A 144,179-nucleotide genomic window follows, 5' to 3' on the forward strand; every position below is an offset into this window, starting at 1 on the left:
GGGCTCAGGCCTGACATCAGGGAAGCCCAGGCAGTTCTTTTTTTCTCCTGAAGACAAAGGAACTTTCCACTCAGAAGCTTCTCCTTTGTTTTCTGAGACCCTTCTTCTCATTTATACCAACAGTTTCCACCTCCTTGGACATGCCTATCCCACTCTGGTAAGTCTATCTCGACTAATGGTGTGGATTAGAGTTAAGCGCTCGACTCTCTTCACAGAAACTTCCGAACGGACAGTGGGTCTGACTAGATGGACAACCAACACATCTCTGCAGATCCAAGCTCCGAGGTTGAAAGCTGAGCATCTTTGTTCCCAAAGGCTTCTTTCTGGAGGCAATGAGCACTGGCTCCCACAGAGAGGCGTGTTTTTCTTTAATATTTCTATGTTACCTCTGGCTACTTCTGGACCTGTCTACAGATGGCACCCTGGGAAGGGGCGCCCCAGGCATAGTTCATCCAGTGTTTGGATGAGCTTTTGAAACTTTTCCTAAAAGGTTCCTTGGCTCTCTGTATCCAGTTACATTTATGGCCACCCTGATCTAGTATAAAGGTGTAATAGTTAGAAACTTGATCACTGTTCCATAATGATACTTTTGACCTTTACTCTAGCTTGAGTAACTATTTTCTGAAACAAACATCAGGATGCACACTCTGTCAATAAGTCAAGGCATTTGAAGATGGTTCTGCTACAAAATATCTAAGGTGTGTACAGCAACTACAAAAATATATGTTTTCCTAAGCAATGTTTTACCCTGACTCTCCCAACTCCACAAAAACAATATTCCAAACATTTTTCATTTTTTTTAAAAGTTAATTTGAAAGTGGCCATTTAATTTTAGTAGCAAGTTAAGTCCTCTCTAAAACTCTTGGGCATTCTGCTTAAGCCCTGAGTCTCAGCTTCCCCCTCTGTAATTCGGGGTTAATGATGACACCTGCCTCACAGAGTCTTGGGGACTAAACAGGATAATATGTGAAAGTGCTCTGAAATGCAAATGCGAGTTGTGAGTGATTTATTTCCTTGGCGCATCGATTGTGAACATGAAAATCACCATAATCACCATTTGCCTCTGTCTGCAAGTGAAATATTCATGCCCCGAGTCAGGCTCTTACTGGAGCTGTACCTTTCCTAAGGAAGTCTGGTGACACACGTTTAAGGAAGAGACGTTTACGTTTTATAGGCACAGAAATGAAGCTGAGTCTGTGTTTTCACGCCTTGGAGAATTTGATTTTGTATTATTAGAGCAGTAAGTCTTAGGAACCAGTGTAAAACTCACTCATACTCACTGTGTTGCTTGGAGAAGCCATTGAATTTGTCTGGTCTTCCTTTCCTTAAGTGTCGAATGACTATAGGCTAAATGTAGACCTTCCCAACTCCACTATGGGATGAGGTTAGGTGACTTGGTAAATCCACACAGTGAAAGTGGGGGAGCTGAGGTGTGCACCCAGGCTGTCTGGGTTCAGAGCCTGAGATTTCAACCACATTCGATGCTGAGATAAATTAGGTATACCTGAATTGGTACTCATTGAACTTACCTGTTTAATCTATGAACGCATTCTTAAAAGAAATGGAAACTTTCCTGATAAAGCTAAAGTGCCCTGGGACAACCCCATTGCTATGCCAAGCCCTTGACTAGAGGTAACCACTGATAGACATTTGGAGTGAACCTAATGTGCACCATGGACATACATGGCATGTTTGTGTGTGTGTCTTAATCTACGTGGCATCAGGTTTCTCGTATTGCTCTCCTACAGTTCTCTTCACTTCACATTATATTTAGAAACATGTTGTTTTCCCTCTTCCTGGTACATGGAAAGGAGTCAGTATGTATAGTTTATTCTATGGTAGAGCTACACAAACTTATAACTAGTATTGATGGCATCCTGTCATTGCGAGTCTGCACAGTCGTGATTACTAGTGAGAATGAGGATCTTTTCACATATAAGCTGAAATGGCCTCTTATATTTATTCTCCTGCGAATTAATTATTCACATCATTTGTCCAGTTTTTGATTGGCTTGTCTTTTTCTTATTGATTTCTAGGAGCTCTTTACATATTCTGGTTATTGATACTTTGTCTGTTACATATATTGCAAATACTTTCTCCTAGTCTGTTGGATGCATTTTAAAAAAATCCTATTTATTGAATGCCATGTCCTATGCTTTGACACGCATTGCCACTCATTCTTGTAATACTACAAATTATGTGTTACTCTCTCCCTTAGTTTCAGAGTAGAACAACATGAGATGGCAAAAGATAAGCATCATGCCACAAGTCACACATAAATGACAGCCCTGGGATTTGAAGCCTGCCTAAGTCCAGACCAGTCTTACTACCACTCTTGACTTTGTCTATTCCAACAGCTCCATGTGGCCAAATGCAAGGATTATTTTTTAAACACTGGATCATTCTTATGCAACAAATACAAACTTTTGAGTTCAGCTAACAAGTTCCCCTATTTTCCATTAATGTTACTTGGTGCAACATTTATGCAAGCAGGCCCCGGAAGTAGAAATCCAACCACAAAGGCTTTGAAGGTAGGAGCCTGCTGCAGTGCCTGGCTTGTGGGGATGCTCAACCGACTGAAATGTTCTGACGGTAGCAGGCAGAATCCTACTTGCCTGGTGTTGCCGCCATGGAAGGACCTGTAGGAACGTATTTCCACTGGTGCATTCCCACTGTGGGCCCTGGGCTGAGATCTGTGTGAGAAGATCCCACTTCCTTTAAAGCCTCTGCCTTCGGCTCAGGTCATGATCTCAGGGTCCTGGGATCAAGACCCGCACCAGGCTCCCTGCTCAGTGGGGAGTCTGCTTCCTCCTCTCTCTCTACCTGTGATCTCTCTCTGTCAAATAAATAAATAAAATCTTTAAAAAAAAAAAAAAAAGAAGAAGAAGAAGAAGAAGATCCCACTTCCTTTCTGCTCACTACTCCTGAATTCCAGCAGAGCAGCTGTCACTCCACTTGCCAGCCCGGCACACTTGGCAAGCCTTCATCAAAATCAGTGTCTTCGGGTCACAGAGCAAAGGGGAAGTAAACTGGGTTTTGAGTTTCTCTTCAAGAGCCCTTCTTCCAGAACATGCCCCCACCCTACCTCCTTGCAAGGTCCGTTCACATTTCAGAAAGTGGTGCAGCTCTCGTTTTTATTGGCTCTCGTAGATTCCTGGTCACGTTCCTCTGTCTTTCCAAATCAGTCTTGAAGGCCCTGCAGGCATCTTCTGCTTTGCTTCTATACACTTAGGATCTATCCTTGCTTGAAGGACAGGACTTCAAGACTGATCTGTCCTTGCTTGAAGGACAGATGTGCTCCCCTTGAGGCTGAGTCCCGGCACTCTGGGTTTTCTCTTCTTGCTTATATCTGTACCTTTTTTTCCCCCCAGAAGCCAACATGCTAGAGAGAGTCTACATGAGGTTAAGTAAGATTCTGGGCTTTGGACACACCTCTGAATCTTCTAGCACTGTGCCATGTAGCAAAAAATGCCAGATACGTGCTAGGCTACATGATGAATCATGGTTGTCTCTCTCGCCCCTCCCCTATATTCATCCTTCTAAAATCCTCTTTGGAAGCAGGGAGGTATTAAGAAAACTCAGATGTCAACTTCTCTGCAAAATCCTCCTCCCAAACTCGGCTTAGCCCCTGCTCACCTATCAAAACAGACCCCTGCTTCCTCTGCCTTTGCGCTGCAGCTTTTCTCCCTCCCAGTACACACAGCTGTCCTCCTAGGATGTTGGAGGGAGGGATTCATCTCCGTCTCCCACCTTAGATGGCAAGCTGAGAGGACGAGCTCCCCTCACTCACTAGGTGTTCCCAGCACCTAGCACACTGGCGGGGAACAGTCATCCTGTTGCAAGAATGAAGGGAGGGCAGAAGGAAAAGGGAATTCAAGGAAATGGGGCTGGGCTCTGGGGAGAAGCAGCAGGGGCCAGCGGAGCGATGGGTTAGTTGGGGTTGCTGGAGGAAGCAGCGGGGGGTGGGTAGGGGCGGTGGATGTGTGCGGCTGGGCCGAGGTTGGGGGAGTGACAGCCCATCAGCCCTACAGACGCTCTGCCCCCCCCGTGCCTGGTTGAAGACCGGACTCCAAGTTCTGCCACACTTGCGATTTCTTCTCAGATCTCAGTGCCATCAAGGAGACGGCATTGGCCAAGCATCTCACAGCCGGCAGAGCCGCAGCGGGAGGGGAGCTGTGCCGGCTGAGGCAGCGGTCCCAGGGTGAGGAGTCAGCTGTCGGCCCGGAGCGGGGCCCAGGTGCCTGGCCTGCGAGTCAGGCCCCTTGGGCCTCGTGGGGCTGCCCCTCGGGCTCTGACACAGGAACCACAACCCTGGGACTGCAGAAGAATTCTGAATGCTCACACACAAAGCCCTACTCACGGCCAGCTCTGGGGCAGGCCAAACTGAGTTGGATGCTGAGAAACAGGAAACAACCACGCCATGAAGTAAACTGATCCGAGTGTTGAAAAGATAATTTGTCCAGAAACAGACCCCTGGTGAAGCTTTGCTGTGTTATTTATTAGTTAAGGGCAGGAGTCTGTGCAAATGATGGTTGCTGGGACCATTACTGGGAGATCTGCAAGGCCATTACTGACTCAAATGTCAGGAACGAAGGCGCTTTCGTCTCTAGGATTTCCAGCTCCTTTTCTGGGAAGGTTTTTCAGATATGAAATCGTCCAGTTTGGGAAACCATCCCCGTGCTTAAATTTGGGGTGTCCAGCTTGGGAAACCATCCCCGTGCTTAAATTTGGGGTGCCACAAAGGAAAGGGAGAGGAGGGAGAGAGGTGGTACCCACAGGGGGGCTTGCATCTTCCTGGGCGCCCAGGAGAAGCGGGTCTTACTGGTCAAGCTTCCCTGTGGGGCAGCACCGGGGTCCCCACAGTCATTCTGACAGAGCCCCTGAAGCTACGGCTGGATTTTGGTCCCGAGAGAGGGAGAAGCCCTTCCTGGCCTGATTTCATGGCAGGAGAGAACTCAGCTCTCCCGTCCACAGGAGACGCATCAGGGCCCTCCAGTCTCTGGCAGCAATGACCGCAAGCAAGACAAGGATATCAGCAGACACGGGCTGGGGCCTTCAGACACACCAGGCAGAGAACGAACAGCACGGACTCTCTGAGCTGCCGTCATTGGCCTATTGCTCCATGAGGGGCGATGCTCTGCCAGCTCTAGGCCTCAGTTCCCCCACCTGCAGGGTAAGGAGAAGCTTGAGCAGAACTCCCCCCGCCCCCAACGCCTGTCTTGGGACCAGTTGCACCACAAGCACTGGGACTACATGTTAACCGTGTTGGTGGCATCTTTGGAGAGATACCAAGAAACCGATAACGGGTCTCCTTCTGGAAAGAGGGCTGGGGATGGGACAGGGCTTTGGAAGGAAATCTTCCAATACATAAATACACTTCTTCTCCTTCAGCTTTTGAGTTTTAAACCTAACACATGCAAACAGCTGTTCAGTAATAACTAAATTAATTCACATTTAAAATGAGATGAACCCCACGTACAGACTTCCAGGCTGAACCTCAGTCCAACTGCATCAAAATAGCCAGAGAGGAAACTATAGGGCAATGCCTTTAACCAATTCTCTGAAGTGACTCTGATGCCAGGTTCAAGGACACCTGTCCCTGATGATGCCTCTTCTCTCCTCACGCAGAGCTGCTATGCTACAGACAAGAAAGCTAAGCTCTGAGAGGGGCAGGGATGGGGCCAAGTGACAACTGCTGTTCAGAGGCAGAACAGCAAGTAAAACCACCAGGTCTCCAAACCATAACACCCTTACCCTCACCCGGCTGCAGGACCCCACGTCTTTCCCCCTCATTTCCACTCCACTCCCCAAAAAAGAACTTTTCTTGTCTCAGATCCCTCGCCCACCAAACCCTGCTTTCTTTAAGCTAATCTGGTAAACCGAGTGATGATGTGTTTAGTGGGTACTAATGGGCTAATGTGTTCTATTAAAAGACGCTGCTTGAACCCTTCTGGAAACATTTGCAATTAATGGCCATGTTTTACTTCTGTAAAGTAATATGGGGGATTCAGTATAACAAGTTTCCAAATATTCTATCCCAGGTGGCAGAGGAGAAAAAGCATCGGGCTGAAGTCCTGAAATCTGGGTTGTGAGGTTTACTATGTGGAAGTCATTTCTCTTTTTTGGCTCATTTTCTACATCTGAAATGAAATGAAAATATCAGACTGAATAATCTCAAAGGTCCCTTGAACTCTTCAAATCCCATTATATAACCCTGTCTAAATCTTCCTTCTCTGGCGAAATCTGCATTTTCAACAACAGGCACTGGAAAACACCACTGTTCCTTTGGAGAACGGTTCCCAGTGACAAGGAATATTTTGCTGTTCTGAGCACCAGGAGTGTGGTTGTAGCCATTTCAGGAACAGGTAGGGTAGCAAAGAGGACCATTCAATACAAATTCTGTCTTGGTCATAAGAGAGAAGAAGAGCTTGGGGTTCACGAAAAGAAATGAAAGCGAACACAAATTAAAGACGGAAGACAGTCTGCTTGAGTTGGAGAGGACGCAGCATGGAGAGCTATTTGTAAACACCAACATGCCTGGTCTCTAGTGATTTCTGCTCCTGCCGAGGGAGGAAAGCCAGGTCTGTGTCTGAGACAGGGATGGTCAAGAAGAGATGCTCCATTTTTCATTCCCTTGCAGGTCCCCCTCTAACAGCTGGGATAAGACGCCTTGATCTAAGGCTTCTGCTAAAATGCGAGCATCCCTAGAGATAACACAGTCTCATCAGCCATCTACCCCTGAGAGCATATGGATTTGTCAAATCTTTTCATGAGCAGGATTTTTCTTTATTGTGGTAAAATACGCATGACATACAATGTACTGTGTTAACCACGTCTAAGGGAATTGTCCTGGGGCGTTAACTACATTCCTTATTGTGTTATCGACACCACCATCCATCTTCAGAACATTTCATCCTTTCCAACAGAAACTTTGAACCCGTTAAATAATAACCTGCCGTTTCCTCCTTCCCCCGCCCCAGACACCCCCACTCTATGGATCTGACCATTTGAGATGTCTCATAGAAGGGGAACCGCGCGTTATTTGTTCTTTGGGGCCTTGCTGCTGTCACCTAGCATAATGTCCTTCAGTTTCACCCACATTGGAGCATGTGTCAGAATATCCTTCCTTTCTGAGGCTGGATAATGCACTATTGGATGGATATATTACACCTGTGAACACAGGTATACGAATATCTGTTCAAGTCCCTGCCATGAACAGATCAGTAACTAAGGGTGGGAAGACTGTCTCTGGCGGCTTGAGGTTCTGAGGACCAACTCCGTACTTCAGGGCTTTTCCCAGGCTTTCCATGGAGTAAGTCCTCTGCCCTCATCTCTCCAGATCTGTTCCAGATCTACCCCAGCAGATGGAGGTCTCCCCACCAGTAAACACTCCCTAGTGGGTGGCTCTGTTCGACATCCGCGGACTCTCCTTCCTGACCACAGAGAGCCTGGCCCAGCCCAGTTTGGTGGCTGTGGGGACCTTCCTGCCTCCTCAGCTGAGGACATGGATGTGTGACTCAAACTCATATAGAGCACATCTTCCAAAATCTTAATGACCTTCAAAATAGGAAAGAATTTAATTGGAGGGTATGGGAACTTCTCTCCTAGAGTAGGGCTTTAAAGGTTACCAAAACATTTCTGAACAATGTGTTGAATAGACAAGACTAAAACTGTGGTTTAGTTTCCTGAAAAGAATTCCTGACAAGCTAATTTGTTACGAAGTCCTTGATATCGCTGAGGGTAAGTGGAAAAAAAATAAAGGACAAGTGTTTCCAATATGTATGTGGCTTTGCGCATTAGTTTTATTTGTTATCTTTGAGCGAGAAATGGAAAAAAAAAAAAAAAAAAAAACCAAATCAGAATCCTGGGTCATCATGGCCCTTGGGGTTGAGTGAGTTTCCAGGGTGGTTTTATTTTCCCTAGGTTTTTTAAGGTTATCGATTCTTCTTGTGGGCGAGCCTTATAACTAGTTTGTAAGAATAACAGTTTCTTGTGGGAACAAAACAGAACAAACAGGCAGCCGAAGAAAGTGTTCTGGGCATTTTTCAGTTTTGTTCTCTGCAGTCCTTTAGGCTTAGCTGATTTTACAAAGGCCCTTGCTTGGGGGAGGGGTCTTATTCTCAACCTCTTGGCCAGAGCCGCCCCCTAGTCCTCTGAAAGGGCCCAGGTGCAGAGTCACACTGTGTAGCTTTTTGGGAAAGAGGTGATGCCTTCCCACAATGTTACCCTTCTAGAGGTGTTACCATCACTTTCCGAGAACCTTGGCTACAGTTTAAACATTCAAACAGACAGGTGATTCCCTCCCCCACACCTAGGCAACCCCCCCCCCAAGTTTCCTTGGGTTCGGTAGCAATGATAACCAGAATAATAATATTGTAATAAAAACATCAACATAACAAACACTTATTCAGCACAAGGTGGCAAAAGCCTCTTCTAAGTTAGTGCTTGCCTCCTTCACCAACTTGTTCCAACTTGCTACGTGTTCTTGCTACAAATGGGAACCTCGACAACATCTTCTGTGTTAGAAAATCTGTAGATCTCAGTGGTAGGGTGGGCAGAGCAGAACTGACTGGACACAGAACCGTGATTTTCAATGATTATATCCTGCCAACCCTCTCAGCATTCCCCAAAGCTCCTGATTCTAATACCACAACTTAAAGCTACTGTAGTACAGGTGCCCCCCTGCCCAGCTTCTGCAGAGAAACTCAAAGCCAAGGACATGCTAGACCAAACCCAAGGGACTGTGAAATGTACCATGTCCATGGGACTATAGCTCTCCTGAATACTGATCTATTGATTCATTTATATTAATTGCTACCATTATTAACTACCATTGCTACATTATTAAGCATTTTACACATTTTCCTATTCCACGCTCACGGCAACTGTATGAGGTAGGTAATTTTATTACCCTATTTTCCAGGTGAGGAAACTAAGGTTAATTCATTTTCCAAGGGCACACAGCCAGCGAGCAGCAAAATACTTTAGAATTCTCTTCCTTTTGTCCATTGGAGAAGCTCTTCATGGTACTAACAGAACTGTTACTAATAGTGACTAACTCCAGTTCCTGGAATTAGAGTGCGTCAGATCTGAATGTAAGAGTAGACATGTGATGGGTGGACACCTGTATCACATACACACCTGTGGTTCCCAGCCTTTGTCTGACAAGCTCCTGTCCCCACCTCCCCTTGGCAGGCCCAGCATGGCATTTCCTTAGCACAATTAAGGGCTGGGAGGGGACATGGCTGCAGGCTCTGAGAGTGCCTGAGGGCATCCCACCTCCCTCCGGGCCACTAAGGAGCATGAGCTAATGGTACTAACAAGGGGCATCTGGAATTTGTCCAATTTTACTTGCATCCTGTGTTGTTTGTGAATGAACCTAACTGGGGAAATGGAGACTGGAATCTCAGCTGTTCAACAAACAGTCCCTTCCCTTGGGTTTGCCAACCCATGGGGTCTTGTTCATTGCTACTTGGCCACCTTCATGGGAATCTTTGACAGTTTCTCACTCTAGGTCACCAACCAAGAGGAACTGGGAAACGTTCTACAACATCCCTCCGTAAATCGGACATATGTGCTTAGAACTGGAAAGAGAGAGGTCTTCCCAGGGTCCTGGAATCACTGCATTTGGCTCCCGATGGGGTAGGGATGGGAGCAGTCCCTATTCTTTGCAGCTCAGGAGTGTTTGGGGCTGGAGAATTTCTTTATGCTGCTCAGCATATAAAATATGAAGCCTACTACATATCTCTGAAAACAGACTGGGGAAAACACACTGGAAAAGAGATGAGGCAACTCAAGGCCACTTTGTAAGTAGCGCCTACTTCAGGAGAAGGAGAAGGAAGGACAGAGACCTGCTCTTGAGGAACAAACCCAAAAAGCAAGGAGCAACGACCTTGAAACCATTGAGAGGCGCCCTTGCTCCAACGGGAAGGGGACCCAGGCCAGGCTGGTTTCAGGTTCCTCCTTGCTACATAGATTAATGGCCAAAGGAAACATTATCTAAGCAGTTTCACATCAAAGGCTACATGGCAAGCTGGTCTTCCTTTTAATCTGGCCAATAACCAAGTGAGAATGAGACAATGTGCGTGTTTAGGAAGAGGGCTCATGCGGTTCTGGAGCGGACTTTCCCATGCTCCCATTCCCAGCCGTCGCCGCTGAGGAGTGGTTGTTGTGCAAGACACTCGGCGTGGCACCGAGCCCGCAGGCCTCATCATTACCCCACGCGGTGTCTGAACAATGTGTTGAATACACAGCACCGAAACCGGGGGAACGGTCGGAGCCGCATTCACCCCCCTGGCTCCCAGCCTGCTCGAGTGAGGCACGAGTGGCCCGCCTCCAGGCCAGGAGTCCTATCTGAGAGTCAGGGTCTACCTGATGGCCTCAGAGCCGAGTGAGAGAGGACAGATTCCGAGGTCCTAGTAACTGATCAGCAAAGCAAGAGTCACTCTATTATGATTTTTTGTAGGTCAGAGCTGTGTGTGTGGCATGACGTCTCGGAGCAGCTGAAGAAACAGATAGTCTGTGAGATTTTGATCTGCTCACCGCACTGCAGGGTAGGCGGGGCGGGAATGATCATCTCATGGATCCCACAAGGAAGGGGAGCCCCTCCCACCAAGGGAAGTGACTTACCCAAAGACACACAGTGCACAAAGGCACTCCAAGTGATTAGTGCTGATCCCTTCTCTGGCCCTTGGAGGCGATGAGCTTTCTACTCTCGCCGCACCGCAAGTCAGCTGGGTCTGTGAGGTGACAGACCGGGTGACCACCACGAGGACAGGGGAAAGGGCCTCCAGGACCCTTCCACAAGGAGAAGGAGAGAGCAGAGCAGTGGGCCTCCAGTTGGGAGTTACAGCATTGGCCTGTGCCCTGTGCTCTTGTATCCGTGCCAGCGCCTGGAGTGAGAAATGTTCTGGGGGGAGGGGAGGGAAGGGGGGGTGCTTCTTAGGTCACTCGTCGGCAGTGCTGGCTCTTCCCTGACAAGCTCACAGCGACCCCTGTGAACAGTGACAGCACTTTGTGGAATGTGTATTTTCCAGTGTCGTTCTGCCTCATTTGTTTCCCACCTTTGTTTTCTTCTTTTCTCCTTCCGTTTTTAATTCACGCAATGTTGTTGTTTCTATTATTCCTGTTACAGTTTAAGCATTGTGATTAACTTGAAATATTTGGGGTATGTTAGTCAACAACAATTAAAAAAGCAACCTAGAAAAACTAAGTGACTTATATAAATACATGTAACTGGCAATGAGCATTTCCATTCTGCCCCCGCAGAGAATGCAGCCAATAGGGCAATTAAAGGCCCCAAAGATTTCCCCAGCAGTCCTGCTGTCCCTCCTCTCTGCACCTTCCCCAATCCTACCCATGTTTTGATGCTTATTCCAAGGCCAGTTTCTTCCTCCTGACCCCTGCCAGCTAATGAAACTCTAGTTTCTTCTAACTGAAGGTGTCATGTATTGATGGGGAGCTCAAGTCCTCTCTCTTTCCATGGGGCTCTGGAAATCCAAACCCACTAATGCAGGGCTCCTCCAACCTTCCCAGTCCTCTCAGCCTCTCGGCTGCCTGCCCTTCTTGAGCTCTCTGCCCTGGATTTCTGGGGTGTACCTCTGAAAGGATTTCCTCCCAGTACTCTGCCCACCACGTCCATTTTTTTCTCTCAGTTCCTCCTCCTCGGGCCAGGAGGGACTTGCATTCTCTGTACAGACAGCCATCACTCTTATGGTCGTGTCCCTGTCCAGTCACCTGAGGTGGGTGCCAATTTCTTATCTCCATCTGCCTGCGGGTCTGTCCAGATATCCCTCCATCACCCCCAAAATTACATGTCCAAAGCCAGAAGTCAAGATCTCTCCCTAGAACTCTGTTCCCTGTGTTCAGCTTCTTGGTTCCACTTCCTTCTCAGCCAGGATTGAAGATGTACTCATTTACTTTTCATTCTTTCATATTCAGTCATTGGGTTCTGGTGACATCCCCACTGGTTCCCTCCTCTCCAGCCTATGACCATGCAGGATCACACCAAACTCATCCTGTCATCAGTCTGCTTCTCCTGCCATTACAGAAGCTGGACTGGGTCCTGAAGGAAGAACCTAGCAGCACTTGGAGACTTTGGAAGATCAGAGGTTTATTTAACACTGGTGGGGTCGGAGAAGAGTGATCTCCGAAGGTCTGAGCTCTGAGCACAAGCAGGGAGGGTAATTTACACCCTTCTACTTCTGCATACTTGGTACCTTTGGTGCGTGTGGGAAACAGGTAGGAAAGAAGAACCCGGAAGGGCTTTGAGACAGGGACTGAAAATTCCCTTGCTGGTTTGGTCGACTATCTTAGAGCACAGTTTTTTGCTTATCATTCCCCCCCTTTGATGCCCCTTCAAACACCTAGTTCAAAGGGCATCATTGTCAACTATTATGGGCCAATAGCCCTGCAAGGCTAATACTGGATGGCGGTGTTTTCTATGAACTTTGCAATCCATCCTAAGATTCCTTCCTAAGGTTGCCCAATAAACAGTAACAGTAACAAGTTTCTGGGAGAAAGCCCAATCAAAAGGGGCAGTAGCATAAAGTCTGACTCATTAGGTGAGGGATATCGCACCGATGATAGCCAGAGACCACGGCGAACAGACGTCCATCAGTGGGTGGGGTCTTGCCAGAGGTGAAGTCTTAGTGGGTCGTAGGGTCCAGTTGGGCTTTCCACTGGTGTGATTCGTACGACGGGTGAGCCGTCTTTACTCTACAGTGGTGAACCCATGGGGTCACACCTGAGACCTTGAGGGCAGTAGGGGTAGTTAGAACAATTAACTAACTACAAACTAAACTAGTATGGGGCCCCGTCTACTGTGGTTTGAGGGGGTCCTTTCTAAAGCTTCTTGGAGATGCACCTTAAGAGTTTTTCCCAGGGATTGGAGGTGTTGGGACTCTTCTAAGTCTCCAATCTGTTCAAGGTCTCCTCTAAGCCTACTTATTACAGGGGTGGCCGACCATAGAGCCTTTGAGGTGAATTGTAGCGAGGTAGGTGTACAGCCGTGAGAAGACTAATAATTTCCAAATTGCTCCATGAGCATGTTGGACTAGGGAAGCATATTTAAAGTAGGTATAAATATTAATTCTTAAGACTCTGGCAATTGCCAAGCATGAGTGAACACTATAGCATACCCAGCTTTTTATTTCCTTTTTCATAGAACTACTACCATCAGTAAACCAACTGTCATCTGTATTTTTGATAGGGGAATCTTTTAAATCAGTTGACTAGAATAAACAAGATCAATGACCTCCAACAGTTGTGCTCTATAGAAGCACAATGTTCAGGTCCAGGCACACAGGTAGCTGGGTTTAAAGTTTGACAGGTTTTGGGTGTTATTTTAAGCATTGCCTGGTATTTAGTAAGTCTGCCTCCCATCATCTATTGGGGCGTTTGATCTCTTGTCTGGCTTAGGTAAACATTATTCAAAGACAATCAGAACTAAATTTAACATCCACAAAGGTGTGTTACTGAAACATATTTTTTTCTCTGTAATAACCTTCATTTCCAGAAATAGCCAAATAAGACAAATTTGTTTGAAAATTAGTTTGAAAAAATTGTTTGAAATTTTTGTTTGAAAAAATTGTTTGAAAATTGAAAAAAATTGTTTTAAAAAAAAGCCCAGTTTTAACAGACGGCATCATTATTTATATATGCTCAGCAAGAATGATTGACCATATAGATCTTTTAGAATCTGCTTTGTTGGAACTTCCATAAGGAATCTCTAGGTCAAACATTTAGTAGCCTCTCCAGGCCAGAAGGCCTGTAGTTTTAGGTGGCTTTGTCTTCATGATGTCCCCAATATATCTTGAGGTTCCTTCACCTGCCAGGGAGTGACATTCTCTACTCACCTGGTGAGGCTGCTGGGAACTCTGTAAGCAAAGTACCAAGCCAACATTTCCAAGGGACTTTATGGTTCCACATTTCATAAAGTCAATCTTAGTTCATTAAAACTGTTTGGTCGTATCTGAGTCTACACGTTTCTCAAATAAGACATTCCAGTCAAAGCCTTGGTAAAATAACCAATGTTTTCAATGGTGTCCTGTTACAAGGAGAACAAATTCCTTTTTTTTTTTTTAAAGATTTATTTATTTGACAGAGAGATCACAAGTAGGCAGAGAGGCAGGCGTGGGGGTGGTGGGAAGCAGGCTCCCTACTGAACAAAGAACCTGATGCGGGGCTCGATCCCAGGACTCTGAGATCATGACCTGAGCCCAAGGCAGAGGCTTAACCCACTGAGCCACCCAGACACCCCACAAGGAGAACAGATTCTTATTGAACTTACACAAATAACTATGATTGCCATGGAAGAAAGAATACTTACTACTGAGACCTTTTGAATTTTAGAGGGTTCAGGTAGAGAGAAAATTAAATGCTTCAATATGTTTACAAATGAATACTTCATCACATTTTTTAAAAGTCACAGATATCTTAAGAGAACTTTTTCTTAATCTGGTGGAGTAAATATTAGAAACCAGCAATGTTTCAAACCAGAGTCACAATACTATAATCATCCTTCCAGCTCATTAAGACCCATGTTACTAATTCTTTTTGAATGAAACTTTTAGTTAGTTCTGGAAATTTTTACTCATTTCAGTTTTGATCTTAAAGATATTGAATACCTGTTTTTGTCCTAAGTCCTGAACTTCCTTGAAGATGAAACTCATTTTGCAAGACAATAAGAACAATTATAAATGACTGAAACTCAGACATTGCCAATGATCCAGCATGAGAGTTCACCATGATACAACTGATGAGGAAGCTTAGTGATTCTGTGACACACAACACTTCAATAGTCAGAACATTGAGTGATGCTCTTGTATTAGTACATAAAACTTTAGGAACTGCACACTACCTCCAGCATAGTTCTAGCACCCACCCAAATATAACCCAAGTCTTGTCATTTGTTTAACAGTACTTCCAGAGTGACTTAGCATACCAAATAAAAGGCCTAATAAGTTAAGAAGACTTCACTTACAATTTAAATCTTGGGAAATTTGTTAAAACCTTAGAAAGTTTTAAAGCACATGCCTAAGTAGAATTAGGGATGTTAAAGACCTGATAAAGGCAAAACATAGACACTGGTTTTTTGGGGCGGCAAAGAGTTAACAACTATTTACATTTTCTTATCAAGAGCAGACTAACAGGGGCACCTGGGTGGCTCAGTGGGTTAAAGCCTCTGCCTTTGGCTCAGGTCATGATCCCAGGGTCCTGGGATCGAGCCCCGCATCCGGCTCTCTACTCAGCAGGGAGCCTGCTTCCCCCTCTCTCTCTGCCTACTTGTGATATCTCTGTCAAATAAATAAATAAAATCTTAAAAAAAAAAAAAAAGAGCAGACCAACAACTGGAGAAAACTTTGTTTTTTTGAACAGAGAGAAAGCAAACTTTCAATCTTACAGCAACGTACTTGGAAATCCATTCATTTAACTCTTAGTCCGTCCAGACCACATCTGAAATTCTGTTCCAAAGTTTTCCCTCCACAAACCTTCTATGTCTTTCCTTTGCATTTAGATTTTGTCCCAAGCCATTTCTTTCCTAAGAACCATCTCATTTAGGACAAAATTACCTTCTTTTACCTTCAACAGAAATACGTTTCCATTCCTTATATCTTTTTTATGTATCTCCTACTTTTGCGCATACAGAGTTGTTTCCCTTATTTCCATCAGTCTCAGTTACAGTTAGCAAAGTTTTGCATTTTTGCACTCTTAGAAACCTTAGTTACCAGTGAAAACTTAGTAACCACTTGTGAATTGTTACACCAGAATTCTTAAGATGGCAAATTTAGGAATCAGTTAAGCACAAAACATGTTTACCAACAGATTTAAATATCCTTAGTTTCTCTGCAATAAGAAGTCAAAAGCACAAACCTATGTCTAGTTGTCAATGATTTAGCACTTTATCTTATTTGGAAAAGACCAAGATGCCCAACGAATACCATTTATCGTCCAAGCAAAACTTTAACGTTTCAGGTCACCAGAGACTTTGAAAGCTATCTTAATAATTACCCATGAACATTTTGATGAGACAATTAACCACCATTTTTGTCATCTTTTTGCTGACAAATTGCAACAGAGATAACACGAGGTTATTTGACCTTCAGTAAACCTTGACAGAATAAAAGTTTCATATTTACTGCTGATAACTTAAAAGACATGTCTGTCTTAATTAAACCCACAAATTTAACTTGGTTTAAATAATGAATTATGTTCCACCTGGATCCTCCCCATGGCCAATTTTCACCTGAGACACCTGGGGAAATCTGGAGTGGGCGGTGTTAGGTCCAGGGGGTGCCCTTCCTGCTCCTTGACAGTGAAGGGAGGAGCCACAGTGCCTGAGGCACTGAGGATGGTCTAGAAGCCAGTAATGCAGGCTGTGCCCTAGGTGGTGCAGAAGCGGGTAGGGGGGATGGGGAGGCAGAAGAGACAAAGTGCTGCCAGAGGGCAGAGAAAGGGTTCCTGGTTCAAGAGCTCATCAGTTCCAACAGAGGAGCAGACTCCATGTTTTCCCGCCAACAAGGGGGGATAGGCAGTCCCTATCGGGCCAGAGAAGACAGAGAATTTTCTGGAAACAGAGGGAGTTTTGGCAGTTGCTTGGGAATATCCCTTAAAGTCCCTGTCTTGAAGGACGCCTGGAACCATGACCTGAGTGGAAGGCGGATGCTGAACCAACTGAGCCCCCCATAGCCCCCCACCCTGTCTCTTAAACATAAGGATGAGAGCTCCTGTTATTTTACATTCTGTTTCTGTCTGGATCAGGTTTCCTTGGGCTGTCAGAGCTGCTAAATCAGCGATCTCCCCACATAGGCCACTTGCTTAGAAGAAGCAGGAGCACTGTCTTCCTCCAGCTCAGCTTTAGGCACAAGGTCTGGAGGACTGCGGTCCCGTGCTTCCTGATGGGTGCATCCTTGTCCAGAGCTCATGCCCGCTGCTGCCCCTGATGCCTCCAGGCGGGGCCTCCCTGATAGGCTTTGGTTCCTTACAGCCCTTGGGCTCTTTTACTTGAGCCTACTTTGGGTCCTCCTATTAGCACAGAATCGGACCCCTGGGGGCAGAGTTTGGGCTATCTGAAGCCAAGAATCAGTATATGGGAATTGGTCAGAGCCTCTGGGAGTCCCGACCATAATTTTGTAAATGACCTGGACTGTGGGTAGGTCTCTTAGGGCCCCTCGGAGGGCCACTTGGCCCATTCCAGTTCACATAATGTGCCTAATTTCCTAGGAGACGTTTTGATCCCACAGTCTCCTGAGAATCCCTTAAAATTTTTGAGCATACAGTCTAAGACCCTAGGTTTTTTCTGCCCCAATCCCGTGGTGATGTTTCCCACGTGCAGTGCTGCAGAGACAGACAAAGGGTGGGTGCCCCTCCCAAGGAGAGACCAGTCTGATGCCTGCCTGTCCAACCTCCCAGAGGAGACTTGGGTGCCTCTTAGCCGTAGCGAGTCCGTATAAACCCCAGACTGGCGCCCCGAAGGGGCTCGCCATAGACCCTATGAGGTCACCACAGAAGCAGGTTAGGGCCCACTCGGACTCCGGAGTCTCAAGACCATGGAGTCACAGAATCAGTCTGTCTGACAAGCAGGTCCAACTGCACATTCACTCACACGTTCACTCCAGAAGTTATCACAGTTCCTCCCCCCACTCCCACCCCCGGAGGCCCTACCTGTGAGACCTCTAAGAGGTCTCTGGGAGGTGCTAAGTCTTCCCTTCCACTCTGACAGGTGGGCCTGACTGGGTCCTGGGGCCCCAGGACTTACCGGGATCCAACGTCGGGACCAGGTCCTCACCTGCCAAGTCTTGTTTGAGTCTGAAGGACCAGCAGCGCCGGCGGTCCCAGCGCCCCCGGCAGGAGACTGCGTAAGATTGGGCAGGGCGCACCTTCTCCGTTCTGACCCCTTCCGCCACTGTCCCGCCGTTGCCCCCAAACCAGTGGCAACAGGCCAGCGCAGTTGGGTTTCTGGGTCAGGGAACCAAATGTTAGGGAACCTGGACTGGGTCTGTTATGCCCCAATAACGGGTCCGTGATTAAAGGAGCGAGACTGATACAAAGCGAAGGTCAAGCAAAGCTTTATTTCGCGCCAAGCATCAAGAATCTAACCGAACGTTCGGGGCCGTACCTCTTGCAAGAGAGGGCGACCCTTCTCTGTTTCACAGTCTAGCTTTTAAGGGTAAAGGCCACGCGGTTGGGCCTGGCCACGCACAGGTGACCAATGAGATTGTAACACACACAGGAAACTCCACAGTGATGCTAGGTGACCAATTGAATTATAATTTACCCTAGTAGACATTTGAATCAGCCTATTACACCTTGATTAGGATTGGCGCCAAAAGGGTTCCCAAAGGGCGGGGGCCCATACTCCTTGGTAGCTAGGGAGACAGTATGCAACCCCCTACTGATCGGATGTCTCCACCTGGCCTGACCCACCTTTGTATCTGGGCATTGTTACCTGGAGCTGGTTTCCGGACCGCCTTTAAGTGAATCCCCTGGGGGAAGGGGAGCAAGGACAGTTCAAGGGCTAAACAAGGTTTTGTTTAACCTCAATGAAAGCCTCTTGACAAAATATAAACATAAAATAGGTCCTTACAGGTCCTGACGGAAGAACTAAGCGGTACTGGGAGACTTTGGAGGATGGGAAGTTTGTTTAACACAGGAAGGCTCAGCGGAGGGTGATCTCCAAAGGTCTGACCCCTAGCACAAGCAGGGAGGGTAATTTTCACGCTTCTACTTCCGCATACCTGGTATGTCCCGCGCTCACAGGAAACGGGGTAGGGAAGAAGAACCCGGAAGGACTTTGAGACAGGGACTGGAGTTCTTGCTGGTTTGGTGGGCCATCTTAGAGTACAGTTTTTCTCTCACCACTGCCATCCACTCGGCTCCAGAACAGTAGGCTCTAAATGTTGCTTTGTTATTTTCCCATCCCCAAACCACTGGGGACCCCCCCCCCATTTTCTGTAACAGTACCAGGGAGCTCTGGCTGACCCCTGGGGCCATCGGCACTCTCAACACTTGCCCACACGCTGTGCCCACCCAATCTCATGATCACATGACAATGCCCCCCCCCCAACCTCTGGGCCTCTGCAGATTATGGTTTCCCTGGAGTGCCGGCTTCCTGCTCCCTTGCCTATGGGAAATACATTCCGTCCTCAAGCCCAGTTCAAAGCCCACCTCCTCGGTTAGCTTCTCTGATTGTCCTCTTTTCTTGGGCATCTTCCTATTTTATTGTGCAGGCCAGTGTATTCACCGTTTCTTTCTGTTCCTTAGTCCCTATAATATTCTTGCCCTTTATTATCTAAAATGTCGTGATAAAGCATGAGATCACCAATATGAAGGCACTGGGGGTGTTTTGGAGGAAAAGGTACAATGGAAATCTCAGGGGTTAACAGTCAAAAAGGGACCCCCAAATATATAGTGCTGATGGCAAATGATGGACTGTCTCTGGGTTAGTTTCATTAGTGACATCTGTAACGCCGCCATTTGCCTTTATGTCGGTACCGTAAAGGGATGAGGTTTGAGGGACTTTATGCTTTGAAGAACCATCAAATTATGTCTATCTTATGCTGGGTTCCTCTTCTCTATAAGCTCTACAATACCACCTGCCAGAGGACTTTTCCATGGTTACTCTATGCCCATCTCATTCTTGTTTTCTTCCTGGTGGCTCAAGGTAATGGACAGGAGGTGAAATCACAGGGAGCCCACATCTTCTGTTTCACAGTACATCCCAGAGCCCTGAGGACTCTATGCCCCAGGCTCACTTTGTTCCTCCAAGGGATGAAAGAGCAGCAGCCAGAGAGCAGTACGTCTCGCCTCAAGTCGGATTCCCTTTGTGGCCAGCTCGTTAGTTTTTGTTTTGTCTCCCTGGACCAGGACTCAGGTGGAGATTCCAAACATTGGAAGCAGGGCATGTGCGGGTCTAGAGGGGAGAAACCGCTCCCCAGCTCAACTCTGAAAATGCGGAGAGAGCAAACAAGCTCTGCCTGCTAATATAGTCACGACTTACAGCTTCCTTTTTTGCAGCTGCAAAAAGAGGACATCAGGTTGTCAGCTTTTGACTTCATGTCCCCATGGTAAATAAAAGTAAAGCTACTGCCAAGTGCCATCATCAATGCGAGTTCCGTCGTGTAGCCCACGACTCTGAGGATCAGGCCCTAAACACTCCTTTACGTTTTAGCTTTCACGGAGGCTATTTTGAATTAAAACAGTTGTTTCATCAGTTTCCTACATGATTCTACTTGTCGGCCGTGTAAAACCGCATGTGTACTCAAATTTTAAGCAGTGTCAGAAAACAAGGGTGTTGTTTATTGCGTTCTATAAAAATGCTTTCCCAGACTTCTGCTCAGTAACCAGAGAAAACCACACAGCTGAAAAACCCAGCAGCTGAGAGAAGGACCCAAGTGTGTTCAGTATGATGCGAAGATTTATAAACACAGCCACGTAATCCCAAGGAGTACACAATATAAATGCTTTATTGCTAGCACAGAGGTTTCTTTTTAAGTAAATTAAAAGAAATAAATCTTCATTTTCACATTCTATATTGCAGTTGAAAGGTAACTAGCTGGTTAATGGATATGTTCACTTGGACACACGCTAGAGGAGGAGAGCATGACATTCACATGGGAGAACTCAGAAGCGTGGCGTCTCTCGAGGCATCGGGCCACTGAGTGCACTGTCGTTCGTAAATAACAGCGGACGGAGATTTCTTTTAAACATCATGAATAGACGAGACTCATAAATAGAAAACCGGTGTGGTTAGAAAGCAGGAACCTATTACATACAGAAGGCTATATATGTGTTGCCCATATTCCATGTACTCTAGGTTATGGTTGGTACTTTTAAATAAATGATCTTCATCTAGGTTACAGGCTGGGTTGGATTCAGCAACTGGAAAGAATGAAGGAGGAAAGGAAGCTGATGCTGTCCATCAGCTGCTGGATGCACTGGAAAGCAGAAGGAGAAGTGTGTGGCTGGAGGAGAGGGAGAGGGGCTGCTTTGTGCCTCCCCCCTCGGGAGGCCTGTCGGGAGGGAAGCCCACGTGTGGACGAGCCACTGGGCGTGGTGGCGGGGTGCTGGTGGAGGACGGCAAGCGTGGCACGCTGCAACTCTGCAAATGGCAATGGAACCTCCAGGCTGGGCCAGATTTTCCAAGGTTACTGCCAGTGCATTCAGGGCATGATAGGCCAAAGTAACACCCAGAGCGCTGGCAGGAGCGGGGCTGGTGCAGCGGGGGCTGGGGGGCAGAGGCGGCTGCCGAGTCCAACTGCAGAGATAATTCACTTCCTAAGAGTTGTCAGCCAGTACTAGAAGTGAACTTATTTCTCCAAGGCCCCCAGCATTACCTGGTACCAAATTCTTGAGCTGACTCAATTCGTTTTGGGGTTGATTGTTAAAAGCTTTGGAAAAAGATCTTATCAGTCTATGAAAAACAACCCCCTTCCCGCCCCCGCTGCCTTATTCCAGAATCACCCAGAAGACAGAACACACACGCACACCCACACACCCTAAAACCAAACGGCAAGCTCAGAAGCTCTGAACTACATGTGATCTCTGGGTCTGCATCTTTCCTGATCTTTCACTCGTGTCTTTTATGGATGTACGAAAGCCAGACTGGGTCAGGAACATCCTGAGCTCTCAGTTCTCGGTACATCTGCAGTGTACCAGCTCCTGGCAGTCTCAGTCTGGTCTGGCTCTAACTAAAACCATTTCATGTTTTGCTTTGAAGAAGTGGATAACATGAAATGGTAATTTGGCTGCAAACCCTTGGAAAATTGTTCCCGGCCCAAACATCTGCCCCAAATGAGCTCAGCTGAGATCTCCTTCGAGGGGTGGGAAGGGGGGGGTGTGAGCAGGGAGAGCCTGGAAGGGGTAAAATGGAGACAATGGAAAGATGACCTTTCCTCAGGAGGAAAGTTCCTTGTGACAAAAGGCATCAGCTCATCGCTCCAGAAAGAAAGACGGGATACTCCCGACAGTGACTCCTCCTGCCTGCACCCCCCTTCCCCAATATTTGGTATCGTTAAGGTGATCCCTTACGGAGTGCCAGGAAACTGTGCGCACATGCTCTGCTTTCCTTATGCAATGACTGGCCTGGCCTACATGTCATTGTTTATATCTTTAAATAAGGACCAAGTATGGACTTTGGATTCCTGAGACCCGGGCCCCCCAGGGAGAGCAGAGAGGGAGGGTCCTGCGGGCTGGCCTCCACCTTCCTCCTCCGCCTTCTTAGGAGTTCTTCTGAGGGATCTTTACAGTCACCGTCTTCACCTCGGAGTACTCTCGCAAGCCGAACTCCCCCCTGGAAGGCAGAAGTAGGCAGTGTCAGATACCTGAGGCCGAGGCAGCCTGGCCTGAGTGATGGCAAGAGCCCCAAGAAGGGGCCGTTTAGCACCTGCTAACAGCAGGCCGTGGGGTTTCCATGCGGAAATGTCTAATGAGTGGACAGCCCAGCCCTCCTCTGAGAGGCAGAGAGGGCTACCATGTCATGAGCAGTGACCATTTCTTAAAGTCAAAGGCTGATCTGTCTTCGCAATACGGCTCAGGAAGAGGCAGCAGCATTCCCAACTACTCAGAGACACAGGCATGTGCGTTAGCTTGAGCCTGCGGTCATACAGACCCCAGATCATGCCCCTGGGGGTACACTGTGGACAGCAGAGGCCCAGGTCCAGGACCCCGCTGCTGTGTCTCTACCACTGGGCAGTAATGGCTCTAGAGGACAATGGTGTGCTTTCCTCCTCTAAAAACCCACTCCTGCCACGGGACACCCCCTGATGTGTCTGTATTGTAGTCACTCTTCCTGGCCACCTAGTCCACTTTAGCTGAAAGAAAAACCAGAGATTTCCAGGCTGGGATCCCCTCCCATTTGTTCTAAATTCCTTTCCACTGGTCCTCAGACTTAACAAATGGAAGTGGGGACCCAAAGACCTGGACAGGGAAGAGCACAGATCACCAGCAATGTCTCAAAAACCATCCTGATGCGTGCTGCCCACAGCCCCAGAGTCAGGGGAAAGAGGGAGGAAATCCAAGTAACTGACCGCAAAGGAAGTGGCCATGAGCTGGTCCCCCGAGACTCTGGTTAAATGTTTATGGGGTGGGAGCTGGGTGCCCCGTCTCTGCAGGAGCCAGGAGATGCCACCTTCCTGGCCCTCTGGACAGGCAGCACTGGTCTCCAAGCCTCAGGGGGCCAGGCTGCAGCCAAGCCTGGTGGCTGCCATGCTCCTTTCTTTTTCCTCTCTGTCCTCTCTCCTCAGGTCACCTCATTTTCATTGCCCTTGCCCCCTTTTCTTTATTTCATTGTAAAGTCAAGCACATTTTCCCAATTTTCTCTTTAAAAAATTGAACTCCCCCCCACCCTCAATTCTTTTTAAAGTCACTGGTCCATGAGGCTTTTCCTGGCTCTCTCAGTAGGAGGAGCGCCTCCTGCCTCTGTGTTCACAGAGCACCCGGGTGCCACTTATCACAACACTGTCCCTTGGGAGGCGAAAAGGGCTGCCTGAGTGGCCGTCTCCGCCCGAGGACTCAAAGCCTACAGGTCCTGCTTCGTGCCCTCCACCCAAACCTCATGTAGAGCCCACAGCTTCAGGCTCAGGCGGCCCTTGTGGGAGGGAGAGAGGAAGGGAGGGCTTTCACCCACCCTCCCCTTCCCCAGGTCCACCCAGTAGACATACCACCTCTTTCAGGAAAAAATAAAAGGACACTTGGAGATGTATTTGACTAAGAAAATATTAATAAAGGCTGTCTTTAAAAACAGGCACGTGTGGGGCACCTGGGTGGCACAGTTGGTTAAGCAGCCAACTCTTGGTTTTGGATAGGTCTTGAGCTCAGGGTCATGAGTTCAAGCCCAGCGCTGGGGTCTACACTTAGTGTGGAATCTGCTGGAGAATCTCTCTCCTTCTCCTCTTCCCCGCTGAATCTCTCTAAAATTAAATCAATCTTTTAAAAAGACCAAAACAATCATGTGTAAAAAGTAACTGGGCTTTACAATCAAGACCTGCTATAAGCGATTCATTCTGCTACCTTCCAGGAAACCTATGCTCTGCACAAACTTCCAATCACTTGGCCAGCAGCAGCTCTGAGCACCAAGGTAACCTAGGTTGTCATAACCATGTCCTCCCCGCCAGGACATGAGAGGCAGCCAAGGAGAGAGCAGGGTATGTGTGCTCTTCTCTTATCTGTGTTGGCCATCGTGCTTACGGGAATGAGAATAAATTCGGGACTGCCCCACTCAGTAGAAGATTCCCTCATTAGCTCCTTCCAGGCCCTGAGTCTTTATTACCAGCTTAGCTCTGGCTCTTTCTGGACTCTTTCCTTCCCTTGGGCAATTCTGAAAGTGTCTCTTCATCACGGACATCATCTGCCTCCTGTTTGAAGTGCGGTTACTCCCTTCTGGTTTCCCGGCTTGTGCACGCACATGGCACAGACCCTGAACCATTTCCTCCCACTCAGATCTCTAAGTTGGTTTGAGGAGTGTTAAGGAAGCCTTACAGAGTCAGGGGTGTGGTGGTGTGGTTGCTTTCGAGTGTGAGTATTGGGTCCCGTAATCTCTGGGTGCGTGATATAGAAAATCACCCTGAGCTGGGGGAGCTCTTCCCCTGCGTCCTGCACAGTCATCAGTCACCACGGTCGGCACACAGCCTGCTCCGAGAATTAAGAGCAGCCTCGCATCTGCCGTAAAAGCAATGCTGGAGTTGGGGGTCAGCAGGTGGGCATCCCACTCAGCTCTGCCAATACCTGGCACTGTGACTCCAGGCGAGTCTCCTCCTGGGGCCTGGGCATCTCTCAGGCATCAGGAAACCTAAGGACCGTCCTTGGAGCTTGCTTACGTTGTGGACTCCTGACCATCCCCACCAAAGACTCTGCCTCAGTAGGTCTGGAGAGGAGCCTGGAGATGATGATGCAGGTGGTTGTTTAGGCCACCCTTTGAGAAGCGCTGCTGGAAGTCTCTGAGGGCCCCCTGTTTAGATTCTCCTGCTAATTCACCACTTCATTCTGGGGGCTTTCTCTCCAACCTAGCTTAATCCAGTTAAATCCCACAGTTACAGGAGAACCGCACTATATGCAAACACAGACACGCCTCTCCTGCTGCCCCCCAATCTCTCCATACGGTTGCCTGCTGGGCTCCACAGTGTCAGGGCGGAAGCACACTCGGACACCTGTGTTCCTGCTTCTGAGCCAGACTGGGTTATATTCCCTGCCACCAACCAAACCCAGCAGACCCAGGGGCAAGGTAAGGTGCCTCTCAGCCAGTCACTGCAGAAAAATCACTCCTAAAACAAAGAGGGATTACTGTGTAGGATGTATATTTTCCTACTTTTTTCTTTGCCTTACAGCAACATTTCACGGAGCAGGGGCTCCAGACCACCTGCACCAGAACCATTCCAGAAACCTGTTAACAATGCAGATTCTCTGCCTTAGCCCAGATTTACTACAGCCAAATCTCCGAGAGTGGGTCCCCAGACAGGCATGCTTGGAAAGCCCTTCTGTCCGACCACAGGTGACTTTCTCTGCATGTGCATGCTCTGTACGTGCACATGGGCACACACACATGCATGCATGGGCACATGGGTGGGAATGCACACACATACACACGTGCACGCATGCATGTCTGTACGTGCACACAGGCACACACACATGCATGCACCGGCACACAGGCACACACCCATGCTCTGCACATCCACACGGGCACACATGCATGCTCTGCACATCCACACGGGCACACATGCATGCACTGCACATACACACGGGCACACACCCATGCTCTACATGTACACACAGGCACACATGCATGCTCTGCATGCATACATGGGCACACATGCATGCTCTGCATGTATCGACGGGCACACACATACGCTCTGCACATACATATGAGCACACAGGCATGGATGCATGTGCATGCAAACGTGGGAAGCCCTTATTTAGAATATACTAATAATGTTTCTCACCTTCAAAGCCTGTGTCCTCAGTTTTTAAAATGAGGTTTTTTAGAAGCTCAGAACATGAGTTTTTTTCTATGTGCTCCCTTTGTGACATTTATGTTATAGCTTGTCTCAGAGAAGCTTAAAAGAGGTAAGGGAGGGAATGGAAGGAGTGAAATGTGGAGAACTGGCTGCAGGGCCAGACTGAAGTGAGCTGCCCCCATCTCTGACCCTGGGAATCAGGCCAGTCCGTTGGGCAACCTGTAGAGGGCAGCCCTCCACAGCGCTCTGTGGGGGAAAACTCTGGGGCTCCCACAGCGCGCCTTGGAACTTGTTTCCAGAAAGTGCTACTTCTCTTCTCTGTGCCTCTTAGAGGTGGGAAAAGGGGTGCCAGGGACCAGAGCCACATGGAGTTTGCAAGGCCAGGAGATAAACAGTACTGCCCAGAGGAAGGCAGGGGAGTTTCTGGGATTATAGTAAGTGCGAAGGAAGAGTGAGGGACCAGGATAGGGCAGGTGCTTTTATTTGAAGCCTTGCGATCACTCCAGGCCATTTAAGGAAGAAAAAACATGTTTGGAGAGGAGGTAGGGACAAATTATCCAATGATTTAGACAAGATGAAGTGAGTCTCATCAAAGAGCCCTGTTGCCTAATTATTTTTAAAACTGCACTGGGAAGGCCAAGTCACTACAGCACCAACGCGGTAAGTAGAGAAAGACTGCTCTTCAGTCTCTTGGGCCACTGTTCTCCATGTGGTTCTGACACAGCCAAACTGTCTCCTGGACCGTCTCTCCAGGCAAGGGGAAGGTTGCTGATGGGGACAGACTGGACCTGGACAATGTCACAAGCCCAAACCCTGTCCATGCTGAGGATCCAGGGCGAGCCTGGGACAAGCTCCATCCAGCGGCAATTATTTATTATACTTTATGCGATGATTCACCCTCTTAATGATCTGTAACAAACCAGCGGGAGCAGCATTCCCAGAGCCAGGGATTGTCCCAACATTTCAGAGATCAGGAAGGCCCAAACACAGAAGCAGGACACAGAATATCAAGTTAAACGCATCCTGAAAGGTGGGAGCAGGAAGTGAAGGCCATATACGAGTTAGGAAGAGACAGCTGTAAGTACACGAAGCCTTTATTAAAGCTGAAAAAATACTAATAACTGGGCAAAGGGGATCCAGAGTGGTTCTGGATTCTGGCTGTAAAGCAAGTGGGAAGCACTGAAGGCCAGAAGCAAGACTCAAGCAAGAGCGATTTCCCCCTGGCGTTCCCAGGGACAGAATGGAAGTTGATGATTCGGGCTGAAACTCAGGCAACATTCTGTCATGCTTCCAAAGAAAGAAGGATCACCTATGTAACACTCATCCGCTTGACCTCTACATTTCTGGAGGTTTGCCAGACACTGTTGGATATCTGGAACACCGAATCCTACCATTTTATCCTCAGGGCAACCCTTTGGGGTAGGTACTATAATTATTCCCATTGTGGAGATGAGGCTTAGAGAGATTAATGAGGCTTATTTCCATTTTAGAGAAACAGAGGCTTAGTGGGATTAAGTAATTGGTCCAAGGTTGCATAGGTAGTAAGTGGTAGGACCAGGATATGTATCTGAAGCCGTGTGACTCTAGAAACTCTGCGCTATGCTTAATTTATAGGCTAATGGCCAAGAGCTAGAAATTACCAGCTGAAGTATCTGAAGCATGTAAATCCTCTATGCTGGTCTTACGGGTTCCCTGTACTTTGTCCCAAACACCATCCTTATTTCTCCCACAATGCCTCTACGCCCTCTTTCTCCACTCCTACCTTGCTTTGCCCACCAACACTGCAAATTATTCCCCTCTCTCCATCTACCCAAATGTTCCTCCCCTTTAAAGGCCAATTCAGATCCCTATATTCGATCCTATCCAAAGGTTTCCCAGGCTTCTACAGCTCACATTGATCTCCCCCACCCCTGAACTCCTCTATGAATGACGGTCTTCTCCGGAATTCTTCTACTTCTTTCAATGTTGTGTATTTCATTCATCTAGGAAAATCTCAGGTGCTTTGATGAGCCATATATCATCCCCCACGAGCCAAGCACTCAATACTTTCTAGCAGACTGATCATGAACCGGCATTGGCTCACAAATGGACGCATTCAATAACGGCAGAGGGAATGGACATAAGAATATTTCCTCTTGGGCGTCACAGGATTTAAGAAACATGGAACCAGCCCCCTTCAAGAGGAAGGAAAGTGGTTTATTTAGTTTTTTTGTTTTGTTTTGTTTTAAGAGAGAGTGAGTATGAGCAGGGGCAAGGGGCAGGGGTGGGAGAGGGAAGCAAGGAAAGGAAAAGAGAATCTCAAGCAGACTCCACACTCAGCGAGGACCCCAATGCGGGGCTTGATCTCACAACCCTGAGATCATGACCTGAACTGAAATCAAGAGTTGGACACTTAATCGACTGAACCACCCAGATGCCTCAGGGGGAAAATGTTTTCTTTTTTTTTTTTGTTTGTTTGTTTGTTTTAATTGGGGGAGTGTGTGTCAGCTCAGGGAGACCCCAGCAACCATTCACACTCTGAATGCCACTCAATCCCATTTATATATGAAGGCAGCAAATAACATCTCCTTGACTATAGTTTTCTTCTGCTACATTCCCTTTTTTCAGGTCCTTTGCCTCTCAATAGGACTCTGCCCGACTCTGATTCTGTCCCTTCTGAGTCCTGCCCCAGGCCCCACTGCCTTCTTGGCTGGATATCATCAGAAACACTGAAACCTACGTTCAAATCTCACATCTGCCACTTACTGGCTGTGTGACCTGGGCAAGCTGCTTACCTAGTGTAAGCCCCAGTTCCCCACCTGAACCAAGTGGGATGTGAAGGGGAAGTGTATCTATCCCACTAAATCATTGTGAAAATCAAATGAGACGCTGTTAGGAAAGAAGCTGATGTAAAATCATATACAGAGTGGGCGTTTAATGAATGATTCCTATCACTGTTATTGTAAAGCCCTCGAGATAGGTCTTCTTCCTCTAGTCTTTGCCAGGACATCCTCTACCTGCCAGAAATTTCTGCCTTAAAACCTCGGCTATATCCTCAGCACCCATGGAATGTCTAAGCCCTGTGAGACTGGGTTTAAAACAACCTTTTCACCTGTGTCTTCAGCAAGCTCCCTCTAGCCATCCTACGTCCAAACCTTGCGGTCACAGCCTCAGGGAACCTACAGGGGCCGAGGAGGTGATTGAGGGAGGGGCTTGGGCTTGTGTAAAAATGAAGGGCTACCAATATTTAGGCTCCAGAAGCAATAGGAACAGGATTAAGGCAAGTTCTAGAGCTCACAGCTGCAGCAATTTTGCTATGGGGGAATGAAAATAAGCAAGAAATCCGTATTTTATGGAAAGCCTCTTCCTTTTTTGAACATCAGTTAAGGATTTTAAAATGTTGTGAGGCAAAACGAAACATCTCTGCTGGCCAGATTTGTCATTGGGCTGGCAGTTGGTGACCTCTGTTCTAAACACACCAAACTCCCTGATGTTCTGTATCTGCTGTGCCTTCACGCCTTTGTTCCTGCTCTTCCCTCCACATGCAAGCACCGCCCCTAACACAGTGGAAAGTTATTTGCTCTGGGAAGTCTTCTCTGACCGCCATCAGGCAAAATCGGTGGATTGTTTCCTCAGTACTTGCAAGATGTTTGGCACACTTCTATCAAGAAAGTAGCCCTGATCTCATGCAATAGATGGTATAATAATTTTTATCCATCCCCACATAAGGGAAGGGAGTTGTGTTTTATCTGTCTTTGTGACACATAGCACAGAGCTTCGTTTGCAGAAGTATGTACTCAACAACGTGTTTGTGGAATGAATGGGTGAGTCAGAGAGTTAAACAGTCGTGTGCATACTCCTCTAGGCTAGTATCTGCCATCCCGGTTTCTCTGCAGCCCCAGCAACTTTGAACACTTACATTTCTCTCCCATTTCCAGACATCTTGAATCCCCCAAAGGGGCTCTGGGCATTTAAGGCATTGTAACAATTGATCCTAAGAGAAGAAAACACAGCACCGTGAGTATGAATTCTGCTTGCACTGAAGTCGTCCCATCGTCATAGTATTTCTTTAAAAGTTTCATTTTCTAATTCCCTTTCTTGCATATGAAATATTTATCATTTAAAATTGACTTTGATCTCCTGGCCTAGCCAGTAAGGAGTGCATATCCTTTCTCAGGGAAGGCTGCTTGCCTTCTGTCTTCCCCTTCCCCCTGGAGGGTAAGCTTCTGTCCCCCGTGTTCGAGATTACGAGGCCCCTACACCACCAGGGGCGTGTGTTACGGCTAGAACCCTGAGGCTGATTCTCATCTTACCAAACAGTCCCAGCCTGCATGGCTGAAGACACTGTGAGGGCCTTGTTGATGTCGTTAGTGAAGACAGCTGCGACGAGTCCGAAGTCTGAGTTATTGGCTCTTTCGATAACTTCATCCATAGTCTTAAACCTCAGAATTTCCTGAACGGGGCCAAAGATCTGCAACAAAATGGTTTGAGCCATCATGGGGTGGTTGCTCTGCCACCCCCTGACCTGCTCTGCACATTTCAAAGTTTACTCCACCGTCATTATTTAAATGACACTGACGTTTAGCAGCACAAAACGGTAAAACGGCCCAGACTCTGCGTGAGTCATTAACTTTAGAGTTCATGTAGCGCCCCCTACCCTCCACCCTCCCATGCAACTCCCAATTTTGCTGTCTGTACCAGCGCTGCCTTCTCTATGATTCCCCAGCCACTGCTGCTGAACTCAGAACCACCCCTCTGGACGCTGGCTGATGTGTTCTGGTCCCTCGCCCACACAAACGTGAGGTGGCTTGGATGCTTTCTCCTTCCCGGTGAACAGCTTAGGAACCCATGTTTGCAGGAACTAGTCTGAGGGTAGTGTATTACTAAGGCCAATGGTTGGCTCTTACGATTGTCCTCTTGGCTAATAATAATTGCAGTCGAGGAGCATGTCACCTGTCTCCATCTAGCTTACTTGCCTTCTGATTTAACATTTTCTTGAAAACGGGATTTGCACATCACTGTCACAGAATGTATATCAAATATAAAGAGACCAAACCAGCATATCATCTACAAGAAATGCTCTGGAAGCCATCCCAAGAAAGGCAAGGCTTCCACTAGAACTCCACGTTACCTCCTCCTTGGCAATGCGCATGTTATCAGTGACGTTCGAAAACACTGTGGGCTCGATGAAAAACCCCTTCCGGCCCAGCCCTTTGCCTCCACATTCCAGCTTGGCACCCTCGGCCACGCCACTCTGGATGAGTTCCAGGATCTTGTTGTATTGTTTCTTATCAATCTACAAAAGAAATTTCCCATGACTCCGTGTAAAGTCCTCTATGAAAAGAGAAAGAAGTGTGTACTCAAGAATCCCTTGTGATTTTTTTCAAAGCTCCATTATATCTAGTCATGTCATAGGGAACTGCTGCCATTTAGCCTTTGTCCTCTGAAGAAATGGTAACTTGGCATGCTTTAACCCAATATATTGAGAAGTCCATTAAAGGCCCTGCACTGAGGATAGGGCCAAATCAGCAGCACCAGATGCAAAATTAGGCAATGTTTCTAAATGATGGAGGAACTGGCTAATTGATTATTTGCAGTTTCTACATGGGGAAAAACTGACCGCTCTAACCAAATGAACAGTTCCCCAAGTTGTACTGACACTAAAAAGATGACAACAATGGATAAGCTCTACGTTTCTTCCTATCCTACGGGGGTGTATTTTTAACGGAGCTCCTATCGCACCTTTAGAGGAAAGGGTGAAGTATAAAGAGCGGACTAGCTTCCTACTCCATAAAATACGGTTAGTCTGGCCTCCCCCAGGTTGTAGTCATCGCTCCATTATGATGGCAAATATAAAAACCTAAATTCACTTGAGTTTGAATTACTCAGCTGGAACATCAGTCTTCTTTCAAATGGTCCCCAAACCTCAGAGATGCTGTTTCTTATCGGGAAGACCCATACACTAGAGATTCAGATGCAACCTGATCCCAATATCCTTTAAAAACTCCCAGACTCTATCTAGTTTAGGATTCAACCAGAATTCTATCCAGAAACAAACCTTGATGATTGTGAAGAGCCTGCAGAACCAAACAGTGTGGACTGCAGGGCCTTTTGTGGCCCTCCCCAGCACACCGCATGAGAAAGCATGCAGAGTAAGAGCTAACCACACAGCAGAGGGCCAAGTAGCTCTCTAACTCTTACGCATATGCGAGCCCTAAGTAGGTCAGGCTGCTGGAGATTCCTTAGCCACGAATGAATGGGTAAAGGGTTTCTGAGAAAGAGAGATACCCTTTCTCCTTGCCCGTGGCATTTGTAGGGATGTCTTGAAGGCCAGTGGTTAGGACTGGGACTGGGTTCTCAGGTCAACTGCATCTGGTCACATGCAGGTCTTTCTTTAGAGCTAAGAGACTCCCAGTTACCCTCAAAGTCCAAAGTATCCTTGAGGCAACTTTAATCCCTTAATGTTTCAGAGATGACATTTAGAAAAGTAAAGGGAAGCACGAGGAATAAGCAATGTCTCACCAGCTACAATTCCAGCCACGAAGATGAGGCAGAAGGGAAAGGAGGGAGCGGAAGAAGGAAGTTGTCTCTGGGGTCCCAACAGAGTGTCTGGGGCTCGCCAGGGATTAAGAAAAGAAAGGGAATGTTTATGATTTCTCTACCTGCGGTCCCTGCTCCGTGGTGGGATCGAAGGGACTCCCCACGATGCGCCTCTTGGCCCGCTCCACACTCCTTCTCACGAACTCCTCATAGATGGACTCCTCCACAAAGATGCGAGACCCGGCGGTGCAGCACTGACCTTGGTTGAAGAACACGCCCTGGTGGGCCTGCTCCACAGCGTAGTCCACTGCAAGGGAGAGAGTGGTGTCCTCAGTGCGGTTCACCCACGGAGGGCCCGTCCATGCAGCCCCCTCCCCTCCCTCTGCCGGAGCCCCGGGAGTAATGCCCCTCTCAGCCCACAGCGTAACTGTGAGGAGGCAGCACAGGGGAAAGCACTGGATTGAGAAGACACCTTAGTTCAAGTTCTAACTAGATCCTGACATGACTTGCTACATGACCTTGAACTTGGGTGACTTCACTTCTTTGAGTCTGTTTCTTCTTCCGTAGGAAGAAGGACTGGACCACACCATCTAGAACAGGATTGTCAAGCTCCACAGGCCAAGGTCCCGGGTGAATAATGTAGTGACATGAATCTGCCAGCTAGCAAAACAGTCTGATGGAGACTCAGAAGGAAAGCCGCTGCATTTGGCTGTTGCTATGCATGAATATAAGCCACTGGTTGCCAGATTCCCGATTTTAAGAAAAAACAGCAATCAGGATTTTTCATGTACAGTGTTCATATTTTAAAGTGCTATGTGACACTTCGACAGATAAACGTATGTATGCCCTGCACTGGGTCTAGGGACTGCTAACTTGCAACCATTGATCTATAGAGAACCTTGTAGCTGTATGTTTAATTAGCATTATGGTGAATTAAATTGTAAAAGAAACGGATCTTCCTGAAAGACACCCAAATTTCCTCTGCATTTACTGTAACTGTATAGCAGCACATAACTTTCATCTCAGAGCTTACATTTCAAGATACACTAGCGAATCTGGTGTGTGCTAGTTGCTAAATGACTGACTCAATCAACCGTCACTTATCAGTCCATCAGTCCTGTCAATGGAGGAACTACTCCTCACGAGAAACTTAGGTTTGACAGTTCTGATCCCTCCTGAAAACCAGCATTAAGCTGATGCTAAACTCTTCACAGACTCCCAAGCTGGGGCTGGATGGCAAGCAATCTGCTTTCTGCTTTCTGACCTCCCAGTGGTGAAAAGGGACAGCAGCTCAGTCTGGTGGGATGAGAGGGAGAAAAAGAGGGACCAGAAGAGATTTTGAATTTTTATTCCCTGGGAAGCTTTTCAAACCATAAGACCATCCCTATGCAGAATGGCTGAGAGGGCATCCTGCCTGAAGACATGGGGTTTCCTAAATTACTGCTCTACACCGCCAAAGGGTCCTACCTCCAAGGCGTAAGCACCTGACGGAATGTGCGTCGTCATTCTGGCTGAAAGTCACGGACACCACAGAGGATGGGGGGACTAAACAGAGGAGGGGTTGTGGGTTTGGGAAAATGTGGCAAGACTAGTGAACCAGAATTTTTTTTTCCATGATCTACAAAGCCACCAGACACAGTTGAGTAGTTTCAGATTTCTAGAATCTAGGCAGAGGATATTTGTGGTGTTGGGAGGCTTAGACCATTGCCCTTCCCACCATGCAGCACGAAGCAGGCCTTCACCTCTTCTACCCTGCCCTGCGGCACCACAGAGTCAAAGGGGCTCAGGAGTGTCTAGAAAACAAACTCTGCTCAGCTATCAACCGGCAAGCCCTCTTCCCCAGTACTAAACCAGCTGCCCCTTGGGAGGAAGGGTCCAGGTTCTTCTACTTGAAGCTTCTTCTTAGCCTCACAGATCTTTTCTTTAGTGTCCTGTCAAAAGTGGAGATACAACAGAGAGCACCAAGAGGCAGTGTACAGGGGACAGGGAGGAGATCTGTTGTTGACTTACAATCAGCATCAGCAAAAATAATATTGGGACTTTTCCCTCCAAGTTCCAGAGTTACTCGCTTCAAGTTACTTCTTCCAGCTGCTTCTTGGATAAGCTTTCCAACCTGAAAGAAAGGAAATGGAAGGAGGTTTTGCACACCTAGCGGCTAAGATGGCCCGTGGCCAAAGCCAACCGTAGGCAACGGTGAGAGGCAGCAGGGATGGATCTTGCAAGGCAAACCAGCCCCGTGGATGATGCAGGAGTGGCTCCTGTGGTCAGCCGAAGTGAGCTGGAAGACTGCTTTAGTTTCACGAAGGGAAGAGCACTGAAAAGGGGTTTAATCTGGAATCTTAATCATTGAAAGGTTTCTCTAAAGGCAACTGGCAAGCAAAATGTGACTAGAGGTTTTCCACCACTGTTCTGTGGCTTTTAGCTTTGGACTCTGCTCTCCCCCTTACACACACACACACACACACACACACAACACAAGCCAACTGGCTCCACATGAAAGACATGATGAACGTAAAACAAACTTCATGGATTTACAAAACTGCCAGGTATGACTTTAATCACTTGGTTCAAAGAAAGTATAGATGTTACACCTTTGCCTCTACTTAGTTCTATACGCAAGAGAAGTCCAGAGAGCTGAGATCTGTCTATATGTGTGCAATGCCTATTGACTTAGAAGCCAAGCAGACAAGAAGCTGGGTTGGAGAATGGCATTTACCAATGTGTAAACTCACATTTGTTAGGAAATTGGAAGTGTTAAAATGGAAACAGGGATGTACCACCTGCAGCCTCCCTTTGAGGAAGAACACATTGATTGCCTCGGTGAGTAGAAACGCTGCCAACTTCTTCAGAGTTGGCCTCAAATGAAGAGTGCTTCCTTGTCCAATAGATTCCCTACCCTGGGTGGCCTATCCACTGGTGGCGGGTATATAAAGACCCTCACTTTCAGCTCACCACAGCACAGCTCCAAAAGACCATCTGTGGTCCGCCATGCTGCCTGTTGCTGGCGGAAGATACCAGGCCTGCATTGCAGTTCAGTTCCCCCTTGTGCCCACTCCCCTTCAGCAGGGATCCCCCATAAATAATCTGCATGGCAAACTCCATCTCAGCAACTGCTTTTGAAGACCTGAGTTGTCACAGGTGCTACTCTACTATGGGATGGGGTAGAGGTCCCGTTACAGAAAAGGCCAAGTCCCCATAGAGCCCACATGGGCAGTTTGCTCTCACGGAGATGAAAAATGCAACCTTTGCCTGGAATCCTACTGAAAATAAAACATTTTAAAAGCTTGGAGAAGAGACGTGCTACATTTCAGCCCCTCCTGAACCTTGCTGAGATCCTCAAGTGGGCTAGTAACTCCTCAAGGCTGCGTAGTCACGGTTGAAAGAAAAGGCTCTGGAGCCTGAAGTTCTACTGATTTTATCACTTACCAACTGTTTGACCTTGGGAAATTTATTTAACTTCTCTGAGCCTCAGTTCCCTCCTCTGTAAATGGGGCTAAAAATAGTATCTACCTCAGAATGCAGTTGTCCTGAAGATTAAGTGAGGGTACTTGGCCCTTACAACCCAGCCTGGTACACAGTAAGTACCCACACATGGTAACTATACGTGGGTGGCAGAAGCTGGGGCCCTTCTTCTTCCTCGTTCAATGCAAAGAAATAGAGCTGACTGTAAAAGGAGATACTGCTGCTAGGCTTTCCAAGCAGGTCTCCCCCACGTCCCCCAAACTGCCTGTGCATATCAACTGCTTCAGGAAAATACTGGGGAAATGGGAAATATTACTCATTCACTGGATTAAATGCTTTTAACTTTTTATTATTATTCTCCCTCATGGCAAAAAAAAAAAAAAAAAAAGTAGAAGATATACTTTCATTCTGAGGAAACCTAGATAGTGATGTCTCTGAAAGAGCTAGAATTTCTAGAAACTAGAGAGTTTCTTGGTTTGCAGGACAATGCTAGTTTCCAAGGGGTAGAAAAATACTAACACGTAGCCCTAAAGATTACTGGGCAGGCATTAGCCCCTCCAACCAGATGGCCCCTCTCCTGCCTTGCCAGCTTGTCTCGTCTGTCTTCTACCTCGAGGTAAACTCCCTGGGAAGACAAGCTAATCAAGACCTTGTTCCCAGGCAGGCGTGCTCCCTTCTCCCTCTTCTTCAGGAAGAAAATACACATATATGACGGAAAGGAGAATCTGGCTCTCTGTTCTGGCAAGAGAACAGCAGTCAGGTGAAAATTATGACCGAAGCCTGAGATCTTGAGTGAGGGTTTCGGGAAAACTACACACAAGGGCAGTTGGGAGAGCAGCGCTGTGGGGAGTCCCCGACCAGGTGATCCCCCGAGACCGCCGATTCTAAGGAATTCTAGGGTTCTTGGCTCTCTCTGTCCTGATGGAATCCGTATGAACTGATGGTGACTCATCTTAAAGTCCAGGAAGATAAACAGGCAAGTGCTTTCTCAAAAGAAGGCAATCACTGGAATTAATGAACTTATTATTAGTTATAATTAAAAAAACTAACATTTACTGAGTCATTCTGTGCCAGACATGTGCATGTTTGAGCTCATCTAGATCTCTTGAAAACCCTTCACATCAGGTACTATCTCATTTTAAACGTGACCAAACTTAAGAGCTGGAGGTCAACTGGTCACTGGCAGGTGTGGGGCAGAGCCTGTCACATCCCAGGGAGATGAACGCCAGGGCACAAGGGTGGGTCACTCCCTCAATGCCCCTCCCTTCCTCTCCTCCTGCTCCCCTTCCTGCCTGCCTTTCTGTATGTACTGAGCACCTACAGTGTGCCACATGCCACCCAAACCTTGTCCCTGAACTCCAAATTGATTCCAAAGTGACTAGGAACGTCACCTCTTGTAGATACAAATGATGGTCACACACCTTCAGTTGCAAAACTAGCATTCCGATTTCTGATCGACATTGAGAAACAAACAAAAAGCACAGAGAAATTGCAGGTTTCACACACGGTAAGATGCTGAACAAATGTTTGAGGTTCGTAAAGGCAGTGATGGCCCAGCTGGCATCAGGTTTTTGTTAGCCCTACTCCCTGCCATTAATCAAAAAAGTTCTAGGGGTTGGTGTGTTTTGCCACTGGGAATGTTGTCCAGTGATTATTTTCATGGCTATGGTAACTATACAAAAACCTCGCTCAGTCTATGGTCATCAGAGAATACCTAAGAATAATTTTTCCTGTGTCAGTGGTTTGCCAGCCTTTCCTTAGAAACCAAATTCGTGCTAAACACTGCAAGGCAAATCTCAGATGAATAATGCCTTTCCTCTTCATCTTTGGAAGAAGGTCAAGTTGCAGCTCAGCCTCGAGAAACAACTGGATGTGTGAGGCCACGGGAGAATCATCCATCTGGAGGGGCCTCAGCACCGGACACTGAGAAAAACCCAGTTTTCACTGATCCCCTTCACTCAACACACATTCCTGGTTCTCCTACTTAGTGCCAGGTGCAATGTGGGGCACAGGCCTGTACCAGGAGCAGACTGGCAGCTAAGATGACTGCATTATAAACCTAGCAGGCACTCAGTAAGTGAAGCTTTGAGAAGCTTGGAGAAAAAGCTGGGTCAGGTTCAATATTAGATCCGAGCCGATGGAATTAGGGTTCTGCAATACTTTGTTACAAGCTAGAGTCTGAGGGCTCTGGTCCTTATGCACAGACCTGGGCTTTGGAGAATGTACTATTGCTCATGAATTCTCTCTGTGAGAGGACAGAGGTTAAATGACCATAGATGGGAGACCCTCCTCATGATCACTCCCAAGAAGGGAAAAGAGATGGTGGAGAGAACAGACACAACTCCAAGGCAGGAGATCCTTAATAGGGCAAAGTAATGCTTAAAAACAAAGAGTTCAAGTGAGAACTGACTCCGTGTCAGCTTACAGAATATGATAGGTCCTGTGCAAATGAGCCTAAAATACAGAGGCTTCCAGAATTACAGTCTGTGGGGTTAGACAATTTCAGAAAGAATGAAATACAGGCACCATGCCAAGGCCTGGGATTGACTGGCCCTCCCCAGACGGGAAAGCAGTGAGTGGTGTTCTCTGGGGACGTGGGCCCCTGGTCAGAAGACGGAAGAGCCTGGAGACACAAACAGGGCTTCAAGACACACAAGCTCTGGGAGGGGTTAAGAGTCAAGTCAATAGGATGCATAAAATCAAGTCCTATTCCCATAAAATAGGCAGCGTCTCCTGTCCTATGGCCAACAACCTGTCGAATCATGAGCATACTCCGGGCTTGGGACTGTAGTGGGGCCCGAGGGAGTCTGGAGACCGAGGTACTCCCAACTGTGGCTTGGCTCCTAGCTCCTACTGCAACGTGGGAAAGCCACTCTGGGGCCTTGAACCTCGGGTTCTTCACCTTCACAGGCATAATGAAGGCACAGGCCAAGCAGTTAATGTCCGTGGTACTCGAGTTGGCTGGAAGAGTTTAAAAAGACGCAGAGAGGTCCTGGAGCCCCTGCTCGTTCTGAGAGTCCGTCCACAATTCTGCATTCTTCTTGCTTATGGAGCAGAAGTAGCTTTTCACGCAAGTACCCAGCTGCACCGAACGATGGGACAACCTGAATTTTTTTTCCAGTTTCCTGCACAGAGCTCATTATGAAAGAGCAAGTGACACCGTTCCTGCCCTGTGGTTTCTTAACGTTGCAACCACTGTAGTCCGCTGGATCTGTGTATCCCGAAGAGGCTCAAGGGTGCGAAGTAGGGGCTCCGCCACACGTAATGGGCCTGGGCTAGCTCTCAGCAGGGGTGCTGGCACACATCAACTCTGACTCCACCCTTGTTTTGAATAGGCTTCCAGACTGATATTAGGAGTATTCCTGGAAGAGCCACAACGGACCGGACCACGTTCACGGCAGCACAGCCAGGGAAGGAAAGGCAGTTTGGTGCTTTGCAAGGGAAAGTGTTTGTTATATGGGACAAAGTAACACATGAAAGGCCTTCTTCCTGTGCACTCTTTGCTCTTTCCCATGTTGCTTCCTGAACAGAGTTTCTGAAGTTAGGTAAACTTCTCTTTTTATTAATTACTGAATTGTCTATATTAGATAAGTGCTTTCTAGAAATATTTCTTTTTATTAATAATCACACGTATTAATAAGGGTGGATTCTTTCTCAGAGATATGCCATGCTTAAAAAAAAACAAAACAGAAACATCTCAGTAAACTGGTTGGAGATGCCTGCTTTTTGGAATACACTTTCATTTCTTAAACCCCAAACAGATTGACTCTATGCTTTTTCCCTCCTCTCCTTTCTTATTTTTCATTGTGCTTACTGGCTGACCATGATGGAAATAAGAATGCTGAAAATATGCATAACTGGCTATTTCTTGTCTTTCTGAAATATCTAGAAATAATAGCTCAAATCAGTCTGTTCAGACTTCCACCAGAAAGTAAAAGGACCAAGATATTTAAGCGGCTCCTTTAATTTCAGTGTAACAGCAATTTCCAAACTTTGTCCAACTCGTCTTATGAAAACCAATACGGTCACTAACCACCAGTCCCCACCATCACACACCGGCCTCTCCAGCCACATGAAATCACTTGCCTTTCTTTGTACAAGCTGCTTCATCTGCCTAAAATGCCCTTCTTCCCCTTGCTTTCTGATAAACTCCTTTTTCCAGACCTGCTTCTGCTACTTCTGCTGTAAAGCTAGCTTTCCAGACCCACCTTCCCTAAAAGTCTGATCCTCTGATCCAAAACAACTCTCACCCTGTTCTTGTCTAATAGTTGTCGTCTAGACCAAATTTGTGAGCAGAGAGACAATCTATCTGACACACATACGGAAGATTTGTTGGGCAACTGCACCAGAATATGACACCTGTTCTTGAGATCTCTAGAAATCAGAGACTAGCAGGGCTTTAGGGAAACAAGTGAGTGACTAGAATATAGGATGCCTATGTCCAAGGTCGCTGTATTCTACTACAACTCACAGAATAATCTTGGGCTTCCCTGTACTTATCTTTGGCTTAAATTTCATCTTTTTAATGAAGGGTGGATGACTTCATCTACTACTGGCTGAACAGTTCCTGCGGCACTTAAAAATTTTTTCTATGACTAGGCTCTCCCTTCAGAGATCCTGATTATTTTACTCCAATTATTTTTAAAAGTTCCCCAGAGCATGCTGCTTTTTTTTTTTTAATGGATTTATTTATTTTAGAGAGAGAGAGAAAGAGAGCGAGCACATGAGCAAGAGTGGGGAGAGGGAGAGAGGATCTCTAGCAGACTCTTCACTGGGCATGGAGCCCAACATGGGGCTCGATCTTAGGACACTGAAATCACGACCTGAGCCCAAACCAAGAGTCAGATGGTTAACTGACTGTGCCACCTAGGTGTCCCTGTCCCAGAACATTCTAATGCGCTGCTAGGGTTGAGAACCAAGAGATTCAAGAATCTTTAAGGGCATTTCTCCCACACTTGTCTCTCACCTTGCATCATTCATTTCTTCTCCTTTCTAGTTGTGCAACCTTACTGTTTGCTAAGCACATACTGTGTGCTGTTTGTTGTCATAAGCGTTATTTAATCTCCATGTTTCAGTGAGGTGAAACTACCCCCATTTCATAGTTGAAAAAAAAAAGTGACTCTGGGAGGTCCAGAAATGATTTGCTGATGGGCACCTGTGAAGAGGCGGAGCCAGCCCCCGGACTCTGAACGCCCATCCCACACCTCTGGTCCTTCCTGCCCATTACAGTTTCTTATCTTCTGCTGCTCCTGCTTCTCTGCTGCTCCTGCTTCTCTTCTCCAGATGCCCTCCTGGGGGTTAGGTCCCCTGTGCTAGGACAAGAATCCCAACCCAGCTAACAGACGGGCCAAATCAGCCGTCTGGTACACTTAGCCGTCTGTCTGTTAACTACACAGGATCCTCCCTTTCTATTTCAGATAAATAAAAAAGGCAAAATTTTGGTTTCTTGGTTTGCTTTGATAAGAAGACACCTGGAGTACTCAAGTCAATGGTATGACATTTCCCACTCACCAGGTGAGTTGAATAAAGGGCTGGGCATTTTGGGACCTGCTCATTATTATCCCCAGCTCCCAGGAGGCGGACCTACTGCAGAATAAATAAACAATCTTGGCTAGCAGGCAGAGGCCACAGTAGACTTTTTCTTAATTTTCCAGTACTAGAGTTTTGACTTAAGTATTAAGAAAAGGAAAAAAGGAGAATTTAAAACCTGTATATCCAGAGGCACTGACCCATCGAACTGGTATTTTTGGTTCAAGTTTTTAGATGGTTTGTTTGCTCGTGGACTCATACACCCTTAGGAAGAGGCCCATTAACTTTTTTAAAAAAGAGTGAAAACTCCAGCAGGCTGCCTCCCCCACCAACAGAGAGGTGGTGAGGCTACGAGACAGCGAGCCAGAGAGAGAGAGAGAGAGAGAGAGAGCGCTGCCCCAATTCCTGCCTCCAGCAGCAGCAAGGGCGACCGCACCGTGCGACATGACATTCCTCTCACTTAGGAAGTGAGAGGAGAACCCCGGCTGCGTGAATGAGACTCAGTGCTAATACAGCTGTTAGCTACAAACATTTGCTTGGCACGGATCAGTCTGGACTCTCCTGTAGTTTGCTTTGATGGTCTCTCTACTATCTTGTTGACTAATGATGAAATCATGGTTTGTTCATCTAATTGAATAAAGAAAACACCACACCAAGCAAAGTGCAAACTGCCTTCCTGTCCTTGCTTGAGGTTGTTTATTGACTCTGTGTTTATAAGAGCTCTTTTATATTCACTTATTAAATATTTACATGCAACGCTTATGTACTTAGCTGTATAAGGAGAAATTAATCCGGTCTTTAATCTGAGGAACTGTTTGTTTTTCAAAGCCCTTTTGCTAAAGTAAAATGGAAAGGAGCCACCTCAAATAAGCTTCTTGTTACTGCTGCAGACATTCTGTGATGTCCCAGTGAGTCCCCTCTCCCTAGGGTAAGCAGACCAGGAGCCATGTTCCAATCTGAATTGAAGTGACATGTTTCCTCTGGAAGAATCTATACAATTTCCCAAGGAGCTACAAAGTTAAACAACAACAGATGAATAAAGAAGTAAAAAAAAAAAAAAAAAAAAAAACTGATGAAAGCAAGCTGAAAGGGAGTTTGAGAATTACGGGATCATTTGATTTGCCCGTGAATGTTCTCTACCCACCACCATTAATATGTGTAATTGTAAGTTGGCCTTCATATTCTAGACAGATGCTTCTCCCCCGGGTCTTATATGGTCTATCAGTGATATCATTCTGGAGAAGAAACTAGGAGATACTCCAGAGGCCCGTGGAGTGGTTCTCCTGCAAGTGAATGCCAGCCTCTCCAGGGAGAGAAAGAGCAAATAGAGACTGAGTTGGAAGAAGTCAGGGAAATTTGCTCCATGTCCACCGCAATGGGCTGGCGCACTGCTCTGAGTATTCCTAAGGGCAAAACTCCTCACAGGGCCACCTTCCACCTCATCCTCGTTCTCAAATTCTCATCTCTCTCTCTCTCTCAGGTCCCTCCATTGAAGATCTGCATCTTTGAAAGTTACATATTTAGTTTTTAATGATCTCCTGTTAAGATAAAGAATTTCCTATGTTATATAAAGTTACAGTAATGAAAGGAAATAGTGTGGTATTGGTGAAGGGACAGACACATGATCAGTAGAACAGAGCAGAACTAGAAAAAGACCCATACAAATAAGGACAGCTGCTTCCTGGGAAAGGCACAAAGCCAATTCAGCAGGAAAAAACTGTCTTTTCAAGAAATGGTGCTGGAACTCTTATTATCGACTTAAAAAAAAAAAATAAAGAAGACTGGGGCACCTGGTTGGCTCAGTGGGTTGAGCCTCTCTGTCTTTGGCTCAGGTCATGATCTCAGGGTCTTGGGATTGAGCCCCGCATTGGGCTCTCTGCTCAGCAGGGAGCCTGCTTCCCCCTCCGCCTCTGCCTGCCTCTCTGCCAACTTGTGATCTCTCTCTCTCTCTCTCTCTGTCAAATAAATAAATAAATAAATAAAATCTTTAAAAATAAATAAATAAATAAATTTTTAAAAAAAGAATTTAGTTCTTCACCTTACAACATGCACAAAAATTAACTAAAAACAGATCAGAGACCTAAATGTTAAACATGAAACTATAAAATTTCTAGAAGGGAGCATAAGAGAATATATTTGTGATGTTAAGTTAGGTGAAAATTCCTTAGGCATGAAACTGAAAGCCTGATCCATAAAATCAAAAAATTAATGAATCAAATTGGATGTCATGAAAATTAAAAACTTCTGTTCTGCAAAAGACACTGTTAAGAGAACTAAAAGATAAGCCAAAGACTAGGAGAAAATATTTGCAAAGCACAATGGACTTGTATCCAGAATACACAAAGAACTTTTAAAATTCAACAATAAAACAAATAAAACAACAAAACAGTAAAAAGTGGATAAAGATTAAAACACACTTCATCAAAGAAGACATACAGATGACCAACACACACATGAAAAGATGCTCAATATCACTCATTAAGAGGGAAACACAAATCAAATCCAAAATGGGATATCACTTCACACCTATCAGAATGGCTAGAATCAAAAATACTAGACATAACAAGTGTTGGCAAGGACATGGAGCAATGGAAACCCTTAGGCACTCTTGGTGGGACTATAAATTGGTGCAACCATTATGAAAAACAGTTTGGAGATTCCTAAAAAAATTAAAGATAGAACTACCGTATGATCCAACAATCCCACTTCTGGGTACTTATCTGAAGAAAACAAAAACACTAACTGGAAAACATGTATCTGCACCCTCACTGCAGCCTTCTTTACTATAGCTAAAATATGGAAAAATCCTATGTGTCTATCAGTGGATGATTGTGGATATATGTGAATAATGGAATAATATTCAGCCATAAAAATAACAAACTCTTGCTCTCTCTGACAACATGGATGAACTTTAAGGGCATTATGTTAAGTGAAATAAATCAGAGAGAGACAAATACTATATGAGTTCTCTTATACGTGGAATCTAAAATAACTATTTTATATGTATGTATATATACACATATATATGTATATATATGTATATATATGTATCTATATACATATATATACACATACAAACATATAATGCTTGCCATCTAGAGAAAGAAATATTAGATGTGTGTGTGTATATATGGATATGTATGTACATATATATACACACAACATATGTGTGTGGTGTGTATGTATACGTATATGTAGATGTAGATGTAGATGTATGTATATATACCAAATTCATAGATACAGAGACCAGATGGGTGACTGCCAAAAGCAGGGGGTGGGGAGTGGGAGAAAAGGGTGAATTGCTTTTGTTTTAGTTTAAATAAACTGAATTCTTAAAATGGGGGCTAACACATAAAGAGTAAGAATGGGAAACAGCCTGTCTTTCAGGTTCTCCATCCGCAAAGCAGGTGCTTTACTCTATGGCAGGACTAAAGCTGTCAATATGTCTGCACTCAGTGTTTCAGCTCCTCTGCTTCAGAAACTAACATTATAAGGAGGAGGGCCAGAATCCAAAAGTAAAACATGTGCAATGGAAACACCACATAAAATCAACTACCTATATATAACGCACACACATACACAGGTGATAGGATCCTAAGAATAAGGAGAAAGACCCTCAACTGATACACTGAGATCCATAAAATATTTAAATAAATTTTTTTTTTTAAAACTGAAGGAACCTACTTCCAATTATGTCACATGGTATGCTACATTGATCTATCTCATGACAAGGTATGAACTGATTATTACCTAATTTCAAACATCGTTAAGGATAATTAATACGTACAATGTCTGATTTCAACCCACAGTCCAGAAGAATGACTTGTAAGCTAGTAATGGGGTTACCATATTAACAGGATCTTCTGCAGGTGTTGTCTAGTTTAATGCTCACAACCACTTCATAAAGTAGATGTCACTCTCCCCATTTCATAGAAAACAGACTCAGGGAGCTAATGAACAGGTGGAATTTGGTACTAATTATATATTTATGGAATAAATTCATAGCAAAATGTTTTTAAATGGGCTTCTATAATTTTAAAAAACTTAAAATGTGGTGCATAGTCAAAAGTTTTCAAGATATATATATATATATATACACACACATATATATATATATATATATTACCCCGAAGATACAGATGTAGTGAAAAGAAGGGCCATAAGTGTACCCCAATGTTCATAGCAGCAACGGCCACAATCACCAAACGGTGGAAAGAGCCAAGATGCCCTTCAACAGATGAACGGATAAAGAAGATATGGTCCATATATACAATGGAATATTATGCCTCCATCAGAAAGGATGAATACCTAACTTTTGTAGCAACATGGACGGGACTGTAGGAGATTATGCTGAGTGAAATAAATCAAGCAGAGAAAGTCAGTTATCATATGGTTTCACTTACTGGTGGAGCATAAGGAATAACATGGAGGACATTAGGAGAAGGAAAGGATTAAGTGAATTGGGGGAAATCGGAGGGGGAGATGAACCATGAGAGACTGTGGACTCTGAGAAACAAACTGAGGTTCTGGAGGGGTAGGGGGTGGGGAGATGGGTGAGCCTGGTGGTGGGTATTAAAGAAGGCATGTATTGCATGGAGCACTGGGTATGGTGCATAAACAACGGATCTTGGAACACTGAAAAAATAAAATAAAATTAAAAAATTTTTAAAAATCCCCACTATGTTGAGATAATACTACACATTTATTAGAATGGCTAAAATTAAAAAGACCAGCCATACCAAATGCTGGAGAAGATGTAGGGGAGCTAGAAATATTATATATTGCTGGAAGGACTGTAATGGTACAACCACTTTGGAAAACTGTTTGGCAGTTTCTTAATCTACCATAGGATCCAGCCATTCCATTTCTAGGTAGTACACACACACACAGATGCACAAAAACTTGCACATGAAATGTTCATAGGAACTTTTATTGATAATAGTTCCAAACTAGAAACCACCTAAATGTCCACCAACAGCTGAACGGATGAACAAATTGTGATATATCCATAAAATGGAATATGGCTCAGCAATAAGGAGGAATGAATTACTGAGATACACAACAAGGATGGATTTCAAAATTAATGTGTGAGTAAGAACAACCAGACAGAAGGGTACACACAGTGTGTTTCTATTTATATGAAATTCAAAAAAATGCAAATGATCTGCAATGAGAAAAAGCAGATCAGTGCCTGGGAATGGGAAGGGAGTGGAGGGAGAGAGGAGAGAGCGAGCAATGGGCCAGCAGGAAACTTCCAAGGGTGATGGATGTATTTGCTATCTGAACGTGGTAAGGGTTTCATGGGTAGGTACATACACCAAGACATATCAAATTGTACAATTTACTATATATCAATTACACCCCAATAAAGCTGTCAATAAAGACATATTAAACAATGAAAGGGTTACTTTATCAGAGTAATTATGCCATTCATCTTTTTGTTTTCCTTTTTGGACTGTTGTTGGGGAAATTATATTGAGTTTACTTGGTTATTTAAAATACGATTTGATGGTTTTAATTAAAGTAAAATGCATTAGGAATAAATCAATTAAATTTTAAGACAATTTGAGCTTGACAGGGAGAGAGAAGAAGTGATGAGAAAGAAAAGAAACTTAAGGGAAACCCAAAGGTGGTGAAAATAAAGAACAGATCAGAGGGCAAAAGAACTAGAAAGTGGCAACATCTGAGATAATCAGACTCAGTAAGAACGAAGCACCACACTCACTAGAGAAGTAGACCAGTTCTCATTTACTTGTATGGATAGTAGAACAGAACCATTGCGCCAAGGGCTTGCAGGGCAGGTAACAGAAAGGAGGGTGCTCCGAAAGCAGAAGCAGCATGTGGAAGGGGCAAGGTCACAGAACAGAAAGGCACGGCACATGCAGGGCTCTGCAGGTGGTCTGGGAAGGCTGCAGATAGGGGAAGGTGCAGGGCCAGGTCATGAACCGACCTGTCCATGACCTGGAGGAGTCTGGACATCCAGGTGGAGGTGTCCACTCTGCAGTTAGAAAGCAGAAGTCTAAGCTCCAAAAAGAGGTCAATAATTAGAGTGAACTATTCCAAGGAAATATTCTAAATGACATACTGTGTTGACTCCCTCATTGGATTATCTCATATTGATAAATGAAACATTAAAGGGACTGATTATGTTATTCCAGGTGAAAAATCTTTTGTACTGAAGGTCTTATAGGAAAGAAGAGTTGGAGCATGTCAGTCATAACTATCGGTTTCTGAACTTGGCATTAACTACCTTTAATTAGTTAATCCCAAGTTCAGAAACCAATAGTTATCAGTGAATGACTGAAATGAACCTTGTACCCTCCCTGAGGAATAGTGCTTTTATGCAGAGAAGGGCAAAAGAAATTGTTTGTAAGAAGAAAATCTGATCAGCTAAGCCTGGAGTGTAAAGTTTTTAATGAATCCATCAGCTGATTCTCTGGGCTCCATTGAACCACCTCTGCAGGGGTTACATAGGATAATACCATGACCTTGGAGCTGTGCTAAGCCCGGAGAACCCTCTGCAGAACAGGCCTGAAGCACAGAAGAACTAGCGAAGAGAGGGAGGAGGAAGCTCATGAAGAACTCGGGGGATCTTCAGCTCTCTGTGCTAGGGGAAACCCAAGGTCATTTGTCAAACAAGAAGTGACATAAGGGCATCTTTACTGGGGCCCAGCACATAGTAGAGAGTCCCAATGTTAACCGGATGAAAGGGGACTCTAAGTTCTAAGATTATCAAAGTCTTTTCTCTTGGGGAACTGGCAAGCCCATGCAGGCCTTTCGGGGCTCCAGGGCTGCTCCAGGATCTAGGGAGGGGAAGATGAGGAGTGTCATTAGCTACACACAGACGAAGTGGCAGAGGACTTGCTGTGGCAGAGGACTTGCTGTGGCGCTTGTTCCTGAGGTGTAGCTTGTGGAAATAAGAGAAGTCTTAGCTCTTTACAGGGGCACTGTGTGAGTGTCGGCTTCTTCGGAGAAATGTAATCACAGCAGAACTGGCAATGAGTACCCCCATGTTCCGCCAGGGTTTCCCTGATAACCAATGCTGCATAGTTCTGTAGTATGTGTGAGCTTTTGGAAAAGTTTGTAGACTTTAAAATATGCGCCCTTTGTACAAATCAAAACCACAGTGAGATACCATCTCACACCAGTCAGAATGGCATTTTAGCCAGTCAGGAAACTGCAGATGTTGGCAAGGATGCAGAGAAAGGGGAACCCTCCTACACTGTTGGTGGGAATGCAAACTGGTGCAGCCACTTTGGAGAACAGCATGGAGGTTCCTCAAAAAGTTGAAACAGAGCTACCTTACGACCTAGCAATTGCACTACTGGGTATTTATTTACCCCAAAGATACAAATGTAGTGATCTGAAAGGGCACCTGCACCCTAGTGTTTATAGCATCAATGTCCACAATAGCCAAACTATGGAAAGAACATAGATGACCATCAACAGATGAATGGATAAAGAAGATGTGGTGTATATATACAATGGAATACTATGCAGCCATCAAAAAACACAAAATCATGACATTTGCAATGACGTGGATGGAGCTAGAGGGTATTGTGCTAAGTGAAATAAGTCAATCAGAGAAAGACAATGATCATATGATCTCACTGATATGAGAAATTTAAGAGTCGGGTTGGGGGGCCATGGGGGGAAGGGAGGAAAAAAATGAAACAAGATGGGACTGGGGAGGGAGACAAACCATAAGAGACTCTTAATCTCAAGAAACAGAGGGTTGCTGGAGGGAAGAGGAGGAGAGGGAAGGGATAGGGTGGCTGGGAGATGCACATTGGGGAGGGTATGTGCTATGGTGAGTGCTGTGAAATGTGTAAGTCTGACGATTCACAGACCTATACCCCTGAAGCAAATAATACATATGTTAGTAAAAAAAAAAATCTATCTATCTATCTATACACACACACACACTAAAATAAAATATGGGCCCTTTTTGCTGTTTCTTTTTGAGAAATTATGAAGTCTGTAGGGAAGGGTTTGGATATGATAGCTGTGCTAAACTGATTCTGAATTCACCTTTTCCCCTTCTGGTGCTTAGAAGAGATACGATCCCTGGAATGAACTTACAGACAGAGTGACACTGTGACAGCTGTCAGTTCGCACAAATGTTCTCTCTGGCAGAGGTTAACAAACTCAGAGTTGTAGCTGTTTTCTTAACCAGGCCTCGGAACACGTTTTGGAGTATGACCCAACTAGTCCAACTATGTATAAACTAGTGATTCCTACAAGTTAGTGAACATAAGAATCACCAGAAAAACTTATTAAAATGAGAATTCCTGGGCCTTGTTTCCAGTTGTTCTGACTTAGAGGCTCTTGGGTGGTACCCAGGAATCTGCATTAAACAAGCCCTTCCATCATCAGCTGCGACCCCTTCCCCAATCCCCGTAGGTGAGGGAGTCCTTGAAGAACTACTGGAGAACATGGCAACCAGGTTACACTTTGCTGCAAAGAAATTCTCCCTGAGCTGGGATTTGGTTCCAGCAAACACAGGTTGTGGGAGCGGTGTTCGCTCTAGGGTACAACGGAATCATACACAAGGTTCCTTAATAGGTACCAAGTGTCCTCTTCTAGCACACTCTCTAAATCAAGTACACTATGCCACTTAAAAAAAGAGGGGGAGATTTACAATCAGTTTATCTAAGCAAGTACCTGGGCAATCTTTCAAAAAAGTAAAATAGAATAACAAAAACACCCCCACATTTATTAGAAAACAAAAATATTTGTAAACTATTTATAAAAGCCCTAAAACAAATGGAAAGTAAAACCACCAGAGGACAGCAGGAATTAGGAGTTACTCATAGCCCCTCTTACTAGATGAAGAAATGAGGGGTCAGAAAGACTAAATAATTTGCCAAAGGTCACATAGCGGGAAATTTGGAACTTGACCCCAGGTTGGTTGAATCCAGCCCCTTCTATTCTACCCACTTTCCCAAGGATAAATTCTTCTATAAATTTCATTTAAAAACAAATAGAAAACAATGACAGCTAATATTTACTGGTACTTTACTAAGAATCAGGCCCTGTCCTAAACACGTTACATATGTTAGCTTATTATGTCTTCACAATCCATGAATTAGATACTTTCATCCCTTATTTCCAGGTAGGCATTCGAGGGCTAGAAGGATAAAATAATCACACGTACTGTGAACAAATCCACACCACTATTAAAGAGGCTGAAATTATGCCTAGTTTTCTGATATGGATCTAACATATCTTATTTAATCTTGATTGCCTTTAATGTGACTTGAAGACTGTGCTTGGAATTTCTTACCGAAAAAGTGATCTCGTTGTTTTGTTTTGTTTTGTTTTTACCCCCTTTGGTTTTTTTATTTTTATTTTTTATTTTTTATTTATTTTTTATTTTTTTTTCCCCTTTGGTTTTTTTAAAGAGGCAAAGTATGGAGTTATGATGCAGTGTTCTTTCAAGCTCTCATTTAGCAAAAGAGGAGGACTTTATTTCCCTTTAAGAGGCTCTCAATAAAGGACTGAAAGAAATTAACTCAAGCTGAACGACATTAAAGCTCTAAAATTCTTAAACTAAGGTAAAGAGTCTATGGGGAGGTCTTTGTGATCATGAGACTGACTGGACTGATTACTGATGGTTTGGCTCAGTGATTAACTTTGGGTTATGAGAAGCCACTGGACAGAGATAGAGATTAATCCGGCCTGAAGAAAGGGGAGAGTAACATACTCTAAGGAGTGGAAAGATGATTTATGAGGAATAGGTACAGGATTAAACCTAATATTTTACCTAACTCTGGCACATCTTTGCGTCCTTTGAATGTGAACTACTCCCACTAGAACACTGGGATTCTGTGTTTCGCAGTCACTGAACATCTGCTGTCCAGTGTTGGTTCCCTCTACCAAGTGTTCGGGGCACTAGGAAATCAAACACACACCAACTTCTCTATACATCCTACCCCTCACCCCATCTCTATAAGGCTTTTCACTTCCAAAAAGACTGTTAAGGATACACGCTGATTTAGCATAAAATCTACAGTTCTGGAACTTCAATGCCTGTGAAAAGTAGAGCTGTCTAAAATGACAGAAAATTGAAAACTACCTTTGCTTTTGAGGGGCAAACGGTGAAACCTAATGTCCTATTTTACAACCCAGCAAAACACGGATTGAGCTTTTTGAAAGTCCTGGTCCTTAATATCAGGTTTGGGAAATGATTCTGAGAACGGAACGAATTCCCGTATTTGTTGCTTATCTGCCAGTATCAAGCAACGCATTACTTACAAGGGTCCTCGTGCCTGGGGTTACTGTCCTCCAAGGCCTTTGTGTCCACTGGTCCCCATATCGCCACCATTTCATTCTCCCCCAAGACAAAAAAGGGAGACAGGCCTACGTTTCCACCAGTTGTGAATATGAACCGTGGAATTAAGATGTAGAATTATCTTTTTCTTAAATATTGTTGTCTCTGAATGAAGTAGCTTTTCATTTAAACTTAAATATCTTGAACTAATGACATCGTGATAGTGTTGTATGGTGGCCGATGGTAGGTACCCTTGTGCTGAGCCTAGCATAATCATCGCCTCTAGCTCTGAGATCTAGCCCCCACCCCCCCTCACCCCGCCCAATGCAGTCCTTCCTCCTTCATGGGGCTAACAAATATTTATAATGCATGTTGACTACACATCAGATACTATTTGAGGTAGTGAGAAGAATGCCCAAGATAGACTCCAAAGAGAATGCCTCCCTAAAACCTCCGTATATGGCCAGAAATTAAATAAATTTATAAGCTTGCTGACAGTGATCCATCCAATTTGAGGCAATGAGGACAAGGACAAACTATGGGAATTAGTGATCTGCCTAAAATCTTAAGAAAGAAATCAAAGAACAGTATCAAAATTAATCAGAAGATGCCACAAAGGCTTCTGCTTCTGGTCATGATGGAATAATGGCCCTGAAATTGGCTTCCCACTGTGAACAACTAGAAAACTAAGTGAAACAGCTTTCTTCAAACTGGTCAGCGGGCAGTATGGGACTGTGATCCTAGAAGTGAGAGAAATGAATAAGGGAAGAGCTCTTTGGCAAAAGACTTTCTCGACTGCAGCATGGGATGGGAAGATCAAAGTAGAACAGGGTGGTCTCACTAAACTGAGGAAAAAGACTGGAGTTCACAGAGGCTGCGGTGGCTTAAAGGCAAGGGGCTTAGTACCAGACGGAGAGAAGGAGGTCCGGAAATTGGCAAGGGGTTCCCCTTGAGTCTCTGGCTGAATGCTAAGCTGGGAATACATAGGATGAGAGTTCATGAGATTGGATAAAGAACAACGACCAGCCTGAATGACTGGGTCACCCGTCAATATAACTTGCCAATACATGACATTGTGACTTCAAAAAACCTATGGGACTGACACGTAAATGAAGAGATTTGCATGGTGCTCCTGGACAAGAAGTCAGTCTTGCACAGAAAGCACTCACCCTGATTTAGTACAGACAGATAATGTAACACCAGTCAAAATTCCCAGAGTTTTTAGGAGGAAGGCAAAGTATTTAGAAAATCAATTTGAAATTTTAGCTGAAAGGATGGACAAGAATAGCTGAAAGGTTTTGAAAACCAAATAAAAGGGTGCCTTGCCTGCCATCTTGAAACATCTTTTTTAAAAGACTAATTTATTTATTGTAGAGCAAAAGAGAGAGAGAGCACGAGCAGAAGGAGGGGCAGGAGGAAAGAGAGAGGGGAAGCAGACTCCCCACTGAGTGGGGAGCCCAAAGTGGGGCTGGATCCCAGGACACTGAGAGCATGACCTGAGCCAAACCCAAGAGCTGGACACTTAACCAACTGAGCCACCCGAGAGCCCCTATTGCAACATTTTTTAAAACCTAGTAATTGAAGCAATCTGGCATTAGTGAAAGAAGAGACAAATAAAATTTTGAGTCCTAAAACAAAAACATGTTTATATGGAAATTTATCATATAATGTTAATGTTATATTCAAATTAGCTGCAAAAGGATAGATGAGATTATTTAATAAATAGTGTTGGACTAACTGAACACTCACTTATAAAAAAATACTTAGTCAATATCACTGATCATCAGGGCAATATAAATCAAAACCACAGTGAGATACCACCTCACACCAGTCAGAATGGCTAAAATTAACAACAGGGGAAACAACAGGTGTTGGCAAGGATGAAGAGGAAGGGGAGTCCTCTTACACTGTTGGTGGGAATGCAAGTTGGTACAGCCACTCTGGAAAACAGTATGAAGATTCCTCAAAAGGTTAAAGATAGAGCTACCCTTGGGGCACCTGGGTGGTTCAGTGGGTTAAAGCCTCTGCCTTCGGCTCAGGTCATGATCCCAGGGTCCTGGGATCGAGCCCCACATCGGGCTCTCTGCTCGGCAGGGAGCCTGCTTCCCTCTCTCTCTCTGCCTGCCTCTCTGCCTACTTGTGATCTCTGTCTGTCAAATAAATAAATAAAGTCTTTAAAATAAAAAATAGAGCTACCCTTGACCCAGCAATTTCACTACTAGGTATTTACCCACAGAGTACAAAAATACTGATTTGAAGGGATATGCGCACCCCTACATGATTATCTATATTGGCATTATCTACAATAGCCAAACTATGGAAACAGCCCAAGTGTTTTAATTGAACTATGATTCAGTGATCCAAGAGTATGCTATTCAACTATGAAATAAATGAAGAAGATCTGTAAGTACTGACATATAAGGTGCTATATCTCATTTTACATATTGTGATCTCATTTTTATTAAAAAAGATATTGTATGGCAGGAAGCCCTTAACAGGCTCAATCTGAACCACTGACTGGTTAATTTAATTAATTGATTTATTTTTGAGGAGGGAGCATGTATACAAGTGTGGGAGGAGCAGAGAGAGGAGAGAGAGAGGGAGGGAGAGAGAAAATCTTAAGCAGGCTCCATACCTAGCACGGAGCTGGATGCGGGACTAGATCTCACGACCCTGAGATCATGACGTGAGCCAAAGTCAAGAGTTGAAGGCTTAGGGGTGCCTGGGTGGCTCAGTGGGCTAAAGCCTCTGCCTTCAGCTCAGGTTATGATCTCAGGGTCCTGGGATCGAGCCCCGAGTCAGGCTCTCTGCTCAGCCTGGAGCCTGCTTCCCCCCCTCTCTCTGCCTGCTTCTCTGCCTACTTGTGACTTCTCTCTCTGTCAAATAAAATCTTTAAAAAAAAAAAAGAGTCAAAGGCTTAGAAATCAAGAGTCAAAGGTTTAACCAACTGAACCACGCAGGTGCCCTGTGACTGGTTAATTTTGGAAAAAAAGTTAAAGCAAGGAAAGATCCTTAAATATCTCATTTTAATTTAAAAAATATGTACATTCATTCTTGTCTTTGGATGTGGAACCAAGGTCTTTTCTTTAATTATGGGTTTACCTTTCCTTTCTGATGAAACTTCCCCTAAAATACTGTTTAAGATTTCTGGTTTCAGTTTCTTTAAAGTGGAGTGAAGACTTAAAAATATTTGCAAAGCCAGCCAGGTGCACATTCTATCTAGCTTTATGCTTTCCCCCAAGTTCTTATAATTGTCTTGCCCACTCCTCGTTGATTGCAGTTTTTTAGGCATCTAGCCCTTAGCAAATCTTTTCAAAGCACCGGACTCAGTTTCAATAGGAGCTATAATTTCCTTTCACACCCATGTTTTGGTTTATATATTTCATTAAAACTGCAAATTACTGTAACAAGTACAACTAGAATAAGAGGTTTGGAAACAAGATTAACTCTTTACGAACATAAAACTCAAGAATCTCTAACTATAAATTAACACTCAGGTTTATTTACCAATCTCTTATGAAACTTTTTAACATGAGTCAACTTAAGTATCCTTAATTGCATCCACTGATATAGTCAAGCCCTTCCAGCCCACGTGGTGGGGTGTGGGAGTCCCTAGCCTCTGGGCAGCTGCAGAGACTCACAAAGGGGCTGGTCTGCATGGACACGTGCTGCAAACGCAAACTACATGTCAGATTTCAAAGACTTTGTATTGAAAAGAGAATGTAAAATTCTGGGACAATGACTTGTTCCATTGATCCTGAGTTGAAATATTATTTTGGCAATACTGGATTAAATAACAGACATTGTTAAAATTACTTCCACTTGTTTTGAAACTTTTTAAAAGGGGCTAATAGCAAATTTTAAGTTACAAATGTTGCTCATTTTATTTCTGGGATGCAGCTCTGTTCTGGATGTGCCAACATCCTTTGTTCAATGTGGAGGTCATCTGTGAAGTTCTACTTGAAACAATGAATCAGACCTTCTTTTTATCATCTCTGTTACCTGAATACAAGACATTTAGAGTAGCCTTCAGAATACATCTTTCTAAGTGGACTTCCAATTCTTTATCAAGGGTCAATAAACAATGGCCCATGAGCCAAATTTGGCCTACCGTCTATTTCACTATGTCCTGCAAACTAAAACCTGTTATTGTCTGGGGGGACAGGAGAATCAAAAGAAGATGAATATTTTGGGATGTGAAAAAATTATATGACATTCAAATTTTAGTGTCTATAAACAAAGTCCAGTGGGCCTGTGGCCACACTTGGCTAGTACCTTCCCCCTGGCCATGGCCTCCTAGTTCACGAGGGCAGAGTGGAGTAGTCGCAGCAGAAACAAGAGTACTGCAGGGTCTCCAACATTTACTCTCCGGCCTTTCCCGGAGAAGTCTGCTGACCCCCACTCTTTCTCATCATTACAGCTCAAGGGCATAGTTAGATACCAGCTGCATCCACAGGATCTGGTGAAAGAGTGAGGAGAGAGAGCTGTGTTTCCGTTTTCATCTCCAGTACAGAGGAGTCTGGATTTCCAGCTTCTTAACCTGCTTCTGCCATTAATGTCCTTGACTCAGAAAAGTGTTTAGAACCCCAGCTTCTGGGATTGATTTTGTTTGTTTGTTTCTTTTTTGCCTCTGGGAAGTGTTCCTTTTATTTCAAAACATAATAGGGTGGGTTTTTTTTGTCTTTTTTTCCCCCCGGGACAGGTTTTCCACAGATGGCATCACGATAAACACTTCGAGACCGGCTCCACTAAAGGACAACGCACAGCTTGACTTCCACAGTCTCGAGGGTTCTGGCTGTGGCACCCATGCCGCCCCCTCTGAGGGTCTGGGCACTCACTGCTCTTTCAGTGTCCCGCCTCTACCAATAACACGTTCTGCTTTCTTTCCAACCCTCTGCTCACTCGCAGGACTGTTCCCCCCGCCACGGCTTCTCGGGTACCTACCTCCGTTGACCCTGTGAACGCAATCTTGTCTACGCCAACGTGAGACGCTATTGCTGCCCCAGCCGTTGGCCCGTATCCTGGCAAAATATTGATGACTCCCGGCGGAAAGCCAGCCTAACAAAACAGAATTGGAGGAAATGTGGCTTGTGAAAGCTGATGAAGCACATTAAATCGGATATGCCCCAGTAGGCCCCAGCCACAAGGGGAGTGGGAGTCACTCCTAAAGGCGGTTTCCCTTACCTCCTTGATGAGGGCTCCCATGTAGAGCGCGCTGAGCGGCGTTTGTTCTGCAGGCTTAATAACTACTGTATTGCCACAGCAAAGAGCCGGAGCAATTTTCCAAGCGAACATCAGCAGGGGGAAGTTCCACTGAAAGGAAAAAACTCAAGGTTGATAAATGAAAAAATATTCCTCTACCACTTTGTTTTCAAGCTGGGACTGCTCGGATTCCTCAGACGATTCCTCAACATAAATCTTGTCCCACCACAGAGCATAGATGTTTGGAGATTTTAATTCCTTCATGAAGAAGAGAAGGGGACTGGCCTTGAAAATCTCTCCTTTTCTCTCGGTTCAGCAAATTACTGTATCCCAGTGACCCACCAAAAGAAATCTCTGGGTGAAAAGGGAGTCTCTGTTTTTTGCTTTGTTTTGGTTGGGTTTTTCATTGTTGTCATTTTCTATGTTTTTAAAACTAGACTTTGGTTCCAGGAAGTTCTTGGGCATGAAAACTTGTTCTTGCATTTGTGTTTTTACACCAGGAACTGCAGACGGGTTGGAGAAAACTCTTCAGTGTGGACGACCTGGAGAAGAAAACTCTGGATGTTAAGTCCATGTGTACTGGGAGGAAGTCCCTTTCCTTCATATGCACGGATGGTCACAAAGCACACGATGACGACAAAGAAACCACTTCAACTGATGAGTATGCAAAATTTTTCACTTGTCTCCCTTACATTGCAAAATAAACACATGGGATGCTGAGAAATATTCGGGAGTATCTGAATTCAGGGCCTAAGATGGTTTCAACTGATTCTGAAAAGGATGTTAGGCTCGTATTGTCACATAAGCACAGGGATGAACCTGAGTACCATCTGGTGTCATTGATAATTTCATTAAGAAAGAAAAGAAATCCGGGTCCCCTGGCTCTAGCCCTTGACCCAATGTGTTTCTGCCTGAAGCATCTCAGCGGCCACCCGTGAAAGATTCTTACTGGCCCTGGCAAGCTTGCAAAAATATACAAGTGTCTTGCCTTCACCAAACACCCAATTTCTTTTCCCCTTGGTTGTTTATAAACTTGGGAGTCCACAGTGATGTTTTAATTCCATCTACAGTATATAAATCTTGGAGTGCGGTAATTGAGCTGGAGCTAGCTGACAAGTGGCTCTTGTCCTGTCGGTGAAAGCTGGAGCTCCGAGCTTGCCTCCGGGGAAGGGCAAGAAGAAGAGGGTTGAGTTCCCCGCAGTAGAGGGGACAGATCTCCCCTGGGGCCTGATCCACGGCAGATTTCCCTAGATTTCCCTAGGTGGGTTAGGAGCAGCAGCTCATTTTCTGTCTCATTGTCTAGTAAATTTCACAGAAACCTGCAGCTTGTTGATCACTTAAAAAAATACTAATACCTCTCAAAAATCTTTGAATCCACCCCTCCCGCCCCCAAAGCCAAAGATGACTTCCTCCTATATTTTGGAAAGAGAACACTTCTTGTCTCTACCGTTTTAAGAGTTGAATTTGAGCCTCCCCCGAAATCCCTGCCAGAATGATTAGCTAGTACTGCTGGAAGATTCGATGATGTTTTATACAGTGCCAAAGCTGTGTATGAGAGAGAGAGCGGAAAAAAAAGACAATGTTTAATGTTCCAATCCAAACACTAAGCACTACATCTATTTCCCTTTACAAGACATACAACAGCCCGGCATGGTTTCAATTATGACCGTGACGTTAATTGTACTGCTGTGTCTTCTGTAGAGTCTTCTATCTAGATTCTTGTGAAAAGAAACAGTGGGAAAGAATGGGATTAAAAGACCATATAAAACAATATGCCTGGAAAGATGGTGAGTCATAGTTCTAAAAAATAAACAAGCAAATATAACAAAGCATTAATTTTCCATAAGCAGAACGGACATCCATAACCAAGGGCAGGTTATTAATACACTGGGCTTTGCTTTGCTTATTTTAATCATGAGAATTCCAAGGCTTGAGAACTCAACTCCTGGTAACGGAGCCGAAACCCTATTAACCTGTTCAAATAAGCATTTGCGGGGAGGCTGTTAAAGATACGTCAACAACATGAGCTCAGTTTGTCCCCCACTCTCTACTCCCCCCTTAATGGAAAGCATACCTCACAGAGGTCCAGGTTTTATGTATCTTTAAGAGAACTGGTTCAAATGAAAACAAATAGGAGGCGTGAGGATATTCACTCACCGGGATGATCTGTCCACACACGCCAATGGGTTCATGTCTGGTAAAGGTAAAATAATCTCCATCTGAAAGAAATGCCCACGGTCACTACCAGAGAACGTGGATGAGAACAAAAAAATGTAGGGGGAGAATTTGGGGGGGTGATGGAAAAACCAGAAGTAAAGTTGAGAAAACATCCTACTCAACCGTTTAGGAAAGCTGGTAGAAGAGCTTATCACTCGGCACAGCGTGTCTCCAGATACAGCTCCTGGACACCCAGAGTACTGATGAGGGGCCCTCAAAGGTGAAATGAAGGACAAGTTTATGGCACGAGAAGCAGTCTTGTGGGGAGGTGGGGGCAGGGGACAGGTGATGGGGAGGAGGGGAGATGGGAACTGGAAAAACATAAATACTAAGTTAAATGATACTTCAATGTATCTCAACACTTTAAATAACTTTCTGAAGTATTAAAAAAAAAAAAGAAGTAAATCCTACTGGGTAACTTTTACATGGTAGGGAACTAGAAAAGGTGAGTCGTACAATAAGATCTTTTTTATAGCTGAATCCAGGCGACAAAACATGCTTTCTGGGCACTGGGGGAACAGAGACATATCCAGGACTCTTTCAAGAAGGCAAAAGTCCTCTTTAAAAAAGATTCCATCAAAAACTCCGAAGTTTCCACTCAAATTAGCCATGAAAATAAGGACTATTTAATAATCTTATTTCCTCTATAAGAGGAATAGGCAATTGGAATAATTTCCCAAGAAATTCAAACCAAAATTTTCTTTAGGAAAATACCATTATGTTTACCTGATTTTATTTTTTAATTTTTTATACATGCATTATTTATTGAAACAGCCTATCATTAATGAATAGGTTGTTTCCACTCTTTTGCTAATACAATGTTGCAATGAATTATTTTGTCTTTATATACCTGTACATATATATTTTTGATCTATTCCTTGAGGTGGAATTGCTGAATGAAAGCATATGTTCATATTGAATAGTAATAAATCTTTTTGACCTGACCTCCCTAGGTATTGTATCAACTTGTACAGCCATCAACAATGTGTGATAGATTGTGTCAATAGCACTATTTTTTTTTATTTATTTAGATTTTGTTAGTTAACATGTAGTGCAATATTGGTTTCTGGAGTAGAATTCAGTGATCCATCACTTACGCACAACACCTGGTGCTGATCACAAGTGTCCTCTTTAATCCCCACCACCCAGCTAGCCCATTCCCCCACCACCCCGTCCATCAGCCCTGCGTTTGTTCTCTGTCATTAAGAGTCACTTATGGCTTATTTCCCTGTCTCCTTTTTTTCTTTTCCCCCTTCCCGTATGTTCATGTTTTCTTTCTTAAATTGCACATATGAGTGAGATCGTATGGTATCTTTCTCTGACTGACGTATTTTGCTGAGCATAATACTTTTTAGCTCCATCTGCATTGTTGCAAATGGCAAAATTTCATTCTTTTTGATGGCTGAATAATATTCCTAAATATGGTATGATAATATTTATATCATGTTTTATTTGAATAATTTTAAATGGCTAATTGACATAACCAAAGAATGGTTCGTTCTTAGCATATGGCCCTACAATGCCAGTATTGGACAAAGTCTTTGCTTTTCCCTCAACTGCCAACTGGCCACTTCATGCATATTTGTTTTCTATCTCAAAAGCTATCCCCCAGGAAAAGTGAAGACCCTTAGCTAATTCTCCTGAAGAGCATTATTCTTAAGGATGAGGATGAAGTAGGGGCAGGAGGACTGTGTGGGGCGGGGGAAGAGAAAGGATTTGATCATTTATCACTGTCTATCAACACAACGAAGTCACTCCTCTTTATCACACAGAACTGTTTTAATTAAATTCAAATCTAGGCATTATAAAATAACTAAAGGTCTCTCTCCCTCCTGGACCTCTTCCCAGAATTCACAGCTATCTGTTGCTCTGCATCTTTTCAGAGAACTTTCTTTTTCTACACACAAGGGTGTGCTGCATCCTTTTATTTCTCCCCAGCTTTTTAAAAAATGTAAATGTAGTCATATTATTCAGTCTTTTGTATTTTTTCTCACTTTTTTTTTCATATATGGCTTACTTATTTTTTAAGCTGCTGAATGCTAGTCCACTGGCTTAACAAATACTTGTAACTACTATGAACTGTCCTGAGTGACAGAGAGCTTGCCTTCCCTTTAGGCAATTATAAATAGTGCTTTAGACGTGATCATTTCACATTATCTTTGCGTATCTGTGGAATTTCATGGTCAAAGTGTAGGTGCATTTCACATTTTGATAAATACTGCCAAATCATCCTTCAGAAAATTTATACAATTTTTAATTCCAATGACAACATAGTATTCTTTCCCCATCCTTTAACACTGGGGCTTTTCAAACATTTTAAGTTCGGTCAACCTGACAGGTGGAAAATGACTTGTTTTGATTTGTTTTTCATGTTATATGGCATGAATATCTTCTCATGTTTACTGGCTATTTTCCATTGTTTTCTTCAGATTTATATCTTTTGCTCTTTTTCTATTGGGTTATTCAACTTTGTAGTCATTTGAAGAACTCTATGTATGTACAGTAAGGATAGGTCTTTGTCATGTGTATATGTGAAGTTTTTTCCTAATTTGGCTGCTCATCTCCAAATTTTGTTTTATGACAATGAAAGAAATTAGGAAACGTAGCATTCAACAACTATAGGAAGGAACATATATAACCATTAAAACAAAAGTAGCCCAGATGTGGAAACTGTCCACAGGAGGACAATGAGAAGTCTGAGTAATACTTTCACAATCAAATCAACTCTCTTAGCTTTGTATGCAGACAACTAAAGAATTTTCAGATACCATTCTTTACAAAAGTACAGATTTCTCTCTTTTTTCAACTTACAATCTCAGAAAAAGTTGTTGCTGTTGTTGTTGTTGTTTTAACTATCAGTACCTTTTACTCCTTCACTTTGTGTGTATGTGTGGAAGATATAAATGGGATGTCAGGCTCTTCTTCCTGGAAGGTTTTCATAAGGAGCGGTAACCCTGATCACAAGGCTAGATGGTGTTATTTGCACAGAAATCCTTCCCAACTCAACTGTAACTGGGCTAAGGTGTCGGCTCCGGGTGCATCATCACAGACGACAGAATCAGAGTATCGTGTCAAGAAGGGGTGCAAACGGGCTAAGAAATGGATGGGTATCTGAACTGAAGAAGACCACGGGCATTTACTGTGGCAGCACATGCGGGAAGTTGGAGCAGTTCCAAAGAAGCGTGTCCCCCTCTGTTCTAATGGCTCAAGAATTCAGTTGTATTACATATATAATTTTATAGGTTCCTGAAGAAATGAAAGAGAAACAAAATGTAGGCAACATCTTACGAGGCTGACCTCATAAGGAACGGAACTGATTCTCTAATTGTGTCCCAGGAGGAACTGAGTTATGGGGAATGAGCACTTCCTTGGATGAACTGTCCACAGATCTGACACTTAGCTAAAGCCTGGCAAAAAGAACAGACTGAAGAACCTTCTATCTCTCCAGCTCCTCTAAGCAGGAAATAAAGAAATAAAGGATATTTTGGTGCGTGAACTCTTCCCCAAAGAATGCTGTGAGAAAGAAATAAAGGGGCTTGATCTTAGTCTGTATTCTCATCTTGTTAGTGGAAGATGATCCCGGACACTCCGAGTCTGACCAGGGGTGCCAGGCAAAGACGAGAGCTATGCCTTCTATGCATAGCCGTGGCTAGGGCTAATGGCACCACAGAGGTCCTTCAGGCTACGCTGACCCTACCCTGAATCCTACCCAGCTGCCCCACTAATGTTACCCAAACGCCAATCACTCAAGAGACACCTTCATCATGTTCACCACATCCAAGTACATCACTTTCTCTGCTACTTAATAATTTCTTAAATTATCTTTTAGAAATACATAAAGAGCTACTTGTTAGCCTCACCTTAAAAAAACTCTATGGAACAAGCGGTTTCATGAGCTAACAATATTTTCTTCAAACCTAATAATTAAAATGAAGAATGTTCACTATTTACAGTGTAGAATAATCTAGCATGCTCCAGTGTCACGTGGACAGTGTACTGTGCTTCTCAAATTGAAATATGTATATGAAACACCTGGAGGGCTTGTTAAAATGAAGGTTTTGAACCAGTGAGTCTGAGGCAGGACCTGAGAGTCTGCATTTCTTCATGCTCCCAGGCGATATGGTGCTTCTGTTCTGGGGACCACACTCCAAGTAGTGAGGTGCAGAGGAACCGAAAGAATAAAGAGGGTCCCTGGATATCATGAGAACCTAAAGCAGCTTTACAGCTGCTGACTTCCTGTCTGTTTATTTTACTGTCTGCCTCTCTGATGACTCTACTTATGTGTCCCAAAAGAGTGTAAGTGTAGGAGAATCTGATGAACATTTTTATTATTTTACAAATACTAAAAAAGAACAAAAGTGTGTCTTTCTATAGAGCTTAACAAACGATTTTCACATTCTTATTTCATGCTCAAAACAACTCTATTAAAAAAATTGGGCAACAGTTATTATCAGTATTTTCTAAGTAGAGAAAAAATGGCACAGAAAGGTTAAGTCTAGAGTGATCTAAAATGGCACAGAAAGGTTAAGTCTAGAGTGATCTAACCTGGTTAAATTGTGGCTTCTGGACTTGAATCTGGGTCATCAGACTTCAAGTTCACTGCCCTTCGAAATATTACTGAAGACTCTTCTGGGAATAGAGGGTTGGATCTGGGTGGATGTCACAAACCACAGAATCAGAATATGATGTCTAGGAGTGCCAAGGAAGGAAAAAGTGATAACTGTTTTGTGAAGAGTGAACATAACTCTTTGAGGATTTGTTGTGTGGACACAGAGAACTCACAAACTTCAGTATCTAAGAAATAAAGGGAACACTGCAGAGCAACACCTCCTCCCCTCAGACGGGGCACCAGGAACTGAGCGCTTCTCTCCTCTTCATGGAAACAGAGTCAACTCCAAGGGGAAACAGAGTGTTACTTCTCTCTCTCTTATATACCTAGATGCTACATAATGAGCACTCTTCTCTGCCTAAGTGAAACTTACAGCCAATTTTCACACCTTTTATGTTAATAATTCTATGTATATATGGCAAGATGACTTAAAAGGTGTTCCCTTCATTTCTCTAGCATTGTGCTATGGAGGGCTTCAGCCGGATATAGAAAAAAATCTTGGGGACCCTGGGTGTCTCAGTCAGCTCAGCATCTGACTCCTGATTTCGGCTCAGGTCATGATCTCAAGGTTGTGAGACTGAGCCCCATGTTGGGCTCCATGCTGGGCATGGAGCCTGCTTAATGTCCTCTCTCTCCCTCTGCCCTCTGCACCACCAACCCCCAAGAAGAAAAAAAAGAAAGAAAAAGGAAAAAGGAAAAAATCTCCACCCAAAGTCAGATACTCTGTTTTAAGACTATGCTGATTTTAGGGCTTCTTAGGAAATAGGAAATATTACAGGGAGAGTTCAGACTCAGCAAGAAAGGACTGTATTTGAGGAGAATACCAGAAAAATGTTCTGGATTCCAAATTCTGAGCCAACAAGTTAGATCATAACTATGGTGGAGAAAACTAAAGAAAAGGTAAGATACCAAACCAGAAATACAAAATCATACCTGTAGGAATTTTATCTCTCAGCCTCTTTTCTTTTTCACTCAAAAAACTAAAAAATACAGGGCAAAAGACACTGCTCTTGAAAGGAGTTTTAGATCCACCCAGATCCAACTGCTCTGATGTCTTTTACATTTTAATTTTTACAACTCATTAAGAATATAAAAATCTTACAATTAAATAAATGATTATACCATGAATCTGGTTGACCTATGGATAAAATTTTATTGAGCCATTTCTAGAATTATATTAAGAAAAGTCTTTGACCCCTAGAAATGAGTAATAGATAACCCTTTTCTGTATCTGGGAAATATCAAGCCACTGTTGTATGTTCTTGATGGGAACTTGTCAAACTACATAGGAGAGACAGCAGTTACTTAATTGGAACAACTTCATTATTTGAATTATTCCTTCAGCGTTATCTTTGCTTCTTAAGGCAGATTTTATCGTTGCTTGGAATACTTCTCTTTTTTTACAGAATTTTTATTCTCATGGGAATACCGGCCAATACCAAGTTCAAGTCTCTACATGAACTTGAGTATGTTTAGACAATATGTCAATAAAATCAGAAAAATCTGTGATGTGCCAGAAATTGAGGGGAAATTTGTCTAACATGGACCTCCAGAAATAGCTTCCAATTACAATACTAAGAGAACTACAGCAAGTTTTATATACTCACTAAAAGTGAGTTTATTTAATAGCATAAAAATCTATAACACAATTCAGTGAAGGGAATCTCTAGGCTGTGTTTCGAGTAGTTAGTAACCCCTGTGATGACCCCAGTGTTCAACAATTAGACCAGCTATACTGAGCTATTCCAGTATGTCCCCTAGCAAATACCTATGTATTCCGACACTGAACAGACCTCACTGAACACTGACAGCTGTAATGATAAACTCTATAAATGCCTATGCAAACACTGAGACTTGATGTGAGCTAACGTTGTTCCTCCCCGGACTCTGCTAGTAGCTTCCCAGAGGTGAGGTACATGTTCCTGAGTCAAGAAGAGCTCCTAGCTCCACCACTACTCCATCATGTGCACTTGGAAAAAAGTGACTTTTCCACCTCAGATTCCTTGTCTGAAAAATGAGTAGACTGGCCTTGGGACCCCTCAGGTCATCCTTCACCCTACCTTCTCAAAGAGGTGTGAAGTAGGCTTCACAACCTCCTGTCACCAGCAATTCAGGTCCCACGAAGGATCCGGGTTCTCTGTAGGTGGGCCAAGCATACAGCTCCTCGGTCTGAGTGAACAGAAGACCTCACCATGCCCACTCCCCGTCAACAACACGAAGCTAGACTGAGCTCTCAAAGGCAATGCCTTGTGATTTGAGTCAATGTCTGCATGTTTTTAGCTTATTCTTTAGTTCAAAAGGTAAATCTGAAAGGAGGTGTAGTGGAAAAATAATTACATATGACCTGGGTAGATTTTTTAGCTTTTGCTATATGCTAATGTATCATAAGGCCATTTTCATGTCAGAATTCAGCTTAAAGCATGGATATTTTCCCTCCTTATATATCACACAATCAATAAAATCACTTGTTACAGAGAAAAATCTTAAGTCATGCAAATCAATTAACCTCCATTTCTCCCTCAGGAAACTGAAAACAAGTTTGGATCCTTCCTCCGTCACAAGGAGTCTGTGGACGTGAAAAGCAGCAGAAGATTTTGATATAGATTAAAAACAATCAAAATGTGGAAAATAATATTCCCCCTGCAGGGCTGCTATGAGATTAGAGATAATTTAATGGGCACAAAGTGATCAATAAATCACAGTAATGGTTATTATTTATCAGCATAATTAGGAGGTGCATAGTAAAAGGGTCAAAGCTTAGGATTTATGCTTAGAAAGAACAGCTCCATTGAATAGCATGGCAGGAAATAAAAACCCGTGTTGTCAAGAGAACAACACTGAGACCCTTGTGAATCACACCAATACTGCATAACTCCATGACAGTATCCCACTGTGGGCCTTGAGGGAGAGGGAATGGGGAGGGCTGGGAGAAGTTCTCAATTCAGAGGGAGAAGCAGCTCTCCAGTAGAAAGTTCAAAGTGCTCATGCTGTAACCTGTTTCTCTGCTTCTCAAATATTCTAAAGGGAGGCTACGGTTCAACTGGAGGGGAAAGAAGCAGGTCCTTGCTCTAACAACCGATTATAGAATCAAAGTGCTTTCTTTTCTTTTTTTTTTTTTTAAGATTTTATTTATTTATTTGCCAGAGAGAGAGAGAGAGCACACACAAGCAGGCAGACTAGCAGGCAGAGGCAGAAGTAGGCTCCCCGCTGAGCAAGGAGACTGATGTGGGACTCGATCCCAGGACTCTGGGATCATGACCCAAGGGGAAGGCAATGGCTTAACCGGCTGAGCTACCCAGGTGTCCTGTGAATCAAAGTGCTTTCTATAAAATGCAGGTTTGATCAAGGCATTTGTCCATTTAAAAGACTTCAGTGACTCACTGCCGCTTTGGAATACAGCTTGTAGCATGCTTTACCCTGAGCCCCACCATCTTTTCCACCTGGCTATGCCGTCAGACCCACTGCCACACAGTACTGTCCTCCCTCCACGCTCTGCACAGGCTACCGTCACCACCCGTGACGGTCCTACCTCCATCTTCACTGAACTGTCCTTCAGGGCTCATGGTGTACATCCCCCTGCCTGCTCCAGGAAGCCTTAAGACCCAGTGAGATGCCTCTCCTGCGGCATCCCATCAGACTTCATGCTTCTACAGCTGAATAAGCCACACTATATTGCAACCGCAATTGCAAAAACTGTCTACCTTGTTTTCTTTACTGTTCTTTGACCATCTTACTTACTCACCTTTGTATATCCAGCACTTTACATGGCCAGGAAACATAGCAGGTGCTCAAAACCAAACAGAACACAACAAAACAAAAAACCCGTCTAGTGAATGAATGCATGAAGGAAAGAGTGAATGACTGAGAAGCTTAAGTTGGTGCCTGGGAGAAGAGATGAAGGAAGAGTTCTTCTGTTACAGGGCAGATCGCCCTGCCTCCCTAAATGGGAAGGAGTGAAAGCGACAATAGCATAATTCTTCCTACTGTCTGTGGGTCTTGTCTTTCAGTGTCAGAGATACTAGGCTGGAGAACCACAGGATGTCCTTCAATGAAAACAAAGTAATCTTATATTTTGCAAAACAAAACAAAACAAAACAACTTTCTGGTTTACTTTTAATGGGTGACCAGACAGAACTGTGCTTTTCATCCCCATATTTCCTCTGGAAGCAATAGTTTGGTATTTGCTGATTCAGTGTCCAAGCCAACTTTACAGAACATAACTACCCTGAATAACAAGAATCAAAAGTCTATTAATCTAAAAATCCGCAGAGGATTAAAGATTTCACCAGGGTAACTGGCCTCTTCATCTTCCTGTCCTGCTGGACCAAGTCTCCATAAGAAGAGGGTCTACAACGGCTTAGGCAGAAAGAGACTTGGGCTTGAATCTCAGGCCTGCCACTTACTGGCCATGTAACCTTGTTCAAGACACTAAACCCTTGCTCTCTCATTTTCCTATCTGTAAAATGGGTACAATACCTTTTAAAACCCAACCTGCTTCACAGGATCACACACAGAATCACACTGGTCCTGTGTGTAAAAGAACATTTTACACAATCAAGTACTGTGCAAATATAAACTACATTATTCCTTTGTATTATAATTCCAAATGTAAAACCAGGGTATTTCACAAAGAAATGTATGTAACACAATAAAGACAGCAAGGTTAAAGACCTTCCTATATTCCTGATTTCGGTGGGAAAAGCGAAGAATGCAGGGACAAAATGAAGCTCATGTTAAGTTACAGAGTTACAAAGGACAAACATGAATGGGCTGATTAAACACATTTGAGAATAAGTAAGTGACTAATAATGACTGCCCCCCTTCCCTGGCTTTCCCCTATCTCCCCTTCCCCCGGTTCAGTCCAGCTAGATTCCCTAAGCCCTGAGCTAACTGGAGGGGCAGAGGAGCTGAATTCTTAGCAGCCTACAGTCAAGAGCCACTGTACCTACACCTGGAACAGAAAGCAGAGCGGCCAAGTTCACGTCTGCCTCCAGCCTTCCCTCATCTGCAGGAGGCACTGCAGCGAGAACTCTTCCATCTCAAATCCCCACTAGCCTCCCGACTCTCTGGAGCCTCCCTCACCTGGTATCCCTCTAAATGCACTTTAAGAAAAATTAGGGAAACTAAACGTGAGTTAGGGTTTAAGAGAATGCCTCTCTTTTCTCCTTCATGGGCTGAAAACCATTTTGTGCGTAAATGTACTATGACAGCCTTTTCAAAGCCCTGTATTTCTAACTCCTACGTCAATGTCCTCACGATCTCCAAAGAGCATCAGATGAAAGCAGTGAGGCCTATGCACCAAACACCTCTTGCCACATAAAGTAAAATAAAGCATCAAGCATCAGAGACTCCAGGAAATCTTTACCTAACAAGAGTGTTCTCTAAGAAAGCAAAAAACACCAGGACATCGTTAGGCCAAACAGAGATGTATGTGTTCAGCCTTCTGTCTCACCTTATTTCTTAAGATGTTTGTAAATCATAAATAAAACATAAAAGATATTTAAATGCCCAAAACATGTTTTGTTTTAGTAGTGAATTGGTGGGGAGGTAGGGAGAACAAAAAACCAATGGCCTTTGGTCTCGGTCTTGTTTATTTACCTTTCTGCATTGACCCAGGAGAAGCCAACCTAAAAAGGCTGACATGTGTTCTGTTTTTAACAAAGCTTTTCGTTCTCAGGCCCCCCAACAGGCTTGCTCAGTAACCCTGCTCCACTCAGGCCATTCCTAAATCCGGCCCGTGGGGTTAGAGAGCAGGGGTTCTGTAAAATCCTCAGAGCCAGGACTGCACGGAGAGCCTGACATTCCTGAGGAGCAACCTTCTCCAACCCGAGTGTGCCGGACAAGGAAAACCTCGGCATGGCAAGGAAGAGCGCCCAGGACAGCAAACCCCTCTTCTAAAGACTAACGTTCCCTGGGCTGCCACCACTCATGGACGTAATTTTAAAATAGACCTTTGCAGTCTCATCTTTGTCCCCTCTCCATGCTCATGGCGACTTCCCGTCTCACCCCATGCCTAAGTGAAGGGTCATAGTAGCCCTTTGCCTGGTGCTGGTCTCTGGATCCTCTCCTCGCTGCTCAAGGGCGAAAAGTCCCAGCCCAGGCAGCCACGGGCCGCTGGTTAGCAGGGGAATCTCGGGCCCCACTCCGGATCTCTTCCAGCAGAAAGTGTGCTTGAGGAAGGTCCCAAGCGATACATACACTTGCCAAAGTTTGAGATGCACCGCTCCAAGCCCTCCATCCACACAGCCAGCCAAGCCAGCCTCCTCTTTTTCTGGCCAAGCAATGCTTGGCCTAGGAAGGCCCAGCCCTACTTTGCACGCCTCCGACTGTGCACGCAGAAATCGGGCTGTTTTCCAGAGCACAAAGGTAGAGTGCCTGGCTAAGCACTTAGCTGCCCCCAGGAGCCACTCCAGGAACACTTGTTTCCTTTCCTTACGTGTGTTTGCCGCTACCGGCATCCTCCTATCTCCTTCAGCCGCTCCCTTTCCTCTCATGGTATCTTCCTCCCAGAATCTAACATGACCATCGAGCAAAGTGATTCGCCAGACCCTAATGTCAGAATTTCAGCTCTACAACTTAACTTGCCAGCAAATTCGGAAAACTGCTTATCTTCACTAGGCCTTGGTTTCTTCCTCTGTCAGTGAGGATGCTAATAGACTACCTTCCCCTTGACATTGCTGAGATCTCAGCCTGGTATTAGCTGTTGCTGGCACCTGCTGTGTGGGCCAGACCCTGTCCACTGACGAACTCAGTCTGGAAACCTCCCCTCCCCTTTAGAGGACTACAGCACTGCAGACCAAGCCACACGACCCAGCAGCTCCCTGTCACTCTCCCATAGAGGTCTCTCTGCTGCGGGTTTTAGCTCCTAACCTGGATCTTAAAAGAAAGGATGATTACAGATTGTGAAAGTAATTCATGCTCATTATAGAAAATACAGACAAGTATAAAAAAGAGAAATAAATTATCCACCATTTCACCCCTAAGAGACTGTTGTTAACATTTTAGAGTACTTTCTTCCAAACCCATAGATCTCACGTTTCAGGAGGGAAAGGACCAACTCTTAATGTTCGTGGAATTGTCCCTGACTTTCCCATATCCGACACCCCTCTCTCTGCACCCTCAGTGCCCAACTTTGTGAATGCCACGTCCACCTGCACCTTAGCTGAGTGCCGGGTGTGTGGGAGCGGCTTGCCACTGCACTTATGTGTACTGTCCACACACAGGAACAGGGATGCTGGCAGAGTTAGTGATGTGGTCTGTTCGGTTCTTCAGTTCAGGCTGCCGTGAGTGTGCCCTATCTGCTATGGGACAGCTGTTCGTGTTTGATGGTGAAAGTGTATTTCTGGTGAAGCCTCATGTTTCCCTTTCAATGTACTCAGATTTCACATACCTACAGGAATGGTCATCCCGTGAATTTTATCAGCCCAGCCTGCGTAATACCGAAGGGTTTTGATGACCCCCTGCAAATCCACGTAAAAAGCTTGCAGGAACGGTTTGCCACCATTTAGGGATTCCATGGTCTGTAGGAAAAGAAATGGAGACAGCTTTCTAGTGATATACTAAATAATTTCTGAGCAGAAGAAAAAAAGGAAGAGAGAAGATATGAATATGAATAATGTTGCATACGTGGTCAACCCTGACTTCCCAAATAAACAGATTTTTAGCACCGCCAGTATAATTTAGCTTCTAGTAAAAACCACAATGAATACGCATGCACATGTTCTTGTGCCTGGGCGCTCCAGGAACCACTATCCCAATAATACACAAACACGACATTTTTTCAACTGTTGATAGAGAATATTCTGCCTGTCAAACCAGCGTCTGTTATATTAATGATCGGAGCTGCGTAGGGACTTTTTGGAGTCTACACCAGTAATCTGAATCCATAAAGAGAAGTGGGGACGTGGGCTTTTATGCGACTGACGAGAATATAAAACGTTTTCCACCGCTGCCAAGACCCCTGCTGAGAAATGGAATATCCACAGTGCACAGCGAGTTTATTTATTACCATCAAATAAACAAGATCTCCTCCAGGGAAGCTCACACTTTAACAACTTCAGGGCTGGTTTTTTGTAAATATTTATGTTAACAACCATTACCTATTAATAGGGAAGTATCTGGTCCATTTAATAAAAATAGACATGGTGAGCAGTTGTAGATTATAAATGTTACTGTTTGAATGACATATTCCTAAACTGCTTAAATCTGTAGAAACAACTAAAAAATCCAAATGGACACACCGAAATGAGAAAAAAGAGTATTTCAACTTGAGAAATATCAAAGGCATTACAAGTTTAACAAATTAAATAAGCAAATACATATGTTTATAATCTGCCGTCCTTCTCTGTAACCCCTTTTTACAACATACTGGTGTGAGAATGACTTGAGTGCTGACAAAAGTAAAATGGAAATATTTTCCATTCGATGACATAAAAATACAATTACTTACAATGAAATTTACCCGGTTACTATGTGTAGAAAATGGGAATCATTTTAAAAGATCACATTAATTATCACTGTATATTGGTTCCTCTTTATTAAAGGGAATCAAATTATCTCCCTGTACTTTTTAGGACATGTATACACTCATGAGATGGGGACTGCCTTCTCCATGCAGCCAGCATATGGCGAGGGTCTACACAGCACTGAGTGAAACACAGTCAATAACGAGAATCTGGGCCACCTATATCGTCCCAGTGAGCTGCTGACACCAGCCAAATTCACTTGTTTATTTTCAATTAATTATGTGTACTTGGATGAGGTATTAACTTTGCTCTCTGGTCAGGGGCTCCCCTATACTTCAGAGGCTATTTCTTATTAAAACTTACTCCTCCCATGGCTCGGGAGTGTTTAAAAGGAGAAATCTCATTTAGGTATAAGGGCAAAAAGGAATTGATCAGTGAGACAGAACGTCAGCAAAAGAGCTGCACCTGAATTTTATGACATGAAAACGTAACTGCAGAAATGAACTGTATCATTATCTAGTACATACTATTAGTGGAATGTTGTAAGTATTGGGTAGATTTCACTCAATTAAACAGATACTTAACAAACCATCAATGTGCTGCCCTCCCCCCAATCATTTACATGCGAGAAAATGTGCTGGGCTTATAAAAAAAGAAGTAAAATACAGTTTTCACTCGCGCGAAGAAATTATAATCCAGTGAAAAGGTAAGCATCTTTACCAGCATTCCCTCCCAAGTGTTCCGAAGAATTCAATTTTGCACAATATTGACAGATTATCCAGAAAAATAGTGTTGAGTCTTAAGTGTAAGTGTGAAGAACAGTGGGCAGGGCTTTCCAGGGTTTCTCATATACTCAGTGTCTTAGGAATATCTGAGAAGGAGTTACTTCACCATGGAACGCCTTTTTCACAAAACGCAGAAACACGTCATTGAAGCAGTTTTCCTTGAAGTACCAGATTAGAAAATGTTTTTATAGAACAGTAAATGTTACATACAGTCAGAGTTCCAGGATTCATTTGTGTTCCCACCCTATGGACAGATCCCTGACGGGATCCAAGGGGGACGGTTGGAGGAAAGAGCCAAGATGGAAGGGACATGAGGGAAGGACCATTGTGCTTCCCTCCCCCAGAGCAAGTCCAGTTGTGTCCTGCTTTCCTGGGCAGAGGGGAGGACACAGCGTTTGTGGTTTGAATGCCTGACTGAACAAGGACGTCCTCATGTTAATGGATCACCTGTGGGTGATCAAGTTGGAGATCCCTGACATATGACACGGACATTCCCAAATGGTTCTGGTTTCCCATAACTTTATATTCTCTAAGAAATCAACTTTTATTTTAAAAAGAACAAAAACAAACACAGTAACCACTAGGTTAGAGAAACTTCTTTAGGTGAGAAATTGCATTAGTGAAAGAATGTTACTGTCCCTGGCTATCTCTCCTTTTTACCAGTTCTAGAACATGGCAGAAGAACAAAGGAAGCAGACATGTTTAAAAGGCCCTGTGCTTCTGAAGGACTCTCTTTAGTCAGGAGAGGTTAACTCTGGGGAAGTTAAAAAAAAAAACACCAGTCCTATTTGATTCTCAAAAGAATCATCTGGGATTGCTTTTCCACAGGCTTCCTGGTGACTCTCCTGCTGTTGAACCATTTTTGTTTTGTGTTTTGTCGAGGGTGGGATACGGTTGGAAAAGAAGGCAGAGAGGTCCTTAACAGTCATGGGAAGCTATGGTTTTGTTCTTCAAAATTCAGTAAGAAGAGATACTCAGCTGGTCCTGCATTTGGCCATCTGATGCCAAAGCCTACCCTCTCATTTTTTCTGTGTTATGGACTCCTCAGCTTGTTCCCCAGGTGGGCTTCAGAAAGACTGAGGAATCTGCATTTCAGTGGAATGGTAAATTTGGAGTAAAGACTTAATGTTTTTTTTAGGCTACTTACTGCAAGAACTGCCCTGTCTCGTTCCACCAAGTCTGCAAGCTTATCCAACAGACGGCCTCTTTCAGAAGCATCCATCCTTCTCCACACGGAACCAAGAGAGAAAGCCAGGCGGGCTGCCTGCACCGCTTTGTCTATGTCTGCCTGTTAGAGAGAGACAGAGAGAGAGAGGCACAACTCAGGAGAGATCACGTTCCAAATAAAGAACCACCTGCTTTCAGGAAAAAGGTGATGAACAAATGTCAGTACTGGTGTCTGGAGAGCATAAGCTTAGTGCTCCATTGTCTGAAGGCAATTATTTCAACATTTTGCTAAAAAAGGACATACCTTGTCTGCTTCTTGAACTTCACACACCTGCTCTCCTGTGGCTGGATTATAGACAGGGAACGCTCTCCCGCTCTCTGAGTTCTGCCACTCGTTGTTAATAAAAATCTAAGGGGGCAGACAAAAGAAGGGGATCGGTGAGATGGGTGGTAGGAAGCCAACCAACGGCCAAGTATTATGGAAGTACCATGATAGTAATATTTGTTCTCTGTGTTTAATGGCCTATAAGTGAAGTACAGAATTTGAAATATTACCAGAGATCCTTGAACAGCACTCAGCCCAGCATCTCCCGGAATTCAGGAATTTATTCTACGCTATTTTTACCTCAAGGTTATCCAAAGATGAAAAGTAGTTCTTACCTTTAGTGAACCTCCAACCAGGGAGAGAGTCAAACAAAGATGGAAGGACAGAGTGTCCCGTACATACACACAATACACTGAGGATAGTAAAATCACAGAACAAACGAATAGTCATCAAGATTTAGATCCTAGTTTCTCGGTCAGAGGCGTAAGTAACTTCACAGGGGAACTTGAAGGCTGCTGGAATAAGTAAGCATTCACTTAATTTATAGTCAGATCCTGAATTGAGTAATGACTGAGCAAACTAATCAGTGAGCTAAACAAGTTACATGTGCAGATCCAAGTTAGATTGCTTTCCCTTTGCTGGGCAGGCTACACAGCTCAGCAAAGGGAAAAGGTCTTTCAAACTGGTCTCTCACAGATTTCTTTCTTTTTTTTTTTTCCAGAGAAACATTCTATTCATTGGGTTATTATTATAGAAGGATATGATAAAGGATACAGACAGACATGCAGATAACCATACATAATAATTTCATTTATATACAAGCACACATAAGTGTGTGTGTCTCATGGATTTCTTTAGACCATTGGTTTCCTTATAAAGGAAATGGAAACAATGAATTCTGGAACACTGAAAAGAAATTTAAAAAAAAAGAAAAATTTTAAAAAAGAAAAGAGAGATTCTATTAAAATGGCAAAGGGACTACTAGTTTAAAATATTATTCAAGTTAATATCTCAGAAGATTTCTAAGAAATGAGGTGAAGAAAAAGAGAAAGTACAGGCAAAAAAAATGTAAAAATTTTTATTGATACTAAAAAGAGAAACCCAAACAAATATTTTTGGACTATGAAAGCTCAAAGAACACAAAGATATTTTACCCTATAAAATCTGTAGCCTGACAATGAAAGTTTCCAAACTTATGAGATATCAGTCAATTTAAAATAAACACAATGGGGGCGCCTGTGTGGCTCAATGGGCTAAGCCTCTCAGGGTCCTGGGATCGAGTCCCACATTGGGCTCTCTGCTCGGCAGGGAGCCTGCTTCCCCCTCTCTCTCTGCCTGCCTCTCTGCCTACTTGTGATCTCTATCAAATAAATAAAAAATAAAATAAAATAAACACAATGATAAACTTATCTGTTACTACCTACCATTTCAATAGTCACAGATGAAGCTAATGAGGATATATCTACAATTTTAAATACCAAGTTCTAGATTATTCTGAAACTTGATTTTCCGTTGATTTGATTAAAAAAAAAATGAGCCTGCATTGAAGGAACCTTCTTTTCCTGAAGGTTTTTAAAAAGATTTTATTTATTTATTGAAAGCAGGAGTGGGGGGGGGGCGGTGCAGAGGGAGAATCTTAAGCAGACTTTGCACTGTTCAAGGAGCCTAATGCAGGGCTCAGATCCAGGACCATGATATGATGACCTGAGCTGAAATCAGAGTCGGGTGGTCAATAAACTGAGCCACCCAGGAGACCCCTGAAGACTTTATAAGATACAGTGGGAAAAAACTTAAATCTGCCTAAGTACTTAATTCATGTGTAACAAGCACAAACACAATGACCTAGTAATTTCATAACATTTTAAGTGTACAATTTATAAACATGCTTAATGTAATGTATTTATTTATTCAATAAACAGTTACTTCTAAACATAAGATAGTCAAAGATGACTAGCAGTTCCAGCCCCCAGGGTCTTCCAGTCTCTCGTAGTTCATTAAATATTCCAACAACCCTAATGACAGTATTTTATTATCTCTACTGAAGATGGGAAAGTTGAGAGAATGGGAGGTTAAGAGTCTGAGGAAGCAGGTTCTCATTGTGGCTGTGAGTCAGTCCACTGCTCTCTCTACTACATCAAAGTTTGCAGGATTGCCCAGCCCAAAGAAATGCAACTAGTTAGTGGCCAAGCCTGAATCAGATGCATAATTTTTGGACTCCTGGTCTAGTTGTCTTTCCACTCCGCTTATCAAACTTCTTAATAGTTCCCAGCTCATCAGATCTGCATACTCCTTTGAAACACAATATGATCTCCAAGGAAACAAAGGGAAAAAAATTAAGAGATCAGTTTTGTTTCTAGAGCATTGTCAGATTTAAGGAAGAGGGGTCTTGTCACTATTTCTATTCCCTTTCTTCACAATTTGAATGAAACTTCTTAAACTTTTTAATCCAATTTATTTAACTTTGGTACCGAGCAGTTCTAACTAGATGTAAGAATTGATATTTCATTACTTTTTTCGATTCTTAGAGGTCTTCCAAAGATCAAAGAGAAAAATCACTTATTTTTTTAACAAGATGAAACTGATTCATTCTCTTACTGTTTTCATTTAGGTACATGGATCATCTTATCCATTTAAGATACATGATATGACCTTAGTGATCTTTCCCTATATCTTGAAATATTTTGCTGTTTCATCATCCTAGGAATCATCCCATTATCACTCATTTATTTCCAACCATGCTAAAAAAGAACAAAACAAAAAATTATGGCACTGTCCAAAAATGAATAAACACATCACAACTATCTCATCATCCTTCAGTTTTTTTATTGTGCTGTCCAAATGAATGGAGCGTCTTTCAAAACCACATACAAAAAGTCTGGAAATATCATCTTTGTCATATTCTTTTCACTTTCTATTGGAAAGCCAGGAATTCAGGAATTTTCATCTCAGCCCATGGTGAGAAAGAGATTAACAGAGAAAGGTATTTCACAATTATACATGAGTCAGAAGACAAAGGCAAAGAGAGAGACACATGGGAGACTCGACGGATGAGGGTGAAGTCGACTAAGCAAAATCTTGGACTACGAGTCTTTAGGATAAATCAGTAAATTTTCTTAAATTCAAGAATCAAAGAGCAAACAAAAATACACAGAGAAAATATGATATTCTAACTCAGTCATTCAATAAGATAGTTAATTCTTTACTATTTTGCAACAAGAACCTAGACGAACCTGATTTGCCAAAAGCATGTGTGACAATTGCTTTAACTTTTACGATATTTGTAGGTAAAATTTACTTGTATGATTCATATATGGACAAATGCTGAAGATAGGTGTATATATAAAAGTGACTGAAAAACAGATACTATGTAGAAATGAAAAATTTCATTGGATTGGTCAATCTGTTTATAAAACTAAAAAAGGAAACATTCTGCAATTATGGAACAAAAAGATAGCCATCCTCTTTTATACAAAATTATGAGTACTCAAACTTTTCAATACTATTACATAGAACTAGAAGTAACAATAATCTATAACCTATTAGAGGTGGGTTTAAAATCTGGAATCAGTATTTATGACATGAGTATTTCTTATTTCATACATGGCTGATGAGCAGATAATTACATTCAAAGGCTCTTGCCCATTTCAGGGCAATACCTCCAAACACCCAGGAAAATATGGAAGAAAAATTTGGTTTGCTATGTTTAAATCTTATTTTATTGGTTTCACTATTTACTCTTACTTATGTAAATTTTTCATAAAATAATTTAAATTTAAAAAGCATAAAGAGTCCACTGGACCCAGAAGGTAAATGTGATGATTATTCTCCCCGGTACACTGAAGGCGAAAATATTTGGTGTTTTTACTAGGTTATTCTTTTTTGTAGACTGAGCCTTATGACATTTAAAAACAGGCACTGATAACTTTGTTGGTACATAGGCTAACAAATACCTCCAATACTTGAAGGTTTTCAGCTTCTCTAGGTAATTTCAAAAGTTTTGAGTGTTCTTCTAAAAAAGTGTTCTCCAACCAGGGATCATTGGAGAAATCGTTTATTTCAGGGCTGTAGCTGGAAAAACAGATGATGATCCTGGAATATTGTGGTGCTGGAAATCAAGTACATACTCAATAACTGATGGCAACATACCAAAAAGATATAGGAGCTGACGTGACGGGGCTCCCAATGACCAATACTGGGATAATTTAAGCAACAAAATAAATGATAGCAGTGGATTCACCCACAGAATGAAAAAAGACATCCAAGAGCCCATAATTATAGAAATTTTTAAATGACTATGTAAGTGGGGGATAAGGAAAGCTCTAGTTCACAAAAGAATTCCCACTAATAGTTGTGAAGGAATGATGGAATTAGATAATCACCATTTGTCAAATACCACAGTAGTAATTGCTGGAGGCAAAAATCATCAATGGGTGGTAAAATCAGTGGATAAAAATATAATGAAAGACTGGATGTTTTTGTAGTCTCAAAGGATCTTCCCTCAACATACTTAGTAATTACAAAGGGAAAACAGGTACTTCATGTTGAAGAAACTTAGCAAGCAACCAATGTTAATATCACCAGTAACAGGACAAATTAATTGTTATTGACATTTTATCTGCTTGTTTTAACAATAATTAGAAAGCTGTGTTGAAATCTCTTGCTTTGGTAGTAGATTTATCAATATATCCCTTAGGGTCATCATTTTTATCTTTATAGATTTTAGGTTATTTTATTAGTGACTATAAGTGCATAACTATTAAATCCTCTGGTCAAACAGAACCATTTATCAATATGAAGTGGTCCTCTTCATTACTAAAAAAGCTTTGTGTCTTATAGACTATTTTGTTTAATATTAGTAAAGCTACCTAAGCTTTTATATATTTCTGTAATATTTCTCTGATAGATCTTTCCCCATCCTTTTACTCTCAACTATGGCTTTACTATTTTGTTGTGTCTCTTTAACTGGTGTATGCCCAGATTTTATTTTGGTCAATATAAAAATCTCTGTCTTTTAACTTGCAAGTTTAATACATCTGTATTTATTGTAGTTGCATTTTGTGTTATATACTGTGTGATATTTGGACTTGATGCTTTCAGTTTGTCTTGCTTATTTTATGTCCTGTTTTCTTGTGTCTCTTTTTTTTTTTTTTTTAAACTATTGATGTTGGCTTTACAATTCAATTTCTTCACTTTATTGGTTTGGAAGGTGTACATTTTTTTTCAATGGTCACCCATGATATTTTATCATGCATATTTAACAACTTGAAGTTTAAAGTTGATATATATCTTAATATTCTTCCCAAACAATTAAAATAGCCTTGGAATACTAAATCTAATTGCTCTCCTCCAGAGGTTTATTTGTTATAAAATTATTATTCTGTACAGCAAACAATTTCTTATATTTAAGTTTATTTTTTAAGTTCTCATTCTCATGATTCCTTAGAATTTCATTTGGTCGAGATTTATTGGGAATAAAGTCTCAATTCTGAACATATATTTAATCACACCCTCATTTTCAAAAGACATCCCAGGAAGGTTATACAATTCTAAATATAAAAATATTTTCTCATAATACTTTGAGTACATTTATTATTCCAATATTTTGTATCTTGCAATGGTGTTTATAAGAAGTCTGCTATAAGTCTCTGATTAAAACTTCCTGTTTATGAGCTGCCTTTTCTGTCTACTTTCTTTTCAGATCTTGTCTTTGTCTTGGTGTTCTAAAGTTTCATCACAATATGTCTAAGTATCAATTTCTTTACCTCAATAGTTAAGCATTATGCTCATAGTTTCTGTGAAATTCTGCCTCATAAGTTCTGGAATATTCTTACTCATTATTATCATTTCCTTGAGGATCATTCTCTTTACTCTCTCTTTCTGGAACTCCAAGTGTTACATCTTTTTAGTCGACCCTCAATGTCCATTAACCACTTATATTTTCCTTCCCCCCTTTTAAAATCTTTTAATGTAAAAATAACTTTATTGTTTCTCAATGTGGGATATATTCTTCTAAACAAGTTAAACTATACAAAAAAACAGAGAAAGTAAAAAATTACCTCAAATTTCATCATCCACAGACAACCAAAGTTCACATATTCATATCTCTAGGCCCAATACATATTCATATATTAATATTATATATATAATTTTATAAAACAAGATAATATCTGCATGAGTTTTACAACTTGCTTTTAAAAACTTAATATGCTTCCAGACATTTTTAATGATTTCTTTATATTCCAATACGTATGTTTACATGTATATTAGATAGGGGACTATGCAGGTTGCACGTATGTGTGTAGCTTAATTTAATTGCTCACTTGATCTTCTACTGAAAAATTCTTCTTCATTTCCATTCATCTCCTTTTTTCTTTGTGTTGCATTTGGGCTATTTCTTCAGTTCTGTTATCCAGTTCTCTTTTTACCTGGGTCTAATCTGGTAATTTCAATGTCTATTTTTATTTCTAAAAGTTTTGCTTTGTTCTTTTTCAAATCTGCCTGGACATGTTGTTTTGGCTTTAAAAATTAATACTTTGGGGCACCTGGGTGGCTCAGTGGGTTAAGCCTCTGCCTTCGGCTCAGGTCATGATCTCAGAGTCCTGGGATCAAGTCCTGCATCGGGCTCTCTGCTCAGTGGGGAGCCTGCTTCCTCCTCTCTCTCTCTCTGCCTATCTCTCTGCCTACTTGTGATCTCTCTCTGTCAAATAAATAAATTAAAAATCTTAAAAGAAATTAATACTTTAATATTTAGAACCATTCTGAATTTGTAGAATACTGAGCATACAGTACAGAGATGTCTCATATATCCCTATGCTCCCCTCCTCAGTTTCTTCTCTTTTTAATATCTAAAAGATATTTTTGATATTCTTTTTAATATCTTAGAGTGGTGCATTTGTCACTGTTTATGGACTGGTATTGATACTTTATTAACTAAAGTCTATAGTTTAAATTAGGGTTTACTCATTGTGTTGTATACTTCTGTGGATTTTTAAAAATGTGTATCACATATCCATCACTGCAGTATAATACACAATAGTTTCTTCACTGCCCTAAAATCCTGTACTCCATCAATTCATCTCATCCTCTTCCAATAAACCCTTGATAAAAACTCCTTTTTTTTGTTTTACTGTCTCCATCAATTTACCTTTCCCAGAATGTCACATAATTAGAATCTCATAACAGGTAGCCTTTTCAAACTAGCTTTTTTTCACTTTGTAATCTGCATTTAAGTTTCCTTCATATTTTTGTCATGGCTTATTAGACTTTTTTTAAGGCTGATCATATTCAGTTGTATGGATATTCCACAATTTATCTATTTACCTTTTAAAGGATATTTTGATTTCTTCCAGTGTGGGGAAGTTATGGATAAAATTGTCATTATGTGCAGGTTTTTGTATGAACATGAAGTTTCAACTAATTTGAATAAATGCCTAGGAGTGTGATTGCTGGATTATGTAGTAAGATTATTCTTAGATCTGTAAGAAACTGTCAAACTGTCTTCCAAAAGTGGAGTGTGTCATTTTGCATTCCCACCTGCAATGAATGAGAGCTCTTGTTGCTTCACATCCTCATCAACACTTGGTCTTGTCGGTTTTTTGGATTTTAACCACTCTGATGTGTGCGTGGTGGTATCTTGTTGTTCTAGTTTGAAATTCCCTAATGACATATGATGCTGAAAATTGTTTCATATGCTCATTTGCTGTCTGTGTATCTTCTCTGCTGAGGTGTCTTAGATCTTTTGCCCATTGTTTGAGTTGTTTTCTTGGTGCTGAACTTTGAGAGTTGTTTGTATGTTTTGGATACAAGTCCTTCATCAGATAATGTGTTTTGTAAATATTTTCTCCCAGTTTATGGCTTGTCTTTTCATTCCCTTTTATAGTGTCTTAGCAGATAAAAAAAAAGTTCTTCATTTTCATGGATCATGCTTTTGTTGTATCTAAAAACTCATTGCCAAACCCCAGGCCATCAATATTTTCTCTTATGTTATCTTTTAGAAGTTCTATTACATTTAGGTCTATGGTCAGTTTTGAGTTAATTTTCGTGAAGGTGTAAAGTCAGTGTCCAGATTCATTTTTTGCAAGTGAATATGTAGTCTTTCCAGTACCAGTTGTCAAAAAGACTATTCTTTGTCCATCATTGCCTTTGCTCCTTTGTCAAAGATCAGTTGACTATATTTATGTGCATTTATTTTTGGTCTCTCTACTCTATTCCATTAATCTATTTGTCTATTCTTTTGCCAACACACTGTCTTGATTACTATAGCCTCACAGAAATCCCTGAAGTTGGGTACCATAGGTCCTACAACTTTTTTCTTCTCCTTCAATATTGTTGGGTCTTTCACCTCTCTCTATAAACCTTAGAATTAGTTTGTTGATATTGAAAAAATACCTTATCATGATTTTGATTGGGACTGCATGAATCTACAAATCAAATTGGAAAGAACTGACATCTTAATAATACTGAGTATTCCAATCCATGGAATATCTTTCCATTTACTTAGATCTCCTTTGATTAATTTCATCAAGAGTTTTCCTTATAAAAATCTTATACACATTTTGTTAGACTTATGCTTATGTAGTTCTCTTTTTTGTGGAAATGTAAAGGTATTGTGTTTTGTATTTCAAATTCCAATTGTTCATTGCTGGGATATAGAAAAGCAAATGACTTTTTTACATTAACCTTATATCTTGCAGTCATTTATTAGTTCCAGAAGGGTTTTTTATGGTTCTGGGTTTTCTTTTTGATAAATTCTTAGGGATTTTCTACCTAGACAATCATGTCATCTCTGAACAAAGACAGTTTTATTTCTTCCTTCCCACTTTCTTTCCTTTTCTGGGCTAATTAGCCAGGACTTCCAGCACAATGTTGAAAAGGAGTGGCAAAAGAGAGTTTCTTATTCCCAATCACAGACAGAGAGCATCTAATTTCTCATTAGGCATGATGTTAGCTATAGGTTTTATGTAGATGTTTATCCCTGAGTTGAGGAAATTCCTCTTATTTTTAGTTTGTTGAGAGTTTTCACCATGAATGGGTGTTAGGTTTTGTCAAATGCTAATTCTAAATGTATAGATACTATCATAAGATTTTTTTGTTAGCCTGTTGATGTGACAAATTGCATTAAATGATTTTTGAATTTTGAACCAGTCTTGTGTACCTGGAATAAATCTACACTGTTTTGGTGTATATTATTGGATTTTATGTGCCAATATTCTTTAGGGTTTTTGCATTTATGATAATAAGAGATACTGGTCTGTAGTTTTTCTTTCCTGTAAATGTCTTTTTTTTTTTAAGATTTTATTTATTCATTTGACAGACAGAGATCACAAGTAGGCAGAGGCAGGCAGAGAGAGAGGAGGAAGCAGGCTCCCCGCTGAGCAGAGAGCCCGATGTGGGGCTCGTTCCCAGGACCCTGGGATTATGACCTGAGCTGAAGGCAGAGGCTTTAACCCACTGAGCCACCCAGGTGCCCCTCCTGTAAATGTCTTTATCTGGTTTTGGTACTAGAGTAATGCTGACCATTATAAAATGAGTTGGGAGGTGTTCCTTTTGCTTCCATTTTCTGGAAAAAAGATTGCAGAGAATTGGTATGTGAATCATCAATGAAACCATCTGGACCAGTGCTCTCTTTTTTTGTAAGTTATTAATTACTAATTCAATTTCTTAAATTTATATGGGCCCATCTAGGGTTGGCCAATAGGTGTTTCCATCCTCAGCTTCCACCACCAACTATTCCTTTGTGGTGTGTCATTTAGGTCAACCTCCCAAGAAGAGCTTCTGATTAGTTCCAGCACCTTTTTTTCAAGTGCCCCCAGATGTAAATTAAATGACTGTTCCTGGGTCCAGGAAACCAGGAAGAAGAAGGTCATGTAGTATAGTCTGAGACCATTAAAGGGCCAAGTCTTGATCAGGATAATTTCTTTTTAAAAGGACTGTGGAGCAGCAGGCGACAAGTGATGAGTATCTCAGAGGAGTGGGTGCCAGTTTAACAGGTGTTGAGATTTTAAGAATCTCTGTATTTTTTAAATGTCTTTGGTATTGCTATCAGAGTAATGATGGTTTCAAAGAGTAAAATGGAAAGTATTCTCTTCCCTTCAATGTTCTGGGAGAGTCTGTGTAGAAGTAGTACTATATTGTCCTTAAACATTTGGAAGAATTCAGCAGTAAATGTATCTGGGCTTGGAGTTTTCTTTGTGAGAAGGGTTTTTTTTTTAACCTATAAATTCAATTTCTTTAATAAATATAGCTATTGAAGTTATCTATTTCTCCTTGTGTGAGTTTTGGTAGAATGCCTCTCTCAAGAAATTGGCTCATTAGTTATCAAATTTGTGGGCATACAGTTGCTCACAATATTCCTTTATTATCCTTTTAATGTCCATGATGGTCCCTCTTTCATTTCTGATATTAGTAATTTATGTCTTCTCTCTTTCTCTTTGTTAGACAGGCTAGATATTTATCAATTTTATTGACCTTTTCAAGGAACCAGCCCATGGTTTCATTGATTTTCCCTAATGTTTTCCTGTTTTCAATTCCCCTGATCTTTGGCATAATTTTTTATTATTTTTCTTCTGCTTGCTTTAGATTTACGTTACTTTTCTTTTTCTAGTTCCCTAAGGTAGAAGCTTAGACTATTTCTTATTTTCTATATATATATAACACAATGCTATAAATTTTCCACTAAATTGTGTTTTCATCGTATTCCACAAATTTGATTAGTTTTATTTTCATTTCTTTTCTCTTGGGACTTATTCTTTGATGCATGTGTTATTTAGAAATGTGTTATTTAATCTCCAAATATTTTGGGATTTTCCAGTGATCTTCTGTTATTAATTTATGGTGTAATTCTATTGTGGGCTGAGAATATTTTTTATATGATTTCCATTCTTTTAAATTTGTTAAAGTATGTCTTATGGCCTAGACATGGTCTATCTTTGTGAATGCACCATTTGCAGTTGAGAAGAATGCATATTCTGCTGCTGTTTGATGGAGGTCTACTTTACTGTTCTTAGAGCTGATATTATAATTTGCTTTTATAGAAAAGCCAGCTTTTGCATTTTCCTTCTGCCCCCAATTCATTTTAAGATCAGTGTTCTTTCAAGTAATCAATGCATTAAAATTAATGTATGTACTAATAATTTTGATTTCATATTGTAATAATATTTCATGTTATACCATGTAATAAAGCAAGAAAAAGAAATGAAAAGCAAAAAAGGTTGAAAAAGTAATATTGTCTTGTTTTTCAGATATGGCTGTCTGTATAGGAATTCCTAAGAAATCTACAAAAAAAAAAAAACACTGAAGGTATAATTTAGCAAAGTGTCAGGATACAAGATCAATATATTATCAATAGAACATTGGAAAATGAAATTTAAATGCATATATTTATACACATACATTAGTTCGTGCAAGATCTTGTTGCTTTGTGACAGAAGACTCCGCTAGAGTATATAGTTTACTTTAATGCCGGAAGTGGAAACACTGGGCAGCAACTATTAACCCTTTAAATTATGTGAATTTAAAAATAATAATCTAAGGAAGAGTCTAAAGAAGAGTTATGGTTCTTAGGTGCAATGTAACCATGTCACAAAACTGAAGGACCTGCAAAACTTTCTCCCTTCCAACCCTCCTCTGTAGAAACAGGTTTGACAGAAGAAAAAAGAAATAGCGTGAGTTGGAACTAAGAGAGTAAGGAGCAGCTCAGCAGAAATTTTTTACAGGAAAAAACTGCTAAATGTTTACTAAGCCTGTTCTAGAGGCACCTGGCAGGCCCAGTCAATGGAGCATGCAACTCTTGATCTCAGGATTGTGGGTTCAAACCCCACACTGGATGTGGCGAGTGCCTAAAATTAAATGTTAAAAAAAAAAAAAAGCCTGTTCTAAACACAGAGTTGTTTGTAGGTACTACTGAAAACCCACAGAAGACATGAACTTTGCTCTCTGCTGTCCTGGAACTTATAATCATGTTTCAAAGACAAGATTACTTTCTGAAAAGTTAAATTATGTAAGGTACTCTACAATTTATTGCCAAGATGAATGGTAGAGATAACCATGGCAGGAGCTCGCCTGAGACAAGGGAGATATCGGTGTGGGCTGACATGTTAGAAGAACACTTCAGGAAAACAAGAAATAATGAGGGAGTATGACCCAGGGTAGGGAACGGAAAGTAGAAGAAAGAAACTCTATCCCTAATAAACGATTCAGCTGGCCTGATCAGCCCCTCCTCCTTGACTTCAGTTCCTCTTTGAAGATGATCTGATACCCTGGTTTAAGGAGGGTGACAGAGAAGGAAGAAATCAGTCCTGCTGCTCTCCTTCCCTCCGGGAGTCCGTGTACCCGGCCAGCAGCTCCAGGGGTCGAGCAGCCCTGGGATCCCAGCCCCACGCTCTGCTGCAGGACTGTCTTCAGAGGAAGCAGGGTGCCTCCCAGCAAGCAGGGCCCCCAAACCACGAAGACCTGCAGGGTATATAGGTCAGAAACTCATCAAGCTAGTCATAGTCACAGACAGAAGGGAGACATGAAAGAAGATTCTTTTAAGTGTTGTAAGTTGAAATGTTTAGAAAGAGCTGTGATTAAAAGGCACGAAAACTATGGCAGAGGAAATAGGAAGAGGCGGCTCTGAAAGGATAAGGAAACAAAATACTGAAAAAATAGTGTGAGAAAGCAAATATTTTTTAAAAATACAGTTGTATTTAAAGACTGTGAAAAATAAGCCTTAGGGATTTCCTACTGAGGAACGATGAACTGAGAAGGGAACCAAAGAGAAAGAGAAATGGGAAGTAGAGGGAAAAGGAGAGGGTCCAAGAGGGAAACTAGAAAGAGCTAGAGCTCATCTCCTAGGAACGTTCCGGTATTCAATATTTTGAACTATTAAATACTGGATAACTAGCTTTCTCTGCTTTTTCCTTTTCCTTTTTTTTTGCCATGAAAATGCAGTTAGAAAAAAGCATTAAAGCCAGGCCAGCCAGAAAACATACGCAGCCCGCGGTGGTAGAACAATGTGAGAGCCACAGACTCGTGTCATCAGAATCCTGCTCTTTGCAGACACGGATCATGTTCGTGGTTTTGGTCAACATCTGCGTTTTGCTAGTAGCCCACACAGTGGAGAAGGGATTACTCTGTAGGGGAAGTGTGGTATTCTTGGGTAGCATAATCCTGCTATCCTAAGTATGTGTACTTGGGCCAAAGGGTTCTCAGAAGCCATGCAAACAAATGCAGAAATAAAGACAAGGAGTCCCAGGCAATCAGTAGGGACAACTTTGTTGTAAAAAGTCTAGTCTAAACACAGATGAACTCTTGAGGGTAAGTCTCTTAAAAAATGGGTTTCCAGGCTCTTTTCCTACTAACACCCTCCCATTCCTGCATCCCTTTCCTTATTTCCCTCGACAGTTTTCACGAAGCACCTATTCGCTTCTAGGCATTTTGCCTGCTAGAGTCTCCTTAGATTTCTAGATTTTCTTTCTTTTCCAGTCTGAGCAAATTATGTCTTTCAGGCTAAATATGTCTGCCTGTCTCCAGTTCAGGATCCCAAGAGTGCAAGAGGGCCAAAGGGGTTCTGGTGCCAGTCATCCCAAAAAACAAAGAGCATCGCTTCCATGGAGCACATCAAAACACACCCGAATAATTTTTTAAAGGGAAAAAAAAAATCACTCCCATGGTAGATTCACTCGGAGAGAACAGACTTGGCTAAAACAAACTCAATTATATATAATCAACCCTACCTACCCTACTGCCCCATGATTCCCATATCTGAGAAGGCTCTTGACATCTGTTTTAGGAAAAAATAGTACGAAACAGCCAACTGGTCTGAATGGCCTTATCAAAGTCATGTTGAATTAGAGCATTTGTTACTCTGTTGAAGCAACATGGCATGAAGGCCAAGTACACACCAATGTCAGTTGTGACATATTCCCGAATTACAAGAAACTTTTCTTGCCGTCAGCGTGGTGGTAGAAGGCAGTGGGAATCGCTACTGGTAATGGTTAATGTTCATTTCTTCCTGTTCCACTTTCTATAAACAAGGTAATGCCTATACAAGCTCATTACTGTAAACTGAGCACATTTAAATTGGCAGTAAAACCAGAGTATTTACTCTAGTGCACATATAAAGTGCCTCATCCAATGTTTTGGAAATGTTTCAAGTTTTGAAACCAAGCAGCTGGCAGCTTTACAAGCCAAACCTTACACTTAAATCACTCACTCTGGAAGGGTTTTCGGTGTCCCGTGTCAGGTAGTACCATTCAGCAGACGTTCATTCCCCCACCCCTTGGATTCTTTTGCAATAAATTTGCATTCACAGGGCTCTTATAACTCTTCCAGCACCGCAGACTCCGATGGCTGTTGATTAAATGTATATATCCTGTGCATTTAATCTGACTTTCATTATGGCCACTTCGTAAAAACGCCACAGACGGGACAAGCGATGACACATAGCGAGAACCTGGAATCCCTGCAAAGCCTCAGATTAGGTTTTTTTCTCCTTCTTTATTAATAGTGACCATTTTGTGGCCCAGCTCTAAATCAGCCAAAGTATTTGACAGCAAATGTTCCTATCTATGGATTATATATAACCTGTCCCACGCACCAGATGAAAAAGGGATAACCCTGGGAAAGGAAGGGCTTGCTTCCATGTAAATCATGTTACAAATTGGACAACACCCAGAGAGTTCATTGTTCAGCCTCAATTGTGAAGGCCATTCCCATTTACTATTCCCCTCGAATCGATGTTAATTAAGGTGGACTGAGACCATAAATCAGCCTGGGAGTTTTACAGTGTAATTCAGCATTAAGCATATATATTTAAATTAAAAGTAACTGATTAACCACTAGAGTTTTTCCAGAAGTGGCTGGGGCCATTTCTTTATAACGAAGACGTGTCACCTTTCATTTTTGTGAAGAGAGGACACGAAAGAAATCCTGTACTATCTTCTCAAAGGGGGAAGTAAGGCTAGGAAGTAAGTCATGACACTGGTTATGGGGAGAGGGGAGCTGGGAAGAGAGAGGGAAGAGAAGGCAGCAGAGAAGAGCTGCATGTCAAGGAGAAGCAGCCGGCGTCTTCTCTCCGTCTCCCTTCAAGTCCTTAACTCTTCCTCTAGCTCCGATCATTGGCTCCACACCTACCACATGTAAGGCTCTGTGCTGGGAATGGGGGGAGACAGAAAGAAGTAAGAATCAGCGCGTGCCCTTGGAATAAGGGTGTAGTCCTGTAGAGGGGAAGACTGTCACAGTAACTGGCTGCCACAACTACATTCACAAGTATTTGCGGAAGACCCACTATGAATATGCTTCCAAGACAACATACTTCATATTCCAACTCTAGGAAACGTTAGACCAGTCATGCGTGTGCCTTAGAGAAACCCCACCAAAGAACCACACCTGCCTGACAGAAGCCAGGAGAACATCCTTGTGGAGGACAGGACCCAGGCTTCATCAGAAAAAGCACCGGCTCTGTGAACCCACGGCTGAAAAGGCAGGACTGTCTGGTGAGGGAGTCCTTCTGCAAGAGCCGTGCTAACAGAGCCCATCTGCACATGCCTCACTACACGGTGAACAGGAAAACAACCAGCAGAGAGAGAACCTAGAACAGGAATTTGTTTTAGCCCAAAGTACATGCGTAACGCACAGGCAATGAATAAGTCAGATATTAACATCACTAGATAGATGCCCACGGTTTCTGGAGCATTTTCACTATTTCATTTAATCTATGTCACAAACCTGCGATGTAGGTATTTTCCTTCCAGATGTGTAAATGAGGGCTCAGGTTACAAGTGCACATTTATACTGCAAATAATTTACAGGGCAAAAAGTTGAACATAGGCCTCTAAATGCTAACTACAAAGCTTTTCCATTCCTCTCAACATTACTGGTCCCCCCCGCCCCCGCAACCTCACCCCTTGTCTCTGCTAAACTATAACTTTAAGTTAAAGATCTGTGTTCAGTTAGGCCAAAAGCAACAGAAAGAATATAATTAAAACACTGCCCATCAAGTCAGAATCGAAAACCCAACCAATCAAGAGAATCATGATAAAAGTTAACATGTGAGTGCTTACTATGTTCCAGGCACTGTTCTAGACACTGTCCATGTATTAACTCATTTAATCCTCAAAACGATCCCATGCGATAGGCATTATCATTATCCCTGTTTTATAGAGGAGGAAGTTGAAGCTCAGAGATACTAGGAGCTCGCCTAGGGCTAGGCATGTGGTGGAACTGGGACTCGAAACCCACACAGTCTAACACCCTGTGGGTCAGACTCAGCCCTCAGCCCTGGACCCTGACGAGTGCCTGGGTATAGTTTCCTTCGCTGCTGTGTGACCTTCCAGGGGACATCTGTGCTGTTCCAAAGTAAATATGCATGTTTCTTCCCAAGAGGTCGGTTCCTTCATAATCTGGTCCCAACCAGCCTTTCTGGTCTCATCTCTGGCCATCTCTCACCCAAGCATCTAAGCTGGAGTAACAACCATAGCAGGATACCATTCCTGTAAGTGCAAAACGCAGCTCATGACAAAACAACACCATGCTTCCCATCAAGGATATGTCTGTGTCTAGATACACAGTGGAGTGGTGTCTATGGAGGAAACAAGACTGACCTTGCGTGTAGTGTGCCCTAAACTGAGGAGCACAAGAATATAAAACTGTGGATCAAAGTTCCTTCCCACGCCCCCTCTACTGAAATCACACCAAACGTGCTAGAAATTGTTATGAGTAAGGACCTTGGAGCCTGCTGTTCTTCCCTCCCTTCTTTACCTGACACATTAGGATTGTGGCCATCCTTCAAAAACTCAGTTCAAGTACTTGAGAAAGCCTTCCCAAATCCCTTCAGAGCTAACTGCTGGCTTTCGGACTTCTGCCTGTGTATCGTAGTGTCCTGTCACGCTTTATGCATGCCCCCTCCCCCCAGATTGTTGGCTCCTTAAGGACAAACGCCATGTCACTAAGTCATCTTTGTTTTTGTATCTCCAGGACCTAGAAAGGGAACAGTGAAATGGTAGTTGCTCAATAAATGTTTAGACTTATTTGTATTACCCGAGAAGCAAATGCTTTCTTTCACAAAAACCAAAACCGTGTGTGTTTTAATTCCAGGAGCCAGATCCTTGGACTCACAGAACCATTTTCATCCATCCAGAGAATCAGGCTCCCGCTCGGCACTGAGTACTATCCCACTAATACTACATGCTTCCTTCTTGTCTGGATTGAGGCTATGACAATCAGTTTTCACCAGCACATGGTTCTGGGTAGACACTGCTACACCGAGATAATGGAGTTATTTACTCCCCTAAAAAGACCGCAGAGCCACAGGACCTTGTGAAACCTCTTTAGGAGAAAGGTGGTTCACAAGGAACCCCTTTCTCTGGCACCCTGGATAAGGACACTTGAGCTCTCCTGAGTGATCTCAACTGCAAAGGGTCCTCACCTGACCATTACCGATTATGTAATGTGGTTGGTTACTCAAACTAATTAAGCCAAGGGGCTTCCTTGTAAGGGACATCACTTTAACAGTCTTATTTTCTCCTGCAGCAAAAGAAGGAGGCAGAGGTAGAGTGCTAGTGTTCTGCTCTCAGTTTCACACTAACTGTCCAGCAAGTCTCCCAGGTCTCTAAGCCCTCAGCGTCCGTGTCTATGACAGTCTCATTCCTGGTCACTGAAGACAGGCTAACCTAGGGCACTTATGATAAAGTCTTCTGTCCAGCCCCTTGACAGATGTTGATAATCGATCACAGTATCTTCCAGTTGAACTTCTAAATACTTTCAACATGGCATGTTAGAAAGCTACTGCCACCTGAATGGAAGATGTCTGCCCTAATGGTTTACAAGTTCTAGTGACACGGTTCTTCTGAGGTACTGGGTATCCGACATGCATGGCCACCAGTGGGCGCTCAAGAGGAGTTTACAGGAAGTTCTGTGACACCACAGCCTTGTCTCGCTCCTCCTCCAAGCATATGCTGATGTTTCTAGAACCATTTCAACAACGTATCTGTGCCCATGGCACAGTCCATCCTCTGCGTTCAGAAACGGTGGTCTCCTTTTCCAATTATGTCTAGTACTTGACCGTGCAACTGATGTACTAGAAAGACACCATTCTGAAAAAGGGAAATTCAGGTGGAAAAGAGTTATACAACAGACATTTTACAACTTATGCAAGGTCAACACCGAGCACAGCTGGAAACCGCCCACCTCCCCCAAAGCACTGGTTTTAGTGTCTTGTGAAACTATGCGGTATGCCACCATCATTACTTTAGCAGCCAAATCTTATTAAAAGCACAATTTTAAAAATGCAATAGTGAATGAGTATCTTTTTCTTGGCCTAAACATAGTGAATGGAGGTTGCCTGGGTTAGGAAGAGACAGATCCACAGAGCTGGAAGGGGTCTAGGATATAATCCACACAAATGAGAAATGTTACTAAGTAAACTTCTCAAAAGGAGTCCAATTGACCTGCCCAAGGTCACACACCAGGCCAGTAGCAGAATAGAGACTAGAACCCCCATATCCTGATTCCATCCTAGTGCGTTCTCTAAATTCAGTCTTCGCTGATGCTCCTACGCGAAGCAGATGTGATGGCTGCCCCGGTCACAGGAGCAATCGTCACTGCATTTCGTTCACAATGTCTCTTAACAATTATTCAGTAGAAGGAATGTTGCTTGAGTCCCTTTTTCCTTCAACACAATCAATGCAAGTGACAGCAAAATAATTTTTCATTTCCTTTCTTGAAAGCTAAACGTGTTCAGGAAGCAGTGATGATTTCTAGTCCTAATGTGATTCTGCTTAGAGATGAGGTCCTGGGATATTTTCTGCAGTACCCACCCCCCGCCACCCCAGGAACAGAACAATGAATTTCTGCCAGAGGACAGGCAGCAGCCAGAATACTGTGATCTGCAGGTAGGAAATTATTTCTTGGGCTTATTAAAGAACAGTTTTGTGCTCTTACCACCACAGGGCTATGTTTGAGGACCAGGATGGGTCCTTCAAAACCATCCTAATAACCTCCCACAGGACAGTTGGTCTTGGATGAGCAGAGGAGAAAGGGAATGACCAACCTTGACTGATTCAGGAGCTGGTAACAATTTCACTGCATCAAAGTGACTCCTTTTTCATGTGTTCCTTTCTCTGTAGAATCTAGGTATCCAAGGCTGAATAAGAAAAGGGCATCAAATGCCAAAGTCTTTATAAAATTGTCACAGCTGTTTGGCTCATGGTTCCTTTGCCCAGCTAAGGGAATTAAAGTAAAAATTCATAATGGCACTTTGTTAGGGATCCTCTACACAGGCATTTGGGGGGAAATATCTGTAAGTATAATTTCCCCCTGTAAATATTTCATGGCATCCTAGATTCTGGGCAAGAAACCTTATATAGTTCCCCATCTCAGAAATGTTATCCCCTTCCTGACGGAATGTGTTTCAGAACTCTAACAAGTACAATACTCCACTGTAACAAAGGCTTCTGCCCAATGGAAGTGTCCTTTCCCAAATCTGAAAGGAACAGGTATCTCAGGGTCCAAGTGGGGAGGTTTGAAATGTGAATGGAGTATGCACTGTGCCTCTGGATTGAAACAATAAGGACATAAAGACAGGCTGTTTGAAAGCCAACTCAAGGTGACTAGGCTGGTTTATACTTTTTTTTTTTTTTTTTCAAATGAGACCATGAGGATAACAAAGCAAATTGCAAGTCTTTTCTCCCCAAGACAAGTGTAGAGACTGACGTTGCTTAACATATGCAATCACTGTGGCAGAGTGTTATGAGGGCTGTGTTCGTATGTCAAACAGAGCAGAAAAGTAAGGAAACCCACTGATGACTGAGGTGATTAATCTTGCATGTACTCCGTTATCTTCCTTGTAGAACCAACCAGAATAGTGTTACGGGAGCTGGAAGATCCCCGTGTAAATAAAGACCAGTCTGCATTTTACCACTTACACAATCCTGAGCCCTCTTAAATACTCTCTCAAACTTTTTGAGCTTTGTTCCCTTCTCTGTAAGAACAGAAATAAGGCCCATCTACCTTGCAGGGCTGTTGTACAATTAAGTGAGATAAAATGTGAGTGTGCCTAGGGCTTAGCTGACTAAGATGGAAGTTTCTTCCTTCTCTAAGTTCCTTGGAAAAAAGCTCTCTTGGCTTCGTTTGGTTTCCCCTGTACTCTAACATAGCACTTAATAAGCAGTCGGTGTTCAAAAGATATAATAAATCCTATTACCAGGGAAAGAAATGAAGATGGGGCAAGGAATTCAGATTGGCTGTCCACAGGGATCCGAGTCACCTAAAAGTGGCTTTACATTGTTTTATAAATCTCAGCAGTTACCTGGATAGAGATTCAAAATGGTGAATTCAGCCATGCAAGCCAAGCCACATCACTTGGCCACTTTTGCAGCAGGAAGATAATCAAGGACAAATCAGGCTTGCCATACTTTTCAGCCCACAGCAAAGTGGCTGTGACAATTCAGAGAGGCTGCTGTGAATTTTCTAATTGGGGAATGGAAACCCCCATGGAATTCCAAAGCAGCAGGCATTAATAGGAGTTAGGTGTAAATAATTTCCTATCCTCAATGAATCTTTGACATAAAGCTGCCATGTTTTATTTCCGTAATAAAATGTTTTGTTTTTTTTAATAGTAAATGCTTCAAATGATTTGTATTAAACCCTGCAGTGGATTGTGCCTTGGAGAGTTGAATTTTACTCAGCTTGCCACGTAAACTGCTTTGGGCTCATCAAATGAGAGAACCAGATAGCAAATCAATAACCAGACAGATCTATCTACAGAAAAAAGTTCCATTACTTTTAATTAAGCAGTACAAAGAAGTAATTTAAGGACTTGTCCTATGTTCGTTATCTCCTTTTACATGACTACTCTATTGTTTCTACTGATGTACTCTAACTGAAAGGGAGCTGCGGGCGACACAGATCACACGGCACTACCATTTAACTGTACAGAATTAAATTTCTCTTGTAATCCAGAATTATACTGACGCTCACCTCAGTGCACTACTCTGCGAAGCTGGTAGCCTTTGCATACTATAACCAAAGGCAAAAAGGTTATTTTTAACTCTGATGAAAAAAAATCCCCATCTTATTTTACTTCTAATTAAGAGGCTACCTATGTAAGTAAAAGAATGAAGCCAATGCTCAGATCGTTTATGTGAGAGAAGCCTTCTGTTGAACGAACCAGGTAGTTAGAGCAAAAGTGATTCTGTTGACTTCTATTATTTGCTTTGCTTCACGCCAAAACATCTGGCTAAAAAGTGAAAAAACACCCAAATGGCACTGGAGAGGAAAACACCTAGATGATTGATTACGTTTTTCACTTTAAAGTCGGGGTTTTGATATTATAGAGACACGGCCTCAGTTCAATAGGTGTAATCTCTTACTGGCAAAAGCATGGTTTACAAAGCTTGCTTTGACAAGGACTAACTTATCAATTCTAACTTTAAGTCAATTAACTATTTCAAATAATGGTCCCAATATTGTATGCTTCTAACCCCACTTATCCTGAGTTTTAGAGTGAAAGGCAGGAATAGGGAAAATTCTTCACTAGAAAAGACTGCAAACTAGACTTTCTGAGTATGCAGACAGCACAAGATCAAAAGAACGGAGAAATGAGAGGCAACATTTAAAAACAGCTTTAAACTATTAATCCAAAGTGATTGTGTCAGAGTGCTTGAAAATGAAGGTTGTATGCACAGCCCATTACACTAATGTGCAATGATTACACGACTTTTGTTAGTGTTATAAACAGGAGGAAGTTAGGACCTCAGCAATTCTAGGTAGCGAAGATCCACCCGGCTTTTCCTGTATCCATCTAACCTCAAGGTCTGTTTCTGAAAGTGAAAGGACACTGATGAGAGTCCAGAGACAAAAGGTCATTCATTAGTCATGTTCCCAGAGGACAGTTCAGTTTGGGCAGCCTCAGGGGACAAGGCTAGATCTGAACGAACTGGGAGGTACGGTAAGCGGTGGGGGAGGCTGGCCTCTTTTCCTGAAGAAGGCTGCCTGGACGGTTCAGATTAAAGGGCTCCAGGGTAATTCCAGGGACCTGTGATTCAGATCAGGGAAGACCTAGAGTTCCATTTGACTTGGGATTCCAAAGGGCATGGCAAGATATTTCTACCACAGACCAAAACTGTCTAGTTTTCCCAGTCCTTTATCAAATGACCGTTTGACTAGTACCCAGTCAAACTAGGAAGTCCTTCCTTTTGGTCTTGTTTAACCACAAAAATGGACAAAAGTATCCTAAAATCAAGTTCCGCCTCTGCACTATTCTCATAACATATATATATATATAATGGGTATACTTCCTATGTGTAGAAAGATTACTAGATGGTATGACTTGGGTATGCCCTTTAAACCTTCTGTGGCTCAATTTTCTCATCTGTAAAATAAGATAATAAAACCACCTCACCCAGTGGATGTAAGAATTTTTGGACTACTGAAAAGTCTGCAATAGTGTGTACTCAAACTTTTAACTGATTCAGATTCTGAATGTAAACAACCAGTTCAAGGCACTTTATTAGTGCTCTTAAAAAGCTAGTCACTGCTTGTTCTGTGTTTGCTTGTTTACGCATTCATTTACTCTTCTCATTGCGAGTAACTGAGTCCCCTTTGACAAACCATCGAACAGGGCAAGAAGATGGGGGAAGAAGGTAAAGATGCTGTGAAGGCAATCAGCATATGAACCGGTCTCAGGGAGTTTTTGATTGCTCCCCTCTTCTGACTCTCCCATGAAGACAGGGCAATGCAGGCTGGTTCAGACACACCCGGGTTGCCCAGCCCTGAGAGGGTCTGAGCAGTGGGGTGGGAAACATACTCTGAGAAGAGGAGATTCAGCAAAGGGCTTTAAGGCCCTCCTGTCAGTCTTGAGAAAGCGGAATGTAACATGATTTCTTTTGTCTTCTGCTTAGAAACAAATGTTCCTTTGCCTATCTTCCCTAGGTTTAATTAGTCTTCTGTCTTTCTCAGAATTCAGCCTGTTCATTTGCAAATGGGAGACATCAGAAAGGCTAGTGACTGTGGGTGTAGGTGTTGGGGGGAAAGGAGGCTGAAGTGTTTATTTTCAAAGCCACAGGGGTCCCCATTTGAAAAAGCACCCAGCTTATCTCAATGTTTTTGTTTGTATGATTTTGAATTAAAAGGTTGGAGCAATTCATTTAGGAGATTAAGCTGTCTTTACAATGGGCCTAGTTGCCCTATTTACTCACTAGCGTTGCTAGGGTTTTAGAAAAAAGTCTTTCTACTACATTATTCTGGTGCAAGAATTTTTAAAGATTCCTTGAGTCTTTGATTTTTATTGCCAATTAATTTTACATTAAAGTGATGTTTATTTGCTGGTCACAGATAAAAATCACAAGTCATTTGCATAACGGTTTAGGTTTGCCAGTTTCAGCAAACGAAAAAATACAAGATGCCCAATAAAATATGAATCTCAGAAAAACAATTAAATTTCAGTGTAAGTATGTCCCAAATCACTGGCAAATCATGGGGCATTCTTATATTTAAAAAGTATTCATTATTTACCTAAAATTCTAATTTAACTAAACACTGTATATTTTATCTGGCAATCCTACCAGGTTTTCATGGATGTTGTGTACGCTCCAAGAATGCCAAGTGGAAACTGGGAAAAATTCCATTTCATTATTTCATTATTACACTTAAACTTGCTCCTTGCAGAATTGAAGTACTTCGCCAATCAGAATAATACTCCCCAGTTTATGAACAGATAAACAGATACCTCGGGAAATCAACTGAACTTTGACTACAGAATGAGACCTACCTCTAACCACCAAAGCCCATTCATTTATGGTAATTTTTCTCATTACAAAAAAGCAAAACACAAAAGGGACAACTGGTATCTTTGGTTGAATTAGAACTTCATGTCATGAACTACTACATTTAAATGTCAATATCATCTTTCATTTATGTTACAAAGCAAACATCCTGTGTAAAGAGAGGCTGAAATACCCCAGTGCATATCCTAACATTGAAAAGGCCTTTGAAACAATAAATGAGTGATTTCTCCACAGGAGACTAAACATTTACTTGTGACAGTAAACAAAAAGCAAGCTGAATTTTATATAGCACGATCATTTTCATGTATCTGTTGATATAGTTAGATGAAGAGAGGGATTATTGGACTTTTTCTTTTAATTAAAATTAAAATTATTGCCCTTGACTCAAACGTTAGCAAATGCTTTCAAACATAATTCTGTCTGTGTTGTAAATGATTAAATTCTTCCTCCCTCTCCACCATTACACATATGCAAAAAGGTCTGTGTGATACCTTCTTCTACCCCAGGAACTGGATAGCAATATTTACAACAGTTCATTCCTAAAACCCCTGAGTTAATAAAATGTGATGATGAACTAATAAGTCTAATTGTGCATACCCAACACAGTCAATTTCATTACCCTAAAGTCACATCTAATATCTAGAAAGAAAAGTTTTTTGGCAAACCTCAAATCACCTTAATTTTTCGGTTTTTTTTTTCTTTCTTTTTAAAAAAGACACCTTCTCCACAAAGGGGAAAGGAAAGGAGACATCAGATGAAAAGCTCAAATGAACCAGCAACTGACTGAGCAAGAAATCCCTATTTGCCATTTAAACAAAATATTAGAAAAATCTTGCGAGGACTTGATTTTGAAATAACCTCATGCTCAAGGGAAGTCTGGCTAAGAAACACCACTGAAAGCTGCCACTTGACCCGGAATTCCTCTACAAGAAAAACTAGCCATAACTACATGTGAGACCTTATATGAGAAACTGCCGGAATGTCAACTTCATTTGCAGCGGCCCCATATGGCCTGATTGCTCTCCCTGGCATGATAAATCACTGGCAGAATCCTTACCTTCCTACGTTTGATCTCTGCTCAGCAAGATGTGGTTTTGATGTGAAGAACTCCAGATCTCTTAGGTCAGAGACAAATAGCAGTGGCACTGACCTGCAAAGCGCTAAGTCTCTATTAGACTCAAGCGAAAAGCCGAAGGCCCCAGACAAGCATCCTTGCCACGGAGTTTGCCCAACCCAGCATGGTTGACAGAAAACCTGCCGAGGTGGGTCGGAGGAAAAATGCCAACAAATCTTTTATTTCTACCACCATGACCGGGGTGCAACATCCACGTTCCCTACCATTTAAAGAAGGAATTCTCTTGGGAGTCACTGCTCTAAAATTTCTAGTACTGTAAGTCTTTAACAAATACATTTTCTATTTCTGGTGGATCTTTAGGACATGGTTAAATCACTCATTCACGGAAAAAGAATCATTAACAGATTTCTGTGGACGGCTCTCCGGTAATTATAAGGACATCCTTGGGAAAATACTTGAAACACAGCTTCGACCAAAAATTTGGGGTCCCAGAAGGGCTGCAAGGAAGACGTACAAACAAGTTCAGTATTTTCCTTCTGATCCTCATAATCCCAGGTTTGGGCCCAGGAAATGAAAGAATTCTGAAGAGTCGGGGTGGGGATCAAAAAAAACCTTACAGCTCTTCCAATCCAATCTTTTTATAAGTAGAAAGGTTCATAAATAAGCATCTTATTCTGTCCTACCACTTTATAATAAAACTGATGTCCAGGGAATTTAAGTAACTAACTCAGTATCACCATAGCATTTTCATATCTCCAGAGCCAATATAGAAGAAAGTACTCAGTAAGTTATCAAATAATCTGTTCACTCAATTCCACAAATCTGTATTTGCATGCCTCCACATACAAGGTACGCACATACTGGGACCCGTCCGCCGCCTCATTCACTTCTCTGTGATACACACTATAGATGTCCTAGTTCAAAGGAAAAGCTAGGTAAGTGGGACTGAAGGAGGGGAGTTTTTCATCCTAAAGAGTGTGTGTGTGTGTGTGTGTGTGTGTGTGTTGCTCTCACTCTCAGAAGAGAGCTATTCATTTCAAAACACTCTACCTGGAATTCACTTTCTGGTCCTGGCATTTTGTCTATCAGTAAGTATGCAAATGAAATCAGACAGTTTTCTTTTCTAGTACTCATATTCCTTAACTCATTCATTCAAACGCAAAGATGTGTGGACCATACTTTGTGTCAAGACCATCATGATAATTAGCTTTTATGAAAATTCGAATCTAGGAAGAAAACTAGTCTAGGCATTAAGCAATAATTGGATCCCTTGCTTTGGCATTATCAAACACACAAGTTATTCAACAGTAATAATAAAGATCTGAAACCAACCTAAAACATACACACACGCACACACATTTGAAAGGCTTCTTGCAACAAGTTCAGAAGCTATTTATTATAAAGATAACAACCAAATCATTCCAAGAACTGTAAGACTCAAATGAGTATGAAACTTTAGTTGGCTGAAATGATGAAGAGAAAGCAAAGAGAGGGCTGAGAAAGCAAAGAGAGGGCTATCATTTTAACAGCTGCATTATTTCAATAGCCGCCCCCATGATACCACTCACAATTAGAAGCACTCATAAATAAGCCCCTCGTTAGCTCTCTGTACAACTAAGTTGGTGACTTCACAAATGTTCATTAAAAGCAAAAGTTTCGGTTTCTTTTTTTTTTCTTTTTTAGCTAAATGTAGTTTATGTACCTGTCTTTGTATGTACATGTCTACACTCAATGTTGAACAATAATCTCTCTCCTTAATTCAGATCATCAAGAATTCCAGAAACCACTGATTTGTGTACTTCTTTTCCAAGCCTTCTTTTTTTTCTCTGTTGGAATTCCTGGTAATGATACCAGAATGTGGGCAAACCTCATTAGTCTCCCTGCTGTTTACAAGACAGGATTTATGCTCAATGTGCTGAACACAATGACACACATCACTGAATGGCTAGAACTACCACCCAGGCTCTAATCTGAGAAATTTTTCACTCAGTACAAATACCTATCAGCATGGAGAAACATGGAAGAACAATTACAGCCAACACATGTAGTCTTTTAAGAGTACACCAATAAATACCCATTTGTGAAGGTTAATTTAATGCAACCCAGGCTGTTATCTGGAATAGCGTATGTCACCAATTCAATCCATTAAGTAATTACTAAATTCTCAGGAGGGCTCACAGAAGTCAAATGTGGTTATTCCAGGTTCATTGCTTCTGGTCTCCCAAAGGACCGTGCAGGCCAACAGCCGGGAGAGCTGACTACAAAGGTTCCCAGGCAGAACTAGGCATTTTATGAAAACAGGTAAATGAATCTGACCAAGGAATGAGGGTCATCAAAGGCCAGCCTGACAGAAATACTTAGGGAGGAGGAAGAGAAGCAGAAGAAATACTTGGGGAAGAGACGAGAGAAAGATGGAAAAGGTGAGAAGAAGGAATACCTCTGACTGAGAAGGAGAGGAGCAAGAGAAATGTGTTCTCTCTAACGGTGAAGACAGAGAAAGCTGAGGACTCTCTGATCTGGCTTCAAGGAGACAACTTGCCAGCAGATTCCTAAGGTAGGATTTTTGAGCCATTCACAATAAAACATTAATCGTGCATCCCAACTACCCCCCTCCTGGCACTGAAACTCTGGTAAAGTAGAGATAGCGCAAGAATTTCTGGGGCCCATTCTCTATTTCTCTACTCTGCATCCTCAGTGAGGCTGCATACAACAGACGAATCTAATGTGGTAAGCCTTCGTGAGAATGATGGCTCCTAAAATGCAACGTGGAACATAGCCCCCGACTCTTCCAGCATGCATCTTTCCCACACAGGTTATAGTCAAGTTACACTAAATGATGGCCAATGGAGAGAGAGGAAGCACTAGAAAGAATGTGAAATATATTCACTTTCAACGGTCCCACACATACTTACTCCCAAGAAGATCTAAAGAACCATAACAAAGGAAAGCACTTGATGAATGGGGAAAAAAAAATATATATATATATATATCTCAACCAAGCAGGACTTACTAAGGGCAGTGTGCGGCTACCCAGCCAGTGGGGAATCCAAGAACAGTTCTTACCATAGCCTAAACGGTCACATCTATCTGCGTGTTGACTCTATCAATCCTTTATTGTGTTTTTTTAATGGACACTCTCATCTTTATGAAATTATTGCTAATGGTAACTACAATAGCTACTATAATTACGTTTTGTAACGGGATTTCTAGTCAAGAAGCTTGGGATTGTCCCATACAATACTCAGCAGAGCTTTAGGTCAACAGTTCAAATTGTGCTTGTTCCTGTTGTATGAGCAGAGAAGGAAGAAGACTGAGTCCTGGAATTGCCACCCACTAGCTATCAAGCCCAGAGAATTTATTTAACTTTAACATGCTTGATTTTCTCACTTATAAAGTGAGAAGATTAATGTAACATTCACATCATAGAACTGCTGTAATTATTAAATGTAATCACATGTGAAAAGCACTTTGAAAATTTTCATATGAATATTAAAAAGAACTATTAGTGGCCAATAATGACAATAAAGTGTAACAAGTATTCATTTCACTGTAAGTCACTGAGCTAGATGCTTCAGAAATACTAAAATGAGTAAGAGTTTATAATCTAGTACCGTTTAGGAGGAGGGAATTACACAGAAAAATATAATCATACAAGGCAAAAATTGTACCATCTAGGAGAAGTGCAAACAAGTAATATAGGCATTCAGAGAATATATGTTCATCCAAAAAAAAAAAAAGTGTGGGGCCAACTCTGTCAGGTATTACATAAGCAATATACGCAAAAGGGCCAGATTCAGTTTTAAGGTTGGAGAATTTCATTCTTCCTCGGTAGCCTCTTCAGAGCCGGGGTACACATGCACAGATCAGTGACTTATGAAATCCAAACACAAAAGTGAATGTGCAACACCCACTCAGAGTTTAAAACACAGTAAGTTAAAACATTAATGAAATACAAAGTAACGTCGTTCTCAAGCTTGGTGCTAAGTAATAACTTAAATTCTCTAAACTAACAGGATGAAGCACCGTATTGAATTAGTTATTCAAAAAAAGGTGTATTGGAAATTCTTTTTCACATTGTATTAGTCGTCATCCCTCAAGTTGTTCTCCAGTCCTATATAAACAAATAGCACACAGTGAAGAATTTACCTATTTACCTAGTAATGCTCCTTCAAAAAATGAGTGGGATGTGTGTGAGAGAGACAGAAAAGTGAGAGAGAGAGGACAGTAGCTAACATTCAAGCACTTACTCTGTTCTAGGTAATACAAGAAAGGTACGGAAATAAGTCTCGACATGAAAAACTTATAATGATCATATTATCCTAAAGTTTTACACAAGGACTCCTTAAAGATAGGTTTATAGAATGCACTATTGTTTTTAGTTTAGGGAAACCAACACGTACCAAAATCATCATCCACCAAGTAGGACGAGCTTCTGATATTTTCCCATTACGGAGAAGACCAGGCTTAGAGAAAAACCACATATTCTGAATCTCATAATCTCATTCCAAAATTGCATGGAATACAATTTTGAAAAATTCTTTACATATTAATATCATTTTATTTTTCCTATATGTTACAGCATTTGTCCTTAAGATTTACTTGTATTCTTACACATATACAAATACCAATTACAGGTGGATTAAAACACAATGAGAAAGATGTTTTTTAATAATGAAAATAAACCTTCAGACGACTATATAAAAGAACACCTTGAAAAACTCGGAATAAGGATGGATTTCTTTAAAAAGACACCAAAAGCACTAAACATGAAGAAAAGATAGGGACACCTGGGTGGCTCAGTTGCTTAAGTGTCTGCCTTCAGCTCAGGTCAGGATTGAGCCCCACATCAGGCTCCCTGCTCAGGGGTGGGGGGGTGGGGAGCCCGTTTCTCCTTCTCCTTCTGCCATTCCCCCTGCTTGTGCTCTCTGGCTCTCTTTTTAAATAAAAAAAAAAAAGAAATATTCCTATTTGCATTTAAAGCCATATGGCATTACACTTAAAAAGGAAGAGGAGGAAGAAAAAACACAAGGGGGCAGAAATTTTTCACATGGTACATAACTGTCAAAAAATTATAATCCCAATTACATAAAAATTGCTACAAGTCAGTAAAAATACACACATATGCAAACAGAAATGAGCAAATGATACACTAGCCAGTTCACAAAGGAGGACAGCCAAATGGCCAATAAACATATGGAAAGATACTAAATCTCGCAAGAAATCAACACAATGCAAATTAAAATGGCAATGAGATACCATTTCACACAGATTGACCAAATTTAAGAAGTCTGAGAACTCCTAGCATAGGTGAAGATGGAGAGTAGCAGGGCCTGTGATAGACTGCTGGTAGCAGCGGAAACTAGCGTAACAGTGTCGGACAGAAATTTGCAATCCCTAATGAAGATGTAGATCCACATACCCCGTGAACTGACAAAACCACCTTTCAGTATACATCCTAGAAAAGCCTCTCACCCAGGCGCCTAAGGAAATATGCTTAGGAATATTTAATGCAGCATTACTGTAACAGCAAAATGCTGGAAGTACTTTAAATGTCACTAGCAGAATGAACAAAAAATTGTAATACATTCAAAGAATGGGATCTGACAATGCATGAATGAATGACGATGAATGAATCGCAAATACATCCAATAACATGGAGGAATCTTGAAAATGTGCTATGCAAACAAAGCAAATTGTAGCATGGTGCCATCTATATAAAAAATTAGCGTGCAAAACTAGAGTATATATTGTTTATGAATGCATATAAATATATAGGCACATAAACCTATGAGAAAGATAAATGTCTCTGAGGAAGGAAAAGGGAAGAAATGAGAGGAAGGTCACAGGCCGTGCTCCAGTATATTTCTTTCCAAAAAATAACAGCAAATACTGCCAAATGTTAAGAATTAACAAAACTGGGTACAGGGACAAAACATGTTGGTGTATTTTTCTCTATAATCTTCCGTATGATTGAAACATTTCATTTCCTGTCACGTAGGTCTAACAATACAGTGTGCTGCTGGTTTGTGGAGCCTGAAGCCTCTCTTTCCCTTCTGAATGCTCACGCGGCTTGTAGGATGAAAGTCTCAAGCACCTGCTCATCTCCTGTTACGCACCACAGTTACAGGGGCACAGGTCCTCACCCCACATCCAAGTGGGAACCCTCTCCAGCCTCTTCAGGGCAGGGCCCACCTCTCTAGATCTTTTCATGCCGGAATAGTGACTAACAGTGCTTTGTACACAAGTGGCCCAAATAAATGTCAGAGGAGTAAACAAATAAATAAATTCAGGTAAGCAAAAGGGTAGCTCTGGCTGTACAAATAAAATTGACCTCAAGATACTACAGTGAGATACCCTTCCCTGCGAAAATCAAGTCATATTGGTAGGACAGGTATCAGACTCTAAAACATAGATGAGAAACCAGAATTCACTGCTTTCAGGTGTGCTCAGGAATTTAACCAGTCATACTGATTCCGGGTCTCCTCCCCCAAAAGGATTCTGGGCAAAAGTCCAATTTTCACACCTAGGGAAATAAGACTTTATGTTATCCTCTGTAGACTTCTATAGACACTTCATAATTTTGTCTTATCAGGCAAGGTCTTCTTGTGTCCCCTTTTCCTTCCCACCATAAACACTCCATCATTACACACGTATCAGCCCATAGATCAGGTGTATGTATTGCTTATGGGGACTGGGGAAAGAATGAGCTTTTTTCTGTTACTTGGTTTACTTAAATCCACAATATTTAATAAGATCCACTTATTCGAAGGTAGGTTTCATCGTATCTGTGAGGAGAGCCCCTAATTTATACCATTTTTTTGGACTAAGTTTAATCTTTAAGAAATCCCTAGAAAAGACCTGAGACAAAAAACCCTAAGAGTCACTGGACTTAAAATCAGAAGACGTAGGCTAGAGGAATGAAAAGAATGCATGAGAAAATTATAAAAATATAATCTTTAATTATTTTGAAATTTTCTCCCTATATTTTACAATCAAAACTGAAAAGTGTTTGGAAACCCCTGATATCCTAAATTCTTTGCAAATAAGAGACAGTTGTGTCCAGTTTTAGCTGGACAATAGGTTTTATCTTTCCAGAGATCTAGGGCTAAACCAACTGTTACTCTGGCTCTCCAAAGGTCAGCTTATGATGAGGAAAGGAAACAGAGCAGCTAACTACTTCTGGAGGTAACAGAGCTGAATTGAAGTAAGAAGCAAGCTTCCTTCTATAATAAAAATTAGAATGTTCACTCACAGACATTCTAATTTTTAACCACATTCTACAGAGGTCAATAAACCCCCATGTTTAGCCCCAGGGAAATTTTGCTGAGAGCCCAGCAAAGTCTAGGTGGTGAAAGCACCCAATTATTATTCCAACTGGAATTTTCAAAGGTTGGAAGTATTTCCAAATCATGTGACCCAACAGAGACATGCTGTAAATAAACTCATTAAGGGTTCAGATTTTGAAGGGAAACATTTTAAACATTATTTCATCTTAGAGGCCAACAAATGAACAATGGAGAAATGCCAGAGGTAAGAAATTCTCAATTTGGATACTCTCATGTATCTGAAAGGTAAAATGGAATGGAGCTCAAAGATATATCTGGAAAGGCAATTAAAAATTATCCAAAGTGGGGTGCATGGGGGTGTCTCAGTCGGTGAAGCACCTGAACTCTTGATTTCAGCTCAGGTCAGGATCTCAAGGTTGTGAGATGGAGCCCTGTGTCCAGCTCCACGCTCAGCATGAAATCCGCTTGAGATTCTCTCTTTCCTTCTCTCTCTCTCAAAATAAATAAATAAGATTTTTTTAAAAATTATCCAAAGTGGGGCGCCTGGGTGGCTCAGTGGGTTAAAGCCTCTGCCCTCGGCTCAGGTCATGATCCCAGGGTCCTGGGATTGAGCCCCGCATTGGGCTCTCTGCTCAGCAGGGAGCCTGCTTCCTCCTCTCTCTCTGCCTGCCTCTCTGTCTGCTTGTGATCTCTGTCTGTCAAATAAATAAATAAAATCTTAAAAAAAATTATCCAAAGTGACATTATGGCAATTGCTTTTACAATACATCAGATTTGGTGTCTGAGGGGAAATGACTGGCTTTGGGATGATGTGTCACAGCAAATAAAAAAGTTAGTGAAATGCTAGAAGGGCTTTCAAAATAGTCACTGCATGGTGGTTTTACTTTCTGGAAGGTGAAGTGCCCCAACACTGGGCAGTGAACACCAATGAAAATCTGTTTCGTTTTAAATTATATGAACTAGGATACCTTCCCCCTTCTAAAAGGCATATATACCTTCCGAGAATGTCCTCAAATGCTGCTATACCTCCCAGATTTATGTGCCAAAGACTTGGCAACATCTTTGCCCAAACTGCTTAACATGCCAGAAATGGCTGCTGGACAACTGACACTTGGGGCTGGCCACTTGGGTGTGCTGAGGCACATTAATGCCAAATTTTAGCACAAGTGTCAGGTATCTAGTTTGATTATCAAAATACTGGCTAAGAAATTGTTTGATTCAGTGACTTCTTAGTAAAGAGAAGATCTAAGTAGGGAAACCTCCAAGGGATCTCATTTGATGAAAATCCAGTGTAAACATATAAAGGATCCATAGCTTCCCAAAATATTAAACTCTTACAACTAATTAAGATAGTACACAATGGCCTGTTTTATAAGATTTTATTGACCGTACAATTCTGATCTTTCTTAAAATGGGCCTCGGTTCATCCATGGCTCCAAACATAACAATGAAATGGAGTTAGCCCTTGGCTGAATGTCATCCTATGGACTTTAGCCCAGTTGTTCATTTAGTCCCGACAACAACCCGATAAGGTAGCTACTATTATCTCCCATCTGGGCAATGGAGCAATTGACACTCAGTGAAGAAAGTCCTCAGCAGGAGACCGCATCCATAGCTTGCTTACCGTTGCATCTCCGGGGCCCGGGGGCACAGCTGGCACTGTGTGTTGAGTGGGCGTTGACAGCCCGCACAGCTAATAAGTACATGTTTGACCAAGGTTTGAACAAAGTCTGGGCCTTTCTTTTTGAAATCAAGGGCTTAGGAACTTTTTCTAAAATGTAGGCCGTATGATGTCTGTTGCCACTACTTGACTCTACCATTGTAGTCCAAGAGCAGTTCCACGCTAATATGCAGCTGAATGGGTGTGGCCTTGTTCCAATAAATCTTTATTTACAACATCAGGCAGTTCATCTGCAGTTTGCTAACTGCTGCAAGCTGTCACTAAGATAACTAAAAAAGACAAAAATATACATCACTATTTCTATTTCATTATCAGCTAAGAAAGATTGAGACAAAACTGCGTATGTTGGTATGTGAGATGGTTTTGGTCTGGTCCATGGTCTGAGCACCGAGTGTGGGTAATGCAACAGAGAATGTACTATGCATGCCTGGCTTCTCTTCAGCCTGGCTACAAGGAAATCAGACCTCACCAAACAGGCTCCTTGGAGGATCTTCTACCGTCAAAGAGAAAAACTATCATTCCTCATTTTATAGAGGTGGAAGACAGGATTGTCTTAGCAAATGATGATTCCCAGTGGTAGCATAAGACTATATAGTAGAAGGCATCAGGACCCTAGGAGAGTTATCTAATTCAAGCCCTGTAATTAAGATGGTTAGCTTCTCTAGTTTAAATGGCAATGACACAAACATCAAAAAGCTATACAATTATGAAAAAGTATTCTTTGAAAATCTGAGGTTCCTATAAACATGGAAGTGTGATTCACAATTTATGATCAAGACAATCTTGATTAGAGGTTTGGGAACAACTAGACCCACACCATCTTTTAAGAAATAATCCCTGGGATAGGCAAGAGTCTTGCCCTAGACCTAACAGCAACAACAATAACAAAAATTCAAAGACACATCAAAAATAGTAAAGTCAGGGAATCAAAAGCCATGGATGTAGCTACTTCTTAAGAGGAGTGGACCAGCACATGTTTGCCCCATCTTTGCAATAGAAGCAACACAAAGAATAAAGATTTAAACTCTTTCTCTCAAAAAACCATGCCAAAACAAAACAAAAATCCAAAAACAAAACAAAAAAAACTTATGTGACTATTAGAAAAAACAAAACATATGGTAAAGCAAGTTCCAGCAGTTCTTTAAAAGTCAAGGCCAAGGTCTTCCTTATCAATTATTTCTACCTCTTCCTATTCTCTCTTTCAAAAGGTTTTGCAAGGATCAAATAAGATACACATCAAAGTGCTAAGTAAACCATTAGGCCCCATAAACAATGTAAGTGGCATTATACATTTTGTTATCATTATTGTTATTACACCGATCGACTGAACTATTGTCATGCTGACAATTAATTTTTGGTACTCAATCTTTCTAATAAGACCCTAACCTCCTGGAAGGCAAATGCCCAACTAGTATAACAGAGAGCACTGTTGTTAGGAATACTAACAACACTCGCATGCCACTCAAACAGCCTTTGGACTGAATTGAAATTGACCTCAGAAAACAGCAGATGTTCAATAAAAAGTTTTTAAATGAACAAACAAATAAATAAACAGTAGTTCCTCAACACACATTAGCTCTGATTTTCAGGTGATTTCCTTTATTTTTTTCTGTTCTAGTTATTAGGTCAGCACTCCATAAATGTTCCCTTCCACCCTCTGTTCTCGCTCCCCACAGCATCAGATGCTGGAAGAAAACACAACCTCTTATGTTGCTGTTAGTTAAAGGCATAAATGGTCACCAAGAAAACACTCAACACCAAGACAGCACAGTGTGTGTGTGTGTGTGTATAACGGGGAGGAACCACTGGAGCCAGAGAGATGATAGAGACAATAGAGAAAGTACAGGGGATAAAGACCGAAAGATTCCAAAGACCTTCTGGGAATCTGGAAGAAATCTCCCCTGCAGTTAGGGGCAGTCAGTAAAGTGCTAGCCTTGATTTTACAATGTGTGAACTCCTATAATATATTCAGCCATACGAAGTTTTAAAAACCAGACTGATGAAAGAGAAACAATTCCAAAAAGCTTTAATTCATAAAAACACAGCTAAAAGCAATCAGATTCCTGCAATAGCTGATAAGCAGTCTTCTCAGAATACAAGCAAGAGAGCACATATTCTCTTGGCCTCAAAGTGGTCCCCTTGCTACTTCTTGCTGGTGGACTTAGCACTCTTTCTTGAATAACACAGTCTTTGAAAACAACCACCACCACCACTATATTCCTTAGTAAGGAATCATTTTTAAAACTTGGGATCTAGTTCACTGCATTAAAGAAATCAAATTAGACATATACCAAAGTTGGTACTGCCATTGATCCTTAGTCTAAAATGGGTATTAGAACTTCAGAGAGGGAGGCTTATTTTAAAAAAAAAAAAAAAAAAAACATAACTGCATGAAAGCCAATATAGGAGCACAGCTTTACCCCTTTCATCATCCATTGGAGACCAAACTGTAATTCTGGAGTATTTTCACTGGACCTTTGACAATGGTGTAACTTTTATTTCTGATGCTCTCCCCCATTCCCCCATTTATAAAAAATGCAAAAATCCTTTTAGAAGAATGATGAAAAATACAGGAAAATACGAGATCACAAATGCAAAGTTTTCTGAATGTATGCTACTTGAAATTCTCATAATCTGACCACTTACACGTAGGTAAGTGGTCAGTGACTTTATGTTGATCCCAAAACACATTTAAAAAGCCTGTTGTAATATCCTTCCCTAAAGATGTATTTGTTTAAGAAGACAAAAATGATGAAAGACCCGTCTTATTTACCTTGTACTACTTTGTGAGACAAACACCGTATTTGTTTATGTGTTATTCAACAAGCTCTCCAGCATAGTAATTTCTAAGTCATAACTCTTTTTAAAAATTCCTGATGAATGAAGGTACTACTGCTTTAAAGGACGAACTGTCCATTCTTTTTCATTCTTCTGTTTCAAGTTACCAATACCCCTCACTTCTGATCGTAAGTGAATTTTTAGAAACCTTTCCACTAATCTTATTTTCCTCTTAAGCAACAAATCATTACCCGTTACCCTCAGCTACCAAGAGAGCAGCTTCTGCCCTTCACGTTAAAAAAGCTGCTCGCCCACGACGCTTGTCTCAGAAAATTTAGAAGTCTCGCTAAAAAGCTAAGGAGGAAAGCTGCTGGAAATGTTCACAGATACCTGATTTAACAAGGTTCTGTGAAAAGAGCTTGTCTTTAGATTAGCATTACTCAATGTTTACGAGGGTTGTTTGTCAAGCCGAAAATAAGGTGCCTCCTCCCCACAAATTAAAGAGTCAAGTTACAATCCATTATTTCATTTCTGATTGTTTTTCTTTGTAATAAGTGGGAAAGTGGATACTGGATAAAAGTCTCTCCGGAGCTAAAAGACTCCACATTAAAGGCTTCAATTAGCTATAAATCAGTTGTCTTTCCTACTGGGGGAGAACAAGAGAAAAAGAGAGCAAGGGTAGTTGGAGAAAAAGAAAACTGGAAGAGCTTCCAAATTAAATTCCAAGATACCTACTGCATAGCTAAAACTCCTTTCCGGGGCTGGGAGGAAAAGCCAAACAAAAGTTAAGACTTAACTCGAACCCTCCTAAATATGAGAGTTCGGTCCTGTCTCAGGGGTAGATCTTGGATCTTAAGACCTTTAAAGAGAGGCTGATGAGGGACCCTTATAAAACAAAACGTTTATGCTGTACACTTTCCCTGCTTGTTCCCAAACCCAGATATGTGCCCCGCGTTGGCACTATTGTTATGCAAACAGTGTCTAAATGGCTGTAACCATTAACGACCTCCCATCAAAATGGCTTTCAAAAATTTGTCACACCATCTAAAAAAGCTAACAGGTACATCAAACCCATCATAAATCGGGTGTTCAGAACACGAATCATTTTGATTTGTATTCTAAAACTAACACAAGGAAAATTTCAATATTCGGATTTTTAAAAAACTTCTCTTTCAACCATTAAGCCAGAACCAATTTACTTCTAGACAAATTTAGTTTATCTTGTAATAAGCATGATAAAGTTGTAATAAACAACATTAACCCTATTGTGTGGCGCAGTGTGTGTTTAATCGTGAGAAATTTGGGGTAGAAATCAACTGAAAGGATAGAAAAATCAAACAAGAGAACTGTAAAATGAACTCCAGGGAACATGACTTTAAATCCCATCTATCTCTTCCCCACTCCATGCTTTAACGTTATAATCACCCCCGTGTGTCTAATTAATATACTTTTTCTATGTGGAATTCGTAGTAAGTAAATTCACTTTCCATTAAGGTAGAGAATGCATATTCTTTTCTATGTGGTGCAACAGCAACAGATATTCCTGCTTGGCAAACCCAAGATGTCAGAGTTCGTTATAAAAAATGATTTCTTTTCAGTCCGAAGGCGAGCCCGTTAATTTGCACACATTTAGAGAGTTCCCGAGTCTTCCGGGACAACTGCCACCGCCTACAACATTCGAACGAAATGCCGATACCGGAGCCGCCCGTTGCCGGCAGCCAGGTTTCCGCGCAATCTGCAAAGGCGGCCGGAGCGCCGCGCGCCGGGTCAGTTCCTCCGGGAAAGCCGCTCCGCACGCGCGGGCTTCTGAGGACCGAGCGGGACGCGCAGCCCAGCGGCCCCTGAAGGCACGGAACCGCCGGGAAGAGAGGCCGGGCTGCGTGGCCCACCTGGCGGGAACCCTTCCTCCCCACTTGAGGAGTCGAAGCCGGGCCGACGCCTTGCCCGAGGCAGTCCGGACCCCGAGAATCGGCTCCGAAGGCAGCGGCAGGCGCGGAATGGGCAAGGAGCCATTGACCGCGACCCCTGGCGCCGAGCTTCAGGTTGGGGCTAGTCCCCTAGGCGTCCCCAGACCCCGGCAGGCCTTCGGATGCCCCCAACCCCGAGGACGGGGGCGTCCCTCTGCTGCGCGGGGATGACAGGCAGGCCCGGGCCACCCCGGCCCCTTGACCCCGTCACGCCGCCCTCGCCCCCTCACAGATCATGGACAGGAAGGAAGGTTCTAGAAAGCCTCGGCGGACGGCAGGTCTTCGCCGGCCGCTTACCTTGGTGTACTTGATTTCGAGGTTGGGCGTGGGCGATGGCAAGAGGTGCAGGGACGCCATGAGGGCGGCGGGGTCGGCCTTCACCTCGCCGGGCATCTCTATCTTACTGGAAGTCATGGTGGCGGGCCGAGGTCTCGCTCGCCCGCGGCGTGGGCTGTGCGCGCGGTCCGCGGGCCGGGGGCGCGCTCGCCTGTATATAGGCAGGTGTCAAGCTGGGGCTTTTCTTATTGGACGTGAGGGCCGAGGCGCGGGGGGCTGGTCCATCCTACCTAGGACGCCCGGGCGCAGCCCCGATTTACATAAAGCCCGCCGCCCGCGCCGCGCGGCCCGTTCGCTCTGCACCCACGGTCAAGTGTGGCCGGCGACACCCGGGCTGCGGGCATGGGCCCACGCCCACCCCGCTGCCGGCCTCGACGGCCAGAGCCGGAACCCGCGACGCGACCGCGCGGGGCTCGGAGAGCGGGACCGGCCTTGCCTCGGCACGGGCGGCAGCGGCGGCGGGGGGCGCACCTTAGCGGATGGCAGGCGCGGGTCGTGGCCCCAGAAGCAGAGCGGGAGGGGGGCTGACGCGGTGTCGGCGAAGGAGGCTTCCGGGGCGCGGAGGGCGGCTCTAGGGACGCCGAGCGGGCTCGGCCGCGGATGGGGCGGGTCTGGGGCCCCTCCCACCCGTGTCCCGGGCCCAGCCGAACACGCGTTCCTCTTCTCTCCCCGAGACCCGGGGGGTGCCCTCAGCTCTCCTTCCCGGGCCAGGCGGCCCGGCACACGCCCACTCCCCACAGCGGAGTCCAAGGCGCGCCACGGCCGCAGGGTCCGGGACGGCTAGTGATGAGTGCGAGTCCTTCGACCCACACTCAAAATTAAGTATCCCCGCAAGGCGGCCCTCGCCCGGCTTCTCCCGCCCAGCTGCTGCCCTCTGCCGGCTGGGACCGCCCCGGGCGGTCTGAGCTGCGCCCCAGGATGCGGGCCGTGGGTCCTTACAGGCTCTTAGGAGTTGCATGTTTCATCGGCCGGTCTTTCTTCTTGGATCCCCCTTCCAGCCCTTAACTCCTCGGCCCCAAATAACACAATGATATATTTGTTTTGCTTTTCTGTTGTTTTTCACGTCAAGAGCTATCATTCCACCAGACAAAGGGTTCCTCATATGGCTGCCCCTTAGGGATTGAGCTTCCGTATCTATTCCCCCCTAATTTAGTTGTTCATGTAGTTCCAACCGGCTTTCTTCTAGTTTGTGGGATCCTAGAGGTCAGCATATAGGTGTACGTCCAGAACCCAGAGATTCCATCCCAGGATGGGCTTTGGGCTGGGTGGTCCAAATCTGGGCTTCAGATAAAAAGACGTTTATAGGTCACTTCTCCTCTTCACTTCCAGCGTAAGATTGACAGGGCCCTTCTGATTCATATCTTTAATGCCATATTCAGAGCCCATACAACCTCATTTCTCCGGATGTTAAGGGTCAGCCAGAAGAGATCTTGCCTTAGATACTTTCCCTTACGAAAAATAGCTAATACTCAGTGCCTGGGTACTAACCCAACAGACAAAAATATTCCATTTTAGCATTAGGTCTGTAGAAATAAATTACAGCCTCTCAGAACCAAAGTAACTACCCGAGGTTACCTAAGTGAATTACCTCAGCTTTAGGCAATAGAAAGATCTCAATTCACAAGGGGATCGCTATGACCAAAAGTTGTGTTCTAGTAACAGGCTATGTCCATGAGATACAGGTGTTTTTGTTGTTGTTGTTTGTTTGTTTGTTTTAAGCCTTGGAGAGTTGGAGATATCATTGAGGAATAAAAAATAAATAAATAAAATCGCAGAGTTAGTTCGGGAGAAAGGGAGAAGATAGTAGGAAGGGGAAATTAATGGCACTAGGGGAAAAATTCTGCCAACATGTTTTGCAAGGCACAGTACTGGAGACTGGGTTACAAGCAAGGTGGGCAGCCCTTATCATCAGCAAGCTGTAATCCCCTCCCCACAGGGAGGTAGATCACTGACTATGAGGGGTTGTGGGGGAAAGTTGCAACAGATCACCAACCATGTGATCTGGGGCTCCACTAAGGAAGAGGTCAGTTCTCTGGAACGCCGGCCTTTGAGTTGGACCTTAAAAGGAGAGGCGAGGCGTCCACAGGGGAGGAAAGGACAGAGTAGGTAGTAGAGCCACAAGATCAAAGGCCTATAAATTTGAGGGGGGCATCAATGTGACTGGGGGAGCAGCGGATGAGCCTGGCAAAGCAGTTGAATCAGACTGTAAGGACCTTAATTCTTGAGACACTGAGAAGCCATCAAAAAATTCCAAGCATGGGGCACCTGAGTGGCTCAGTGGGTTAGAACCTCTGCCTTCGGCTCAGGTCATGATCCCGGGGTCCTGGGATTGAGCCCCGTATCAGGCTCTCTGCTGGGTGGGGAGCCTGCTATCCCCTATCTCTCTTTGCCTGCCTCTCTGCCTACTGGCGATCTCTGTCTGTCAAATAAATAAATAAGTAAATAAAATCTTTAAAAAAAAATTCCAAGCATGAGAAAAGGGAAATCTGTATAAATTAGACTGATAAATGACTATTGTCAGGAAAGGCTCTCCACAAACTGTAAATTATTGAGCTATATTCTTCTCCAAGCATAAGACAGGGTTGTCCTCCCTTGACCCACCTCTTGCTTGCTAACTCCAGCTCTAGCACCATGGCTGGAAAAATCTCTCCCAGGGAAGGAGCAGTAGGATGGAATCATTAACATTCGTTACACAGTGACGTAGAGCAAATAAAGAGCTTCCCTCTTTTCCAGGCAGGAAAAGGAGACTCTCTTAGCTTGTCCTCATAAACGGCTCCAAAAGGTCTAGTGCATTGGAGGGGGGGGGGTCCAATTCAAGATGGGGGACAAGATTGAACAGAAAAGAACAGTGAGTTATAATGACTTCTTTAGTCTATATTTTCTTCATTTCTGTTCATAGGACTTACTCTGCTGCTACTTACTTGTAAGGCTGCGGGACCTCTCTTCTCACATTCTTAGTCTTTCCTTCACTTCTCTTGTCTTCTCTTTGTTCTATTATTTTCTCATTTCCTGTATGGATTTCACTATGGTTAAAATGGCCATCTTCCCCCCAACTACCTTCAGATGTCTAGCATTTTGAAATTCACTCTTTTCCGCGATTTGGTGAAGAAACATTTTTTCCCACCCTTATAATGTTTCCTTCTCCCACCCTCTCCCATCTGTAATTATTTATTGTTTAGGATACATCTTGTTTATAAAACCCCTTGCACAAGGGAACACAAGCTACAGTGTGCTCTATTTCCTTGTGAAAACAATTTATTAGGCCTGGTGGAGCCAATATCCTGCAGTTGTAGAGGAGAAAAATAAATTCTTGCCTCATATTTCTTCACCTAAATAATAGAATGCAAAGTTGTAATTTTAAGGTATCCGCTTTATGTCAAGTTAGATTTTTTTTTTTTTAAGGTATGAAACTATAGCAGCTTGCACTTATGTTTAGTTTGCACTTATGGAGGAATGAATTGAGAAACATGCTTTAGAAAATCAACGAAGGAGACTGTTCCTCGCAACCAAGGAACACTTGGTTTTGACAAGGACTATGTCCAGCTTGAACTGTAGGCTTCCGTGTTCAAGTGCTGTTGCAGCCTCAGGTGGCCCTGTTTAATTGCCTTCCTGTTCCCATTACTAACCATGCTGACAGCCCACCTTTTCTAACAGATACACTTGCATTTTAATTTATCTGCAAAAATAAATCACACATTATAGCGTTTCTCTCTTCCGGGTTAATTGAATCAGTTCCTTAAATGTCCCTAAGTCTAATGATTTAAGAGGAGCACATTGTTTGAAATATTTAAAAAATTAGGGCCCTTGGGTTGTATGCGGAATGATCTCAGTGCTTATTTCAGATATAAGTGTTTCCTAATGATCTCATTCATCTCAAATGGGATATGTTCAGCTACTTCATTTAAAATGTTTCCTGAAAACTCCAACAGGAAAATATACTTTGCTTAGTGCAAAGTATATTTATAGAGAGATGGTATTTAATTTAGTAACAAAAGCTTATAAAGAGTGTTACATGTTTTTTAATCCAGAAATGCTTAATGAAGTATTTTGGACCCACTCTGAAAACTTCTATAAAACAAATTCACTTATATTTTTATTTAATGTGAATATTAACTTTTTATTTGGGATCTAAACACTCATTTAATTATCCTGTTCCTCCCAACATCTAGAAGAAAAGAGGCTGAGATTGTGGCATTTATTAACCATAAAAATTCTCTACATATTAAGTCCCTCATACCTTAGTGTGGCCTCTGGTCACTGTATTCTATGAAAAGGGGGGTATTTATGGTTGCAGGGATTAGATTCCTAATTGGTTATGACTCCAAAAATAATGTTTTCATACAAAACACAGTTCTTTCCTTTTAAAATATATCCTCTACTTTTTGGGAGCACCGAGAGACTGTTTTGAAAGTGGAAACGAGATTTGTCTTTGTTGGAAAGCCCAGTTCCACCTCATATACGTTTTAGAGGCTTCAATCTAGGGGCAGGGATGAGGTCCAGACTTCATCAGTAGTCACACTTAACAGGCACAGGGAAGAATTAAAATCCCAGCTACGCAGCCTTGTCTGCCAGGCCTGAGGAAAAAGGCATTAGCTCCCCCTGCCGTTGATGGCATGTATGTGCAAACGAACATGAAATTGACTGTCAAAAAGCAATAGTTTGGATGTAGCGTATTTTATCTGCTACTGTTTGGAGATGTTACAGTTTTAAATTAAATTTAAAGGCTGAAGAGGAGAAAAATCTCCGAATGCAGGTAAATTTCAAACTACAGTTAATTTAGGAGAGGGACTTTCATTAAAAAAAAAAAAAACAAACTTTTGACTTTTAGGAAAAGAATGATAGTGCTTGTTAGCCGAGTTTAGCACAGAAAGTCAAGTGCTTAGACCCCTACAGTCCTGCTTACAGAGGAGTCCAGAGCATGTGCTACCCCTGAGCCAGTCACATGGGTGTGTCTCAGATTGGGAGCAACTATTTTTATCATGGTGGGTGAGGAAGGGTTACTAAAAAAAAAAAAAAGAACTCCTTTGGCATGTAACTAAGTTAAGTTTGCTTTTCTGTTTTCCTTTCATGTTCCTTAATTTGCAGTTTTCCTTTCACTTGTACAATTCTTCACATCTACACGTGACTCTTAACTACTGCTACTTACTTTCGGGCCCTCCCATTCTTTTTTTTTTTTTTTTTTAAGATTTTTATTTATTTGACAGAGAGAGACACAGCGAGAGAGGGAACACAAGCAGGGGAAGTGGGAGAGGGAGAAGCAGGCTTCCCGCTGAGCAGGGAGCCCAATGTGGGACTCGATCCCAGGACCCCAGGATCATAACCTGACCTGAAGGCAGACACTTAACGACTGAGCCACCCAGGCGCCCCCGGGCCCTCCCATTCTTAAACGCAAGCTCCTTCCCCACGTCCTCTTCTGCTCCTAGGCTGTCAGTCAGCCAAAGGGTCTTTCTGCAGATGGAATGGTTGCATGAACTTTGAGGATATTTGGGACAGGGATCCATATCCATGTTCCCCAGAAGACAAGGCTCATTGGACAGTTACCGTCTCCCTCTTACATGCTAGAACGAGCCACTGAAAATCTTCTCTCTTTAGATGTCTTGACAACAGAGGGGGAGTGCCACTTCTTTCTTCTCAGTCACAGAGTTCAAGCTGTGAAAGACACAGGGCAAAACTGGGAGACGTCCAGAGCCGGGACACTGACATCCAGTTTGGACACCCTGCCCCAGACTGCAGAGGCAGGTCTCCTGCTTCAGGCACACATACTCCCCCTTTCAGGGTGGCTGTGACTCCCTGACTACTGGTGCTAAACCCAGACTTTGTCCTCTCTCTACCGGTGAGACTAGCTACCAGCAAAACAGCTATTCCCTGACACTATATTAGGAGCCAAGCATTAACCTAGAGTCTCCAAAGAACAAAAAAGAAGTGTGTGGGTGGATGTGAAGCTATTCAAGGGCAGAATGAGACAGGTAAGAAGTCAGAAGGTGTGGAGCACAATGAAAGCGAAGGGCCGTGGGGGACAGAGCACAACCTGTTGGCAAATCCCTTAGTCAGCCTTTCCATGGGCCTCATACTCTTCTAGGAGCTATGGCAAATCTCCCAAAACATGGCCCCCAAAAGAGCTCCTTTGACATCTTTTAGTGTAAAGCCCGCTAATGTGATTGGAGAAGTTAGCTATTTCTAAGATTGCAACTCCCAAAAGCAAATACTCAGAGCTGAGATTCCTCCCACTTCCCAAATCCAAGTTAAATGTTCTCAAGTATAAGACCTTCCGGTACAGACCTAGCCAGAAGAGAATGTAGAGGGACCAAGGGCAGCTGAATTTTTCCCCTCACTTAGAAGAAAAGAAAGCATTAAGGACAACATTAGGTCATGTTTATAATGCTTACATACCTACCATGGATTGATATTGCCACCTTACTCCTGCTTACTTGGGGAGACCAGACATGTAAGGAACGATCCAGTGGTTTTCCACCCAGCTTCCAATTATAATTGTGTCCGGAGCCTTAAAAAATATGGAGGCCTGGTTCTACCTCCGAAGACTTCAGTTAGTCTCACATAGTGCCCAAGGCACTGCTATTTTTTTTTTTAAGATTTTATTTTATTATTTGACAGAGAGAGATCACAAGTAGGCAGAGAGGCAGGCAGAGAGAGAGGGGGAAGCAGGCTCCCCGCTGAGCAGAGAGCCCAATGCGGGGCTCGATCCCAGGACCTTGAGATCATGACCAGAGCCGAAGGCAAAGGCTTGACCCACTGAGCCACCCAGGCACCCCGGCACTGTTATTTTTAACAAAGCTTCCTGATGTCTGTAAGACACAGCCTGTTTTGAGAACCACTGGTTAATCCCCAGAATGTTAACTCTGGAGTTCCTTGAGTCCACTCTGGCTTGGAAGAGTGGATTCCCTGCTTCCTACTCTGTAGTGCTCTTAGCTTCACTATTTTTAATTTACTATTTGAAAAACACATCAAGCTTCAAATGGATTGACCTTTCTGCTAATGTATTTCACCTAAATTAGCAGAGGCAATTAACTAATTTATATCGGAATTGTGCACATTCCAGTTCACATTTATCAATTCTTAAATGCTCGATCTGGTGTTGCAGTTTAAATTTTTTATTATTACCCTTTAAATCTGAAGAAATGTCTCACATCTAATTAGCCAAACTTACATATTCAATTAATAGATTCATTATGGGCTAATGAATATGGAGGCAGCACGAGGGCAACATCTGCTTGCCAGTTGAAAGGACTCAAACTTTTCTGCCACGAAAAAAGAAAAATCTGTCGTATAACTAAAACAGCTTGAACCTTCAGTTTTCGGATTTCTGCAAACTGTAATGCCTGTAAGGAGTTTCAGGGGCCTGCTAACACAGGAAAGACATGTTGTCCAGAGATAACTGCCTTTCCGGAGAAATACAAGAATCAGAATTGCAAAAGAAATACAGTTCCGCAGACCCTTTTCAATATAAAATCCTATAGGTCTAGATTTTCACCTCAAATTATTGAGGTTTTTCTAACCTGCATTTTTTCATGAAAAATGCTTAAGAAAATAAACTCAATTGAAAAATTAATATCACAAATGAAACAAAATCTTCACCTTGCTGTCATAAACTTTAGGATCATTCCAAACTCATGTGACTTTATAGATTTAAAGATATGACCAGACATTACTTGGGAACTGGATATTTCAGTAATCAGTTATAATTGGAATCTAGGTAATTCAGAGACCTAAAATGAGTTTCCACAATATTTTCAACTATTGAAATCCCGGGTTTTTATTTCTCTGGCCATGAAAAAAGCAGACATTTTTTGTAATCATGAAAAAACGAGTTTCAGGAAAGGTGGCTGAGAGCTCGAATTCATATGAAAGACTCTTTTTAGAGGTGGTAAGATCATGAGGGAAATAATCAGAAATCTCTGGTCCCCAGTCAGAAAAAGAATTAAACAAGTGACTTTGGACTCAGGTCTGTGATGTGACAGTAAGAGTATTTCAGGACACATGCACGCTAGGATACTGGGTCATTTTAAGTCTTTTTTTCTTTTTTCATTTTAGATGCCTTACATTCAAACCCACACAGGAATTATGAAAAGACCACATCTCTTTTTTTTTTTTAAAAGATTTTATTTAATTTGACAGACAGAGATCACAGATAGGCAGAGAGGCAGGCAGAGAGAGAGGAAGGGAAGCAGGCTCGCCGCTGAGCAGAGAGCCCGACGCGGGACTCGATCCCAGGACCCTGGGATCATGACCTGAGCCGAAGGCAGCGGCCTTAACCCACTGAGCCACCCAGGCGCCCCAAAAGACCACATCTCTTACTTTCAATGATACAAGTGCACAGTCCCAAAATCCTTGCTACAGCACCAACCGCACATTTGTCAAATATTTTTAAAGTGAATTACTGCGATATTCCTTATATCTATTACTGATGGTCTCTTAGGTGCCTTGCACTGGCCAGACTCCCTGGGGGTATGACAAAGAAAACTATAAGGTCTGGTCACACCTCAAGGAATTAATAATTTGATCCTCATAAGAAAAATCTCTGTAATTGACATCACATAGACCCAAACCCACAAGATTTACTGCATTTCAAGGGTGGTTTATCCTTTTTGGTATCTGAACAACAGCCCTTGCATGAGTAAATCTTCCCCCATGCTGCTCCCAGTAGAAGCAGAGGGGAAAAAGAAAAAAATAAAAGGCCCCTGGTCTGCTCAGGGGTCCTGGAGGGAGAAAAGATAAGCAATATTTGAGTCAGAGGGACATCTGCCCGAATACCCTTGCTATTGAGGGCCCCGAAGGTACAAATACAAAAAGAGCCAATTTAATAAAAATACCCAGGTGCCAGGTCCTTCGAGATCTGGCTTTCAGGGCTAGTCAGCCCTCAACATACGGTGTCACCACTAACACAGTTCAGACCCCGACCTCATCTCTTGTCCTGTGTCCTGAAAACAAAAGACAGCATTTGAGGCTGGAAGATTAGCGCGTGAAGCATTGTCCTACAAGCAAGCGCACAGGGAGGGTCTGAGCAGCACTAGCATGGAGGTGAGGAAAAGGGCAAACGAGGGGTGCCTGGGAACTTCAGTGGGTTAAAGCCTCTGCCTTCAGCTCAGGTCATGATCCCAGGATCCCGGGATCAAGCCCCGCATCCGGCTCTGTGCTCGGCGAGGAGCCTGGAAAAAAAAAAAAAAGAAAGAAAGAAAGAAAAGAAAAGGGCAAATGAGCTAACTTACCAAGTTCTCTCAGCATGAATGCGACAGGCTTCCAACGTGGGAGCACTGTTGCCCGAGAGTGCCAAGTGGCCATTTTCTTGCTTTTCTTCATATTCCAATAGATGGTTTTTGCGTGTAGTCACAAATTAACACGGTGTTCTTATCAGTTGTATGCATTAACTGGGGAACATTTTGCAATATTAAACAACTTGTAATACTCCAAAATATGTACACATGTGGGTCGAGACATAAAGGGTGATACTGATTCTTTAACTTGGCAACCAGCTGGATATTAAGCTCTAGAATTTCTAACAGTTTTTTTTTTTTAATTTTTAATTTCAGTATAGTTAACCTACAGGGTGATATTAGTTGCAGGTGCACAATATAGTGATTCAACACTCCCATACATCACACAGTGCTCATCACAACGCGTGCACGCCTTCATTCCCGTCACCTGTTTCACCCATCCCCTCTCCACCTCCCCTCTGGTAACCATCAGTTTGTTCTCTAGAGTTTAGAGTCTGTTTCTTGGTTTGTCTCTCTTTCTCTCTCTTTTTTTCCCCTTTTGTTCATTTGTTTCATTTATTGAATACCACATAGGAGTGAAGTCCTATGGTATTTGTCTTTCTCTGACTGACTTATTTCACTTAGCGTAGTATTTCCTAGCTCCATCCGTGTCATTGCCAATGGCAAGATTTCATTCTTTTTATGGCTGAGTAATATTCCATTGCATATATACCACATCTTATTTATCCATTCATCTATCGACGGATACTTGGGCTGCTTCCATAATTTGGTTATTGTAAATAATGCTGCTATAAACATAGAGGTACATGTATCCCTTTAAATTGGTGTTTTTGTATTTTGGGGGTAAATATCCAGTAGTGTGATTATTGGATCATAGGGTAGTTCTATTTTTAACTTTTAAGGAACCTCCATTCCGTTTTCCACAGTGGCTGCACCAGTTTGCAATCCCATCAGTAGTGCAAGAGGGTTCCACAACCTCACCGACGCTTGTTGTTTCTTGTGTTTTTGATAGGTGTGAGGTGATAACTCATTGTAGTTTTAATTTGCATTTCCCTGATGATGAATGATGTTAGCATCTTTTCATGTGTCTGTTGGCCATCTCTGTGTCTCTGGAGAAATGTCTGTTAATTTCTTCTGCCCATTTTTAAATTGGATTATTTGGTTTTTGAGGGTGTTGAGTTTTATAAGTTCTATATAGATTTTGGCTGCTAACCCTTTATTGAATATGTCATGTGCAAACATCTCCCATTTTATAGGTTGCCTTTTAGTTTTGTTGATTATTTCCTTAGTTGTGCAGAAGCTTTTTTTTTTTAAAGATTTATTTATTTATTTATTTGACAGACAGAGATTACAAGTAGGCAGAGAGGCAGGCAGAGAGAGAGAGGGGGAAGCAGGCTTCCCGCTGAGCAGAGAGGCCGATGTGGGGCTCGATCCCAGGACCTGATCATGACCTGAGCCGAAGGCAGAGGCTTTAACCCACTGAGCCACCCAGGCACCCCGTGCAGAAGCTTTTTATTTTGGGTGCCTGGGTGGCTCTGTTGTTTAAGCTCCTGCCTTCTGCTTGGGTCACGATTCCAGAGTCCTGGGATGGAGTCCCACATCAGCCTACCTGCTCTGTAGGGAGTCTGCTTTTTCCTCTCCTCCCCAACCTCTCCCCTTGCTTTCTCTCTCTTGCTCATTTTCTCTCTCAAATAAATAAATGATATATTTAAAAAATCTTTTTATTTTGATGTAGTCCCTATAGTTTATTTTTGCTTTTATTTCCCTTACCTAAGGAGACACATCTAGAAAAATGTTGCCACAGATGATGTCAGAGATGTCACTGCCTGTGCTCTCTTCTGAGATTTTTATGGTTTCAGGTCTCACATTTAGATCTTTAATTGATTTTGAATTTATTTTTGTGTATGGTGTAAGAAAGTGGTCCCATTTCATTATTTTCCATGTAGCATTATTTTCCAGTTTCATTCCTTCGCACATTACTGTCCAGTTTTCCCAACACCATTTGGTAAAGAGAGTGTCTTTTTCCCATTGGATGTGCTTTCTGCTTTGTCGAAGATTAATTGACCATGTAATTGTGGGTTTATTTCTGGGTGTTGTATTCTGTTCCATTGATCTAGAGTCTATTTTTGTGCCAGTACATACTGTTTTCGTTACTATAGCTTTGTAATACATTTTGAAGTCTGGAATTGTGATACCTCTAGATTTGCTTTTCTTTTTCAAAATTGTTTTGGCAATTCAAGGTCTTTTGTGGTTCCACATAAACTTCAGGATTTTTTGTTCTAGTACTGTTAAAAATGGTGTTGGTATTTTGTTAGGGATTGAATTAAATATGTAGATTGCTTGGGGTAGTTTAAACATTTTAACAATATTTGTTCTTCCAAGCCACAAGCATGGAACGCCTTTTCATTTCTTTGTGTCATCTTCAATTTCTTTCATCAATGTACACATCTTTCACCATTTTGGTTAGGTTTATTTTTAGGTATCTTATTATTTTTGGTGCAATTGTAAATGGGATTGTTTGCTTAATTTCTCTTTCTACTGCTTCCTCATTAGTGTATAGAAATGAAACACACTTCTGCATATTGATATTTGTTTTCTGTGACCTTACTGAATTCATTATCAGTCCTAGGAGTTTTTTGGTGGAGTCTTTAGGGTTTTAGAGGACATATAGTATCATGTCCTCTGCAAATTGGGAAAGTATTTCTTCCTTACAAAGTTGGTTATTTATTTTTGTTGTCTGATTTCTGTGGCTAGGACTTTCAGTACTAGGTTGAATAAAAGTGCTGAGGGTAGACATCCTTGTCTTGTTCCTGACCTTAGAGGAAAAGCTCTCAGTTTTTCCCCTTTGAGTATGATGTTAGCTGTGGGTTTTTCATATATGGTCATTATTAAGTTGAGTCTAACAGTTTTATTTTTATAAAAGTATTTTATGAGATGTAATTATATTTTTAAAAACTGGGTAATTTTATTTAAATTTGATACTCATTAATTAAATTTTAATTTCTATTTTGCTTTTTTAGTAGAAAATTTTAATTAGTTTAGAAAAATAACTTTGAAAGTATCGATGAGAAGTATTTTAAAACTTTCTATTTTTATTTAACTCACATTTCTGATGAAATATAGTCATATTTTTACACTTCAAATATAATTCCTTCTTAAAAGAAACTTTAAATCATTGCTATCAATATCATCAAATTATGTGAAAATCTTTCTTATAACAATACAGTGATTTTGACGAAACAAAGGGCAAAAGCTGCATTTTGTGTTCTGTGGAATATATATATAATTACAAACCATGCTGGTCTCTTTTTCATTAGTTACCCACACATTGTTGGCATGTCAACAGAACACTAATACAGATACAATATGTCTAAGTTTACTGCAGAATTAATTATAATAGCCAAGAGATGGAAACAACACAACTGTCTATTAATAGATGAAGGGATAAAGAATATGTGGTGTGTATATAATGGAATATTACTCAGCCATAAAAAGAATGAGATCTTGCCATTTGTAACACATGGATGGATCTAGAGAGTTTCTGATAATGAAATTCATGAGCCTTGATATTTTGCCTTCAGTCAAATAAAAAGTATAGCTTTACATATTTAAAAATGTTGCCGTCATTAAGTTCTACTTGTTAAAGCAGAAAAGAATCATATATTTAACAATTTCTAAGCTTAGTTAAAAATTATAAAATATTTAAATGTATGGTATTTGGGTCTCCACTTGTCCCCTTTTCTGGACCCCACACATATTAGGGGTTGGGCCACATTATAAGGAGCTGCTTTTCTCCAGGGGCTTAAGAGATTGATGTTTCTTTGTGTTCTGATTCCTTGTGACTGCTCAGAGACCTTCCGCTAGTTCGCAACTGTTTTCTTTTGTTGAATATTCTGTGATACTTCCCTTGCATATTTTTAAACTTTTCTCTGAAAAGGCATGTAAAGTATTTCCAGAAACATTGTCTGAATTTGAACTGAATATGTTAATTGCCTTTTCAGTTATAAGTGGTTTTCATGCATTGCCAACAGGTTGAATCTCCATTACTGAGGTTTTCTCTATCTCATGATAATTTTTTTTTCTATATTCCCCATGCTGTACTTCTCATCTCCATTACTTATTTATTTTATAACTGGAAGTTTTTACCTCTTGATCCCCATCACCTATTTCACCTCTCTCCCCCCTCCCCCCCAAATTCCCCTCCAGCAACCACCGGTTTGTTCTTTGTATTTGAGTCTGCTGGTTTGTTGCTGTTGTTGTTTGGTTATTCTTGTTTTTTAGATTCCACATGTAAGTGAAATTATATGATATTTGTCTTTCTCTGTCTGATTTATTTCACTTAACTTTATATGCTTTCTAGATCCATCCATGTTATCACAAATGGCAAGATCTCATTCTTTTTTATGGCTGAGTAATAGTCCATTGCATATACATACTACATATTCTTTACCTATTTTATTTTATTTACCTATTTATCTATTGATAGGCATTTGGGTTGTTTCCATATCTTGGCTATTATAATTAGTACTGCAATAAACATAGAAATGCATATATCTTTTTGAATTTTCTCTACATAAATACCCAGTAGTGGAATTACTGGATCATACGGTATTTCTTTATTTCTTTATTTATTTATTTGACAGAGATCACAAGTAGGCAGAGAGGCAGGCAGCGAGAGGAGGAAGCAGGCTCCCCGCTGAGCAGAGCGCCTGATGTGGGGCTCAATCCCAGGACCCTGGGATCATGACCTGAGCCGAAGGCAGAGGCTTTAACCCACTGAGCCACCCAGGTGCCCCTCATATGGTATTTCTATTTTTAATTTTTTGAGGAACCTCTATCCTGCTTTCCATAGTAGTTGCACCAATTTACATTCCCACCAACAGTGCCCAAGGGTTCCCTATTCTCCATGTCTTTGTCAATATTTGTTATTTCTTGTCTTTTTAATATTAACCATTCTGGCAGGTATGCAGGGATATTTCACTGTGGTTTTTGTTACATTTCCTTGATGATTAGTGATATTGAGCATCTTAACATTTGTCTGTTGGCCATCTGTATGTCTTCTTTGGAAAAATGACTATTCAAGTCCTCTGCCCATTTCAAAATCAGATTATTTGGGTTTTTTTTTTCGTGTTGAGTTTTATAAATTCTTTATGTATTCTGGATAGTAAACCCTCTGAGATATATCATTTGCAAATACCTTCTCCCATTTGTTAGGTTGTATTGTTGTTTCATTGATGGTTTCCTTTGCTATGCAAAAGTTTTGATTTTGGTGTTTTTTTTCATGATAATTTTTTGTTTGTTTACCTTATTTTAGTATGGAAAGGGCACTGGATCAGGACTCAGGAAACCTAAATTCTGTTCCTGAATATTCCCTTACTCACTATGCTTTAGCCATTGAAAGGTCCCCTGCTTCCCCCAGTATAAATGTTTATACTAGTGTGAGCATATCCTCATGAGAAAGTGTCAAAGTTTGTATTAGAAGATCAGCCATTTTTTTTTAAACTGCAAAGGAAAACAATGTCAATTTTCTAAGTTACAAAACAATTCCCAAAACTGTAGAATAGGGAATTAGGATACGGTTGGGCTAAACAAGTTATGGTATATGTGAAATATGATTATTAGATTACATCTTCATAATCCAACAAAAATAACTACAGCATTCAGGGCTATAAAGATACATAACCATTGCCTCAGATGAAAGCTCTGTGTTCGAGCCAGCAGGGAGCGTAGTGGTGCTCTAGCAGGTGTGCAGTGCTACAGAGATCAGAAGAGAAAGTTGTTATGTCTCCATGGGAACCAGAAGATGGCATCTGAGCTGTACCTACATGGTAAGGCACAGAGGCTAGATGGTGCAGATAGGGTGGCAGGAAGACCGGAGCAAATTTTGGAAAAGTGTAACATACTTATAGACCGATGGTAAGGATAGAGCCTAGACAATAAGCTAAGAAGTAGAACAGGGAGCTAAAGTACTTCTTTCTCTCTCTCTCTCTCTCTCTCTCTCTCTCTCTCACACACACACACACATAAACCTCTTTGCATGAGGATATTACCTGGGTTAGATGGATGGTAGCAAACTCTAGAGAAGTATGATGTGTAAGTTATTGCCATTCAACACTGTAAATAGCCAGGCAAAAGCAGAAAAAGTTTCAAAAGGTCTATGCATGAATCAAAGGATTCCCAGATATGAGGGAAATTCCTAGGGTCACAGGAGGGGGAGGCAAGGTGATGAAAAGGAAAGGGTTGTGAGATGCCTGGAAGTGTTGCTAAGAGTGTGGTAAGAGTCACTCCCACCTCACTGGCTATAGTACCTTGTAAGGTATAGGCTGGGCTCTGTGTTAACCCTCTCCTCACCAGCTTCTGTACCTTCTAGCTCACTACCATTCTCTTTGTCCGGTCCTTTCTCTCCACCTCTATGCTACTGCATTGGTCCTGCTCCTCCCCATCTCTTGAATAGCAGGGGTAGCTCTGCAAAAGTCTACACCGACAAGAATGAATTTCAGTTAAAGTTAAGTGCTACCAGGTCAGTTCCTGTGGGATGTGGGAAGCAGGAATGCTCTGAGCCCCTGATAGGAGAAGAGAATGCCTGGGCTATTATAATAATTTTGTCCTTACTGCTTCTGGTTTTGTACTACCCTTCACGCAGTTGATGGAGGGGCCTTTCAACATCTCAATGACGATCATGCTACTCTTCTCCATAGTGTTTTCCAGGGCCTACAGGATGAAGTCCAAACTCCTTGATGCGGCCTAAGCTATCAAAGCTACGACTTTGGAGGGTTAATTGTACAACCAGGTGTGAGAGAAGTAGACCATTCATTCAAACCCAACAAGAGAACTTAAAGTCATCTAGTCTGAGCCTTCCTAAACTCCCCTCAACACTCATGAATATAATAGACTCCCAGGGTCCTCCCAGACCCACTGGATCAAGGCAGGGCCCAGGAGTGTGTGTGGTTAACTGCCGGAGCTCTCCCAGAACATTCTTATCTTCAGGTGGTTTGGGGAAACAGTGAGAGAGCCCACCACCTTTTACAGCAGATGAGGATAGGCCATATTCAAGAATGGAGGGACCCAAAAGTAGGAGAATTGTGAATGAGACTGCAGACCTTACGATCATGTCACCAACGTGGCTATGCCAGAACCATATCTAAGGTTCATCTTGGGACTCCTGGGGGTGTGTGATGCTGGCAGGTAGGGGCCTCTCTCCCACTCCCATCAGCCTTGTGGAGCCACAACAACAGGAACTTTTGGGCAGCAGTGGCTGGAGAAGGTAGTAGAAGAACAGGAGACAGAGGAAACTCCTAGGCTGCTTTCCCATGGAGGTGCTGGAATTAGGCCAAACACATGACACTTTTGCCCCCAGCCTCTAGTTGTTCAGAAGCAGCTGAAAGTGAACAAGATCTGACTGAAGGCAAAATTGTGACTGCAGCAGAATTCGTTGCTGGTGTTTATAGCCTTCCCTTTTTGCTCTCTTTCCCGACTTGTTAGTGTCCTCACCTCTTCACTGCTTAAGTGAGTCCTTGCTCTCACCCTTCTCTTCTCTAGATACCTAAAAAAGGCTTTGTTGTTGTCAGCCCTACTTTGACTGAGGTGGTGTTTTGCTTTCACCAGGCACTTGTACTATCCAGATTTCTCTCTCTTTATCTCTCTAAGGCTTAAAAGAGTAAATTATTTCAGGCAGCAGTAGAAATAGAAAAAAAATAATTGCACTAGAAGGTCAAGGAAGCCACCTTGCCCTTGAAATGATAATTTTTCAAAGGTAGCCTTAAAAGTTTTCTTCAGCCATGAAACTCACATTTAATGAGTGGGGGACCTTGTTTTAAGTAAGCACTGGGTTGAATATTTGGCAACCGGAAGAGAACAGGGAAACATGCTAATAATAATAATAATAATAATAATAATAAAATAACAGGGCTTGGTCTTTTTCTTTGACTTGCTCACAGTTGGGTGAGGATGAAAAGTCAACCAAATAATACTGTAAGACAGAGATATGTTTAACATACATGCCATGTTCCTAGGGAACAGAATATTTAACCTTCTCTGGGCTAACACATGGAGGCTTTACAGAGATGCTGCAGTTGAATTTGGACTTGAAGTGTGGGAAGATTTCTCCTAGGGAATTAACATGGAGAAGAAAGGACATTCCAAATATAAGAAATAGCATAAACAAGGGTACAGAGGCATGGAAAAGTTTCCCGTGTTCAAAGAAAAAAAAAAACTAAGCAAAACAGAAGGTCAGTATGGAAAGTGTAGAGTGAGTGGCAAGGAGTAGAAGGAAGTGTTGCTGAAAGGGTAGGTGGGAGGTGAAGGGTCTACCGTGTGGCACAGTGTATTTTTCAAGTGATACCGTTTCTCAAAATGACTTCATCAGTATATATACCATCCCACAGGATCTACAATCCTCCATCCAGAGGCGAGGTCTTGGTTCCATCTCCTCGAATCCGAGCTACCTTTATAACATCCCTGACCAACAGGATGTGGCAGGAGTGAAGCTGCCTGACTTCCAAGGCTGCTTCTAAGGCTAGTTCATAGAAGACCATATGGCTTTCTCCACCCGCCTTCCTTCCCTTCTTCTTTCCCTCTCCTCCTACCTCTCTCCCTCTCTTTCTGGACCCTTGTCTTTGGAAGTCAGCAAGTTTTTGAGGAAGGTCGGGTCCAATGGAGAAGCCAAGTGTGGGTATTCTGGCCCCTGGCCCCAGCTAGTCCCCAGATGTGAAGTGAACAGGACTTTTCAGATGACTCTGGGCACTGAGTCTTCTGGCAGGGCTCCAGACATTGCAAGCAGTAACAAACCACCCATGCTATATTCTGCCTGAATTTCTACCCATAGTGACCCAAGAGACAATAAACGATTATTATCATTTTAAACTACTTGGTTTTTAAGCCAGGGAAGGTGTTTTCATCAAGGAGGTGACATAAGAACAGCAAATTAGAAAGATCGCCCTGGTCTGATATGGAAATAGGATGGTGGGGAAGGGGTGGTTTAGAGGCTGGAAAAACAGTTAGGAGGCTATTACAGTTATCCAGAGCAGAGCAAATGGTAGGGCAGGAAAGCATTTTTGACTTTTTAGGCAAATGTTTCTAATTTTAGTTTGGTTTAGGAACTGTCTTACTTTTATGTACCCAAATAGCCACAGTCAGTAAGGACAGCAAAATGCTTGACCACTCTCCTTGATCCCAATCTTTTTCTCTCCTTTCTTATATACAGATCCTAGAAATTTAGAGTCTATTTTCATGGCATCCCCATTCCTTCCTAATGATGTCTAGTGGCCAACAGCATACTCCTCCCAGCTGGTGTCTTCTTGCCTTCTCTCCAGGTATGAAGGTCATGGTGCCAGTCTTATAATCTCGGGTTTCTGCTGCCTCTAACTCACGGGCTTCTGGGTTCAGAGGAAAGCTTAGTCCTAGAGGTCTGTAGGGGGCATGGGAGGACATGTTTAGGGGAAAGAGGATCTCAACTGTTGGTGAAGTAGAGCCTGGATTTTTCAATTTAGATGAGTGAAATAAAGATAATCCTGAGACTTATATGATTTATGATATATGATTTATACTACTGAGTACTATTTTGACACCAAAGATGACTGTAAATACCGAAGGAGTAATGATGTGTTTTTAAATACATATGGTGTTGGTCATACAGTGTTCACTGTATAATATCATTCACCACTTAAAGAAAGACTCTTTAACCATTGTCAGTTGTCAAGTATATATTGTAGAATGTGAAATCTAAGAGATATTTAGAAAAACAATACAGGCCAAAAATAAAAGGAACTAAAATTTTTCTTGCACTTCATTTATGCCTCATTCTTCCTGCTAAATATTAGACTCATCTCTAAATTTATCTAGAGGTAGTTGGCAATAATATCGTACATGAGCTGTCATGCAATTTTATTCATTTTGTTAACATTTTTGTTTCAACTTTTTCAGAATTCCCCTATTGAGAAATTTCTTTCTGCTGGGATCATTCATCTTTACAACCTTACTCAATCCTTGCATTAAGCTAAATCAAATTATTATTTTCTATCTATTTTATAGTTAGGGAAACTTTCCTGATTCTTTTTTTTTTTTTTTAAGATTTTATTTATTTATTTGAGAGAGAGAGCACAGCAGCGGGAGAGGGAGAGGGAGAAGCAGGCTTCCCTTGGAGCAGGGAGCCCGATGTGGGGCTCGATTCCAGGATCCTGGGATCATGACCTGAGCCGAAGGCAGAGGCTTTAACCCACTGAGCCACCCAGGTACCCCAACTTTCCTGATTCTAAGTTAAGCTACATGCTCAAGGTTAAATGGCTCTCAGTAATAAAGCAGAGCCCTGATACTAGGTATTTTAGCTTCCAAATTCAGAATTCTTTTCTTTTCTTTTAAGATTTTTATTTATTTGACAGAGAGAGACACCGTGAGAGAGGGAACACAAGCAGGGGGAGTGTGAGAGGGAGAAGCAGGCTTCCCGTGGAGCAGGGAGCCCAATGCAGGGCTTGATCCTAGGATCATGACCTGAGCCGAAGTCAGATGCTTAACTACTGAGCTACCCAGGCACCCCTCAGAATTCTTTTTACTGTGTACCAGAAAGTATGATGGACTGAGGCCATATCTTTACAATGGCTGTCATCAAAAGCAACTGCTTTTGTTGGTTATGATCACTTAATTTGTTTTTATCCACTCAGCAACAAACCGATAGTTCATATCCAAATGGTTGGTTGGATGTTCAGCTCTGGGCTGCAATGCCCTCTAATATGTGGTCATTTTCACCAGCCCTAGATGGGAGCTGTGGTCTCTTACTAGTATTATGTAAATCCCCAGAATTTCCCAGGGATATTGTTCTGGCAGTTGGAGACCTGCATAGACTGCTGGTTGAAGTATGATAGCTTGTAAAATCCTCCTGGGCATTCAGCTGGATTTCTGGGAAGGTAAGCGAGAAGTAAAGCCACCCCCAAGAGCCCCCTCTGTGACTTGTCATTGACTTGCCAGGTGCCGCTATACTGACGGTGGAACCCAGAAAGTGGATCTGCTGGAAAATGCCAAGATTGATCAGAGTATTTTCCCTGGGTTTCCTTTGAAAATTTTTGACCATTAAACTTGAAAATAGCTGTGACTTGGCTTTTTCAAGGAAGCAGTCAGTAGAAGACTGGAGCAGAAAGAAGAGAGGGAGGGTGGAGGGAGCAAGCTAAGCATGTGCTGGCAGGGCACGAGAACTAGGTTCACATCTCTTAGATCAGTCAGCCCTGGAGGCATCGGGAGGTTGACGTGGAGGGACATGCTCCTGTGAGGATGGGTGCAATCAAATAGCTCTAATCATCCTGTTGCTCATTTGCAAGTGGTTTTTCTCAAAAAAAAAAAAAATTCATTAACATAAGGAGAGGGAGGTGCAACCAGGGCAATGGGGAGTGGAGTCAGTGCAGTTCAGGATCAGCGATCTTCAAAACTATCTTGTCTGAGTTCCCGTTTTCCCAGAATGCATTGCTCTCACTCCTTCTTTTTCTCCTCCCAAGTAGCCTTCCAGTTTGATCAGGAATACTTCACACTTCCTCACCTTCTCTTTAAAATTTTATACCCTTAGGGATGCTTGGGTGGCTCAGTCAGTTAAATGTATGCCTTGGGCTCCAGTGATGATCCCAGCGTCCTGGATCAGGCCCTGTGTGAGATCAGGCTCCCTGCTCAGTGGGGAGTCTGCTTCTCCCTCTGCCTCTGGATGGGCATTCTGATTCTGCCGTTTACCAGCCCTGGGAGGCCTGGTCATTCTCTACTCTCTCTGAGCCTCTGCTTCCTCATATATAAAATGGGAAGAGGAATACCTCTCTCAGGATTATACTGAGAATTACATAAAATATAGTTTATAAAAGTGTTACACATGAAGGGCCTTGCCTAAATAAAGTACATGGCATATCTTCATTAAATCCAAATCTGTGTATTAGGAATTTTTTTAAGATTTTTTTTTTTATTATTATTTAGGTATTTGACAGAGATCACAAGTAGGCAGAGAGGCAGGCAGAGAGAGAGGGGGAAGCAGGCTCCCTGCCGAGCAGAGAGCCTGACACAGGGCTCGATCCCAGGACCCTGAAATCATGACCTGAGCCGAAGGCAGAGGCTTAACCCACTGAGCTACCCTGGTGCGCCTGTTTTTGTTTTTGTTTTTTATAAAAGGCTATGATCTAGTACAGTTTTGGAAACTATGATGCCCCTAACTCTAGTGAACCAATTACTTTTGTTAGTCACTCTCCATTTACCACCTATACATAGATATTTAGTTAGAGGTAGTATTGAGTCACAATATATTAAAAAAGAAGAGTCATTGTCTCAAATTAAATATGATAGAAAGGGGCGCCTGCATGGTTCAGTCTTTTGAGCATCTGACTCTTGATTTCAGCTTAGGTCATAATTTCATGATCCTGGGATCAAGCCCTGTAATGGGTTCCACACTCAGTGTAGAGTCTGCTTGTCCCTCTCCCTCTGCTCTTTCCCTGACTCATGCTTTCTCTCTTTCTCTCAAGTAAATAAATAAATAAAACCTTTAAAAATATATGATAGGAATTAGTCAGAAGACAATAATTATCTTCTCTATGGTCATACCCCAAATTAAAAATAACTGAAGTTTTGGATTCTCAATAATTTAGAATCCCAAAATAGCTCTACCCCAATTGTCTAGATATTCTTTTGAAACATTGAGTCATTCACATGATTTCCCTCAAGTAGGTTCACAGATATATATTTATACAGCCCTACTTTGAGTAAGTCAAGTTACTCAAAGTTGTAGTAAGGTGTAGCAAGGTGCTACAAGATAAGAGATAGTTTCTGCCCTCAAAGACTAAGTTTGGTAGGGAAGACAGTGAGTACACACATATTTACAATGTAAAGTATGTGTTGTAAGAGTGACAAAAACAAAGCATGCATAAATTTAGTTTAGAAAGGTTATGGGAAAGTTTTTGGTGGCATTTGAGATGAACTGTGAGGATTTGGAAGGTTTTGTTTGGTCCTTGAAAGACGGAAAATGGTAGCTTTGGTAGGAATGGAACATATAAAAAACATCTAATAATCCAGGCTTGGGGATGCCTGGTTGGCTTAGTTGGTTCAGCATCTGCCTTCGTCTCTGGTCATGATCTGAGTGTCCTGGGATCAAGTCCTGCATGGGGCTCCTTGGTCAGCAGGGAGCCTGCTTCTCTCTCTGTCCACTGCTCCCCTGCTTGTGCTGTCTCTCTCTCTGACAAATAAATAAATAAAATCTTTTTAAAACATAAAAATAAAATAAAGATCCAGGCTTGAAATCACTGGATATGATTTGCTTCCAGTTAAAAAGATAAGCAGAGGGGCACCTGGGTGGCTCAGTCTGTTAAGTGTCCAGGTCTTGATTTTGGCTCAGGTCATGATCTCATGCATCGTGAGATAGAACCCCTCATCAGGCTCAGTGTGTCTAGTGGGAAGTCTGCTCCTCTCCTCCTTCCTCTCCCTCCCCCTCTGCCTTGCCCCCTACTCATGCTCTCTCTCTAAAAAAATAAATAAACCTTTAAACAAAAGAGAGAGAGAGAGACTAGCAGAGATTGAGACAGAAAAACAAATCCTTGCCTTTCTTTCTTTCTCTCTCCCTCTCCCTTCTTTCCTTCCTTCCTTCTTCAGAAGGTAACAGAAAAACCATTAAGGTACTATGACATACAGTGATGTCAAAGCCAAAAGAAGGAAAAGTTTTAAGATGAAGAGAAGCACCATTATTCACAATAGCCAAAAATGAAAACAACTCAAATGTTCATCAACTAATGAATGGATAAACATACATGGTATATCTGTACGATGGCATATTGCTCAAACATAAAAAGGAATGAAGGGCTGTTACCCATTACAATATGAATGAAACTTGAAAGCATGCTAAGTGAAAGAAGCCAGGCACAAAGGACTACATATGAAATTTTATTTACATAAACTGTCTAAAATAGACAAATCCATAGAGAGAGAAAGCAGATAATGGTTGCCTAGGCCTTGGAGGCAGGTGGAGGGACTGGATGTTGACAACTACAGAGAGTGGGGTTTCTTTTGGGGTAATGAAGTGTTCTAAATGGATTGTGATGATCCATGCACAACTCTGTGAACATATTAAGAGTCATTGGATTGTATACTTTATTTGAATGAATTATATGGTATGTGAGTTATACCTCAGTCTAGCTGTTTAAGAAAAAAAAATAAGGAAGTGAGTGGTCCATTGTGTCACTTTCTGCAGGAAGGTCAAGGAGAATGAATACTGAGTAAGGCTATAGAATTTGATGATTAAATGTTCATTGGTGACCTTAGAATTTGATGATTAAAAGTTTACTGGTGACCTTTAAAGGGGAATTTCTTCTTGAAATGTGGGAGTTGAAGTGGGTGGGTGAAGAGGAAGTGGAAGCAGACTTGCCTTTTAAGATATTTGGCCATACGGGGTGAGCCATAGGACATGACTGCTTCAACTTCCCCCTACTCACCCTCATCATTTAATTTTTTAAAATCATCTCATTAATATTAGTTATTTCTAAAGAAAACCATTCTTTTGGGCTGGGGCTTAGCTTTTACTTTAATTCTTGAGCTTATTTTCTACTCTCGGTCTCAAAATCTTGCCTCGTTTATTGTGTTCTTGCTCAGTTTAATCCTAAGGAAGAATCATACAAATCCAAGTTATGGTACATTCTATAAAGTAAATTGGTCTGTCATGATTAAAAGTGTCAAGATCAAGACAGTCCAGAAAAGCCAAGGAACCCTTCCTAATTGAAGGAGACTGAAGAATTAGTGTGATAACTAGATGTGACCCATGATTCTAGACTGACTTTTTCTGTTATAAATATTGGGACAATTGCTGAGACATGAATGGGGTCTGATGATTAGGTAATGGTAATATATCAATGTTAACCTCCTGATTTTGATAGATGTATCATGTCTACGTGGAACAATGTCCTTGTGTGTAGGCAACACTAGGGTAAATGGAAGTGAAGGAACATCACTTGGCAACTTACTTACAAAGAGTTCAGGGATGCAGTTTTTTGTATAATTCTTGCAACTTTCTGTAAATCTGAGATTGTTTCAAAAATATAAATATAAGTATCACTGTGAAGCAAAAATAAACTGAGCCTAGAAAGATCATCCTCCCAGCAACCTGCATAAGTAAGCACAAATCCTTCCTGAAGAAACAAAAGTTTAGCCTCGGTCTCAAAGAATTCCCACTTACAAAGTCATAGTTAAAATCATAGGACATAAGAGAATAAGTTATCAGAAAAAGCCAGCAGAAATGATACATAACATAACTAGAGCCATAAAGACTTCAGATATTGAGTTAGTAACAAATACAAAATTCATTCTTAATATGTATTAAAAACACGTTTAACACACTGTAGGAGGTAGAAAGAAGATTTGTAAATATACAGGAGACTATAAAAAAAACAATGACAAGAAGACTTGAGGGGAAAAAAAAGAGTCAAATAGGAATGCTAGAAAATAAAAATATGATCAAAAGTAAAAATTTTAAATTTGATATTAAAGAAAAGATTAGACCGAGTTCAAGAGAGAGCTAATGAACTTGAATATAGTGCCAAAGAAAATTTCCAGAGTATAGTTCAAGGAGATAAAAGGATAGAAAATATGAAGGAGGTAAAGATCCACAGAGGCTAGATTGTGAAGGACTAATGAATGTATGGTTGGAGTTTCAGAGAGGAATAAGAGAATTGGGAAGAGTCAATATTTGAAGAGCCATGAGGTTGAGAATTTTCCCAGAATTGTTGAAAGATAGTCAACAGTTGCCCCCCCCCACCGCCCAAAAGTCAAAAATCATCTGGCAAATACCAAAGAGAAACTGGTTTTTATTTAATATGGCATCACGCCTATATAAACGAGAGATATTTAATATTCATGGTTTAGAAGACTTAATATTGTAAATACGCCAATTTAGCCCACATGATTAACATACTCAATGCAATACCAATGAAAAGCCCAACAGCAATTTTTATGGAACTTAACAGACTGGGTCTAAAAGGTATGTGGAAATACAAAATACCCAGGAGATCAAAGATACTCTTAAAAATGAACTACTTGGGAGAACTTGGTCTACCATGCATCAGGATTTATAATAAAGCTAAAGTAATTAAGTTAGTGTGACAGTTGTTCAGGGATAAAGAAATAGAACACTGGAATGAATATAGAGCCCAGAAACAGATCTTTGTGAGTACTGACAGAGGGCACACAGGGCAGTGGGGAAAAAGAAAGACTTTTTAAACAAATGGGACTGAAACAGTTACCTATCCAGATGAGGAAAAATGAAGTTAGATTTCTACCTGACACCATACAGAAAAATCATTACTAGACAATTAAAAATCTAATATAAAAGGCAAAATTAGAATTCTCTAAGAAGATTATATAGAAGAGTATCTTCATGACCTTAAGATTTGGGAAGGATTTTTTAAAAAACAGGATATTTAAAAAAAACCACAAAAGAAAAGACTGATAAGTTAGATTCCATTTAAAGTTAAGAACTTTGAGTTATTAATTTTGCATTTAAAATGTTATAGTCTCTTTCTTAAAGAAGGCACCCAAATTATGTATCTTCACTCCCCACAAAACCTGCATTCACATCTAGTCCCTTCAAGCAATACCTTCTTCATTTACTAAGCATAGTTTATTCCCAAGACAAAATTCTAGATATAGACCTTTTATATTTTCTTCTTCTTTTTTATGTTTGTAATAATTTCATTAAGAAATTTCTCTTCTGGAACCCAAGAAGGATACCATAGTCTCTTTATAATAAAAGCTGCTATTCTTTTTTGATTTGTTCATGAATATAATTTAATGATAGACAATTCTATAGAAGAAACCAGATCTCAGACCATGGTCACAGTTGACAAATCAAACAAAATCAGGGCCAACTTGAGAGCACCTGAGCCTCTGAACAAACTACGTAATTCTAAAAGCCTTATTCATTCACCACTACTTCTCTTGTCCCTAGCAACAGCTCAAACACAAAGGGACTTATCTGGTTCTTCCTAACTGGGCACGTAAGAAACTCACACGTTAGTGCTTTGTAGCCCAAGTAGAACTATCTTTACAGTCTAAAGTCATGGTTGCTAGCTTTGCTGATAAACCAAATAAAAGCAATGAACATTGTTCTATAAACCAATGCCTAAAACACCTGTACCGTGAAGCTCTGCCTATTTTGAGGTGAAATTTTCCTGGAGCTCTATGACGTAGTTCCCGATAACCTAATCCTTGTTCCAGCCGGGCTGAAGCTAAACTGAATCTGTGTAGGCCAAAGTCGTACCTACCTAGGTCATAGGAAGATTCGTATACTACATGCACTTAATAAGGCCATGCTGTCCCCCTCCAGGTATAAATAACTACATAGTTACAAAAACTTGCCGACCTACAAATTCTCTCAAACTGTCAAAGGTAAAAACCATGTGACTTCAACCCCTGAAGTCTTCTATTTCCCCACATGGATGCCCCCAGAAGCCTCAACAACTATGTGATATTTTAGACTTCACAGTATCAGTCCTTAAGCCTTATATAAACAACTAATTGGATAAGTGTGTTGGGTATATAAATATAGGTCTCCTTTTCTGCCTGTTTGCTTAAAGACTTCTCTCCTCATCAACTAGAAATGCCCTTATTTGTCGTTGTGCATTATTTTCATTGGTGTGTATGGTTTGCCTTTTCAATCTGAAGATTCAATTTTTCATTTATTTTAGAGACATTTAAAATGTTCTCTGAGAACTCTTTTATCTCCGTCTTATTTTGGGGGTTTTCTAATCGAGATAGCAATTATCCTTATATTGGATTATCTCCTCTGTTTCCTTCTCTTTAATTGCATCCCCCCCCTTTTTTTGGCTTGTTTGTTTCTTTTTGGTTCACTCTGAATAGCTCAAAACTCCTGATCTCCAGAACTGTAATATAATAAATTTGTTTCAAGCCATTAATTTTGTGGTAATTTGCTATAGCAGTTAGGGGAAATAAGCACGCACACACACTGTCCACCAGGGCAGGGGTTGGGGGGGTGGCAGTTTGAGAGGAGCACCACTTCTGTGGATGCCGGCTGACTCCCCCAAACCCTACTCAATGCCCCGGGTGATGGAAAATCCTGCAGTCCCCCAAACCTTTGCTAGGGCTCTACGGTGACAGGGTAGAACATCGGCCATCGTGGCTTTTGGTTCGCTTTTAGGAAGTCTCCTGACTTTTTGCTACAGTACCCTCCTTACAAATTGTGGAGACTATTCGCAAAGATCCTCAGGATTGAGTTCACTCACCTTCTCCCTTCACTAGGCCTCCAAGAGGTGGGGGCCGAGCTAGAGCCACACTGGACTGCCTCTCCCTGTTTTCTTCAGTAATATTTGCTGAGTGTTGTACTCCTTCCCTGATTGGTTGCTTTCATGAACCTTTGACCCTTTATTTTTAGTTAATTTCCTAAGGAATTGCGGGAGGAAAAATGAGTGATCTTATTAGTCCACCGGGTTCACCTGGAAGTCTTCACTGTGGTTTTTAAGTTTTCCTCTCCATGCATTTATTTCTTGATCTCAGAAATTCCTTCTTTTGCTCTTATGTCATCTTGAAATCATGAATTAGAAATTATCCAAAGTTATCTTCTTATTTTAGATAAGAAGCTAATTTTTTTTTTTTTACTTTAAAGATTTTATTTATTTATTTGACAGATAGAGATCACAAGTATGCAGAGAGACAGGCAGAGACAGAGAGGAGGAAGCAGGCTCCCTGCTGAGCAGACAACCCGATGCGGGGCTCGATCCCAGGACCCTGAGACCATGACCTGAGCCGAAAGCAGAGGCTTAACCCACTGAGCCACCCAGGCGCCCCAAGAAGCTAATTTTTTTTAAAAAAACAAGCTAATTTTTTTATAAGACAACATTTGCTCCTATTACATAAAGCATTTTTTTTTAAGAGCACAATCTTTTCATATGCCTGGTGATTTTATTTTGTTTTCTATTAACATATCCTTAAAGATGGCTGTATTTGTCCAAACTTATCCCTGGACAGATATAAAGGAAGAATAAAGAATTTTAAATATTCATCTTTTCTCTTTATCATTCTAAATATATAGCACCTTAGGGAAGGTTTAGGAAGAGAGCCGGTGCCCGGTGCATTTCAGAAGAAAGCTTTGCTATGGCAGCCAAGAATTAAGCATGCCAGGGCCTCTGTTTGGAAAGTTAATGAATAAATGTGTTGCCACCTACTCCCTCCAGGTGCTTCCTCTAAACAAAAGCTAGACTGTATGTTCTCTGAGCATATGACCCGTGGCATATGCATTCACCACCAGTCCTCACCACTGAGTATTTTATGGATTTCCATCAAAGTGTCCTTTTCAGTCTAGTCACTTACTTGTTTGAAAAAAAATTAAAAGTTCCCTCTCATTAAAAACAAACAAACAAAAAAACCCTGCATCTCTTAAGGGTGAGTGGAATTTTTACAGAAACAGGACCATGAAACAATAAGAAACAGCGGAAAGTGAGTACCCACATTACCTTTCATTTCTCCTTTTCCCATTAGCACCTCAGAGTGGCCTGTAGACTTCATTCATTCACTCAGTATTTATAGGCCTAAGAGCCTGGTTATGTATTGAGCACAAAGAACTCAAAGACAAGTTAACATGAACTCCTGGTAAGATAGTGGTTGGATCCTTGATGGTCAATGAGATGTAAATATTATAAAATAAATCAGCACTAGACACTTAAAGAGGGTGGCATTCAAATAGTAGATACTGTAGAGGATTTTTGCTAATTAGAGTTGATAAAGGACTAGATTAAGCAAGGGCCGACCTTTGGCTTTCCTCGTGTAGAAACCAGCAGTCAGCCCTCAGGTCCTTCAAAGGCTTAGCATCCTGAAATTGGTCAAAAGAGCTGAAATTACTTGGGAGGAGAATTCTGCTCTAGCTTGTGAGAAGCAGAGTCCCCAAGGAAGTAATGGCAATGAAGTGCCTCCATTGACAGCAGTGGCAGCAGAAGGAGACAGGGCTTTGGGGCACATGTAGTGCTAGTGGGGGAAGGTGTGATGAGGGTAACAAGAGCAAGCTGCCTCCAAACCCACCGGGAAGAAGGGTCACAGACCATTCTGTGACTCCTAAGTGGGTCAAGTCACATATCTTTGCCATAAGCCCAAGACAGGCATGGTATGAACAAATCCATGTTCCATTCCTAAGGGAACTCAAATACACCTCCTTATTAATCCCACCCCTTGATCCTAGTCCTGCCTCTGGAGCCATCTGCTTTGTCTTCCACATCAAAGCCCCTTATACATTCAAAGACAGTTATCATGTCCCACTCTATTCTTCTTTTCTCCAGAATACACCTGGGCAGTTTCTTCAGACTCTTATCAATAATTTTCAGGTCACCTTCCTCTGCAGACACTTTAATTTTGTCAGTTCCTAATTCAGTTCCTCTTCTCTTTCAGTTCATGTTGGAGAGAGGTAGTCAGCCTTTGGTTTAGTCTCCAAACATGGTTCCATTTTAGGGTTTGTCTGTTTCTTTCATTATTTGTTTGTGCTATGAATCTAAGTGTTTCAGGACCTTGACATTGGTTCTACTCAATTTGATTAGTTGTCTCTCTTTCTGTTGATGGTATTTGGGTGGTTACTCAAGGGAAACCAATATAAACATCTTAGAAATTTAAGCTTCTTGGGTCAGAGGTGCAATTTCCTGCCAGGTGTATGAACATGGGTCTTGGCCAAAAATAAGAATTTGGATGTGCATACATTAAATTGGCATGGGCTTGCTCTTCTTGATTTGGAATTTGAAATGGGTATTGTTGTTTTGTTTTTTATCAGGACCATTGTGTTTCTTCTAATCCTCTTAACTCTGTGCCCCCACATACTCACTCATCCAATTTCAGGAATTAAAGAAGGAACCAGAAATCAAAGTGATGGCTAGAAATCTGAATGGTTTACATTCTTTAAGATAATTTAAAAGTATGATATGAGATACGCAAAACATGTGCTGGCAAGTTCTTTTTGTAACAGTGGGCATTTTTCAAAGTTGTAAATGACAGTAATATGTTGTAAGAAGGTTCCTCTTTCTTCACATCCTTGCCAACATTTGTTGCTTCCTGTCTTATTAATTTTAGCCATTCTGACTGGTGTGACGTGGTATCTCACTGTGGTTTTGATTTGTGTGGAAACGAAGTGATTTTTTAAAGCCTTCTTTTTATGAAGCTCATTAGAACGCTAATTGAAAATCTCAAAACTCGTCAACCTAAAAGGTTGAGTCCAATAACAAGTTTAGACACTTTTTTTGTTGTTAAAAAGTCTAGTATAACTCCCCCTGCAGAAGTAGTCAATAGAGCTCACGTTTTGCAGCTATTGGTGGTTTATTTTGTATTTTGCATCTTTATATTTTGGAAGTTGTGGAGAGGCTTTGTCGCATTTTTCTTTTTTTTCAATAATTGTTGATCGTGGAGTTTGGGTTTTGCTGTCTAGTCATTCTCTCTGTTTTTATGTGGTGAGTTGGGAGGATAAAAGTTATGTTGCTATAGCTACTTTAAATGTGCTAAATTTTGGGCCAGGATCCTAAGAAAAAGTTGGCTATCAGGAGAAATAAATTGTAGCTTCTACTATCCAAGAGGTTACAGT

The 144,179-nt window shown here is 42.2% G+C and overlaps 1 protein-coding gene across 1 annotated transcript; it reads right to left on the reverse strand.

Annotated features, from left to right (window-relative positions):
- Positions 1 to 20,448: 20,448 nt before the first annotated feature.
- ALDH1A2 (aldehyde dehydrogenase 1 family member A2) lies at positions 20,449 to 113,468 on the reverse strand (the record flags this gene model as incomplete). The annotated part of the gene is made up of 13 exons (XM_080808686.1): positions 20,449 to 22,291; positions 29,848 to 29,922; positions 30,242 to 30,399; positions 31,060 to 31,224; positions 32,591 to 32,775; positions 34,479 to 34,581; positions 56,677 to 56,790; positions 56,917 to 57,045; positions 59,092 to 59,153; positions 71,151 to 71,280; positions 74,158 to 74,298; positions 74,482 to 74,586; positions 113,352 to 113,468. The coding sequence occupies 13 exons, from the start codon at positions 113,466 to 113,468 to the stop codon at positions 22,219 to 22,221; spliced, it is 1,557 nt and encodes a 518-aa protein (XP_080664812.1). The 3' UTR covers positions 20,449 to 22,218.
- Between the last annotated feature and the right edge of the window lie 30,711 nt (positions 113,469 to 144,179).

Source organism: Martes martes (genome assembly GCF_963455335.1).
Source record: "Martes martes genome assembly, chromosome: 7".
NCBI lineage: Eukaryota > Metazoa > Chordata > Mammalia > Carnivora > Mustelidae > Martes > Martes martes.